The 123383-nt window shown below is 40.4% G+C and overlaps 1 protein-coding gene across 4 annotated transcripts; it reads left to right on the top strand.

Moving 5' to 3' along the window:
- Positions 1–16256: 16256 nt before the first annotated feature.
- Positions 16257–105069, top strand: FBLN1 (fibulin 1). Of its 4 annotated transcripts, none has more exons than XM_030041000.2 (17): positions 16257–16355; positions 37609–37708; positions 45500–45635; positions 51685–51856; positions 54368–54427; positions 56648–56749; positions 58674–58811; positions 61055–61192; positions 63565–63708; positions 64539–64667; positions 65169–65294; positions 65873–65992; positions 66847–66978; positions 67528–67651; positions 81098–81240; positions 83238–83369; positions 103859–105069. In XM_030041000.2, the coding sequence occupies exons 2-17, from the start codon at positions 37617–37619 to the stop codon at positions 103996–103998; spliced, it is 2028 nt and encodes a 675-aa protein (XP_029896860.1). In that variant the 5' UTR covers positions 16257–16355; positions 37609–37616; the 3' UTR covers positions 103999–105069. The 4 variants fall into 4 exon arrangements, with proteins under 4 accessions (XP_029896860.1, XP_029896857.1, XP_029896856.1 ...); XM_030040996.2 differs by lacking the exon at positions 16257–16355 and adding an exon at positions 21916–22563; XM_030040999.2 differs by lacking the exon at positions 16257–16355 and adding an exon at positions 22937–23121.
- The last annotated feature ends 18314 nt before the right edge of the window (positions 105070–123383 follow it).

Here is a 123383-nt window from a genome sequence, read left to right as displayed (position 1 = left end):
GCCAATGTCACATTCCAGTTCACAGACTCCCTCCGAGTGATTAGGAATTAATAAACTTTCCTACAGCATGATACAAAATATCTTTTATCATCTGTAATGCAATCTTCCTCATATAAAACTGAAATAAAGCAATCTGTGGATTATATCTTGTTTCTGAGAATCTCTGAGGCAGCTGCATATGATCATTTTGCAGTTTGCTATGCCAGTTCCTAATTTATCACTAATATTTTTTGTAAAATTATGTGCAAAATAACAACTAATGATGCTTGCTTTGTATATATTCATGTCTCATATTCAAAGAAGTTCTAGCTGCAAATTTAGCTTTGCCCATGGTTGAGAAGTTTCTTTCTCTCACCTGCTACCTCTCATGTAATAATTCTCTGGCATCTAATTAAGTAGTGACCTGAGATCAGATAAGGTCATTCTTTATCGAAGTACCCATTGTCACAAGCCTTAATGGAAGTTAATAGTCTTTCGCACATTTATGTGTCTATTAATTTGGTGCTGGCTATGAAAATACTGCCTAAGAGACAGAAGTGTGAATGCACTAGGAAAACAAAAGAGCAATTTAATTTAGTTTTTTAAAAGTATTTTAGACAATCTAACCTCTTTTTTGACTCCATTTCTTTTTTTTTTTTAGCCTTTAATGTTTCCCCTAGAAGACTTTTTATCTACAAAGATTATACCAGCTCAACTAGAAATTACGCAGGAGAGTTAAATGTAAAAGAAAATTGCAGTAATGCAATTGGAGTAACACACAGCAAGAATCAGCTGCAGGCAGGAAATTTTAATGTGCTGAGGTAAAAATCGTTTTGCAAATTTGCCAGTGTGCTGAATAGACCAGTCTAATACATTGTCCCCTTACGTTAGCTCCCTAAGATGTAACACAGCCTAAGTGTACCCAGGGAAGCAGCAGTTCACAGTGGGAAGTATTTGGCATTCATTAGTAAGGCAAATCATGATCATTTACCTATGGGTTATCTATTGTGTAGAGATTAGTCTTTATTTGATGCTGAGGTGCAGTATTTGTACTTCAAGTTGCGGTGTTTGGATAGAGAAAGGAGGGATTTCTAATGAGATTCTTTATTTTTAAGAAGTTTCTTCTTAAGAAGATTATTCTCTTTTGGAAAATTATTGAATCTCATGTTATATGGTGCACTGAAGAGGGAGGTAAACTGAATTTCAAACTTGCATTGCAGATAAGCTTCCCTTCTCAGGGACAGCTAAGTATTCCTAACAGATCAGTTTAGGTAGAAACATAACTATAGGTGCAGAATTGTAGCTTAGGCGTTGTGCTCACAGGGGTGTTAAAAGCAAAGGATTTTGTTTTTACCACCCAGTTCTTAAGGTATAAAAAGGTTATGGGGTACTGAATGTCTGTTTGCTCTACAGCAGATTGAGTGGGGAACAGACAGTGGCCTGGCTATTTGAATGCAGTTGAATGGATGTTGGGTTTTGCTACTATTTTAGACAAAAAAATGTGTTTATGCTGAAGATCCTTTTTGTTTGAGATGCCCTGCAAACAAATCAAACCTACAACTTATTACAGTCTCAAATGATTACAGTACATTGGGGTTTTTTTGTAAAGCTTACAACACACTTTTTTTATATGCAATAGTGTTTAATTGTAACTATTATTATTATAACCGCAAAAGGCCAAAACATTCTTCACTCAAGCACAGCTGCTATTGCTGAAGACCCAGCAATTGCCCCTAAAATACTCTGATTTTCATCTTGTTGCTATAGCTGCCTCTTTCATCCATGCTGACGAAGCTTATGGTAAGAATGCTGTAATTGTAACATGCTCCTTGCTGTCTTAAGTAGTTTTCCCAGCAGTATTTTCAGAGTGTTTGTGAAGCTTACCATATGGTTTCTACGCTTCAGTGCTGACCAGACTCTGGCTATTACCAACAGACATGAACAACACATCTTCAGAAACTCACGTTCTTTACTCCTTGCATCTTCCATCAGTTCATTTTTGCAAAAGATCTGTCATAAACTAGACTTCATTAAAACAGGAGAAACTGAAGTCAGTGGTTCTATATATGTAAAGCTGCTGCCCACACCCAGGACACTAATCTGTGGCTGCTCTACTAACACTGTTTGTCCTTGTACACCTCTTGAATTTACTTTATAGTTACTTTGATGAATGACTTATTATTGAGAAAAGAAAAAAAAGCTGAAAATACTCACTAGGACAGTGCTAAGCAGCTCAACTATTATGACAAACAAGACAACTAATTTATGTGAACACTGCCATCCTTCTATTAGCCTGTCCTCCATTTGTGTGTTCACCTCTTAGTCTTCTGTCCTAAATTTTAATAACGAATATTTTAGCACATGTGTGCTTTTGTTTGGCCTCTAAAGAGAATTCTGTTTCCCATTTTGTCCTACATGGTGGAGTTCTAAATGTATTTAGGTGCTAAGCCATGCTGAATTCAAAGAGAATTAAATGCCTTAACAAGTATCTTTACAAATGTAGCCACCCTTAATACAAATACTAATTAGAAACGTATCCACTACATTGGGAATGCCATGATCCAGACAATATTTTTTCACTCATCTTTGATTTTGCACCATAGGGAGTTTTTGTGGATGGGCCTAGGAGACTAGTCATCCTCCAGACAGTAGAAAAAGAAAATATTTCTGTCTAGATTGAGCTTTCTAGGGATTATGAGCCAATGTGGTGGATAGAGGATAGAGGGTAGTGCAGCTGGCTGTGGAACACTGGCTGTAGGTATCACTTAAAAAAAGTAACTTTAGTTAATGCAGTTATTTTTAAATCAAATTCTATAATAGGGAATGAAAATATTCACAGTTAAATGCTGTATTTTTCTTTGAAGATTTTCCTAGGTACTTTAAATAACCTTTCATTTGGGTAGAAAGGGTTCAAATAATAACTGTGTGAGTTTGCTTCCCATATAACTTTAGCTTTCTAGGTTTCTAGGTTTTCACAATTAATTGTTTAGTTCTTTTCCCTCTCATGAATTAAAGAAAAAGAATGAATCATCTGAGTTTACGTTTTTGGTAAAACCTGTGATTTTGGCTTACAGAATGGCACATTCCAGTGAAAGTAAAAGCCAAGCAATCCAGTTTACCATTGATGTAAATCAATACAGCTTCAGCAGCAGCTGCTTTTGCACACTAACAAATCTAATATTTTAGCAGCTTGAAGACTAGAAATAGCATGGCTGTGTCCTCCGCTAAGGCTACAGTAGTATAGACTGAATATAGCAGAGCCATTTCTCCACCCTGAAAGATGCTAGTGTCTTCTGTTTGAGCTGACTCTGCAGGTTTCAGAAGCACAGAATGGCAGATTCTGCTTTGTGAGTAACAAGGTCTCTTTCATGTGTTCTCAAACCCGAATGGAAGTTTAGAAGATAACAATTCAGCTGCACATCTGTGCAAAGAAGTTAAGAGCAGCAAGACCATTCTACGTCGTTCCCAACTTTGAGATCTGACATGCAAAAGTAAAAGGTGCAAAGTACTCATTTGCCCCCCTTCCAGACCAGGCACCCTGAACATAAGTGAGAAGGATTAAATGTAGCTTTGGTGAGCTACTTGCTGAGCTCGGCTACTATTAGCGCATGACAGTGCAAATTTACAGCTAGCACAGCCCCTAAGTCAGTTTGTATTCCTCAGAAGTGCCAAGATAACAAGAAGGAATTTCTGATTTTCTGAACCATAATTATTTTCCCAGCAGTCTAGCAGAACAATAAGGTATTACCCCATCCTTTATAGCTTGGGCCACTGGAACTATGGCACAGATGGATCATCTGACTCTCCTTAAATCACTGCATTTCTTTCTTTGCCTTATTGCCCCCATATTTGTAAAAGCATTACCTGTTTGGGTTTGGAAATACTAATTTGTTAGTGTTTAAAATGTGCAGTCATCTGTTCCATGCAGAATTCTATTATAAGTTCATAATACCGATTAAAATGCATGGAAACCTAACTAAATATGATCTACATAAGAGACTCAATATGGCTTCTGTAAAGGAAAGTTCTGCCTTACAGACCTCTGGGTGATCTTTCAGAGGATCAACACATTTGTGGACGACGTTGTTCCAGGCAATATAGTCTGTGTAGATATGTAGTGCATTTAATGAAGTCTCTCACTGAAAGCTTTTAACAAAAGTAATCAGCCATAGAACAAAAAGGAAGGTCCTTGCATAGCTAAACAGTTGACTAAAATATAGACTAAGGAGGATAAGTGTAAAAAGTCAGTTTTACAAGGGACTGGTCACTTGCAAAGTTCAGCAGCGGTCTGTGCTAGGATCTACTCTATTCAACGTACTCATAAATAACCTGGAAGCAGAGGTGAACATTGAGGTTAAAAGGTTGTGGAAGATAGTAGGTTATTGAGGGTAGAAAGGAGAAGAGAAGACTGTGAAGAAGAACTTACAGAACTGAGTGACTGGGCAATAAAACGGCAGCTGAAATTCAGTGTAGGTAGATGTGAAGTAATACACATGGTGAAAACAACTCCAGAGTCATAAGGAAAATTGAACCAGCTGATACCACTCAAAAGCAAGATTCTGAGGGTATGATCTTTAGTTTCATAAAACATTGATTCATTGCTCAATGACAGTCAAAAATACAAATCAACTGTTAGGCATTTTCAGGACTGAAAAGAAAACAGAACATCACTATACCACACCATTATGCCACCATGTACATTTATAGTTCAACCATGTTTTGAATACTGTGCAAGTTCTGATGCCTTGATCTCAGAAAGGAGTATATTAAAACTGGAAAATGTTCAGATAAGGCAAAAAACATGATGAAGGTATGGAGTTTCTATCGAAGGGATGGATTAGCAGGCTAGGCATTTTTAACTCCGAAAAGGGTGATTTAGAGGGCTGATGACAGATCCACAGAATCCTGGCTTTCATGGGGACAGTTGATGCAGATCAGCTGTTCACTGTTTCTTCTCATACAAAAACTAAGGGCCATCAAATGAAGCTGGCTAAGCCAACTTCAAAACAAATATAATGTGGTAGTTCTTTATGCAAAGGGTAATAGATCCATGGAACTGCTCTCCAAAAGGCATTGTAGATGCTCATGTGTACTTTAGGGGAGAGTGGACAAGCACTTATAATAGAAATCCACTGAAGATTACAAAACAGAAAAACTCTATTAAGCTCAGGAAATTGCGTGACCTGAATATAATTGTAGACTGAGGGGCTACTGAAGGGAAAGTCAAGTCTGTTTTTTCCTCTGTTGCTCTTTGCTGAGCATCCACTTACAGCTAGTGTTAGAAGAAAAGATACCAGGCTAAATAGACCCCTGATTCAAATCCATAGATGCATTTCTGATCTTGTATGAGCCTTACTTCTTTTGCTCAGTTGCAGATGCTGAGCACTCATGCTGAGAATATAAGAAGTGCAAATAATGTGTTTCTTTTTAAAAAAAATAAAGACCAAAGTCACCCAGTTAGAGGTTGTTGGGCATGTGGTGTTCTGTGTTATTAGGCTATTGAGATACCTAAATAAGAACTTAGAGCTGATATTTTCATAAAACGTTAAGGGAGCCTGGCTTCCAAATCTGACTGAATTGCAGTCAGGTTTAGATATTTCATTGTATTTGTTGTCCTTGAAAACTGGGGCATAAAATAACATACAGGCAATATTAAAGAGTAATGATTCTAGTTAAAATTATGTTGACTTTTGCACTTTAATTAGGGATTCATCTCTTCTCTTATTCTTTAAGATTATTGAGCTGCCATACACACTTTCAATAGAGGGTGAGTAGAAACTCATGTTCCTGTTTTAAATTTTCATCCCCAAAGCCTAAAAGAGAAAAAACCGAAGAGTTCAAACCCAAGCTGATTTTAATAATGATTTTCCAGGAAACATGACTGTTCCATAAATGTATTCTGTTGTTCATTCAAGCAGAATAGTGTTCTGCATTTGCTGATTCACTGAGGCTCCTATAACACTCCAGAATGTGTAACACTTTAGAATGTCTTTTTCTGAATAATCAACTGGGGCTTTTTTTCAGCTAAGACTCAACAAAAAATTATGTGGTTCCTTAATGCATATATTTCTTAAAACCTCAAACTAAACAGTTTAAGATCTAGAAGAATATTGCTGTCCAAGATTATATTAATGCTTTCAAATATTTCATCTGAGAATTTATGTATGAATGGACATTCCCAAAGCGTATGCATTAGATTAACATTCAGTCCACCACAGCTACAATGCATAACATTTCTTTAATGGATTCCAGGGATTTAAGAAGAGTATATTTTACATTATTAACTTCAGCTTAATGCTGTTAACAGCAATTAATCCTCTTTTTTGTTCAACTTCATGAGATTTATGCAAGTTTAGGATTTTGAAAATAATATTGTTATACTAGCAAAAAAATACTAATGAAGGGATAAATAGTGAAATCACTATTTATTCACTGTCTGTCCAGATGCTACCACGCTGTCCATCATTAACATGTCTACTCAGTTCACAGTTAAGTAAGTCTTCTAGTTAGCACACTAGGACTCTGAATTCCACATAGACTCCTGCTGAGTGATTAGAAAATTTATGTATTTTTTTATATATATATACACACACACATATATAGTATATCTAGCAATCTAGTACAAGATTTCTGATCAAATTAGGAATTTTCTTACTACATTAAGGCTTTTGCTTATATTATTTGTTGCTTGCAGTGTATATTAACCCTCAGTAATCATAATCTTCTGTAAGGTTAGCACATCCCTTTAGTTCTTAATGTCAGATAATGTGCAATAAAACAATATCAGGTAGTAGACAGCAGCCCGTTTCTTGGTCTGCACATCTAGTAAATAACAACGTGCAAAAATTCAAAATTTTTCAGTTGGAATAAGAGTATTTTTGAAGTTTTGAATGAAGGAGGGAAAACACACTAAGAATTTTGCTACCAACATCAGAGCATCCAAGACTCAAGTCTAAAAATACAAGCAGTGTAGATCATAATTTTGTTATTTTAACTTTTTTCTCCTCCTCTAGCTCTAATAAATAATGCTATTAGCCAGTTTGCTTGATGGCATTTAGAATTTTTTATACTTTAGCATATTACTTAAATCATAAGACAGAGTGCATCAGTTCCTGTGTATTGGGCCTTCATTCGGGAAGATGCTTAACATAGTTTATCACTTTAAACAGGAGTCATCTTGTTCGATTAAGAGCATTGGTCAGGTACTTAAAAGTTAAGGTCTTGTTTAAATTCCTTGCTGAATAGATCTGTTTCTTAAAGTAATGTATTCCACTTTTGACATAACCAAACAATTTCTATCTTGCCAACAGATGATACGTGTTTGGATTCAGGCAAATTGCTGAAAAGACTCCACTGTATTATCTTCCTTGTATTTTTAAAAAATTGCCTTAGTACATCAGAGGGCCTAGTATAGGCAAATCTGTTTGAAATTCAGATTCTAAAGCAGTTGCAAATGGCTAGTTTAGAAGCAATGAAAATTTTAGTCTACAGCAGAAGTTGCATTGCCTTGGTTTTTTTTAACCCTGTAGGACAGATTTGAGACCTGTGCCTGTATGGATATCTTTTAATAGGAACTGAATGTAGTCTGAAAATTATACTTCTGATGAGCATAATAGATTTATTTTTCCTGTTCCTCACTGGGAAGCCAAACTGGCTATTTGAAAGGAGACACAGAAGGTACAAACAAAAAGACGTGCTTTTAAATTACTTTGGGACGTTACAGTCTCTTTCTTCTTCTCTTAGTACTTCTAGAAGATTGAGAGAATTGTAAAAATGCTATAATGTTGATTTTCGTTCTCATAGTAATCTCAGGGCTTGTATTTAGTTTCCATAATGAATTTAATGTCCAACTCATAACTAACAGTAACTACCAGTAACGCTGTGAGCACACTATGGACATCATAAAACCAGAAATAGCATTTGTACATTTTGCCTCCAACTAACATTTTTCATTCTGACCCCTCCAAGGTCCCCTCCAAGGTTCTGCTAGTGCCTCAACTGGGGACCTGTTAGACCCTTACAGACTTGACACAGTCACAGAGCTGGAAGGGAAGGCCCCAAATTCCAGTGCAGCAGAGCAAATGCTTCCATGAGTTGCTCCTATCCCTCTGTATACCTGCATTACTAGTTATAAGATTATGCTGGATATGTCTGGCTATCACTTCAAACAGCTGTACTTCATGTATTTCCAGTGTTTGGTCACATTGCATGCATACATTTACAATTTGATGGGAGCTGAGTAGTGTATGTCAGTGTTTGCCTGCTCCAGTTCACGGGCAAAAAAGTACTACTGCATTCTGTAGTGATGTTGCCACCTCAGTGTTTTGTGTCATGAGGATCTGCTTTAAGTCTTCATGCAAGCTTGTTGCATGTACTGAAAATGTCTGTGGCTGTGCCTGCTTCTGTCCCAGTCTGGTGTGGAGGTGTATGGCTACATAACATAATATAAGGCAGGTATGGCAATTCCCGTCATCTTCCCAAGCCAAAGTTGCCACTCCTGCTATTGTTCAGGGTGGATACCATTTTGTTTCCTCACTAAATGTTGAAGATAAGACATTCTGAGCTTGAAAGGGTACTTTGGACACTGCCTTCGAGATCTTGAAATATCCTGTTAAGACAAATTGGTGAAAAATTAACTTGTGGCCTTACTTGCTTGTTTCACACAATTGTTATAAGAGGATGGCAGTTTGCTTTTCTCCATTTCATCGACATTGTTAAGCCTTCTGAGCTGATCTGTTTGGAGGCTTTATGTGAACCCATTAAAGAAACCAGGGATTAAATGAACAGAAAAACTACAGAATCTTTTTACACGAACAGGAAGACGACTCCATGTTAGGATTCAGGTGCAGCTGCCAGTTGCACTAAGTAAAAAATTTACCTCGATTTTCTTCAAATTGAAAAACTTGATTTTTGTTGAAATTCAGTTTTAAGTTCCATCTCCCTTCTGAGCCGAGGCTTCCAAAGGGGATACACCTTCCTCAATGTCCAGTAGTTGTCTGGCTCCCACAATAGATCACAGTATGCAAAGACTAATATAACAGGAAAGGGAGTCAGACTCTGTAGTATTGCATATCAGAATAATTATAATGAGCTATGGATCCAGCAATAAAAAGTGATCTTGAAAAAGAAAATGGGATCTCACTATTTAAAACCTTTCTTTTTAGAACCAGTGTATCTCAACTGCAGTATTCAAATGCAGATCTTAATATTCACAAGACCATGAAATTAAGAGTAAAAAGAATTTACACATTAATAAATGACATCCTAGAATAATAAATACATGATTAATTAGTATATGTGTACATACCAACTGCCTGCTAGTTTTCATTTTATTTGAAGGACAGAGTATGTCTATAGTCATTGCCACAATATAAAATGTTTCACATAACTTGGATTGGATCCTATTTCCCATGAAGTACAGAGAATTTTGCCATAGACTTCAATGGACCTAACTCTTGCTCAGATGCTTATATAGTCATTTGAGACAAAGCAAAGAAAATGAAAAAAGACCCCCACTGTTATTCTGTCTTACACACAATTAGCACTAGTGTTAATGACTACCATGAGACACAGGACAATGGATAATAAGGCCCACAAAATACTGTAATTTGGAGCATGCCAGAATTTATATGTTCAATTACATTTTTACGTTGTATTGTAGGAAAAGAGGCTTATAAATACTAATTCAACATTTTTAATTGAGCACAAGTGCTAGTATCTTAGTCAATTAAATAATTAGCAGGTAGTAAGCCATATCAGGCAATGTCACCTAGTTGAAATGTGTTAAGAATTGTTAGTTGACTTCAGTGGTCTTTGGACCAAGCTTGCATGTAAAGGTACAAAACTGCCTTGATTATTTGTATTTAGATGTTTTTATTTTTTTAAAGACTAGATTTCAAATTAAGTATGGCCTATTTTAACCCTGTGGGCAGTAAGTATTTCCGTTGATTTGTTTAGTGCAACTGTAATGGAGTTAGCTTGATCTTTCTACCCTTCAAATTAATGGCAAAATTCCTGCTGATTCCAGCAGCAAAACCAAGTCTACATTATAACTAACCACAATTCCCTCTACTCCTTCCCTCTCCAAATATCTTGTTTATTACAGAAAATTAATTTTTAAATGTTCTTTAACTATGATCTGGTGAAAGACATTTAACTCTTTCAATTTAAATTTACTTTTTAAATGTCAGAAGTTAAGAAACAGGTTGCTTGTTATAAGAAACAAAATACTTTGATTAATGGACTTCTTTTTCAATCTGTGCTTATGCCAAACCTATGGATAGAAAGGAGATGTTTACGTGGTATATAGTATATTGCAAACACTAATAGCATTTAGAAAGACCTGTATTAATGCAATTTTCCTGCTTAAATGTATCCTCTGTGTTTTGCGTGGTACTAGTTAAAGCTTATTATCATACAAACTAAATGAAAGAGCCTAGTGAAATAGGCTGTTGTCAGATCCCACATGATAAATTGTAACTTCAGGCATCTCTGTTTAAATCCCTCTGCTAACCTGTTCCCAATTAGTGACATCTGGGACCAGATTTTCTTTCATTTGAAGCAGAGGCTTTAAGAAGTTTTTACTCTGGAAAAAAAAAAAAAGACATAAAAAAAGGAGAAGGGAAATGTAATAACAGAAAGAACTTTAAATCCAAGTCCTATATATGATTTTACAAGCAGTGTCAGAATATTTTTAAGTATTACAGCTAAGTGTAGTGCTTTATACCATGATGTGTTAAAGGTCTGATTTTACAGTGATTGGTATTTTTCCAAGTCTAAGTTTCAAAACTTTGGCTAGGATGTCTTAAAAGGCTTTTCTTTTTCTTTTTTTTTAATAAAGATATGAACTATAGTATCTTTGAAGAAACACTAGTAAACTTCCTATCCTACATATAGAAATACAGAAATATGTAGGATACTACACCTCCTTTTTTTCCAAGAGTTGGAAATCCTCTTCTGTTGTAAATTGGCACAGTTTTGTTAAAATGAGTGGAGCCATGAGGATTTGCACAGTTGAGAATCTTGACTATATATATATATGTTTATACTTCTTTGCATTTTTGGTTATGATATGACTTCTGTTTTTCTTCATGCCATGGATGACTTTTTAGACTATGTATCTGTTCAGTCTTTTTCTGAAATTATGGCTGGAGTGCAGGAGTCCTGAGGCAAAAACATCTAACCTGCTGAAATGTACAAATGGTCTTTTAAACAAGAAGTCTTCATTTTGAGAGACACTGAACATTAACCTCCCATGCATTTCAGCTGGAACTGGGGATGTGTTGATCCAAAAACCAGGCCAGCATAAAAATGCAAGCATATATACATAAATACACAAACAAGCAAAGAAATACATGCTCAAAATTAGCATTTTGGTGCTGTTTCACAAATAATTATGGGTACTTTTCATAGGGTCAAAAGAGAAGGTGGTAATTTAAGTAAATTAAGTAATTTTCTCTGTGTGTGTGTTTGTGTCCCAGAAAATACATATCCTGTTCTTGCGATAGCTAAGAGTGCTTAACCAATTCATTGTATAAATGTAATTACACATGTGCTATAGTGACAGCTCCAATCCCACATTGCAAAGGAAATGTCAGCCCACTGTCCTATGTACAATGGAAAACAGCTATTACTTTCACTTTTATTTGAGTCCTCTGAAATAGAGAGGAGCACCATGAAAATGCCTCCAAATAAAATACAACCTGGGTGGTAAATGGGAAAGCCAAAGCTGAAAGTAGTACAAACTGAGTAAAATGTGAGCCAGACAAACTCACATTGGCTGAGCATTTTCTCATATTCTAAAAAAAAAAAAGTATAAATTTTAAACTGTCACATGGGACAGACAGAGATAGACAAAAATCATTATGTGTGCATTCTGGTTCTCAAGTGGTATACAGCCTTTGCAGTCATAGTGTATAACTTAAAATTGCTGCAGGCTGCTGTATATATTGCTCAACTGTGTCTGTTAATAAGAGAGAGATTGTAAACAAAACCCTTTTACATTACTCTAAACAGAACAAAGGAACTTAAAAGTGACTTTATTAATCAGTGCATCACAAAAGCAGAGAATAACCGTGGAACACAACGGTTCCATGACAGCCAAAGCAATCATCAAAATGACTGTAAAGAAAAAGAAAAAAAGAAAAAACCCAAAGAATACCAGGGGTGAAATAATTAAAACTACAGCCTGAGATGGAAGAAAAGTACAAATAACTTCTTGCTCTTTGGCTATTTTCTTAAATGAAAGCTTTATAGATGGTTGTTCATAGATATGACAGGAGCTTTCTCTAGGACCTGTATTAGTTAAAAAAAATAAATTTTAGGAAGAGGTATTTTGAGGTTCCCCTGTCATCATATGTCTGGATGTAAGGGCCACATAGGACATAAGACTGTAGGAAAACATTTAGAAAATACTGTGAATACTCATAATAAGCTTGAAAGAGCCCATGCTGAAAGCAGTATAAAGCCTGATAAAATCTGATAAGCACTTTTTGACCTTGCTATCCTGCTAGCACACTGCCAGATACTTCATTACACAGCTAATGTCTGTGTAATGAAATAAAGGAGTGATTCTACCATGTATAACCATGCCTGAAGCAGCTTACATTTAGCTAACAATGAATAATAGTCACGGTGATGTGACAGTGTGTTTGCCTGTAGTCTACTGAAAGTCCCTACTACTGTGTCTTTACTCCTGATTCAAGTGAATATTGGATACACTTTCCTGAGATACAAACACACTCTTGTGTCTGTTCACCAAGAAAGTAATTTCTGAAGAAAAGTTCAGTGACAAGCTAGCTAGAAAGGAGAACAGTCATTGGTTCCTTCACAGAAGAAATAAACTCAGAATATCACAGAAACAGACTATTCCACCTTTTTGAAATCTAAGGTCAGTTTTAGACATATAAAAGCAATGCTGACATTATTATTCATGTCCTCTTCCCCAATATTGAGTTGAATAGAAATCTAGCAGTGAAAACTTAAGGAGCTCCAGCATGGATTTTGTTACCAGAAAGAGAACAGCAAAACAGGAGAGAATTTACAGACATTTCTAGTAAGGCTGGCTTTTCTAATAAAGGAAATAGATCACTGTAACAACAAATGAAGTCAAAAGGATGTCAAATTGTGTGAGCTGTCAGAAAATACAGAAGGAGGCATGAGTAGCGTGTATGCAAAAAAGATTCTTTTGACCCATGATGGAGTCTGGCAAATGCTAGCTTTTAAATAGCACTTGAGAAATAGTAGTGAAAGACTACAGTTCCCAACATATACTTTGGAAAATGAAAAGCATGAGTGAGCTTTTCTGTTTAGGACACTTTATATAACCCAGTTCAGTAAAGAATTTAAGGGCATATATAAATTAAGGTGTGTGAGTAATCCCACTGAAGTTAATAAGACTATTAAAAAATGATGAAGTGTTTTGCTATATTGAAATCAGACTACATACCATCTCATGAGAACAAGTCTTACAGCACTGCAATAGAAATATTACCATTTACTTCAGTGGCAGTTACTCGCAAAGTTAAAGCTATTCTTAGCTTTGCTGGTTCAGAGCAGTCAAATTTCTTTCACCGAGGAACAGGACAACAGTACTTTAACATCCATTGCAAAACTTCCCAGAATTCAAAAGAAAAATGCATCTAAGCACTTAGAAAGAGTTCTCAAGGGGACACAGAGGTTTATTCAATGACCACTAACATGTATCTGCATTCAGTATGTTTAGCAAAGCACTTTAAATATAGAAGATCCTCAGTATATCATTACAGAGAACTCTCCACTGCTGGATTTTTAGGGGTTTTGTTGCACTGTGACAATGTTGCTCAATTTCCTGTTACATGTTGAATGCAGAGTTTCTTCTTATCTGGTGACAGTTCAGGACCTGGCTTTCAGTCCTTCTGTAGTGGTCAGGGAATGGGTAGAATTAAGTTACACACAATGCATCACATAAAACATGATGCAACCAAACCAGTCATGATTGTAATGTATAGCTAAGTAGTAGAATATGCAGTATAAGGTCAAATTATGATTGATACTAATGCCCTAGCTTCAATAAATGAAGCAAACAAAACAGTGTTGGCTTTTGGTATTGCTGCTGTTAGATGGAACAGATCTGAGGAACAAGGTACATTATAAAAAAACGAATGGAGAAACTTCAGTAGATTACTGAAGTAGATTGCTAAGTGTTTAATGGAAGGTGTGGAGGTGTTATCTGTGTGTCTCTGTACTTTGTGCGTATATGTCCTTTAAGTGCTTTTTTTTCTTTACACAAAGTCATCTTTATATTTTGATGGTAACAAGCAAGCTGAAACATACCAAGCACAGTAATGAATGGTCTGGTGTAAACATACTTTTAAGTGATCCTTAATTCTGATAGCTTCAGGAGATACAAAATAATATACTAATATTTCACTAAATTTTGTATATTTTAGTGTATTTATAGTGAAACGTTGGACCTCAGGGCAAAACATTTCATCAGTATTTATTTAAGAAACACAGTTTCTTTCTGAAACTGAGAATGAATTTTTTAAATTTCTATAAAAGTAAAACTGTCAGTGAAACTATTGGAAGATATAAGTATGCATAGGTGCTTTCATTTATAAAGTGAGAAGGTTTGTTTTACCCCAGGGTAAAAGTTTGGGGATAATTTATGATGCTAGTTTTGTCTTAAGGATTTGGCAAACTCTCAAGAATAACAGCATTAGTAATTGTACAAGGTCAGTTCAACTTGCAAGCAGTCTGGATTGTGGTCTTAACAGAGGCAGGTCAGTTTCTTAGGCAATCTGGATTTTCCTTGTAGGGAAGAGTTAACAGCAGTATTGGCCCCACTGAAGTCAGTGGGAATTTTGCCAATGATTTCTGTAGAGCCAAGATTTCACTCGTCTTTAGCAGAGCTATTAAATACAGTATATTGCATAAACTGAGAGAAAAAGTGAAAGCTACAAATAAAGAAACTTCTTTTTCTGGATTCATGTTAATGATTCTGCAAATACTTTTCTTACTAGCTATCTGCTTTATAGTAAGCAGAGTTAACACACAATTTATATTACTCCTGAATACACAGAGAATATACCTATTTAATGGGAAATCTAAAATCTTTAAAGAATCCTGTTTTCTGACTTGCAATGAAGCTATTACATGCACAAGTTAGATCCTCATAATGACTGGCCTGTATGTTTCTGGAACATTTTGGAAGTAAAGTACAAATTATGGAATAACAATCAAAGCAAATATATATATATCTGCTATTCAGCTGGAAATTTGGCTGTCTGTACATTTCTAAGTTTAGAGAAAAGAATATGAGAGCTATTCTGAACGCTAACATTATTCTAATATAGATGATTATATAGGATGCTGCTTTTAAATGGGGGAAATAGAAGTTAAGCTAAAATTGGTCTAAATTACTTCGTAACACATTCACGGGAAGTTAATGGCTCGAGGTTGCTAGTTTATAACAGCTAACTCTTATGCAGCATGTTTAATTTTATGGAGCTCAAAACATTTTACAAATCAGGTTATTCTTATAGATAAAATGAGGCACAGAGTGGTAAATATCTTGCCAAAAGACATAAGCCAGCTAGAGAGCTGGAGAGAGAACCTCTGTTAAAGTCTGCTCAAACTTGCTGTTTAGCAGGCCACGTTTCTCCCAGATAATTAATTCCCAAACAGTTAGGACTTGGGAGGGTGGAGGGTCATTTCTGAGAGCAGACTGAGCATGGTTTTTTTACCTCCCTTTGGCATAACTTGCTGCTGTCTGTCTGTATGTCACACCCTCTTTTTAGACATTGCACTGGGGACTGTTCTTCCCTCTCATAGGACTATCTCATTGATCCAGTCCCAAACTCTATGACTAGAACTAAGAACAGTTGTGAGATCACAGTTGAAAGAAATAAGAGTGAGAACAAAGGGTTTTCTTGAATAGAATGGGTAGTACAGGGCTGGTTGGTTTGAGTTTTTTTAGATTGAACCTAAATTCTGTTGCTAGGTCTGCTTCCAGAGCTCAGCCAGGAGCTAAGAAAGGAGTGTCATAGTAGTCCCTGACAGACAGAAAACTCAATTTTTATGCAAAACTTAAATTATACTACAGCTCTTCTCCAAAGACTCTGAGCCAGTCTCCTCATTTACATGGCCTGTGGCTAATGATGTAGTATATGCAAATGAAAATGTCTGCCCTGAGAACTGGGAGCCACAGGGTACATGCGGCATGGAACAGCTTAACCCATTAGGTTCATTTAATAGGGCTCATCTGTTTATTTTTCCTTTTGCAGCTGTCCAAAGACATTCTGATCCATCCACCCTTCCAATTAAGAGACAGTGTCCACCAACTTCACATATCCCAGATGTCAGCCAGCTTCTGTAGAATCGTGCCAGAAAATATGGTAATTGTATAATATTTTTCTTCCAAACAGTTTGCTACACTACAATAACTTTTAAATTAATTTGTATTAAGGTGTCCTCCCATAGACACCGCTCACAACTGTGTAAGCATTTTATAAATGCAAGCCCCACTCCCTGTGTATATTATTAACATCTGTTTGTAGGATCAGGCCACCAAGGATGATCTGGGGTTCCTGGGACAAAGATATTACAGCCCAAGGCTGTAAAGTCTAAAAGATGTGGTACATGAATAAATAAAGTTTGGGAACCTCTGTTAAAGAAACTGAGACTGAGGAAAAGAAACAGAGGCTGTCTATGAGGCTGAGGGAAAAGGAGGAAACCCAGTATACATGAATTTGTTGTAGAGTTTTATCAATGTTCATACTCTTTCCGCTGACTGTCTGCTTACATTATACTGAGTTTAAATCACAGTTTCTACTGGTAAGATAAAAGTTCTGGCAGGCTGGGACTGTTTGCAGATGGATAGGATGGCTTCTTTCTTTCTTAGAGTTATGCAAAAACATTTGTAAATAATACAGCAAATTCATAAAACAACAATGAAATAGCACTGAATGAAGCAGATTTTAAGTGATCATGAGGAAGCGTAGAAAACTGCGTGCTCCTGCTTTAAAGCTGTTAGATACAACAGACTCAGGAGTTTTATTTATGCAAACCTGAAATGTCTTATATTCACTTGTATATTTTCTGTTTCCCAAAGATCATTTGGTCACATACTTGGATATTATTTTTGTTTGACAGGGATGGAGCTCAGATTTATCTGAGATGTCAGGAAAGGAAATGGCCTTTTGCCAGAATAGCCATTTACTTTATTGATGGCTCTTCCCCACCCTTTATAATGAGATTTTATTTTTGTTGGAACAGTGAAAATAACCATTGGTACAGATGCTGATTGACAAATTTAAGAGTCACCCTCTGAGAGATTGCAGCTAAAATAATGACTGATCCCTACTGTTGTTAGATTTGTGGAGGCCCCAAGCAGAGTCTAAGGCAGATGCCATTGTCTCCTCCAACCCATGTGTGCGTGACTCACGCTGCTCTCCAGCTTAACCAAACAGAGCCCGGCCTTCCTAGGCGTCAGGTCCTGGAAAATGCCTTGCTTATTCACACATAAGACTAGCGCTGCCTGCAGTGACATGAGAGAGTCTAGAAGGGGAAAGGAAATTTATGGGAAGGGGGAGATCTGAGAGACTGGGAGGATGCATCTCTAGGAGAGGCCGGAAATGCCCCATGAATGTCAGATTGAGTTATTCCTGAATTCTACAAGTAATGCCACAAGGGAAATGACATGGATCATCAAAGCATTCCTTTATGCCCCAATAAACTCCTCCTTGTCTTAGAAGCAGACCCCATACATATTAATAGAAAACCAGTGTGTGTTTTGAGTGTCCAACATAGCTATATATGTTTTTCTTAATCAGACAGGCAAGAAAAGAAAATGTAGGCAACGCTTACAAAATGGATACAAACTCCAAAATGGGTAAAAACTCAAAATGCTTAGAAGCAATGTTGTTGAAAAGGACTCCGGGTAACGAGTCCCAGTCTGGAATATTTAACTGATCCGTGCAAAGAGGAAAAAATGTTCAGAGATTAATCAAGCAGTGAAAGGGTTTGTCTGTACAAGGAAAGCTCTATGAAGTAAGGCAAGCCTCTTCTAACAGTCTTTAGGTATTCGAAACACAGAGCCCAGGTAGATAGCCTGGTGTGGATACAAGCATCTGTATTGTTACCCATATGGTATAAGCAGCTTGGGCTATTGGCATCCACGTAATTATATATATGCATATATGTAATATTACTTATACATATATATGTAATATTATTTATATAAAGAGCAGTCCAAATTTAGGATGGTTATAAATTTCATCTGACATTGTAATTATTCTGGAAGGAGTCCTCAGCCAGCTTCTCTGCCTGACTTTAGCTACAAGATGCCATCATAAGCCAGATGGCGTAAAGGTGGTGGCTAGGTCAGCATTCTTGACTAGACTTGGAGGCACAGTTTCATACACACTAGGGAACAGAGGAGGCTCTCAGTCCTCCCACCTTCCTTTGCTTATCTAAGGCCTGGCATGACTCAGGCTGGTAGCCATTTGGTGTGGATAGTTAGTAGTTTAGGATTTGAGAATGAAGATGAGCCAGTGGCATGGGGGACAGACTTATCTAAGGGGAGGTTTTATTCCAAGCTAATCCCTAACAAGGTTATGGTAGGTGCGTATGAAATGTCCACCCTTCACCACCATACACACACCCTTCAGTACCACACCACCCGTACACTACCCTAAGGTGCTTTGATGGTCACTGGTGATGCACAAAGCACTGAGTACATTGTGACAGTAACTTCAACATGAATACAAGCCTAGAGATCTATTAAAAACTAAACTGGATTGATTTAGACTCAAAATAAGCAGCAAATTGTTATCTGTAGTGCCATTAATTGTTTCAAAAAATAACCAAGGATTATGGTGCATCCATCTCTGAAAACTCTGACAAGTTTTTTTTGTAAAAGGTGTGTTCTAGTTCAATTGGAAAACCTGCCAATACTGTTCGGAAGGACAGGCAAAAGAGTCAGAATGGTGCCCATAAACCTTAAAAATCCATTTCCAATATTAAGATGTTAAAACTGAAAAATTTCCAAAACTTCCAGTATTAAAATGATTTTGTGACACAGTTGCCACATGTCTTTGGGACAGAGGCCTTCCTTACTATTCTATTTCAGAAAAGATTGTCAAGGAAAGAAGCCGAATGCTAATTGTACTTTGCACATACTAGTGTCTGGAGCTAAGCCGAGTGGGTCATTTGTACTCCAATAGCCATGGATTTGCCTACTATAGAGTTTGGGGTCTTATTTTTACAGTGGGAGATGGCAAGATCCACATGGGCTTTTCTAAATCCTTGTGCATCTGTAGCAGTCAGTGATGTATTCGTCCTGTTAAGAAGGAAGAGGGGACTTTTAATGCATCTTTAGTGTGGCATGTTTCCATAACAAGAGCCAATATGTAGCTTCATTTTTTGCCATAGGGCCCAAGGAGTTTCCCTTTAGTAACAAGTTAGATTTCATTTCTAGGTGAATCTATTTTCTTCCTTGCAACATTCTTCCAGAAAACAGGGAAGATATAGCAATTTCCTTTCCCTCTCTTTTGCTCTATTTCTGGGACAGATGAGTGGAGGAAAAAAAAAAATCAGGATTTGGGAGCTGCAGTAAAACTGAGGAGCTGGGAGGTACAACAGCTGGGACTATGGGGCAGCTTTGTTTGTTAGGCAGAGGTTGATGTCCTTACATAGGCTTAGTCAGGCCATCTCAAGAATTCCTGTTCCCATGAAACTAAGTAGCTGAATGACAACTGTGAACCTGCTGCCATAGATGGTAATGGATTTGTTAGAGTAATTCTAAATTCTTTGTCAGTCTACTTGCGTGTATCTACTCTCAACACGATCCCTGGAAATGACTTGCGCAATGATTTGTTACGCTGTCATTACTCATTAATCTGAGCTTCTGCAAATGATTTTTATTCTTCTGAAGTAAAAATAAAATCCTCATTAAAGAATTTGTTTGTTTTAAAAGCTACACAAAGGATTACAGGGCCTTTGCAAACAGATGTAAGAAAAAATGTGGTTATGCAAAATGTTCCCTCTTCTAAGCCCTTACTTTCCATTGACTTCCAGGACCTTTGAATTGAGCCCGAAGTGCATGGCTTAGCTCACTACAAAGCTTGGGGTCAGTAATTAGAATCACATGTACTCGAGGCCACTGAATCCGATTGTAGGTGAGAGTGCCAATTTATACTGGAAATGTGTATTAATATTATGCAAAAAACTCCACCCCAAACCAAGGGAAAACCTATTATCAGATCTGCAGATGACTGTAGCCATGATGGTTTCTAGAAATATTTCTTAAACTGTTACTTGAATTTGCCTCATTTCTGGTAAACAGCTTGGGGTGGCAAACTAAACAGGAACAAGGAATTCTTACTCTGGAGTAAGAATGTCCACACATGGTGTTAATCAGGGTAACTCCATGTGTGGACAGGCTGTTATGTGTGACTTTACACTGTATTAGTCGAACTGGTGAACTTCTTTCTACCCACCTTTAATCAATTAGGAGAGGTTTTAAAGTAAGGTGAAATAAGCCAATACTGAACTGAATCCAGAGTTTCTATAGAGGGGATTCCACCGGTTCAATTAAGCTGGTCCAGACTTTAGACAAGGTGTGATCTTTGTTAGTTACGTCCTGCAGCTGTCTGATACGTGAAAAACAGTAGCTTGGAGGTTGTGATGAAACACTGCCAAGGTCCCACTATAACTGATGTAAGATCCTTGTAAACTGGGTTAGGGCATTTAAAGGAGAGACAGAAGTAGACATGCATGTGTAGAAGAAGGAAGCAAAAAATACTCCCAAATAAAGTCAGCTGTCCATCCTTCATCCCCTTTTCCAGCTTTTCCCAATAAAATGGGGGGGGGGGGGGGGGAGGAACAACCCAAAAACCCAAACAAAAAAGAAACAGCAGTTGAAAAAAAGATGACCTGGGTGTTCAGAGTGTGGGTAGGGGTCAGTTCTTTGATGTCTCTTCCTGCAGTAGAGTTAGGAGGCACCATGAGAAGGTTGGTGGAGCCAGGTTCAAAAAGGAAATGGCCCTTTGCACAGTCACTAGTAGACCCATGAAATGTGTTGCCAAAGGATATTTTGGATGATAAAGGTTTACAAGAACTCATGGGGAGACAGGATAAATACCTGGAATAGAAATTCACTGGGAGCTACTGAGCACACAGAAACCACGTTCCACTGAGGAAATGCTCCAAACTCAAAAGCAACTGGAGGCTGGGAGAGTAGTTGGGAGAATTATGTGTGTTTTCCTTGTTCATACTCTTCCTTTGGTGACCATTTATGATCATTGCTAAAGACAGGCTATTGGGCTAGTTGGACCCTTGGCCGTATGGCCATTTTTATGTTCTCATGTAAGAAAAGAAAAGAGCAAATAACCTGGTGCAGAACAAAACATGCACAATTTCAACTCTTACTGCCTTAAATACTTTTTCCAGTTGGACATTTTGAGGAGAGATATTCAAAAGTTGCGTTGAGTAGCTGTAAGAGGAATAGTCCAATCACAGCCCATGTGCACAACTAGCAAGTAAACATAAACTGACTTCCAACTGTTTGAGTAAAACCGAGGGCAAAGTATAGAGGGGTGATGAACTCTCCATTTGTTTCTGTGCACATTTGCCTGCAAATATTATCCCCCACATTATCTTAAAAGATCTTGGCAACAGAATAGCCAACTGGGTGCTTTCAACTCCAGCTCTTCTTTGACCATTATCAGTGTTTGTGTTCCTGTTTAAATAAGATAAGGAGGTTTAAAAAAAAAGAAAAAGAAAAAAGAAGGGAGGAGAGAGATAGAGCAGAACTGCCTGCCTCATTTGGGTTGAAATTCTCATCCTGACTTTTTAAGAGGAGGGGGAGGAAAGAAGGGTATTTTTTTCCCCAGTGAATTTCATTCTATAATCTCTCTCCTTTTAAAAATCCTTTTTATTGACAAAAGTTGCATTGGAGTAAAATCCACGGCAAGACCAAGAACGGGGTTTGAAAAATCTCCCCTCCAGAGGTTAAACCTTTCTTTCTCTGCTAGGTGGTTTCTTTTTCTTTGCTTGGCCTTTGTTTGTGGCTTTCTCCTACTTGGCACCGAGAGAAGTCGCTGCATTTCTCCTTCACAGAATCAGTCACGCCGGCCCTAGGTTCACGCTGAGTATCTGTAAAGTTTTCCGAGCTGAAGGGAGTCACTTTGAGAGCGTGTGTGGGGGTGGCGGGGAGAGAGGTAGGGGTATCAGAAGCAACAGGGTCTCTGCCTCCGAGCTGCGGTGGCGGCTCTGTTCTGCTAAGCACTTGCAGGCTGTATAATTAACCGGGTAGGCAGTGAATTAAATCTTTGTAAAGCCCACTGAGTGGGGGGTTCCTGCAAGCTCTTTTCCAACCGGTCTCAGGCGGCTGGGATAACATCAGCAACAGCAGCAACAGCAGCAGCAGCAGCAAGCAAAAAGGGGGGAGCCCACCGGACGCTGCAGGAGAGCCAAGCCCCCGCTCGGTGCGAGCGCTCCCGCCGGCGGGGAGCTGCGGCCGGCCGATGGACAACCTCCGCGGGGCCCGGCCGCTGCGGCTGCTCTTGCTCCTGGCGCTGGTGCCTTCGCTCCGGGGCCAAGGTAAGTGCGGGGAGCGGCGCCGAGCCGAGCCGACCAGCGGGCGTCCGCCGGGCTGCGCCGCGTTCGCTCTCCCCCCGCCGCCGCCGCCGCCGTCCCGGCGCCCGCGGGCCCGGCTCTGCCCCCGGGGCGGGCGGCGCGGGGTCCCGGGCGCCCCGGCGGGCTGCGGGGCGTCAGCGCAGCCCCGGCTGGCCGGGAGGCTGCGGGGGCGCGTCGCCGGTCCCCCGGGCTGGCCGCCCCGGCCGTACCCGCTCCCTCTCCCGGGGCCGGAGGGCGCCGGCGGCCGGGCTGCGGGCCCGCGGGGGATGGGGCGGCTGGGCTTCCTTTCCCCCGGTGTCCCCCCCGCTCTCTTCCCCGTACCCCTGCTCGTCCCGGGCAGGCTTTAAAGCGCCGCTGCCACGTTCAAGTGAGCAGAAAGGCGTGGCGTGGCGTGCACCGGCTCCGCCGCAGCCGCCCGCTGCCACCGCCGGCTGCCGGGGCCGCTGCTACCCGAGCGCGTTCGCTCCGCTCCGGAGGGTCGATACGAGGCTCCGCCGGGACGCACTTTGCTGCGGGGAGGTGGTGAGTCGCTCGGTCGCGGGGCCGGGCTGCGCTGTGCTGTCCGCCCGGCGCTTTCCCCCCCCCTTCCTCCCCCCAAGCCCGGGGCCGGCCGGGCCTCCGGGGCCGGCTCCGGGGCTTTTGCAGTGTCCCGGGAATCGCGACACGTCGGGGCGGTCGGCGCTGCCGCCCGCCGCAGCGCGGTTACCCTGTGCGCGGAAAGGCAGCCGGCGGTGGGCGTCGGGTTAAGTAGCACACCGCGAAGGTGATGTGTCCCGAAACCGGCGGTCGGGAGAGGTGTCAGGTCTGATCAAATTACACCCCCCAAAAATGGGAGACAGGATCAACAGTTACTTCAGGTCTCGGTGGAGTAGGAGGAAGAGTGAAGCAAAGGATGCAGGCGTTTGGACGACAAAATGTGAAACATTTATGAATGATACTGTGTGATGCGGTTGCTTTTGAAAGCAGGGATCTGGATCCAGGCCATAACTCCCTTTCTGTACTGTGCACTTTTTTCCTGTTCTCTTAATACTGTATAAAAAGAGGATATTCACTTGATTTAATTCAGTGCAGCAATCCAACGCAAATATAACTGGAAAGATATGACAAAGAAACTACTTTTCATACGGTGGTAATGATTTTATCATAGCTAACAGGTAAGTGACTTTTTCTATTAGAGTAACCCCAAGGCGCCATTCAAAGTTGAGGCTTGATTATGCTGTACTCCAGGCAAACATTTGGAAACATATGGTCTCTGGCCTAGGCCTAACAATGGCAGGCAAAAGCCAGTGAAGTAATTCATTTGTTACTGTCGCAGTGTTTTGGCTCTTAGATTTTCATAGAGCAGAGCACTTGTCACAGATATCCTTCAGAATACTTGCTTTTGATAGAGAGATGTTAGCCACTCCTTTTAAAGAAGGAGGGACAGAATAAAGAAGGTTAGAAAAGCATCATTTATTGCCAGAATCCCAAGATAGCTCCTACTTTCTCTCAGACGACAGAGTACATCAGCAAAACTGTGGCTTTGATGTATCACAGTGAACGGACATAGTAATTTGAAGCATTCAACTTTATTGTAAAACACCAAAGAATTTCATTTTGTAATCTCTGTACATTTAACTTTAGTTACTGGACTATTGGTCAGTAATTAATGTACAAGTTCAGGTTTTCAAAGTTTGGGGCTTTTTAAACAGAAAGTGTAGCCAAATTGGGCAGTGAAGGGTATATCAGGTTTTTATTCTCAAATAAAAATCCATACTCTAATTCCACTGAGAATTCTGCATCCTTAGAACTTTGAAAACAGTGCACTGGATAAAATTAGATTTAAATGTCTAAAAGCAGATGAGGATCCTTGCTTAGGACACTACCTTTTGAAGAGTAGACTTTGCTCAGGTGAAATAATTACTAGTAATTGTAATTATTAATTTAATAATTACTAGTAATTGCTGTAAGAGGGTTTGGGTTTTTTTCTGCATTATTTCGCATGGCCATCTGTGTTTTGCAGGCAAATGAAGTAATTACCTTGTGAGATCATGTTGTTTAAGTGCAGGCTCTTTGGCGCAGACCCTGTGTTCCTCTGTATGACTAGGATAAGGGGGCTTGGGGCAAAGACAAGCTCCTCAATGCTTTAGTGATACAATTGCCAAGTTACTAGGACAACATATTTCTGAAATACAGCCTCCTCCTAAGCTTGTGACCATCAGTTTTCTTGATTGCTTTTCCTTACTAATGAATCATGAAATCATCAGTATCTATTAATTAGAAGTCCTCATTCTGAAAAAACAGAAGGGACTGCCTTCAGTGGAACTGCCCAGTGCATGTGAATATAGGTATGCACGTCATTCTTTGCAAGAGTAAGGGTCTTAAAAACCTTCTAAATTTTATAATGCAACTTCATTTTATTGTAAACATTGCATTTTTTTAAAACTTTTTTTTTCCTTGTGATATAAACTACCATCTACTAAAGAAGATTAATTACTCACATCATTGTGTCCAGTCAGTGTATGAATAGTTCATCCTCTAGCTGCGTCTTTGGCATGTCTTGGTACTACAGACACAGACAGTTTAACTCACTAAACATCTGGAAACATGTCTATTCAGGGTGAGCTTATAGTTTGTAATAAAAAAAATGTTCCACTGACTTTGTGGAATGAGTTTTATTTTAAGATTATGATTTTTACATGTGCTTTTATAGCACTAAATTTATAAGAATTATATGGGTGGAGGTAGGACTTATAAAAGGCTAAATCTATGCTTTCTTGCCTGCTATCATAGACAAAATCTCCCCCCAAAATCACATACTACCAAAAAATACAGTACTAAAATATGAGTGCTATCTCTAAATTAATTTTCAGTTGAGTTTTGTTTTAATAGTCCAATTTCAGACATGACATTTTATTGCAATCAGGGGAAGAGCAAGATGTTAAACTTTCGTTTTTCATCTGTGTAATTGAAAGCAGACATGTTAGTGAAATCCAAGATGAAAATCCATAAACTAGCTTATCAAGTTACTGCAGTGTATTTATACTATTCTGTCAGATTTCAGACATTATCTGATAGCAGGTCAATGCATTTTCAAAAGTTATTTTATTTATTGTTGCACTTTAGCCCATTCTGCGAGTTTCATATCAACTTCACATGTGTTTTTAATAAATAGTTGTGTTAAGACCAACTTGTTCTACAATACTTTTATTAACATTTTCTGAAATGAAAGATGGGTCTTAGCCCTCTGGGACTTGACAGAAATAGAGTTACCTGGGACTATGAAAGAATTTAAGTTTGGTTTTGTGAGTTATGGATAGATTTAAAGAAGTAGGTGGCAAAATCAATTTAGTAAACAGAGAATATGGGTTTACTAGATGTAGTAAAATATCTGTAGAGACTAAAAGGGGACAAGACAGAGAAGGTCAAGAAGGAGAGAGCTGAAATCCAAGTAAAAAAACATCAGGGCATGAGCAAGAATTTTAATGGTAGCATAGGGTGGTTTAGTATGAAAGAGATAAATGAACAAAAGCTTTTGTGAAAAACGTAGCAAAAAGTGATGGTAGACAGTGACAGGGAGTGAGGAAAATGAGTAAAGTTAAGAAAGAACAAAATAAGCAGGTCATTTTAGCCAGAATAGGCAAAAGGTTTTGTAAAGCACTCAGGAAATGTCAGGCACATGTATTTACATGTAGATTCGATGGAAGGAAGTAGGCCAGGTGTTGAGATTTTAATAGTTAAGTCATCACAGATAATTAAACGGGAGAGTGGATAACATTGCTCCATGATAAGATGTAGAAGTGGAGGCAGAAGACTGAGAAGACTGTAGGGTGAGGAAAAAATAGAAAAATTGTCCACAAAGAAGTCCATGAAGGAGTCATTGGGAGCACAAGGGAAAATAGAACAAGAGGCCACAAGAAGCAAAAAGACAGAATATAAAGGAGAGAAAGGATCAGTACAGATCAGTGAAGAGCCCTAGAAGAATATAAAGAATTATTGGCCATAATATTTTGTGAGTAAAAATTAGTTTAGAAATGCTCAGAATAAAGTCAAGTAAGTGGAGAAGGAATAGTAAAAGTAGTACCTACAAAGATGATGTACTGGGTAATTTACAGTGACAGGGAGAGTGCGTACAGTTTGGGAAAAATTGTGACAGTAACCTGCCTGATTATCAGACTTGGTGAGGATTCTTGTCCTGCTGAAATCACCTCTGGCAAGACACTGGCGCAGTCCAGTAAAAGTTGTGTTGAAAGTTGTCTCTGATCAACAGGATGCAGCAGTTCTAGAGAAGGATCTCCAGTGCTAATGCTTTCCTGAATACACTGGCACACCTCTGGCTAATGCAGTTAATGAAGCTTCTTGCCTTTACTTTTTCAAACAAGTAATGCTTTTTTTTTTTTTTCCCCAGCACTCATGAGTACTTTGTCTCTGCTTTGTACTTGGTATAACCTACTTTAGACTTAAAACTTTTGAGAAATTGCCCTTTGGATTTCAAGCATGTGCTGTTGGATCTTAAGAAGAAACTGAATTTCTAGGTTCTCAGGAATTCTCATTCAAATTCTTTTCAGTTAATCAATTTAATTGAAAATTTTCATTCAAAAAAAGCTGAATGGCATCTCTAATAAAGTTTTGGGCACTTATACACAAGTATAGGAAGTACATTATTTTCTGTATTATGGTAGCACCCACAAACGACGCGTGCTGCACAAGGATGTAAGATGTTCCCTGCTAAAGGGTTCACTTTTGAGTCTAGTCAAAATCTGAATTGAGACCTTAAGCTTAGTAATAAAGAAAGCAATACCTAAAAAAATCTTTTGTATCAATGCAGAAGTAAGTGTATGGATATAGGAATATTTTGTCTGCTATATTCCAGCTTTTCAGGGTGTTTCCTAGGATTTACTAAGCACTGGTAGAATAAACTGTACAAATGTTACCAGCGGTACATCCATTTGAAATATTACAGTCTTCCAGCTTTGAAGCTCTTATCACTGACTAAATTTCAATTACTCAATACTTCTAATATCAGTACTTTGGCAGAAAGTCTGGAAGAGCTAGATACCAATTTGCAGCTCAGTATACATAATTTAAAAAATGAGGAAAATCTCATGTAAGAGAGAGTTTTAGTAATGTTTTCTCCAAAAGGGAACTTTCCCTAAATCATTGCTATATAATTATATGCAAAAAATTATATTATTATAAAATTATATTACTTTCTCCCTGCTCTGTAAAGTCTGTGGTTCCTTACATACTTAAATTTTGTCCCATTGTGCCATAAATTTTATCCCGTCTACTTAGTGTTTCCAGAGTATTCTTTAAATATGGTGGTAGTAGAACATCAGAATCTTTCATCATTGTCCATCCCTTTTTGATATTTGGCAATAAACATGCCTACAGCGTCGACATGTTTCTCTTAAGCAGTATATAAAAGCATAGTTACTCTTGCTAATTTTCTGGTCAGATGAAAATAGAGAAATGCCAGTGTGAAAATGTTTTTCCTGTAACCATTTTACATGAGAAAATACAGGAATTCTTGAGCATATATATGTTTGATACTCTAAGACGTGCTGCTCTGTCATATTCTCGTATCCTTCCTATTTCAGTTGGTTTGATTTGAACATATACATATACTTGGACTCGATCCAAAGATCTTTAAGATCTAGCTACAGACTTATTTACTGCAGTACATTTTGGATTATGGCCTTTATACAAATGAGCAGGACTAACAATAGATCGATTGTAACACCTTACATAAAATTTTCTAATAGCACATTTTTTTAAGATTTGAAATGAGAAGTCGAGAAGATAAAAATTGGTTCTTAAATGAGAAAGAAAAAGTGCCACTTCAGGCTATCAACACCCTGTGAAGTAATTTCATTGTTTACATTATTTTTTCATACAAGGAGAAGTGAAGGACAAAATTTAGCATGTGCTTGTCAGAAAGAGCAGTTGCTGTTCTTCCAAATATGAGTCTTTTTTGTAGGTCCACCTGTGTCATCTTGGTGAGACTGGGTCCTTTAAAAGGCCACCTGTGTCCATCAGAGCTGTGAATGCACTCTCTTTTTTTCATGTTCTTTTGAGTATGTAAAGTCTAGGACAGCCATTACTTATACTAAGCTGCTTACATGATGCTGACTCAGTGGACTCCAGTATTAAGTTTCTCTCAAAATCTTCACGTCTTCTAGAAATCTTCAGAACAGCCTTCTGTCTTCTAGTCTTAGTATCTTTCGAACTCCAGCCCCCTCACAGAAGTCAAAAAAATAACCTATCCAGAAAGATGAAAAAATTCAAGTTAATTTGTTCACAGGAAAGACATCTGCATGAAGTAGCAGTCTTCAGATACATAGAAGGTTGCTGAAGTGTGTAAAAGCCTGTGTATAAGAGGTAGTAACAAAAGAACAGATTTAAATGGTCTTTTGGAGTGGACAGTGTAGTAATATATTATTAAAAATTTTCTGTCATTAGGGACATTGAAGCACAAGAGCACATTGCCTAGAGAGGTTGTGGAATCAGCCTCACTTGATATCGTTTTGAACAACTAAATAGAAATCTGCCTAGAACTGACCAAATTTTATCAGCTCTTCCTGAGAGTAGTGGGTAGGACAAAGTAACCTCTTGAGGGCTCCTACATCCCTATCTTTTGTGGTATTTTGATATGTATATAGGATGCCTTACAGTCTTTCTCCAATAGATGGGAGTTGTCTTTTCTAATTTTTTTAGTAGCCAGTTGCCTGCTTTTTTGAAAGATTTTTTTATTAGGCCTGAGGCAACATAAAAAACCCACAGTAAAGCACTTGCTTTCCCCACCAGAGAAAACAAGGCATGTTGCAACATAGCATTGCCTCCCTTAGGCCTGACCTTATCACCAAACATAGCAGCTACCTCATCACCATCTATTGCCATGAATGATTTTAAGAGCTGCCTTTATTAACTGCAAACAGATACCTCGTAAAATGAGGTTTGGCCATATCTGAAAAATCCCCCTAGTTGTGTGATGGCCACTGCTGGTGCTACCAGAGCCACATTCCCCATAAATGAGTGTTCTCCAGACCTAAGAAAATTTCCAGTAAAATGTTGGCTGTTTTTAAACGAACCACAAAACACACTAACATACCAAGCATTTCCTTTAGGGTGCTGCTGCTTTAGTTAGTGTGCTAACTGGGTTTCTTCAGTGATTTCAGCTATCCTAAAATAATCACATTCAGCTGAGAATTAATCTGAAGGTAAAGGTTCAAACCCTTTAAGCCAGTATAGAGAGAGTGTCGTATTTCTTAGCAGCACACAAACTGTGAGTGATTGTCTGTCAGTCCATAAAGATCCAGTACGACCTCCACACTTGGAAGAGAGAAGCACTATTGTCAGAGGCCCTTTTTGAGGGCAAACAGTAGTCTAGAGCAGTACAGGAGAGGGACAGCATTGCAGGCTGCAACGGAAGCATTGGAGACTGCCTCCTGGCTTGTGCTGTTGTGGGTATTACAGGAGAGGGCATCCTGGCTCCAAGTTTCATGCATTTGTTACGAAGTTCAAGCTGGTATTGTAAGAACAACCTAGTGGAAGAACTAAGAATAGCTTACTGTCCAAAGGTGACTAAAGCCACAGCTCGGCTGTGTCTATTCATCTTACACCATCAGTGTATTGGTGTATTTGATGTACAGTCTTGAGGTAAACAAGAACGTCTGCAGGAAAAGAAAAGGTCCTATTCACTTTACTTCTTTCTCTGCATATAAAATGGAGGAGGGTATCTTCATTCCAACTCCAATCTGAAGAGATCCAGCAAATACTCACATCATCTCAGATGGAGAATGGTAATGCTTTACTGCATCGCTCCATTACTCCCAATTCAAAGCGTTTGTTTCTGGGAATCATGAGATTTTCTGTTTTATGTCTTTCCCTTTCATAGTTTCAGGTCTCCTTCATCCTTTCCTCTACTCTGTGTGCCTAATCCCTAGGTTTACACGCAAAATCAAGATGCAACAAGGCTGTACTTACCATGTTATTTTATTACCAGTTGGACCTTTGAAGTCAGCTGGCTTCCCTCTTGTCTAAACATGTCTCTGGGTCTATTTGATGCCTTAAGTGGCCAGCCAGAGTGTATTTGCATTGCCAGAAACAGCATTTCCACAGTTTGTTGTAAGGACAGCCAAAAAATCAAGACTACAAATCCCAGCTGCCAGCACTTGACTGCCGTCCCTGCTACAGAGGCAGCTGACTTGTCCACCTAATATGAGCCAGGTATCACCTAATATGAGCCAGGTATCATTGTTTCAAGAACAATTGGTCTGGCATAGCAGATGAGGCCAAGCACACTTTGTCTGCCCTGAACCTATAGCACAGTGGAGCCTTGGCCAAAGGGATATGCAGTTGCTGTGGTTTTGTGTCAGGAGAGTACAGATGTAAAGGGAAGTTGGAAGACAAAGAATGTGACGCTGAATAATACAGCCAGCCAATACTGGATGGCCAGTCTGTCATTCTGAGGATGCAATTGTGTATGTAGTCTTGGGGTTTTTTTCAGCTGACAGTTAGATGGATGAGCATCACTAGTAAGACAGTTTTCTTGACAGGACACGAAAGGTTTCATCAGAAAGGTACGCTGTGAAAGTTGAAAGTATTTTTCTTACTGGAAACCTAAACCAATGCATGTCTGTTGTAATCATGAGTTCCAAAAATTCTGGATGACATCCTGTTACTGAAACGTGTTGGACTAGTGCTGAGCTTTCACAGAGCCCATCTGCTGCCTGTATATGCATATGCTGAGAAGTGATAATCATGTTCTGTTTTCTCACATTCCATAGTGCTGAGTCTCTTACAGAGTAAATTGAGTGAAGGACAAGACCTGCACCACATTTTACAAACTGAATTAATGTGCTTAAAAGATTGAAAACATCTCAATAAGGAGGTGTGACTTTGACCCCTTGACCTGGACTCACTTCCAAATCCATACCCAACTATAACTAGTTATGTGGGCTGGGAAGTCGATGAATTTGACAGTCGCACCACTTAGTGCATTGAAGAGCTGGAAAGCTTTACTAGCACGAGCTTGATAAGCCCACCTAGGCTCACGTGTAGATTTGGTTTGATATTATCATCAGCTTTATAACTGCTCCATAGATCAGCACTGAGTAATGAACAGCTATCTAATGCCAGATTGTACATAGGCTTTTCCATCATCATCAGCGGTACAGAATAGCTGCTATTGTAGATTGTTACTTAAAAAAATCTGTCCCTTTTAGATCTAGCTGGAATGCTGCTGCCATGAAAATTAGCCAGTCCTTTTTACTTCTGCTTATTTTTTGCACAATTCCGAGAAACAATTCAGGGTTTCTTATTCCAGGAATCATGCTTTTGGGTAACATTCTTAAGCTTATCTTTCTTTTGCAGAAAATATTCACTGTAGCAGCTGAATAAGCAGTTATTACATCATAGAAGTCTAAGGTTATACAGATTTTAACCACATTTTTTGCTTTGAACTCCCACACAGTATGGCAATCCTGTTAAGATTAGCAAGCTACCTTTTTTTAAAACAACCATATGCTCATACACATTTTGTCTATGTAAGCATAGTTCATAGCTAGCACATGAATGCATCATGCACAAAATGTTGGAATTTGTGTGACCTTTAATCGCTTCTTATCTGATAGCTCTTCTTCATGACAGCTTTAGTAAAATTAGAGATCTGAGTTCCAGCTGTGTTTCTACTGTCCTTTTCCTGAGATTCTTGAAATCTCTCTCAGAATACTACATATACCACCTTGACATCAGGACAGGCATCTTTGCTGTTATCATACTAACATGACTCAAGTTCTTTTGGATGCTTTGCTGCACATACTTCTTTACAGGGACAATGTAGTGATAAAGCTGCGTTTGATTTTATCCAAAATAGACTTGGATTTTTCTCAATTAGTCAATTGGCGTGCAAAATTAATGTATCTGAGAGGAAAGGAAGTAAACATGCTACCGTCTTAACAGATCTCTGGTTTATCTTCATATTTTTCTGTCTTGTGATACCAAAAAGCTGAACAATTGCTCCACAAACTTACAAAACTGACCAGGCAGTGTATTCCTGCATGTTACAACTTTCCTGTAGGGTTTCTCCCTCCAAATAAAAGGGCACATTTCAGCTGAACACACACAATATCATCAGCCTTTCCCAGAAGTGTTTTGTCTCTCAGATGCCTGAGATTTCTATGTCTGATTTGCATGAAACATTATGCACTTGGCAATACAGTTGAAGGGGCACCAGATTCAGAAGAGCAGTACTGTAATTTCTAGTCAATCATCTTTGGCACTCCAGCTCTGAGGGGTGCCACAAGCCCAAAAACTGCAGTAGAAGACACATGGTCACATTCAGAGAAAAAAGAACCATCACTTTCTGCACAGTAAGTGAGATTCTCCAAGATGTCGTAATAGGAGTAGTTTCTACCATCTGCTTTCCACTACCCCTTCCTTTCAGACACCCTGCATTACAAACTTCTAGTTATGAGAAACTGAAGAGAGGCCATGGCCCCCCCATGCTGTTGCTCCCCTGAAGAGGTTGTAAGGAGGCACAAATGGCCTCAGTATGAACTGCCTGCCCAAAGATTTCCAACTGGGAGCCACATGAATATGCACATGTACAGTTGAACCCACAACACTGGAAAAATACAGTTATGAGATGATAAGTCTGTCCTGTTTCTACTCGTTAACAACTCCTAATGCCAAAATAGTCAGAACCGATTCCAGTGCAATCAGGAGTTGACACTCGAAGTGTGAGACGCGCACTTTATGAGACTTTGAAAGAGTAGAGGTTTGTCTGCGAATGACCATTTTTAAAAGCAGACTGCAAAGCCAAGCTAGAGAAATGTTTTTCACTGGTTTATTGTTATGTTTTAGAAGAATGGCCTTGAGGGTGGAGTCTTTTTTTTACTGCTTGTTTTTCACTTCCCTCTATTCTCAAGAGATTTTTGGCAGGATCTTTGGAGGATATGAATTGTGATGTCACCAAAGCAATGAGCCTGGACCACAGTTTTCCCTCAACAAACTATCCGAAATCCTTCTTTGTCTGGATGCACTCCTACAGACGAGCTTGCTTAGCTTGGCCTGCTTTGAATTCTTGAGTTATTTGGTTGGAGTAGGGGTGTGTTGCCAGAGCTGGGAGGGAAGAACTGGTGTCCAGAGCCAGGGATTGTCCTTCTGGGGAGGAACTTGGCTGAAGACCCTTTTGTACAAAGCCTTGCAAAAACCTGCAGCCAGCTCTGCACTTCACTTAAATGTGCATCATTTTTCAACACAGTTAAGATTGATTGCAGACAACAGCACTAAAAATACGGTTATTTGTAACACGTTGTATGAAATCCGATGCATATAATGTTTGTTAGCAATACACTGGCAGACAGAGAGCACCAGACAGGGCCTGTATTCCCAAAGAAGAGATCAGACACAAATTCATGTCTTTCACCAGAGACGGATATTTATTTACAAGACTGATTTTGTCTGTAGCATTATAAACTACAATTAGCTTTCAGACACTGGCATGAATTCTGGACACACTGAGGAATTAAAGAGAAATATTGGCTTGACTTTATAATGACAGAATTTTGACCATTATTCTGGGTATGTGAGTAAGACTAGAAGGGTGACCTGGGTCATAGAGTACAGAATGCTGTTATAAACTAACATTTAATGTAATTCTGTTTATAAGTATAATGATTTTCTTATTAAAAAATGTTTGGTTTACTTGATCCCATAATTCTGATTATTGTTTACTGCAGTAATATTTGTTGACAGGAACCACCACATCCTTTCACAAGCTTTACTTATCTACGCTTAAAACTTCTTCCAGTTTCTCCTCATAAAATAGGGCTTTGATTCCCCTGACCATCCTCCTAGCCTTTCTTTACAGATTTTCCATTTTGATGTAATCTTTCCTAAAGAGGGATAGCCAGAATTATGCTCAGTACTGCAGAGCTTTGCAGGGTAGAATTGATAACTATCTTAAGAGTACCTACCCTAAGATGACTGATGCATCGTAAAATCTCATTTAACTCTTTCCTTTTTGCTTTGAATTGTTGGATTATAATCACTTGTCAGGAATATACGTTGTTCCCTGCAAACATCTGAGTTACTGGAGGGGGTTATCTTCTCTACTTACTTTCAGCTGCTTTTTACTTTCCCATATATGAAGATCTGCCAGTTGAGGTACTCATGTAAACTCTGTCCGATGTGTGTCAAAGTAAGTGTGATCATGAACATGTTAAATAATATTTCTGCTTATTTTGATAACTGCAGCAGGTTAGGAGGTGGATACGTGGACAGATGGAAGAGGCTATAGCACCCATACATCAGGAACACCTGGGCTTTGTAACTAGTATAGGGAGAACCAGAGGAGACAGATGCTTGTCCTTATCGGACTCTGCAGGAAGTCATTTGTGAAGATGGATAGTCTTGAATATAATGCTGCTGCTTACTGAATTTTGCACCCTTTAGATGTCCTTGGAGCAAAACTAAGAATGAGAAATGTGAGGCATTTTATGATCCAGTGGAGAAGGATGATCCGGGAATTACCCGGTGTGCGCTCCCTGTTCTGCCACCAGCTTGCTGTGTAATTTGGACAAGTCATTTAATCCTTCTGTGCTTTGGCTTCTCCATCAAAAAGAAATAAATGAGATTTGCCTTCCCCTGTGCAGCACAGCAACCTGCAGATGAAAGGGACTTACTTATATTTCATTAAGTAATCAGTCACAGAATCATTTAGGTTGGAAGGGACCTCTTGGGATCATCCAGTGTTTGAACACTCTCACAGTAAAGTGTTTTCTTCTGTTCAGATGGAACTTCATATGGTGTAATTTGTGCCAATTTCTTCTTGTTCTGTCAGTGGACACTATTGAGAGGCTCCCTCTTCTTCATCCCCTCCCATTAGGTAAACATCAATCAGATCCCCCCTGAGCCTTCTTTTCTCCAGGCTAAATAGTCCCAGTTCTCTCAGTCTCTCCTCATATGAAACATACTCCAGTGCATAAATCATCTTGTTGGCCCTGCACTGGACTTACTCCAGTAAGTCCCTATCTTTCTTGAACTGGGGAGCTCAGGACTGGACACAGTACTCCAGGTGTGATTCCTGGAGGAATCCAGAGGGGAAGGATCGCCTCCCTCAGCCTGCTGCCAGTGCTCTGTGTAATGCAGCCCAAGATGGTGTTGGCCGCCTGTGCTGCAAAGGTACATTGCTGGCTCATGATCAACTTGGCGTCCACCAGGACACTCAGGTCCTTCTCCGCAGAGCTGTTTTCCAGCTGGTAAGCCCCCAGTGTGTACTGGTGCACAGGGCTTATTCCTCCCCACACGCAGAACTTTGCATTTCCCTTTGCTGAACTTCATGAGGTTCCTCACTGCCCCTTTCTCCAGCCTGCTGAGATCCCTCTGGGTGGCAGCACAACCATCTGGTGCATCAGCCACTCCTCCCAGTTTTGTATCATCTGTGAACTTGTGGAGGATGCACTCTTTCCCAGTGTCCAGGTCGTTAATGAAGATGCCGAACGGTGTTGGAACCCCTGTTGAGCCCTGAGGTACACCACTAGTGACTTGCCTCCAGCTGGACTTTGTGCCCCTGATCCCACCCCTCTGGGCCTGGCGATTCAGCCAGTTGTCGGTCCCCCTCACTGCCCACTTACCTAATCCGTACGCTGTCAGCTTGTCTGTGAGGGTCTTATGGGAGACTGTCAAAAGCCTTACTGATGTCAAGGTAAACAACATCCGCTGCTCTCCCCTCATCCACCAAGCTAGCCACCTCATTGTAGAAGGCTGTGAGGTTGGTTAAGCACGATATCCCCTTCACAAATCCAGTCTGACTTCTCCTGATCACCCTCCTGTCCTTCATGTGTTTGGACATTGTTTCCAGGAGGATTTTCTCCATCGCCTTCCCAGACAGTGAGAAGAGGTTGACCAGTCTGTATTTTCCCAGACCTTCTCTCTTGTCCTTCTTGAAGACAGGGTGGACATTTGTTCTCTTTCATTCTTCAGGAACTTCTCTCATTTGCCATGACCTCTCAAAGATAATAACGAGTAGCCTGGCAATGACATCAGCCAATTCCCTCAGCCCTCCTGAGTGCAGCCTGTCAGGGCCATCAGTCAAAAAACTTAGGAATCAAAGAGAAAACATTAGAAAGCTGTCCCTCTTGATAATCAATTTTTTTTTTTACACAGATTGCATATTTGTTATACAAGGAGCTGTTCAGCATCCGGACTACAAGATAATTAATAGGAAAATGTGACTCATGTTTTATTCCAAGTTCTGATGCACCTGCTGTGCAGTGAACTTTTGCACTTGGAATATGAAGCAAACCTGTAGTGCTTGTCAGTTCATTAACAGTATTTAGTTTTATTAAATTAGGTACCTTTGCAAAAATCATATTCTGCACAAATAATTACCTTCAGTATGCTTTCCCCCTTAGTTTCAGGGTTGGTATCTGTATTAATTTTTCTTTCATATGTTAAGTGATCAAAATACCATATACCTTTCTGTCTCTCTGTACAATACTTTTGCAATTACAGGCTTACTCTTCAGTAAAACAGATTAATTGGATAATAACCTCAGGAAAAAATAGTTCTGCAAATTAACTTGTAATGAGATTCATCTTTCTTTCATATCAGATAGTGATTTATCCTGTATTCTTCAGGATTTTAAAAGGTTGTTTATTGCTACTGTGGCTTTTGATAGTAAAGGAGTGCAATCCAACAGATCCTTTTATTGTGCAGGACTCTATCTATCTGAACTGTTTTCTGCTGGAGTATCAGTCCCTGTGGAAGGCTAAGGGAAACTGCAGTTTGCTTCACTGAGGAAAGAATACTTCCAGCACTTGGGCTGATTGCAAGGCGCTAACAGATGCTTCATTTGGCCATGGCTGCCTTTTGGATGGGTGCACTATTCTGTGTGTACATTAGGGAGGGAAAAATGAACTGACCCTCTTTTGTTGTTTTTTTTTAACTGGCAGATGCAATACCATTTACTAAGGTTGTATTAAATATATTGTTGTGTTTTTCTTTTTTTCCTCATTTCTGCAGATCTTTCAATGGAAGAATGCTGTGACAAGGGTATTGAATGGGCAAATAAAAACAGAATATGTACTTCTCTACCGTTAATATCCGAGTCCAGAGAATGCAGGTATATAGTTATGTATTATATATTAAATTATAGTTTATGTTTTCATGTAGAACCATGGGAATGGCAAGTATGAAAACTGATTATAAGATGAAGCACCCAGCTCTTAAATCCGAGTTTTCCAAATCCATGTCTAGCCTTGGGAAAACCTGAGTACCTACTTTTATTCCATTAAGTCCTTCTAATTTTTGCTGTTAGTCTAGTGTAGAGTCACCCAGCTCTAACCTGTTTGACGTGTGCTTTCTCTTAGTCAGTTTTTCTGCTGTACTCTACTCACAGGCTTTGGACTCTGCCTACAGTCAATGTATCTCAGTATGTCTCCACTAATGTCAGCAAAGCTTCTTCAGTTTATGCTGATTGTGAATCTAGCCCAGCGGCAGTCCAAATTCTTGGCCAAAAGTTTTTCAAGAAACACAGCAGATCATATACAGGAATAATCTATAGATTGCGTAGATACAGACGTATGTATGTAAGACAGTCTTTTAAAACTGTTTCTCCTGTGTGGTGCCACACAGATAATTGTCTTGCAATTATTAGTTGTATTGCTGGATGGGGGAACTTCAAGCTTAACTCAAGATTCCTAGTTACGTAGAGTCTCTGACTTCTGTCAAACGTATTTCACTGTAGAAAATAGTAACCTTTACTTAATAAATAGATTTCTTAATTCTGCAGACATTTAATAGGATACTAATTTCTATTACTTAAACTAGCAAATGAAATAATGAAGTTAAATATTAAAATTATTTGCACAGTAATATTTTGGTTAAACTGATTCTTTTATATGATTGGGACATTCATATTTTTTCTATTGATAGTTTGTGTTATTTTTGCTGTTAAATACACTTGTTACATTTAATTTGTGGAGCTAAATTTGTTGCTGATAGTTTGGGGGCAGTTTCACAGAGAACTTTATATTTAAAACAGAGTACATTGCTTCCCTCTATCTTTTCAAATGGATTGCAAAGTGATTTAAAATTTAACATTGGTAACAGTAGAAGTGTTGGATTGATCTTTGTTGCGGAAAGAATGTGTCTTGCAGGCAAGCTTGTCCATGTTTTCTGACTTTTGCATTTATATTGGCATTGAAAGCAGTCTCTTACGCAGAAGAATTGACAGATAGGGCTTAAATCCCAATTTAGGAAATACTTGAAGAGTCAGAAGAGTTACAGACAAAACAGAGGCAGGAAAAACAGGAAATCAAGTTTACTGAACAATCTGGGAGCGAGAATCTTGATGATTTAATGATCATTTGATTAATGTGAGTTGCGATTCTGCTGTAAGTGTAATTTATTCTTTTAAAGATTGCCATTTTAGAGAGTCTTTAGGACTTCTTAGGAACTGAAAAAAGCTTACTAATAGTTCATCTAGTTTTTGTGCATAACTGATGTGTAATTAAGAAAATTATAGTGGTGTAATGATAAATTGGAAATCTCACATATTCTGTGAGAGGTGTGAGCACTGATTGACAAAAAAAGAAGTGGATAAATTCATGCATCTATTCATGACTGTATGATAAATAAACATAGCTCCCCCTGAATCTTGGCTCCACTCTAAAAATGACTAAGTAAAATTGGCACCTTTGACTACTTTCTTCAATGGCAACACTATTTTGCTCCAGTTATGATTGCAAACTGGCATGTCTGTGAGAGGTACAGCAAAGTCACTTTATGATGCCATTTCAGACACAAAAGAAGGGCCAATTCTTCTCCCAATTGCTGGAGTAACTGGAGCCAGGATGAACAGTGAGGGAGCATGATTGCCTTTGCAAGCACATGAGGGTAATGACACTGATTTGGCACATTTATTCCTACTGCACAGAGATGCGAGCAAAACCAGGTTCATTGCACTTGCTGAGGTATAAGCAGGTGAGAACATGGCACAGGATGCCTTATTGGTTAGAGTTTCAAAAGAACTTGCTTCCCATTTAGATACCTACACGCAGTGGGAGCTGCTGGGGGACAGATACCTATCATTTATGTGGTTGTTTAAACCCCAGCTGGGATCTTTTGACTGTCTAGTGCAGCACAGCATTGGACAGTGTACATCACGTGAGTGAGTGCTCTAAAAAAAAAGCCTCTTGGGTGTACAAACCCATATTACTTCATGCCAGATGGAGCTGTTTGCCCTGCCTATTTCAGCTTGAGTTTGCAAGGTTAGCAGTTGAATGCAAGGGAAGAATACATTGTGAAGTGAGCAGATTTGATGAAGTTACTGAAGTAAAAATGATTTTGTGCAATTACTTTGCAAAGGCCGTGCAACACAGAACAGATTGGATGTGAGTACTTTGCCCAGCACGCTTTACAAGAATTTACGTGCTGTTCTTGAATCCTCTTCTTAGAATAGTAATAACATAATGGCATCTCAGATTCAGTCCTTCACTCAAAGCAAGCCCACCACTGCTAGGATTTCTTTTGCTTTTATTTTGTTTGTGCGAGGAACAAGCTGCCTTATTGAATTAGAATTGCACCCCCTTGACCTTTTCCCAGGCATTTAAAGCACATTCATAGTAATCAAGAAGGGTTTCCACACAAGCACTGACATTCTCTTACTTGCCGTGCATCCTAGAAACAAGCTGACAGTTCTGGGTTTCAACGTCTTTTTAGCATTCTTCCCCCAAAGTTTCTTGTGGTCCTTGAGGGAGTTGCCATCTGTGTGAGTGTTACTTGCTGAATATGGTACAGTTCAAACTGCAGATGTACTCACTTGTCCTACACCACAGATGAGCCAGCCCCCTGTCTGAAGTTCACCTGAATTAGTAAGATCCATCTCGCTACTGTTAGTCAGTTGCATTTAAGTTGAAACAGGGCTCTGGGCTCAATGTCCAGTGATGTCTGCAATCTCTTATTGTGGTTGCTTGTCCCACAAATGAGTATACCTCATTATATTATCACTCTGGACAATGACAGTATTTTTCTCTGTGTCTTCATGAATCAGTAAATACGAGTGTAGAGTTTTGATGAATAATATCTTTGGCTGTCATAACAGCAGCTTTTCCCCCTTTCATCCATTTTCTTGTGATGTGCTTAAACTTGCAGCAGCTGGAAACAGCTGCCATTTATTTTTGGAACTCAACCTGCCCAATAAATCTTCTTCCTTTCAAAATGAAGAGTTTCCCCTGCCCAGAGCTCTTAGCAAGTGAACTTAATTCCTGGGCCAGAAACAGCATATCTCCATATGAGAATTGCATGCCTTTAGCACTGTGTGAAGTCTTTTTGGAGTTACATTGGGAATAACATTATTTATTATTAGTGTTGCAAGAATGCATGAAAGAAGAAGCTACGGAACACTTTGCTAGGTACTGTGCAAAAACAGAACAAAAAGGTGATCTGTGTTCCTAAGCAGAGACAAGTGGCAGCACTTGGATACAGACTCAGACAGGAACACAAGGAAATAATAAGACAAGAGTGTTTGGAGTGATAGGCACCAGATGCTTAACTGCTGATAGATGTTTATTCATTTATGCCATTGTAAGTCTGGAAGAGCCTGAGATTTTGGACATCAAAGTTGTGACAGTTTTATGTCTGAAAAAGCTGTTAAAGTTATTTTTGGAGAAGTTGTCTTTATTAATTATTCTCTCTTCTCTGTAGCCTACTAAGTGTGCCTCACAGTCACTGAGATTTTTGGCTTCACAGTCAGAGGGATAGAAGAACAGTATTCTATATTGTCAGAGTTTTATTCCCACTCATTTAGGATAACTTGCTTACTTCACTTTGTGAATAATGTCAAACTCAGTCCTTCTCTGCCACAATGTTATCAGTATTATTTCTCTACATAATATATGATATCAATATAATTTTGCCCTTCACCTTCAAGAAAACTTTTATTATGTAATCTACAAAGTTGTTTATGGATTGCAGCTGAAAAATTTTGAGGTTTGTTGAATCAATTATTTTTACTTGAGTCCTTTGCTAATTTATAGCACATGATTGAATATATGTATTTTCATTGTTGAGGCACTCTTTGTTATTTTCATTTGTCATATTGTGGCACTCATAATACCAGATCTTGCTCTTGCTCTTAATTTTCCTAAGTTCATTTCTGTTGTATGTTCAACTGCAAACTGAAAGGACTAAGGGTGGAAGACCCAGCTTCTCTTTGCAAAATAATTCTGGAGTGGAATCATTCCCTTTTTAAGTTTAATATTTTTTGTCCAAGACCTTCCACTGTGCACATGAATAGCACTGACATAGTTTGAACACAGGCTAATAAGTAGAATGAGAGAGGCAGAGGGTAATGAAATTAGACTGACAACAAAGACATTGTTTTCAGAGCAAAGTTAAATTTTAATGCTTGTATGGAAAGAAATGAAAGGGAAAGTAGGTGATTACAAAATCCGTGCTGGTTTAGGAGTGCATCCTCTTGGAAGGAGAATAATAAATGTGAAAGGATTGTGGAGGTTAATGGGCTTGTAGATTTTCAGCTGGAAATTTATTCCATGAAAAATCAGTTACATTGGTTACATTTTAACGGAAAGTAAAAGTGAGAATATAAAACATGATTCCTTAACTTGATTTATAATCAAATTACCTAGTAATGAAATAAATTTAATTTTAGATCAGCATCTGCAACAAAGAATAAGGATTTTTTAAATGTCTGAGTGATTTCCATTCACTAGTGAGCCATGAATAAAACTTGTCTTTCAGAGATGCATGATTTTACTTGAAGTATCCTGAGTGAATGTCAGTTGTGAGGCCTCATGTTCCTAGAGATTCCATATTTAGTGTTTTAAGATTTCAGCCATGTTGTTAATTCCTATTTATTTCAATAAAGTTCTGTTGCACTGTTTTAACTGAAATTCAAAATAGGGCAGATAAGGAGGAAGTAGCCTTTGGCCTTTTTAATTATTATGAGTAATTAAAAAAAACCCCAAAACCACAGGAAGGTACTCCTCTGCTTTCTTTTTTTAGAGACCAATATTGTAAGCTGTCTGTAGAGACAAAGTTAATAGGAATGCTACACAGGAAGAGTTGAAAGGTTTTACACGAAGAGACAAATCTAGATGTCCTATTAGCAAGTAGAGATGGCTCCTTTACTCTGCTGTGAAGTAGAAAGTGGGTATGTATTATATTAGGGTCTAAGCCAGGAAGACAAACGTAACTTACCAAAGACAGGGAGAAACACTCTTCGTCTCAAAAGTATTGGAGTCTGAAGAGCTTGCGGTGGTATACTCTAGTGACCATCCGCACGTGGGCTGGTGTGCAAAGGGAAAAGGATGGCCAGCTGGGCAGGCTAAGTTGCAGCTGGAAGACCAGTGCTGTGCAGATTTTTCTAGCATTTTTCTCTGCCATCTTTCAAGGATTTCTACCTCTGTTACAGCCACACAAGTGTTTACAGTCTCCAGCAATATTTGCTACCAGTGCAACTTCACTGTAGGATTTGGGCAATGAAGTGTGATTTTATTGTTGTTGTTCTGAGAATGAACAAATGGTATTTTAATCTAGTATTCAATTGATGTTTAATTCCTTGTTACAGTTGGGGTGGGCCACATGACTTATGAATACAGCTGTGGGAAACATTTTAAGAAACTTTTTTGTTTTGGTTGAAATTGCCAATTTGTCAGAGATTTCAAAGAGATTACTTTTATTTGAAAAAAAAAAAAAAGCCACACTGGAAATCAAACAGATCTACTGAAAGACTGCTATTGTTTGTTTGTTTGTTTGTCTGTGGCTAACATATCTAGCTCCTCAACAGGACTTGGAGGGCTGAAGGAGCTGGAAAGTCTCAGCTCCCACACTCTTGGGCTTGAAGTTCAGGTTTTACAGGCTTCCAAAGTCCTGACAGTCAGACCACCCCAGAGCTGGGCAGGGAATGGAAATTCTGCTTCAGAGGGAATTTCAGCAACAAAAAAGCTACATATTCTTCCAAACTGGAACTAAATCAAATATCAAAACCTTCAAATATTCTGCCAAATAAAGTTACTGTCCTGGGCTTAACTTCTTGCTATGACTTTAGAGTCTATTTTTGAATAATTTGTTCATGAATTTATCCTGGTTTTGTTCCTATGCATTGAAATCTCATAGCTGTTTTTGTCCAAGTGAGAACTGCACAGTCAGACCATTACAAAACCCAATAAATAAGAATGGGGAATCTTCAGGAATGTAGTTTGACAACCTCGCCTCACCAATATGCACAGAGATGCAGAATCTGAGCCCACTACCCACATGTCCCCTGCTTTTAGTGGGCTGGACTGGATGGCCTGATCTTAGAGCTGAGGGAGTCTCATGCCGCCTGGGAGCTGAAAGCCCATCCTATGGCCATCAAGAGCAGGGAAGCTCCTCCAGAGGTGATGCACGGGAATCCACTTATCTCAGATGATAGTAGGAGAAGCCTGTAGTTCAGTGGTGCAGCTAACCTGTCCCTCTTCCTTATACTTCCAAAATTTGCAACAGTGTAAATAAAGGATTTTTAAGAGTAAAAGGTATTGGTGTGCTGAATATCTTTACATAATTTTATGTATTTCTAGGTAATCCTTGAAAAGATGTTACTCATCAGTTCAAATAACTAGAGTTGAAGAAAAAAATAGGTGAATACTCTTAACAGCAAAGAGAATGCATTCAATGTTGTTGGTCTGTAAGATGTATAAGATTTCTCATGCTGATGGGTATAAAAGTGTGTTTATAGGGGTTTTCTGTACATTTCTTACAGAGCTCTAACACATCAGGGCATGCCTTTTAGGTGCCCCTTTTGTACTATAAATAGAAAATATCAGCTTGGATTGCCTTTGGGATAATTTCCTTTCCCCCTAGGAACTCGGGTAACATTATGCTTAGTGAAATTGGGTTATCACAAAACACATGGATATGTTTATGTCCTTGTATGTGTAATCTGATTTGTAACTCTTCTTCAACTCTTCTTCTGTGTTTCCTGGTGTCTATTATAGGACGTAGTGGTGGAAGAGCTTTAAACTGCAAGCTCCAACCACAATGCTACCCAACAAAGCAGAGTTACACATAAAAACAGAGTGGAGAGAGGGGAGATAACTCCTTCAGTGAGCTTTGCATTCAAGTGGCAGTAGCAACAGGAGTGGAGGAGTTTAAAGCCTCCTCATGTAGATTTTTTTCCCACAGGAAGGAGTTTTCCATTTATTCACTGAAACCGAGATAAAGTAGAATGATTTTATGAGCAGTGGAACTAACAGAGCTGAGTTTCCTGCAGATTTTTATCCTGTCTCCTTTCCACATCTTCCTGCCCTGTATTACTCTTCTCTCCTTTGTCTTTCTTCGCCTCTTGCTTGCAATACACTGTGTTTCTCACTATGACTTCGCTTGGTATCTTCACTTCTCCCCATATTTCCATTTGTCCCGCAGAGCAACACTGAGCTTCCTTCAACATGCCGTACCTGTCCGTTTGAGCAAGGGGCAGCAGGTGCGAGGGTAGACTGCCCATGGGACTGCAGACTCTCACAATGTCCAGGGCCTGATTTCTCCCTTCCATCAGTCGGAGCACCAATTTGGTTCTCACCATCCTCTCTTCAGCCACCAGCTCTCACAAAACATGCAAGAATGCAAGTCCTGGAGACCTTGACCCCTGTGGCAAATGTGGTTGAAGTTATCCATTTGCTTAAAAAAATTTTTAGGACAGACTGCAAGGTAGACCAGTAGTTAAACTGTATTAAACATATCACCTAGACATTCTGCCTACTCCTAGGGAATATTTTTACTTTGTAACTAAAATGTGTGCCCACAGTAACCTCTTTCCGTGAGACTAGCACAAATGTTAATTATCAAAACTTGCATTATCTGTTCTTGACCTATATATGACGTTCTTCTCCCATTGCTTCCATCCTTTTGTCAGCATGACTCAGGTACAGTGCTGCCGCAGCCAGTTGGAGAAACAGTACTGTTCAGATGGGATTGAATTTGCCAACGTGCGTGAGGAGTGTGACTCACATATCGGTGAAAATTCTACCTGTGAAGCTGAATACTTCAAGGTGAGACATTAGAGCTACTCCTGTTTAGCTTCAAGAAATGGTATTGACTGTCTAGATTGGTATTAAGGGTTGACCCTGAACATCACTGTACTCAGTTTGATGCACATGAACGAGTTTTTCCCATCTACACCTCATGTCTCTGTTAAGGCTGTCCACTTTGTGCTTCTTTGAGAGAAACAGTTCCTTGTTGAGTGAAGCAGACAGTCTCATTGCATTTTAGCAGAGGCAGAGGGTAGAATGCAAAAAGGGTTGAAAGTCTTGAACGGGTAGTTGGCTAGGAAACTAGTTTTGCATGAAGAGAAGTCATCAATGCTGTAGGAAGGGATGGGTGAGAAACGCAGATGCGTTTCAGACTTTAGCTTTCATTAGAGCCTCATGGCCTAACAGCAAACTCAGTGGTTTTAAGTATTGGTGGTCCAAAGGGGTAGGGCTGAAGTTAATCCTCTCAGCGTACTTACAATTCCAGCTTGTGTATGTGTCCTTAGTTAACATGACTTTGATTTACAATTGAATGCCGACATCTGAAAGCTTGTGATAATAGCATTTGATATTAGAATAAAAATGCCTATCATTGGCATCGTTAGTTAATCTGTGCCCTGCCCTCTGCCTTTATTACTGTCTTTGTCTCTCATTTCTTGAAAGGGAGCATATTCATACCACATACCACTCTGCAGAGTGTTTTGGGAAGAAAGTTCCACCAGTAAGATCATGATCTTGACCATGACCCAGTCATGAACAGCTCTGGTCCTGTTACGGATTTCTTTCAGTGGTGATGAAAATAGAGTGATTTTAATTCTTCCCATTGCTCAAAGATGCTGAATGTTTTGGTTCATTCGGTTAAAAAATCTACTTTATAGAAGATGGCAGACAATGTCTGACTCACAAGTTTCATATTTCTTCAAAATGCTTGCTTGATCGTGTTCCTGGCAGTAGGATGCTGCTGATGCCAGGGCTGTGAAGTAATCCAGTTCTCGCTGTGAGTAGAAGAAAGGTAACACATGCTGATGAGGCTGGCATTGTTGGGTTGTCACAAACTTGTCTGCATGTGTAGCGTGATTTTGTCCCATGGTGGAGCATGTCCCCCAGAGAGGACATATGTTACCTGTTGACCACGTCCAGGGTGTGCCCTGTTCCTAGCACAGAGATTCCTCTGTGCAGCCTTTACCATTGGGAAGCCTGTCCACCCCAATCTGAATGTAGCATGAAAAAATACTTAGCCCTCTGTGTCAGTACTTTTGAAGGGCTATGAACAGATGAACAAGGACTGCGATGGCGAGTACTCTGCAGATTCAAGCGCTTGCTACCAGAGACAGGTTTATAATAGCAGCACTGTTTGAAACACATGCCATGAGACAACTCTAAAACAGAACACAACTGTTCAAGGAAACCCACTTCCCATCAGTTGACTGATGTTTCCCTATGTGGGCTTGTCAGCATGAGGAAGAAGAGTTAATGATTTTGCTTTTTAAAATGGCCAGACTTCTTTAAAGATGGCAGGTTTTCATGGTGACAGCTGTATTATTAAACAAAATGGACTGGGCTCATGTCACATAACTGACATCTTTCCCTTGCAAAACACAGTGCATGAGGGCTGTTGGGAACACTCGCTGGCCTGTCCTAACCTCCAGATATGCTTCAGCATTGTCTGAGAGGATGTTAGTTGCCAGTAGAGGTTGCTAATATTTAAACATTACGGACGATTGTGGGACAATGCCTGAGCCCATATTCTGTCCCTGTTTAATTTACTAGTATAAACGTAGTCAGTGTTATTTAATCTTTGTGCGCCATGTTCTGCCCCACCCCCCCAATAGGAATATCCTACACTTAATAACTGTACTGAGTTAGCTGTAGGAGTATCTTTGTAGATAATCTCTTTGATCCATGATGGACATAGATGATTTATGATCTAGTATTAGTGAACAATTCATCATTTTGTTTGTTGAATACATTTTGAATCTGATGACCTTGAGACATACATGTATCTGGCAATTGTTCCCTGCTGTGGTAAACAAACTTCTTAATTCACACCAAGCCCAACTCACATGGGCTTGAATCTCATTTTGCCTGAGTTGGTCTGTTCTTGTTTAGTTTAGGTAGCATAGGAAATCTCTTGGATCTTCTCTGTCTCCTTCAAGGAAGCAGAAAGAGTGATTTAGTAATTCAATTAGTAGGATTAATCGCAGCACTTTGCAGTAAATGAGGCAGCTAATCTTTCTTTTGAATCCAAAACTTGCGATTGGAAAGAAGATAAAAAGACCATATTTTGAAAACACTTGCCTCAGCTTTTACACTTAAAGGCAATAGGCATAGGTAATGATGGGCATAATTTTACTCCTCCATTTTTTTGGAAGCATAGCTTTTCTTGCCTTGAAAAAAAGGATGCAAAATTAGTATTTAAAATCTTCATCAAAAGACAGTAATCAATTTCCAGATTTGTTGCCGATACAGGGAATGTAGAAATGGTTTTATGAAAGTTTCCACCACAACAGCCCTGGAGAAAGGAGTGAACCTTCTAGAAATTTGACCTTCTTTAAGGTGCTCGGACATTTTCCCCAAAATCTGTCATAGGTACTTTCTTTTTCCAAAGATCGAGATGTGGCCTTATCTCCCCACTTTTGTCAAGAATACTTTGGTTGTGTATATCAGGTGAGCGCAAAAGTTTTATTGCTTTGGACTGTTGAACATATTTTCTATTTTTGTTCAGATCTTCGAAAGTTATGAAAAATTCCGCTGAGTTATTTGTATTTTTTTGTCTGTTTTTCATAGCATCTACTAGTTAGTCTGGATTTCAGCAAGTGAGAGACCTCTTGTGGACAGATACACAAAAGCAATGTTAATACATGGTTCACCCTTCCAGATCTGCTAATTTATATGGTGACATAAAGAATAAAGAACTATTAGAAAATTTAACTAATTAAGAGAGCTTATTGATGAAAGCAATTTCAGATTCTTCCTAATCACACCAAAAATAAATCTTGAAACTTCTCACATGTAACTATTTATTCCTTTTTTCCTTCCATTTTTATTCCTTTCTGTGAGAAGGCCAGGTATAAGAGCAGTCGAGGGATCATAGGACTTCAGGTAGGACACAGCTTTGTATCCAGACACGAAGATCAAGGCATGGCTTTGAAGCTGCATGGGCTTTTGCTAATAACAGGGGAAAGGCAAAGGAAAAAATGTTTGAGATTATTATTGGGATCACTTAAGAAGCAAAGGCTTACAGGCAGTGAAAGTGTGTAATAACAACTCGATTGTTAGACTGTACCATCCCTGAAGGCAGCGATGGTTCTAGCAAATGGGTGAATGGTCATTGCAATGTTCCTCTGGGCAGCTGGCAATCTTTCAAAAATGGCTGCAAACACATCAAGAACTGAACTAATATGGAGTCTAGACTGCACTCTGGACTAAAGGATTAAAGTCTTTCAGAATAGACTAACAACCCTGAAAAAATTAGTGTGAAAAAGGAAGTGTTGAGATTAATCTTACCAGGATAGTGCTAGTTATAATGACATACTGCTTTGTGTCTCAAAATACCAGAGTGCTCCATGAACATGAGTTAAACTAGCCTTATCACTGCTATATTACTACCATTCCACAGTGAGACAACTGAAAGAAAAAGTGACTTTCCCAGTTCACAGGTGAGAGATGTGGAGATGTATGCGAGTCTACAGAGTCCTGGCTGTGCTCTGAGCACAAGGCCATTCATCAGCTTCTCCATCTTTTTTCTTTAGTTGAACAGGAAATGTTAGCCTTTAGGACTGCCAGTGCAGAATCTTCTAGGGTCAATATTAAAAGCCAGTTACCATAAACATCAGTTAAGAAAACATTTGACTCTTTCCATCTCCGGATCATTTTGGCTGTGGTATAGCAACATAAATTATTATCATTATCAAGATGTTAAATCAAGATGCATCATGCACAGTTAGAATAAATACAGGTTGGAACAAATGGTTCCAACAATTATGTTAAATGAGGATACAGTTTCTTACAGACATTGCAAGATTTGGCAAGTTCTGTACTTGAAGATTTACATTAGCTGGAGACAGAGGTCTTTCAAGTGGTGGCTCAACCTGGAAGAAATAAAGAACATAAGGTTATTCAACACTTCAAGAATGGCGATTAATGATCACTCTTTACAAAAAAAATCCAGAGAAACTATAACTCCCAAACTGAGCGTTGTGTGACAAGACAAAGAAATAGATTGAGTCAATTCATATAACTAACAGTAGAAGCCAGTGAGGATATCCAGAAGTATATAATGTCAAAATTTGGCAAGGCATCAGCTGTATTCAGTAACTTAAATAAGATCTGGTTATCAAAAATATGCAAGCTTAAGTCAAACAAAGAATCTTCAGCTCAGTTTTCATTTCTGTCTTCTAATTTATGGTTGTGAAAATTGGAAATCCAACAAAATTATAGACAGATGTTAAAAGCTTTGAGAAGGATGCCTCAGGAAAATGTTAGACGTGTTAGAATAAATATTCAGAAATGTTGCAATTCTTGGAAGAGATCATCAAGTATTTATTTCTAAAGTTATCCAGAAAAGCAAGAAAAGATGGAAATACCCCAGACATATTAGTGATGAAACCAGAGCATCCGCCACTGGATGAAAGTAGTTGGAGAACCGAGTAAAAAAAGTCGGTAGTGAGGAACCATCCTACCAAACAGTAGTTAAGGGAAAACATGTACCTTAATGTTATGGTGGGCATGAAAACAGCACCCCAGCACTGGCCAGGAGGGAATAGTTCTTGCCATACAGCATTCTGCAGCAGGGAAAGGATTCAGCTGTGTATTTAAAGACAAAGTACAGAATAGCATGCTTACATACTTCAAAATGCTGTAAAGTAAAAAATACTGAAGAAACAAGGAAAAAAGATTTTATTCTTTTACTTTCACGCTGCTGTAGGTTTTAAAAGAGCCTTTCACTGCCTTGCAGAGAGAGAAACATATATAATACCATATAAGGGAAAACTTAGAATATAGGCAGGGTATACATCTCAGAGTAATGAAAGAAATGTAATAGTTGCCGCCTTTTCAATAGGTGTGGTGCTTAAAGCACCGAATTACAGAATTACAGAAATTTAGTTCCATGTTTAGTTATTTTACATTCCATCTGCTCTGTTTAATGGCGCAGGCTATTTTCTTCAAGCAAAAAAGAGTCTGGAAGAATAGTGAAATTAACAATAAAAGCTTAAATCTGCTTTTACATGACAGTAGCAATTGGCAGACACCAGTTCCAGAGAACCAAACATCTTTGCTGCTTTCTAACAGCAAGGAAGAAAACTGAATAATCAGCAGTGTCCCCTTAATTTAAAAGAAAAGGAAACCTCCATGGGATTGACTTGTCCTGTGTTCACTTCTGTGGTGTATTCTGGGGCGTAGTTCAGCAGGTCTGGAAGAGGTAGATCATGTTTCGTTGCTGGAAGCCATGTCAGGACTGTGATGCTTTTAAATAATGTTTGACTCTGTAGTCTGTTTTTCAGAGCAGAAGAGCTTCTCTTTATGACCTGTTAACACTAACCTTGGATGAATCATGCTTGTTTGCTTGTTTGTCTGTTAGTTCAGGGAGGTGTATTTTTTGCTGGGAGGTTGAGTAAGCAGTTTATAATTAAACTGAGTTATGCACTTCATTGATCGTGTCCCATTTTAATTGGACTGGACGCAAAAGGGAAGCAGAGATGTTAAGAGTTCCCACTGTTCACTGGTATTTGAAATTGGGCTATGCAGGCAGGGAGCAATGAAATTCCATATACATATGTGGACCATTCTGGTCCTTCACATCACCTTGCACACACATTCACACATACACAATATTTGTGAGAACTGGATCCAGGCTCTGTGCTTGGCTCTGTGTAGGCCAGACACAGAGCTCATGGAACTCAACTACAATTAAAATGTCTGAGCCTAAGTATACCAGGAGTTCTTAAAGAGTTTGCAGAAAATTTTCCATCAGTTTGCCAAGGTGAGATAACACTATTGACACTACTGACAAAATTTGCATTGATTTGTTTAGAGCTAGGATTTGACTTTTTTTTTTTTTTTTTAACAGATATGTTGTTACTGTTGTTTGCTGGGAAAGGCTGCCCAAATTCAAGGACAGAGTTGTGAACCCAACCCGAAGATAGGATACCAGTGTGGAATTGTCTTCAGAGCTTGCTGTTTGAAGGGTCAAGAAGGCATTGATGTGTCCATCAGCGATGATGCTCCTAAAAAGGAGCAAGGTATTTTACGTTGCAATATAAAAGAGTGAGAGACAAAATGATATGGGGTACAAGGAGTGCTTGTACTTTAAATTATTTCTGTTGGAATTCCTCTAACTTGAGATCTCCTCTGAGTAATTTAATGATGCATGTTTTGGAACTCATTTTTTTGAATAGTAATAGCTGAGACATTGTGTACAGGAGGCTGAAAGAGCTGGAAAGTGGTCACTCAATTCCTGGTGTCAGAACTTAACTGTAAGACAGGTTATTCTGGCCACTAATGATCTTATCTTGGTAACTGAGTATAAGCTATTAATTTTTAATAGTATTTTGCCCACTGATAAATTCTTAATTAAAAAGAAATTCGACAACCAATGCTTTTAATTGGATTTAAAATGGCCTTTGCCAGCTTGGCAGAATCCAGATGTTGCCTTTTGTGTGAAAGGCAAATGCCCACAAACTGGGGGCATTTGAAATGCCTGGACTGTCTGGGAGAACTGAACATTTCTGGGAAACGTGGTATCGGCATTTCTTTCGACATTTTCAAAAGAGAGGGGCATCTAGATGGCAGCAGCTCCTGACACCCTTCTCCACACCTAGTCCACAGAGCTGAAGAGAGTGAGTGAGTGTGGACATACTGACCCTCACAGACCTGGGTTTGGGTTTTTTTTTCCTTTTTCACTTAGCAGGCAGACCTGAAAGTGCAGAAAAGTCATGCTGTATAGTGTTGCCTCCCTTGTGGGCAGCTGAGCACTGAAAACATGCAGTATGGCTTGCAGATCACCAGTGACAGATTTTGGGAGACCTCATCTTAATCAATGAGTTCTTAAACCCAAACCCCACCACAAAAGCTTGCATTGGTCTGCTTGAGCCAGTGTGTTATCAGACTTGTTTCAGGTTTTTCAAACCTATCTTATGTCAGTGTACACACTTACCCAGTAACATTTAGAAATACCCTGCCAGTTTCTTTGTGTACTGCTGTCTCAGCAGGGGAATTCCCCTTGTCCATTAGCACTGGCTGAAGTGACTGGACTGGTAGATACCTTGTACTTGGACCACTCTGCTAATAACAAAACATCACAGACTCAAGAGTACCTGCATGACATGAGAAATATACCAACACCTGAAAATCCAGAATTGTGAGCACAGCGTACAGTATTTCCCTGCTTACCCTTGTGGGCAAGTGGCACGCGTAACAACCATTATGCATATGGTTAGTATTGTTATTATGGCACACATAATAACCGTTATGCGTTGCAAAGATAGGTCTATGTCAACAAGCAGGGCAGGACAATGTTCTTATCATTAAACTAAGAAACAAGCAGGTGGTTGAACGTATGTCAAATATCCCTATTGACAATAAAAATTGCTTGTAGAAAGGCAGAGCAGGCAACATGAACAGACACCTTTGTTAGTCATGAAGGGGAGATCAGTCTCCATTTTTTAAGGCAGCTTCTTGGACTAGCACCTTGTGTTTGTGTTGTGCAATAGCAAGGCATGCAAGGCATTCTGCTGCACAGGGTGGGGCAAGCTAACTCCCTGTATGACACTTTCTTAGTCATGTAAAGAGTAATGTCTGGTACTGTGTCCCCAGAGACCTCTACAAAATCAGACCAGACTTGGGCAAACTGATTTCATTAGCTTCTGTGTGACCAAAATGTACCCCTATGGCTTGAGGACTCAATGTACCAACCCAGCCTTGTGCCACTGCACAAAAACTTGCTTTCACTTCCATGATATATTATTTGCTTGTAAGTGCTGGTTGAATAGGCTTATGGACAATCACTGAAATGAGACTAAGCTTCCTATTCAATAACCAGAGTATTTTGAGATTGTGTTTTTACGCAGCTCACTACCAACCTACCATTTCCCCTGTGTTCAAAGTGGCAGATTTGGAGGAATTCCATTAGCTAGTCCTTTGGGCAAGCAATGGGTTCAGGCAGTGGATTTACTCAGCTCTTCTATGTCCTCTGTGTGGAGAGAAAGAACTCTCAGGACACATGGACATAGAAGTACCGCTCATCAGAGCTCTCAGAATTAAGGTATATGAAGTACATTTGAAAGAATGCCGTAAATAGGTGCCCAAAAGTTGGGTGTGGAGTTGTTTTTGGAATGAAGTCTAAATAAATAACTGAGGTTAATCTGATTTTCATTAAAACTGTGAGTACCCCAAGCTACTATAAAGTCAGTGGAAGCCAAGCATGCCTCAACAGCGTGTCTTATGAAAATGAGGTTAAGCTCTGGTTAAAAGCCTAATGTTAAGAACCTGCATTTGAAAATCTCAACCCATATGTAATCTATGATCACAGCGTGATTTTCATATTGAATCAGTCAGATGGAAAATGCCCCATGGCTGTGTGCATTTGAATGTTGAATTTAAGTGTGAAATAGCTGTAAAATATGTAAATAATGCTCTTTAATTTTGTCCTGGTTTATCCAGAACCCTGGTCTGAGTCCTGTCCCAAGCAGGCAGCTTTTTACTGTGAGAAGAAAAGTGCTTTCTCCTCTAACGCCTATCTCTCCTCTTTTTAGTTGAAATTTCAAAGGAGGAACTAGACCAAGAAGATCCTTATCTGCATGATGGCTGCAGAGGTAAGTCAGGTAACTAGTCCTGTTAGCCAGCTCTTTTGTGATTGCCTCCAATAAAAGTGAAGCAAACTTAGATTCCAGAAATTAGCCAAAACCTTTAGCCTAGGCTAGTTATGGGTAAAAATAACAGAATGAAGATCTGTTCTAAGAAATAGCAGGCCATTATGTGATGCCTCAAAAGTTCTTAAATACAAGGCATTGTCTCCCATAGTGGAGTTTGTCTTATCCAACTGAAGCTTAGACTATACATTTAAATTTATTTAACTTCTAGTGGGTAATACCTCAGAGGTGTTACTCATTGAACCCGTGGAGTACTGCGGATTCTTCAGAACATGGGGATCCTATATTAAATATGTGCATTCTTTTATTCTCCTCTTGGGATGATCAGGGTGATTGAATATGAAATGAAACTTGTTTCCTTTTGAGATGCATCACCTGAAAAAAAGGCAGAAAAGCGGCTATTGTCCTCATTAGTCAGGCTGTTCTGCCTCCTGGGAAGAATGTGTTATTGGGATATTGTTCTGCTAAGTATTCTGATTTATTGCTTGTCGCATGCAATTTACATGTCTATAAACGTAAAACATCAGTGATTTATTATCTTCTACAAGCATTTCAGAACTAAGTAATGTATTTAGGATAAAATCAATTTAATAGACTTATATTCCAGTTGAGAGATGATTTACTGTGCTGCATGTTGTATAGCTATTACACTCAAGAGAGGATGGAAATGTCTGCTAGGTCATTAGCTAGTCAAAGCCAACCCTGACTCTCCTCTTTGTCTCCAGCTGCTAATTACAAGAGATGACATAGAAAAATGTGTTATATATTTTCCTAGCATTATTTCTTTATGTAATCAGTTGTTGCATTTGTCAGTTAATCAGCTGCCTGCAAGAGATGAATTGGTATGACTAATTACAAATTAGAGTTTCTGTCTACAGTATATTTTCTGATAAACTTGGCATGCCAGAATTACTTGTGATTTTCCAAACTTCACCAGGGGAAACAAATTTCCTAGGCAGAGGAACTTCTAGCAGTTTGTTTTGGAGCACCTTCATGGTATATAAGGAAATTAATTCTGTTCTTCCAACACCTCCATGATAGGTTTTACTGTGGCTGACAGGAGCTCTCAGTATTAGCAGAGGTTCAGAAAGTGGTAGCTGTCCATCTCAACCACAAGACTGTGGTTACTTCTAATGTCATTGCCTTTGCCAGTCCTGTGTACAGACCTAATTTTCTGTGGTGTATTAATGGTCCTGTACTCATTAGAAATTGTTGCAAATTAAAAAATTATTTTAATTCACTCAAAAGTTTAAAGTATTATAGCTGCATTTGCCCACATTTATTGTGCTTATCCCAAACCTTTTGTTTAATGCCTATTCAGCTATTCTGAAAAATGGAAGAAGACAGGTTCTATTTGTACTAAGAATATCAGTACTCTTACAACAAGTAGTTGGAAGTATATAACCTTTTCTCTATTGTGAGAATATTAAATGTTTTTAATATTAATTTATTTCTTAACAAGATCAGAAGAAGTAAGTTTTCTTAATGATGAGCCAAATTTTGTGTAAATTTCCTATAGTATTCTCTCTTTCTGTCTGCCAGAATAACCCCAGCTCTCTTTTACATCCTTTGTGACTCCTGCACACATCTCACTAGGTCCTTAGTACCCCAGTAGTAAGTCTTGGTTCCTTTAGGTTCTCTGAAGCCTTTGTCACCCACAATAATCTCTTCTCCCTTTCATGTTTCCTGCCTGCTGAGTAGGAAAAGAGCATGTGCTATAGCTAATGCAGGAGTATTGTCCTAATCATGATGGGCTAAAAATAAAGCCTAATGCAGCTAATAGTGAAAATGTTTCATTAGCTTATGGTGATGCATCTTGTCTTCCTTATTTTACAGTAATCACCATATAAAGTTTTAACTTGCCAGCCAAAACCTTAGGAGGTGTCTGAGCTAGCTCATCAGCATTTTCCCTTCAACTTCTAACAATGATGGGCCATGAGCAATGCCTTAATTTAGTTTCTTCTTGTATTCATTTTTAGAACTAAAAGAATCCAGTGATTACAAACGCTTCTTTCAGTGTTTAGCCCTTTCCTTCTTTGTATATGTGTGTGTTCAGTTATCTGCTTTTCTAAATAAATCAGCAAGCATCCTGTAAATTAATGGTTTGTTTCAGTTCCTGTGAAGAGCCTCTTACATATCAGACTTCTTAAAATATCCAATTAGGTGGTGGGCCCTGCTCTCAGCAGTGCAGAGACACAGGATCCAGTTACGTCTGCTCCTGCTTTGTTGGGTATCAGCTTCAACCAGATGGTGTCAACTGTGAAGGTAAAAGAAATAAAACCATCGCCTCGATTATCAACATCATTGTTTTAAAACAGCAAGAATAGATAAAAAAAGATCCAGTCAGAAGAGATCAGAATATGCTTATGCCAGCTGGGAAAAGAGGTTAAATCATTAAAAGTTGATTTAAATGGAGTGTTGGAATGAGAGTTGTGGGAAGATGGAGTTAAGAAAGAATCAGTAGAAGAGATGGAGGATTTAGAGTAGAGAAGAGTCAGAAGATCTTGAATTTATTGTTGTGCGTAAAACCAAAATAAAATACATGTTCTCTTTTACAATAGTAGATAGTAATTGATAAGGCAGATGAAATAGAGTAGGATTCTTCAGCTTGTAAGGACAGGACTGTCATGGTTTAACCCCAGCCAGCAACTAAGCACTGTGCAGCCACTCACTCATCTCCCTCACAGTGGGATGGGGGAGAGAATCAGAAGGGTAAAAGTAAGAAAACTTATGGGTTGAGATAAAGGCAGTTTAATAGGTAAAGCAAAAGCCGCGCACACAAGCAAAGCAAAACAAGGAATCCATTCCCCACTTCCCATGGGCAGGCAGGTGTTCAGCCACCTCCAGGAGAGCAGGGCTCCGTCATGCATAATGGTGACTTGGGAAGACAAACGCCGTCACTCCGAACGTCCCCCCTTCCTCCTTCTTCCCCCAGCTTTACATGCTGAGCACGACGTCCTATGGTCTGGAATATCCCTTGGGTCAGTTGGGTCAGCTGTCCCGGCTGTCTCGTCTCCCAACTTGTGCACCCCGAGCCTCCTCGCTGGTGGGGTGGTGAGAGAAGCAGAAAAGCCCTTGACTCTGTGTAAGCACTGCTCAGCAGGAACGAAAACATCTTGGCATTATCAGCACTGTTTTCAGCACAAATCCAAAACATAGCCCCATACTAGCTACTATGAAGAAAATTAACTCTATACCAGCCAAAACCAGCACAACAACTGACAGAAAGAATGAAAGTTTTGGCTGGTGCAAGTGGTATGGGAATAGTCAAGGGGGAAGAATTGTTAAGTTTCTCTCAGAAGAAGAACTAAAGGGACATAAAATGAAACGGGCTGGATAAGAGCTCATCGCACTTGACTTCAGACATGTGCAATGTAGACATTTGCTTCTGAGCTAGTCAGTCTAGACTCCTTTTGTTGCTAACTGAGAGAAACAAGCACTTCCAGGGCACAGTTCATCTTGCCTGTTCTGTAGCTATTCTAGGATAAAAAGCGTTATTCATCAGGAGTGCCTTTTTTTGTCATTGACTGAAGAGGGAGTCTAGGTAAGTAGCTCAGATACAAACTTCAGAATATAAAAAAGATATTGATGATTGGTCAGATTAACACTAACCTAGTGTGAAATATAAAAAGGAAGAACTTTTACATTTGATACACGTGGATGCCAAATTTTCTCATGCGTTCAAAGAGAAGGTGAAAAAATTCACAAAAGAAATGTCTATCAGTAGGTATTAAGTAGAAATTTGCAATCTGTGGCTCGGGGAGTCCCTAAGCCATATGTTGGTGGGAGGCAGCGCAAGGGAAGGATTTCTGAAAGTTTGCCTCATTCACATAGTCACTATAATCATCTGCTACTGGGCTGAATGAGATGAAGTTGGCCCTTTGCTCTCAGTCAGTACAACTTCCTCCTCCTCTTTCTTAAGTACAAGTGAATCAGCAGTCATAAGTGCTGTTATCAATGGGGTCAAAATGTCTTTACTGGCTCACGCTCTGACAACAGAGATGAGTAGCCGTGTTGTGGGTGTGTGAGTGTGAGGCCAAATCCACACCATTCTTTGTATCCTGATGCTCAAAGTAATGACTGGCTGGAGGTGTGCCCGCAGCTAGCCTTTGACCTCATCTCTTCCCAGTGATTTCATGTTTCCTATTTACTTTCTTTTTTTTTTTTTTAATCATTTTGCATATTCTAGATATTAATGAGTGTATCACTGGGGGACACAGCTGTGGGATTGGACAGACCTGTGTCAATACATTAGGATCCTTTCGCTGTCAGCGGGACACGAGCTGCGGAACTGGTTACGAACTAACGGATGACAGTCGTTGCAAAGGTACGTCTTGTGCAGAGAAACTGAAATCTTCCAGACTTAAGTAAAAAAATAAGTACATCATCATGTCATGCTCTTTTACTTTTGGTAAATACACATGTAAGCTGTAGTTACACAGGGACACACAGACAGTGCTAGTTCTTCTGGGACAAAGATTTTCCACCTGTCACCTTACAGATACCAGATCAGGCTGTCTGTGGACTACAACAAAGACTTCCAGGAGAGATAACTACATTTATTTTACACTGACAATTTGTGTTGCATGACAGGAGCTGGCCTGGGAACTGAAACAGTTGATTTTGAAGGCCCAGCATTCAGACCACATGCATTTTTCTGGTGTTTACTTCTGGCTAGCTCTAGTCTGGTCCTGTGAATTGGTCGCTCATTAGTGAACAGAGTGCCTAAATCCTGCTCCTGGAGCATACCTAATGGTTTAGTTTCACCTGAAAGAATCAAGTTTGCACACTTTGGAGTGTGAAACGAAGTGTGGCAAGTGGAGTGACTAGGTGATTCAATTTGAAAATGCTAAGGTAGATGCATCTTTTTAAAAAAGTAAGCCTTTATCCTCAGGAGGTTTAAATTTGTTACAAAGGGATTAATTTCTTAATCACAACATTCTTAAGGTTTAAAAATGAAAAAGAGTTAAAAGCACTGTTCTTGACTAGCTATGTTTGAACACAAGGGTAACAGTCTTTTTTTTACTAAAGAAATGACTGATTTCAAGTTGCATCTAGCTCAATGTATGCTGTTATGTGCATCCATAACTTCACCTGACATGCTAACTTCACGGAGATACACATTAGCAGCGAACTCCATTTGATGTGGAATTGGTTTCCACTATGAGAAAGTCTGTTCCCCCTGTGCTTAGAATTGTTTATAAACAGACTAATTTCATTCCACTGAGTAAATTAACTCAACCAAGATTCTGGGTAGGGTTTTATTGTAGAAACTGATCAGTGCGGAATAATAGATTGAATAAAACAGCTGACAAACAAACTCCAACGCAAAACCTGCAGAACATACAGACAATGTTTTTCAAAGTATCATGGTCTAACTTTGATCCCTTTGAAGTAAAATTTCTGCTGATTTGAATGACATCAGATTTAGGCCAACAAATAGCTTACCAGCAAGTATTAACAATCTTTCTCTGGTGGAAAAAAAGGAGTACAGACAGTAAATTATGCATGCCATTAATGTTAGAAATTTCTTATCTGGATAAGATGTGTTAATAATATTATTAATGTTATGTTAATAGCAATGAAAATAGAAAATGAATAATCTTCATGTATGATTTTTAAATGCCAAGTAAAACAACTGAGTTGTGCAACATGTAGAACCCTGCTGAACCCAATTTGGCATTAACCCATCCTAAACGTAAAAGGGGCTCCACAATCATTACTTAAGTCTCACAAAGCTCTAGGGATAAGCAATTGCATCTATTGTTGTGTCAGCTGCATAAATGCAAAGGCTGAAGCATCCTATTGCTATAAAGTTTCTGTATTTTAATAGCTTTAGGAGATTTCGTCCCATTGCAGGGTGGCAAACATTAAGTTTTTAGTTGCTTTTATGTGGATGGGGTTACATTTGTGAATGAAGCCTCATTAGCCCTTGTTTGCTTTATCTGAACCATAACTTATTCACAAATATTTATTGTCTATTCTGAACTGGAATGGAATATTAAAGTAAGCAGAAATCATATTTATGTGCATTTTAAAGCACAATAATGCAAGGATATTGCAAGCCTTAATATGGATGAGAATCAAGGCCAATTAATTCACTTATGAAAGAAATGAACAATGTTTGCATTGGATCTAAGGTTAAAATTAAAATTGTACTTGGACATATGATTAAATCTTACTGATTTCAAAGCTGAGCCCATGTATAAGCACACTGCTGAATCAAGGCTGAACACTGCTGAACACGATGCTTCGGGTGCTCTGTAATAATTTTGAATCATTTAGTTGTGAGAACTAAACTTGTAAAGCATAATAAACACCCTCACACCCCCCCCCATATATAAAGTTAATAACGAAATAATAAAAAAATCTTTAACTTACTCTACCTCTTTTTACTGAGATTCTGTTTGAGGTAGTAGGTCAGATTGATCCTGGGTCACTGCACTGAATTGCATGAAGGTACGCTGAGGATTAATCTGTCTGACATTTTTAACTATGTCTTATGTTTTAAATGTGATGAAAAAGCTTCTGTCAAACTCCTACTAACAATTTTTTTTTGTGATGTACTAGATATTGACGAATGTGAGACTGGTACTCATAACTGCCCCCCCGATTTTATCTGTCAGAATACTCCAGGATCTTTCCGTTGCCGACCCAAGCTACAGTGCATGAATGGGTTTATACAAGATGCGCTAGGCAACTGTATTGGTAAGACGTATTCTTAACTCAGTGAATAATTAAGTGTTGCCTATGAGAAAAGTTGTAGTTTCACTGTGTGAGTTCTGAGCTTCTCAAGTCATTCTTCATGCATGTATGCGTTGCTCTACTATGTGTTTTTTCTGCTCCTTTAAAGACAGGCTTGGTCCCACAGGTAAGACTTACAGACGAAAACCATTTAAATAAAAGGCTTAAATACTAGATCTCTATTTTTAATGAGATTTGGTTACCTAAGGCACTTAGCTGCATTTGAACATTTTCCTTAAGTCTTTGGGTATTCTATCTGAAAGAAAATTTGTAAAAAAAATTGTGATATGTTTTATCTACCTCTATCCAAAAGGTTTTAGCTAAAGCTTAGTATAAGAAGCTGTAATTTGTGACATCCTCTGTAACACACTTTGTTGATATTAGTATGCATGGTTTTACAGGTATGTAGGTCTTTCCAGACCTGTCCCCCGTTAGTTATAGCCTATCAAGAATCTTACTATGTATGAGAATGGTGGGCCAGTTATAACACACTGCGGAGAGGAGTTTTATTTTAAAGACTGATTACAATCTGTCAGGCTAATGCCTTGTTTCCAAGACTCCTACAAAACAGAATTATAACCTATATAAATATGTTAGAATTACTGGTTTCCAGCAGACTCTAAGTGGAATTGTCTAATGTGACCTACAAATCTATCAGTTATTCCCTTGAGTAGTATTTTCAAGTCTCAACTTAACTTTGAATTTGCCCATCGGCGTAGTGTGTCTTGGACTTGTGGAACTGGCTGAGCGGCAGTAGCTGCCAAGTCTAGCTCATTGTCAGCCCCTCGTTCTCCTGACCATATCATACCCTGTAGTGCCGAAATCTGACACTGGAAACACTGAGTCTGAAAACAAAATTGCAGCCTTTAAAATGAAGGGGCCAGTGCTTGTGCACAACAAACCCTTTGAAGACGTGTATCTGCCATAGCTAGCACCAGGTCCACGGCAGTTAGTAGTTAGCTTGCCTTCACTGACATTAGTAAACCCACATCAATTTGCAACAGCAATAGTTATGTCCCCTAAAATGCATTTGCACAAAATATGTACCAGAACAATTTCACAGGCTGATTTTACACACTGTGAATCAAATGCTGCCCTATGTGGTGTTGAGGGGAAGAAGTATGAAAACTTCCCTGTCTATCCACTGTCTTCGTAAGTTGAAAATTTTACACTGTAGTGAGCTGGGATAGGCCTGGCTGAAATGTTTCACATTACACTACGTCCCCTTCCCCATCTTCAGGAAGCCAACATTTTGCAAGCTGGATGCTGTACTTAATACCATACCATACCATACCAACTGGAACACAGTAGCTCTTCAACAGTTAACAGTCCCCCTGTGTAAAATGATGCTAATATCCTAGTGAACCAGTTGGGAAAATTTTGGGCAGAGAAGTACTCACATGAAGCTGGACTTTGCTGAAGGTTATGGGATGCAAGCCCATACACTCACAAGCAGTGCTGCTCCTACAAACTGTCAGGTATTAGTTACATTAACATTTCCAGGCAGCAAAGGCTGCCTCAGTACCTCCTGTAGCCACTGATTCCCGACTCTGAAACTCCTTTCCGCCATACTAATAGCACATGCTAACCTTGCATAACAGTGAGTTCCCTACCTTCTTGGCTAGATATAGCCCACCAGATCATACTTTAATACAGCTTAGTCTCATGTCATTACATTTTCTGAGATTCTACTTTATAGTGGGTTCCTACCAGGCAAAGGTTATGTTTGTCACAAAGTGATAGGATGTCCAGTTTGTAAAAAAACAGACATAACATTTGATGGATGGTAGAGGGCTGCATAGTCTTATGAATACATAAATAAGCTATTCACATTCTTATGTGTTTACATGGACAACTTACCGTAAGACAAGGTAGAGTATTCATGGTGAATACCTGTGAGCAGTGGTTTATCTCTCTGTAAAAATAGAGTGAGCTACTACCTATATTAGCACACACTACCAAATAGCTCATTCACCGTGAGCCACAACCCACAGACTGCAGCAGAACTGGTTGAGCTGGTGAACTGAATTGTTGATCATCTTTTCGTACGTTTAGGGGAGACTTCCAAAGGCTTTTAAACAAATACAAGTTCTATACCCAATTTCCACTGCTTTTCAGTGGGATCTGAGCCTCTCATACCTCCGCAGATCTTTACCCTGGAAGCGTTAGATCGGTGAAACTAAGTGGCAGAAATAGTTGTATTCTCCCATAGGCAGAACTTTTGTAACTCTCAAGGATACATCAGGATGTAAACCTCTGAAGGATTACATTAGGAAAACGTCTTACCTTCAACATCTTCAGACAGCAGATAGTTACACTGACTTGTGCTCTTGTAGATATCAACGAATGCCTAAGCACCAACATGCCATGCCCAGCTGGACAGATATGTATTAACACTGATGGCTCGTATACCTGCCAGCGAATCTCACCCAGCTGTGGCCGAGGTTATCATCTCAATGAAGATGGAACAAGATGCGTAGGTAAGTCACAGTTCGGAAGAAAAACAGTTTGAAGACAATAAATCACATCTATTGTTTATGTTGACCAGTTTCTTGCACTCTGCCCAAGTTTTTCTCATTCCCACAGTTGACTCTTGATCCTGTTCTTTCCCTCATGGCAGTCCCGACAAGTGTAGAATGACAAGGATCCACCCTCTGTCCTTCATATAACTCATGAAACCCTATATTCTGAGAATAAGAGAAATTATAATCACCTCCCAAAAATGGCATTTTCTATGACTATATTAGTGTTTTGGAACAATGCTGTGTGGTCTCAAATCTCCTCAATACAGAGGTATAACACAAGCGCCACTTAATGTCCCACAGAAGCCATTCAAGTAATGTTGGAAGGCTTATATGCCTTTGGCTGGCTTTTAACTAAGGTGGCTTTTGCTAAGAGAGGTATTTTTGCATGTGTTTTTCATTTTTGTAAAAGGCTTATCAAACACTACTGACTGTGGGTCTCTGGCATCTTACACTAGGTGAAGATCTGATCCATGAATATCGAGTGTGCATAATAAACCAATTTTGCAACTGATTTCCTCTGAAGATTGTCTGATTTCCTGATTTCTTTTCCCACCCAAGTCCATGAACATTAACGGGACACCCGAGAGATAACCTGCTTCACTAAGAATAGTTTGGATTTGTGACTCTGATCTTCTTGTAGAAGCTGAGAGCTAGAACAAAATCTTGCTTTCTGTTTCAAAACACTTTGTAACTACTAGGGGACATGGAAATATGTTAACATATTGCTCTTCTCTCAACTTGCATGCTCAGAAGTGTACTTTCAATCACTTCTCTCCTTTTTTTAGATGTGGATGAATGCTCATCCTCTAATCAGCCGTGTGGAGAAGGACATGTTTGTATAAATGCCCCAGGCAATTACCGTTGTGAGTGCAAATCTGGCTATTCTTTTGATGTCATCAGTAGAACTTGTATTGGTAAGTTGCACCTGTCGACTTAAATACATGCAGCCATGGCGTTTTAAAAAATGATCCTGTGTAAAGAATGTTATTGCTCTCTGCATAACCTCTTTCATCTGAATGTAAAATTGACTACTATATTATTTGTATAAATCTAATACCATATTAAAGAGCTGCTGATACTTCAAAGGAAGCTGTATTAGTATTGTCAACATATTATCTGTTATCCTGTTAAAAGGTAAGATTATGACAGCATGTGTAATTGTTTTCTGTGATATTTTTATATGCACCTACAGCAAAACATTCCTTTGGAAGATCAAAGGAACTTTCTTCTTTATAGATCTAATTCAATTATGCACTGGGGTGCTTCTAAATGAGCATTTTGGGCAAGTCCTTCCCTCTCTAGTATGAAATTTAGATCTGGAAAATAAAAATCAAACTTTTATGACCACATTCTTGTCCAGACTACTACTGTAGTGAAGCCAATACATAGACCTCTCTATATGTTTATCATTGCAGATATCAATGAATGCAGACGCTATCCAGGCCGCCTTTGTGCTCACAAGTGTGAGAATACTCCTGGTTCCTATTACTGCACTTGTACCATGGGATTCAAACTTTCAACTGATGGCAGGTCATGTGAAGGTACAGCTGTCATATGCTTTGGCTATACAGTGTGAGATACAGGTCATTGCTGTTTACCTATTTTCATTTGATTTTCGCTTGTAAGATTGCACTGGAATGGCATGAGAAATCAACCCAGTGTGGTCTCTTTGATTACATGAATGCTGTTATGATTAATCAAGGCCAGTCTAGCCCACAGTTCAAATTTATTGCCCTCAGGCTAGATCGTGCAGAAGTGTGTGGGTCTGCATTTACTGCATTTTGAAGGGTGATTCAGCTAGATCAGATTCAAGACCTTCAAAACCAGCCTTGCTGATACCCAGATACAAAAATGCCACTGTGGTCCTAAAGACTCCCTCCAAGTCACACACCTTGAAGGACAGTGGGAAATAATAGCACAGTATAGATTAACCTATACTGCTAGACCCTGTTGAGCGTAATACACCCAACCCCTCCTATTTCCAGCTTATTCAGTGACATGCATACCATCCTTTTTTTAATTAAAAAAATTGTCTTCCAAACTTTTGTCTTAGTCCTGTAATAGGAGTGAGGAACATAGCAAGAAATTTGGGGTTCAGGTATATAATTTTGCATTTCAGATTTAAATGAGTGTGAGAGCAGCCCCTGTAGTCAAGAGTGTGCCAATGTGTATGGCTCCTATCAGTGTTACTGCCGCCGTGGCTTTCAACTTAGTGACATAGATGGGATTTCATGTGAAGGTAAGCATTATTGTTTTGCAGATGGAGGATGAGTGAGCATTTCTTATTCTCACCGTAACATACATGAACAATTCCATGTACCTGTAATTGTTTTATTTTAACATTTGATTCTCTTTGGTATTTTCCTGTGAAACTATGAAACTGTATTTAATGAGTCTGACACCCATGTCCTAGTCTAGAAATACCTCTGCTTTTGTGGTGTCAGTTTTGCTGTTTACACTGAATTCTAGCTTGGCATACTTTTGTAACTTGTCAGAAATGTTTGGGTTTTTTCTGAGGAACTAACAGAATTTCTAGTCTTCAGCAAGTGAAGATACAAACACATTTATATGTTACATATGTAATATATAATAATACTAGGTAGTATTTTATATATCCTCTTTTTGTGGCAGGTTCTAAACTAATGTGTAAGTAAGTTCTCCTCAAATACAAGGAGGGTGTGGGTGTGACCTTGTGGGTAAGATCCTGAATTTGAACTTAGGTCTCCAGGACTTACTAGACAGTAAGACCTTTGGCAGAACACATCATCTCGATTTCCTTTTTGTAAGAACAAGGATAAAACTATTCCTTTCCCTCCCTTTTGTAAAGTACTATGATACACATCACTGTAAAGTGCTTGCTCGTACCCATTTACTTTGTCTCGGGCCCTTACATTGCTTTTAATTTTCTTCACACCTCCATTTATTCCTGACAGATCTTATTGACTACAGCCACACCTGTCTGATGATGTTCTTCCTTGCCCAGCAATTAGAATCATGAAATTGTGTTTGAATCTTGCAGTGGCAACACCGTACATGTGCACTTGGTTGAATGTCATGAACACATAGTAAATTAGTGGTGTTTTCTTCTTGCAGATATTGATGAATGTGCTTTACCTACTGGAGGGCATATCTGTTCCTTTCGATGTATTAATATTCCTGGGAGTTTTCAGTGTACTTGTCCCTCCACTGGTTACAGGTTGGCACCCAATGCACGCAACTGCCAAGGTGAGTTCAATAACTGCAGGGAGACCTAACTGGATTGTGGACTTCTGAAAAGTTCTAGCAAGTTTTTACGTTTAAAAAAATGCCTTTCCTAGAACATTATAAGTAAAGCAGTAAACATCAGCTTGAAATCTGAAGAAACCAATATTTTATAATAAATATGCAGGAAATTTCTCTTATAAACTATACAATGCAGTAGAGAATACTTTTTACAACATTATTAAAGAATTATACAAAATTCTGAAGATGGAGATTCCCACTGTGAAATGGTATGAGTTAGTTTAGCCATTAAAAGGAAATACACTGTAAACATTTCAGCACATATTTAGGTCTTGTCCACTTAGTGGCACTGCTGCTCTTCCTTTTCCTGTTCTTGCCTGTTGTTTGGGTTATGTTTCTTCTTTTTTCTCCTGCCCCCCCCCTTCCAATCCTGTAATAATGTTTAATAGCACTCCATGTTCTGTAGTACCTAATATGATAATTTCATCATCTGGCCCCTGCAAGTAGAGGAAAGGCATGTCTTTAATCCACTCACCTTTTTCCATTTGGCAGATATTGATGAGTGTGTTGCAGAAAGCCACAACTGCTCTTTCAATGAGACCTGCTTTAACATCCAGGGGGGCTTTCGCTGTCTGTCTTTGGAATGTCCAGAAAATTACCGCAAGTCAGGAGATACGTAAGTACTTTCTTTTTGAAGGTTGAACAGTTTTTTGGTGACATGCCACTGCCGACTGAATACATAACGGATTCTGGCAAATACGTATTTTGTTGGTAGGCCTACCCTATGTTTTGCACACGCAGGTCTGGTCCCTTTCTCATGCTCCTGTTTCAGTCTAAGAAAAAGGTATTGCCTTAAAAAAATGCCATGTGTCAGTGGTTTACACCGTAATGATCTCCAGAGCCATGAGCAGATGTTGTCTCTCTGGCTACCTTGCAGGCAACCTGTTAGGAGGGTTACATTCAGCTTCAAAATTCTGACTTTTATTTCCTTTCACACGTAGTCTTTCCTTACTATTACACTCCAGTGAAAGAGTTCTTTTTAGCTCCCTCTGAATTTTTACCAGTGCTGCTGCAAAGCATTGCAAGAATGTCTAATTTTTAGTACCATTTCACCTCTGTTAAAAAAGCTGGGAATCCTAGCAAGTGTGGTACGTTAGCTGCTGCTCAAACTTATGTCTCTTAACCTAGCTCAGAGGAAGTGTATGCATTCTGGTGTTGAAAATATGAGACAGCTTTGGGAGGAGGGGCAGCTGGCAGCTCATTTATACCCATCAAATGGTGCTAGCAAAGTGGAGAAGTTGTTGCAAAATTTCAGTTGCGTAGCTAGAGTTTATGGCTGATGCAGATGACCACTTTTCCTCCTGCCCTGTGGCTTTATGGCCACCCTGTACTCCAGCGATTCTTCCAAAGGCTGCTCCATGGTCCCCCTCATCTGCCCCATACCCAGGTAAGTGTATGCTCCACCAGCTAGGGAGGAAAGCTGATAAACCACATTCGTCATCAGCCCGCTATTGCTTTTCACAGTTAGTGTTCATATGCCCAGCATCTTTTAGATAAAATTGAGTACTCTGTGCCTCCTAGGTAGAATGAAGCTAATGCTGATCTTTATCGGAGGGACTTTGTGGGGATTAGTTAGTTTCCATTTAAACCTTAGTCTGTGAAATGCCATGTAAGTGGCAGAGCAGATGTATTTGACCAGAATGCTGTAGAGGGAGTTCATGGTATAAAAACAGATATTTGTAAAATACACTTGTATTCTGAGAAGTGTCAGTAGTAATTACTTTTTAAATTACATTTATCATATCAATAAACAAGCAGTGCCTCGTGATGCAGATGTTCTCTTTATTCGTAATATTTTGGGTTCATTTGTACCCTAATTCAAAAAAAGTCATTTGCAATGGGCCACTAAGCAGAATTAGCAGATTTCTACTCGTGTGGACATCGCTGAGTTGCAAAGTTCAGTTTATAAAATACGCATCGCGCACACACATTCCATTTCATCTTCTTTCTTTCTTATCTATATTTTTATGCATGTGTTGAAATTAATGGCTATTTGAGATGTAAAGGATCTTTTGGGGAAGTAGTAGAATGTCTGAATTTTTTTTTCTGTGTCTGGGTTGTTGGGGCCCTGCAATGGCTTACTCTGCCTAACTCGAACAGACTCTGAGAGAGAGATTCTTCTGATGTGCTAGGGCTATAATTAGGCTATGAGTCAGACACAAATCCTGTAGCTGCTCAGTGAAGTTCTAATTATTTTAATTCCTTGAATTATTATCTTGTTGGATTTATTAGGTTTTTCCCTCTCAACAGCTACAGACACAGTTACTGAATTTATTGTCGAAAAAGTGTTTGCATAAACCAGAGAGAATATGAGTTCATTATCTTTACTGCAAAAAGTCCAAGTTAGTTCAATGGGGAGATAGGTACTCTCATACTTCACCAGTATACAAGTATTATACCAGCATGCCAGAATCAGGGTTTATGTATTGGGTTGCCTTGTGCCCATTGGGGAACAGTTTCATAAGCAGCTTTTTAGCACCTTTTTACATCCAAACTAATTTACATATTCTTGAATCATTTATTTTTGGCATATATAACCCAGGATAGCTGATAGATAGCATATCTTCATTAGCTTTTGCATGATAATGACATTAAATCACTTTTTCACCCAACCTTGTGCCAGGACTCTAAAATCAAAACAGTTGGCTTCTCATAACATCGTATCTATTACAGGTACCATTTTCCTCTCATTTTTATTCAGAACACACTCCGGTATCACCAACTTGGCACATCATAAGACAGACAACACATTTTCCATTCCGATCAAGTTGGCACCTCATGGCATTTTTTGCCCTACCTCCAGTATTTTCTTTGGAACAGCTATAATTTAATAGGCCTCAGTCCTCAAAATCCAAGTTTGTTCATTGTTATTTTTCCTCAAAATCCTTATGTACAGGCAACAGCCTGCAGTGATCCAGAAGCTTCCTTACCCAATACCTTTAAAACAGAGATTTTTGCGTGGTGGCTGTTGCGGTGGCAGTTGTCATCAAGTGAAGTAATTGCAGGATCATCCCATGCTACAGGCTGAAAGCTCAGGATGCTATATGGATACTCTGAGCTTCAGGAGGAAACAGCCTGTGTAACCTTCCCCAAAGACCAGCAAAGTGCCTGGTGTGGTCTGATCCTTAATAGTAACAATTTTATTGAAGGTCTTATCTCTTTTGCTTAAATTCTGCCTTTTTTTTTTTTACCTTGATCAGCCTATAGGCTTGGCATTTTTCCAAGGAAAATTAAGATCTACTGCTACTCACAATAGGACTTAACTTGCTGTACTGCCTTGCCAAACACTTTTTGTTTTCAAATTGCATAACAAATTCTCTTTACGCGACACTGAAGTCTAACATTTGTAATATTTAAGCCAAGAAAAATAGTAGAAAAGATAAAGAAGCAGTTATGACGGCATGTCAGAAATGTGTGTGCTCCATTGAGCCAGATTGGGAAATATTTTTATATTCTAGACATGTCTGTGTATTATTATTAAGGTTGCCTGTCGCTTCTCATTACTAGGACCTGTTTTTAACTGCTTAGAATTTTGCCAAAACGTAACCAACGGCTGAAATTTTACATGCCAGGTGTCTGACTCAGGCTCAAGTTTTGGCAAATTTCAGCCAAAGCAGTTCAGTCATTTCCAAGAACAAGGGTAGGGAGGAACACATTGTTTTTTGTGTTTAAGGCATTTTGGTGACTTTTTTTTTTTTTCTTTTAACAGTTTGCTGTCATGTTTTGGAGCAGAAATCTAAAATTTGTTAGGAGATTACTTTTACGCTTTTAGTCATCTTTACCAAAAACCTCTGAAACTTCTGACATTATGGACTTTGTGAAATTGCATTTAGCCTTTTTTCATAAACCTTAGGAAATGAGGAACTTGATGAGTAACCTTAATCCACCCCTGTATGCCAAAATAGAGTCAGGTCTACGTGGAGTATTTCTGAGAGTTGTTTGTTTAACTTTTGCTTCAAGTCCTTGAATGATAAGGATTTCACAGCCTCAGTGGCAACCTGTCTTTGCATTTGACTATCTTCCTCAGTACAATTTAATTCTTCCTCTCAGTAGAGAGGTCTTTCTTGTTTAGCAACCAACATTTCTCTTCTGATTCAGCAGACCTGAGCTTCTTGCAGCTCTTTAAAGCAGTCTAAAATGTGCAGGTACCAACTCCAGAGACTGTGTGAGCCTGCTCCCACATACAGCCACAGGAAAGAAGCCCAATCTTCCCCATAATGTCAGCTTCTACCTGTCCTGGGCCAGGTGCTGCCAGCCCTAACAACCCCAGAGCCTGTTTCTTCTGTGCTTTCAAAGACCACTCAGACTCCATGGATAAGAAAGCTGTTTCTAGCACGGGTAAGAGAAGAGATGACTTGGTAAGAAGGAAAGGCGTACGTAGGGATAAAGAGGCTGGATGGAGGGAGGGAGGGAGGGATCTGAAGGTATGACCAGGTGAGGAGAACGAATCTGGGAGACACTTGAGGGGTAGAAGGTAAAACTGGGTAAAACAATTTAGAGACAAGGGAGAAACCAAGCAGAGGAGTCAGGAGCTTATGGTTAAGGGTGGTTGATGCCAGATTCGGATGAAGACCATCTGAGCAAGGAATAATTTGGGACGGCTGTAGAAAGATACTGAGGGAAGGGGTGTATGCTTTGGGACTAGTGCTGTGAGGTGTAGGAACTGAGACAACCAAGTGTCAGTCAGGAGAGGACGGAGCAAGAGAGGAGGATTGGCACTGGCTGAGTAGACAGTCCTGATGCCAAATGTTTGAGTGAGCAGGAAGGGCAGTAGGCAAGGAAAGGGGATAGGAAGAAGGAGCCAGGTTGGGAAAGACAAATGAAGAAGACAAGGATAGGACATAAAAGCTCAGTGCTGAGGGCAAAATGAAGATGGGTCTGTCTCTTCTGTAGCTTGAAAACTACTTGAGACTTTTCCAGCTCCAGACAGGAGAAACATAGAAAGTATTTGTCCATCGTGTCTACTGTACTGCTGTATACTGTATTCCTGCCTGAGCCTGAAGTGGGACTCCATATTCTCCTCTGGTTAAGAAATATCTGTGAAAACCAACCATCGGTTGGTTTCGTTCCCTTTAAGTTCTGGTCTGTTTAAGACAAAAACCACCTTCACTACACAGCTGCTCTGTTAACATAAATGTAGAGATCCACAATGTGGTGATACAGCCCAGCTGATGGCTCAAGGTGTGGTGCAACCAGCTGAAAAGAAATACACCCTGATGATAGCATGAGTGAGTGCCTTTGTAGTGGAGTATATTCTAGGAGGTCTGGAAGATTGTTACAGCTCTGGAAATCTCCAGGGTCGAATTTCAGAGATGTGTAGTATGTAGTTTAGTAATAATACTTGGTTAGTCATTCAGCATGTTGAGATGGTTCCCCTGTATGAAGTAAATTGCGAAGTCATAAATCCTGCTAAAAAGTTCTTTTCCCTTCAGTGCATGAGGAATTGTTGTATACCACTCAACTCCTTTGGGCACAATGGAATAAATTGCCTCTGTACCACGTGAAAACCAGTTCAGAAATTAACAGGAGGGAAGGCAGAAAATATTTTCTCCTCATTTCTCTGTTAGGAAATGTTGTATTAATTATCTAAAATGGAATCTCTCTAGTTTTGGTAGTTTTCCTTTATGAGTAACCAGTGTTTGGGACATGAAATTCAAACTATGAGTAATTCTTTGAAACCAGTATTTCAGCCACATAAATAAACCTAAGAGAACAGAGTAGTAAGTGAGCTAAAATAATAAGGAGTGAATTCAGGAAGGAGCATTTAGCAGCATTATATGCTTATTTTTCTAGCCCATGCGCCTAGTTGCAGAGGTTTGCAAAGAGGTACGTAAAATTGCCTCACTGCAAAGCAGCGCATATTTTACTTGGGCTGAGTGTTGGGTTTCTCTGGTAGCATCTTGCTGCCTCCTCAGCACTCCCCTTCTCCCGCCGGGTCCCCCGTGCTGTCTCCCACAGCGACGTGGCGTGGTGGCACGGTAGCTGTACGGCCAGCTCATCCGTCCTGACGTGCCACGGAGCTGGAGCAGCACCTGGGGTCTTGGGCTGCTCACTCACTAGCAGTAGGTTGTTGGATTCCCCCGCCGTACGATTTTCTTCTGCCCACTGAAAGGAAGCATTTAAACAAGGTCTCGAGAGTACACTGAGATTTAAATGCTCATTGCTTATTGCCTTTGTGGTGCGTGACCCCAGAATGAACTGTGGTTCTTGAAAGCAATAATATTTGCTATCTCTCCTCTGTGGTTATTTGATGGAACAATTAGTGCACATTAACTAAACCTGTAGTGAAGTGTGCAGTGTGTAGTATGCACCACCAAAGAATAAGATAAAAGAAGATGAATTTTGAATAATTCTAGCTCCTAGCCGCAGGCACATCTGTCTCCACAAATAACTCTGAATCAGCAGAATGTCCTTTTTCAAATCTTAGGAAGCTGGAAGCCTTGGGTTTTTGTTCTCTTAAAAAATTCTGGCTATTATTATAAAATGTATTTTACTTTTATAAAAGAATAAATCAGGGCATCTTTATAAGCGTGTAAGTGCTCATGAGCATGTACACGCTTCCAAAAAGATTTACATGAAGAAAACATTTCCAGCTAAGAAATTGTCTTGACTTGCTTCATGATTTCAGCAAAACCAAGTAGCCTTGTGATTTCAACAAAACCAAGTAATTCTCTTTAGTGGAGTTATTGATGACATTTCAGAAAAGAATGCAGAACTCACTATACCTGAAAATATTCCAAGAGTATCCACACCTAATTAGCTGGCCATCCTGTGAAGACTTGTGCGTGCTCTTCATACACATGAATAAAATTAAGAATGCATCTAAGTCTTCAAAGAATTGCTTTGTACTTTCGTTTGCAAGTGGTATTAAAAGAAAACATAGAACACATTAACTGAAGAACTGAGGGTGCTTTTAACTACTCTTTTTGAAAATGCTTATTTTGCATGTAATGAGAATTTCCTGGAATTCAGGTCACCATGCACTAGCAACAAAGTGAGGCTTGCTTATGAGCCACAGTTCTGTTGATACCAGATACTCCTGACAGAAGCTCAGTTTTATTTGTCAAAATAAAATACATGAAATGGGCACTCAGATTTCCTTGAGGTTGTAAGAAACAAACCATGCTTTCATGCTGGAGCATTTCTTAGTAAAGAAACGATTAAATAGTTCAGGTTCCAAAACCTCAGCCTGTAGACTGAATATTGCTTTTGAGTGGAGAGACTCTTGTACATAATTTAATTGATTCATAGTTGTGCGTGAAGCAAGTTTGAAGCTAAATGCACAACTTGATCATCCCCAAATTTTGCAAAGTGAACATCCAGCTGAGATTGTCATGCCTACCTCTACTTCTATGCACCTGTGCGAGAGGATGTTCAGATACCAACTTGAATGTAGTGATTTGGGCATATCTTCAATCTGAAATTCATATAAACTTCCCTTGTATGCAATTCTTTAAACACTTCTGAAACCCACCGGGTATCATGACATGTCAGGTCTTCATTATTGTACTGGTAAACGACAACATTCTTTAGTAGCAGTGACTTTAATGCCTATACCTGTCTGTGCCATATTTTACTGGGCAAACTTTACTTGGTTCAGTAACAGAAAGAGAGGAGATTGCTCCCTCCATGCAGATCGTGATTTCTAGTGCTGATGGTCATTGTTCACTTTCAGCCTGTATGGGTGATCTCTTCCTAGTTTTCTGGCTTTTCACTGTAATATAGTGCCTAGTGATAAGGGAAGGAAACGGCAGAGGGCACCTTTCTCACTCACCGTCATTCCCGTGACTCCAGGCTGTGTAAGAGTGGACTGAATGGGCAGGGCACATGCTGGAGACATCAGGCCGTTGGATCTTGTTTTCAGTGCTTGCCTAGATGGGTGTTAGACTGACTCAAGTTGGTTCTCCTGGTAGCACAGAGAAATACTGTGCCACAGTGGGAGGAAGAAGGTTTGTCTTCAAAGCAAATAAACCTTGACATGCAGGCAGTGTTGGAAGTAAGTTTTACATTCCTCTGTATGCTGTCAGATGAGGAACATAAATAGTGCAGTATCTAGAGTGCCTCTTCTCTCTCAGAAAGACCAGCTCCTTGTGCATTTGTGGCTTTCAGAATACTTTGCCCAGTCTTAAAATCCAGCCAGACATCCCAAGTAGGACACAGTCAACTCACTAACCTCTTAAAATCTCTTCCCTTATTTAACATATGTCTGGTCAACAGAAGAATAAAACTTGGGGCGGAGGGGGGGAAGCCAGTGTTCTCCCTAGGAAGAGCTTAGCTGATCTAAATGGAAACAAACTCTCACCCACACCGAGGTGTCAGACTCAATCCATCTGTGCATGCAAAGAAAGGGCAATGCTTCTGAAAATGGCAACGCTTCTCCAAAAGTACCAACTACAGACAAGTTCATCCTTATTTAATAAGTGTCCATTTGCAATATGACTGAGGTGCCAGGCTGAAGAATGGATACAGTATGCAAGTCAACATATCTTTTCCCACCCCCACTGCCCTTGCTTTCCTATCACGCTTGCTAAATGTACGCTAATCTTCCTCTTGTCTTGTGTTCTCACTTTTCTTGCAGTCGCTGTGAGCGCTTGCCTTGTAATGAAAATAAGGAGTGCCAGAGCCTGCCTCTGAGAATAACCTACTATCACCTCTCTTTTCCTACCAACATTCAAGTACCCACCGACATTTTCCGCATGGGCCCTTCCAATGCTGTCCCTGGGGATAAAATTCTGCTGTCCATCATCAGCGGGAACCAGGAGGGTTTTTTCACCACAAAAAAAGTGAACAACCACAGTGGCATTGTGGTCATGCAGCGGCAAATCACAGAGCCCAGAGACCTTCTTCTGACAATTCAAATGCAACTTTCCCGCCATGGAACTGTCAACACGTTTATTGCCAAACTTTTTATCTTTGTCTCTGCACAGCTCTGATCCCTATCTTACAGGCTTCATTGGCTACTTTTTCTCTTCTAAGAGTAGCTTTTTTTCCCCAATTTTAATAAAGGTTTAGTTCATCTGTTGCATGCTGCACTTGCATTTTATTTGCCATCATCATTACAGTTCTCCACTTTCTCCTATCACTGAATGTCTCAATTTGGGGAGATTCTTATGTGTACTCTGCATCATTATAAAAAGCAGAAACTGGTGTGTAAGAGCTTATTACCTGAATATACCGAGCACTGAAAACTATTAATTTACTTCACACAGTAGTGGAGTTGGTCTCATTTGATGATACACAGCTGCATATGTTTAGGTCTAAATTTTCAAAACAAAATAGGTACATAATTTCAGCTGTCTCAGCTGAGACATCTTTAGAGAGTTTCCTTACTTATGGGGTAAATACTGTGCATTTTCTGAAAATCTATCAAAAGGGCATAAATTAGGCCCTTAGGACCTCAGAGGTGCCCAGCACACAAGTCACGTGGAAAGTGTGGAGCCAGATTCTCAAGCTGCGCTAGTTATCGTTGCTCTCTTGTGGCCAGTGAGCTTGTGCTGATTTCCACCAGGTACAGATCACAGTTCTAAATTTAAGGACAGTGCAAAAGAGAATCTCCTCTAAAGAACATTCATTTTACAGATTTTTCATCTTCCTTTCTGTGGAATTTCCATGCAATTGAAAAACTAATGATGGGAAAACAACAATGAACTTCCTAACAGCATTCACCTAGTAGCAGAGAGCTCCTTTCTATTTCACAGGCTGTATCCTGAGATGTGTCTACAGGAACATTTGAAAAAGATTTTTAATTGGTCTCATAACATTTTTGTCTCTCCAACTTCCATATCAAAGCTGATAAATTTTTAACTGTAAATACTTTACACAACAACAACAAAAAAACCCCAACCAGACCCTAGCAGCCCTGACAGGTCAGCCAGAATTCCAATATCCAAATCTTTCTTCCTTTACTTCTACAACTTTCTTCCTTTACTTCAATACAATCAAGAACAATGTAGACAATACAACTGGAATTTCTTTGGAATTCTTTTGTTTCATGGACTGGAAAAGGATTTATTTTACTCTTCAGTCCTTGTATTGATAAATATTAAAAACTCAGTCCCAGAGGTATGGTCTAAAAATTGATGTTTTACACCATCCTGGGCTCAGATATCTCTGCTGCCTGGTACATAGGCAGAATAGTCAGTCCATAGATGAATGAGGAATAATCCACGTGAATGCACATATAAAAAAAGTGCTTCACTGTGTAAATACAGACAGCACAGACAAGGTACAAGGTTAGAAACTGGGAACCTTCTAAACTAAGATCACAGGCCTTAACCACCTGAACACAAGGAATTACTCTATTAGCTGTAAGCTGTGGGCTCTCAGGCTCATCATCAGCCAAGGACTAGATTGGGGCACGATCACAGCACTCTGCCAGAGTATTACATGTTCCCTAAGGCAAAGTTTATCCCAGCTGGCTGACAGGAGTTCAAGTCTCACGAGGAATGCCAATGTTTAATAAGTCTGTTGACACATACTTATAAAGCTGCCAGAAGTTGCCAGTGGGGATAGAGTCCCAGCTTTAAATATTGAAAGCACAAGCCCGTGCTACTTGAGCTAATGGGGTTTCTTACTGCCACAGAAGATGCTTGTATATAAATGCCCTCTGGCTACCAGTTCATTATGAGGCCATAATTAAGTAGGATAAAGATTCAAAAATAAAATTCATTTTTGCAAGCATTAATATATATTTGTTTGGCAGGAAAAGAAGGGAGTGTGAGAATTTGGCCCTCAGTATTGTAAAATGCTACCATATTAATTGCGTTCAGCAAGTAATTCAAGAGCATGGAGCTCAGATTCTCCTGTATTAGATGCTTTAATGCTGCAGTGTAGCTGGAACTTTCAAGAACATGTATGTAATTACGCAGCACCATTTACGTGCATGGTTCTTTCCAAATGAAAATGAAATCATGGCTCCTGGTCCAAGGAACTTACTAATTGAATCCAACAGAGAATATGAAAAGGAATGACACCAGGACCCAAGAAGAAAGAAAAAAATATATTCGGGAAAGGATTATTTGCAAAATAATCAGAGCAACTGAGCTGTTTCTTAACTTTTTTGTCTTTTAAATGAAAAAGGCCTGGAGGAGATACCAGCTCCAAAGCTGCAATTTTTATTAGAGGGGGAAAACTTGAAGGAAAGATTTGAATAAAGAAAAAGTTCTCAGCACTTACGAAGAAACGTTTGTCAGTCACAGTCCCCACTATGGGAGGACGCGAGCAAAAAGGAAGACGTCAGCTAATCAGAAGATCAAATGCAAAGATGATGTGTAAGGATAAAATTAAAAAGTATTTTGAGATCAGAGCGCATCATTAATAGCAAATATTAGGATTTGAAATAAATGCTAGTTGTCAAAGAAGTTACTCCAGAAGATGTCTAAAGATGTGCCGTCAAAGCAATGAGAGAACAAAGTGTTATCAACTGCACTTTGCATATGCTGAAGCAATTAGCAGGGATATCAAAAGAAAAGAGATCAGAGAATGAATATTTAGGCAGGGCAGAATGAAAGCACAAACTCAAGTTTAGCAGTGTGGACAGAGCATGCAAAAAAAAAGGTTGTGGGATTTGTAAGAGAAGAAAGAAACAGTGCAAAGAAATAGAGCTGACACAAACGTTTATCTGTCACGTGTATGGTTACAAGCTGGATGGATCTAGAAACTAGTTTTATTTAGGAACTAACACAAATCACTTGTGATCATTGTAATCCTCCGTTTCTGTATGCAGGGTACCTAATTCATGTCAGAATGCTTTACTCCAGTGAATCAGAACTGAGAATCATGAATGTAAGTTTTACTTAGGACTTCATCTTAAACAAATTCATGGCTTTATTGGATGAGAATTTCAGAAATGTTTGTGTTTGCCAAATTTTGTTCCAGCTGAAGTCAAGAGTAAAGCTCCCTTTTCTTCCCAAGAAGGGGTAAAGGCAGACTAATACTGAACGCTTCAGACACTCAAACCACAATGTTTTTGCATACAAATTCTATTATCTAAATACAGCTATGAAAATTTAGGATGCTCTATGTATTGTACCAGTACTTCTTTGGTAATAATGTCCCAAAATGAGTTATGCAAGCTACTGATGATTGGTGTCCCTAAAACCTTTAGGTGGTGCTATATTTATTATTTATGTGTTATGTAATGCAAAGAGACTTTTAAAGAACTTCTTCAGAACTTGTAAACACGTTATTGGAAGTAACACCAGCCTGACTTAGGTGTTGGGACCCCAGCTCAGCAGGATCCTGAGGAAAGATGCAGTGTTTGTTTGTATGGCTGTATAGATGTAAATGTCTACTAAACGCCTCTACAAACAGTAAGGAAGGAAAAAAAGGGAGAGAGGAAAACAAACGCAACTGATGTATGTTTTGCCTCAATTCTATTTGTTACGTGTTTTGAAATAGACTATTTTACACAGGAACTAGACTGTGAATTTAGCTGATTCTTATTTCACAGACGTGAGGGTCAGCTAGCTGGAAGTCCTTTCTTAATTTGGCAGCTGACGTTTAAAATAAGGGGATGGAATCTGTTATCATAGGTCAGGCTCTTATGTCCATATATCCAGACTTAATTTGTTCTACAATGACCAGCATGAGGCATTTCAGCAGAAAGCCCTATTCTGTTCCCTGTGAGATGCCTAGGAAATGATGAAATTTTGTACCCAGGTAAAGGTGGGAAGTAAAAGGTCACTCCTGGCCTGTATCTCCTGGCCAGTCTCAAAACATCAACTACAGAGTGAGAATAACAAGCCAGACTCAGCTGGTGTAAATTAACCCAGCTTCATTGCCTTCCCGTGGACTATGCCCATTCACATCTGTTTGAGCATGGTTTCCTTAATGTTGATTCATGTTTTCTCTTTTATCTTTACTTTAGCTTCATACAATATCAGCGTGTTTGGCTTTGTCTTCTTTGATGAGCAAATGTGGGTAGCATATAATAAGAAGTTACTGATGTATTTATTATTAATAGAGCCATAAAGTCCCTTTGAACATCTGAAAAAAGATGGCTTGTAGGTGTGGACTTGGGTAACACATTTTGAAAAGAGCAAGAACCATTTGTTTCTAGAGGTATCTGACAAAGTAAAGCTTCCATTTTTGTTTCCCTTTTACTCAGTGAATTTTTCTTCCTTTTAATCTTTTAGTTCCCCCCCACTGACACTGCAGTCTTTTCTTTTTCCACTTAGAAATATGAAGAAATGGGCAGGTCAAAGTTGAGATCATTTGTGGGGCTTAGTCACATTGTGAGTCCCAGCATAGCCCTTTCATCTCTCATGAACACAGACCGGGTATTGTGTGAAGTTCTTGAACTGTAAGTGACTTTAAATTCACTCTAGTGGACAAGGGTGAGAAGAAGTCATTTAACTTTTAATAGACTTTCAAGGACGAATGAGCAGCTGGTTGAGATGGAATATGAAATGACCCTTACCATTTCCCCAAACTCAGAATTCAATCTTTGAGGTTTTAAATAATGTGGTTAACTTCTTTCCTCCCCCAGTTCTCATTCCTCTCTGTTGTCTCAGTTTAGATGGAAGGGGCTGTGTGTGAAAAAAAAAGACGTCAGAAAGGCTTTTCTGGCTCTTGCTGCACTGAAAATCGTGAAAGAGAGTTGGTCCTTCAGATATTTCCTGCCAGATTTCCAGAATGGAAACAATTGTTTCTGCTTTGTGTGACTGATTATCACATAGAGTACAAAAAGGCTTGTGCAAAAAAGTGTAGCTCCACTGAAATGGCTGAGACCACGCCAGTACACCGCAGCTGAGGATCTGGGCCTAGTTGTTTGTTCCTGTTTGCACTTGGAAAGCAACTTTACGTGGCATCTTACGCACTACAGTTCTCCCTATTTTTACATGCCTGGCTTGAAGAACTGGGTTTGAGGGGATTTTGACTGCAACTCTTAGCCAAGCCAAATTTTTCAGTGGTCCAGCAGTTCTGATGATCTGCATTAGTCTAAGTTCTTGAGGTGAAGAACAAACACTTATATCAATTATAATTTCTAGCTCCCCAGATTGCAAAACACAAAGTAATTCATTTGCAGGGTGTATATGCATCTCTCTCTCGTTTCTCTTAGTGTCAGACTTGAAAAGACAGATACTATCCGTTGCATTAAGTCTTGTCGACCAAATGATGTCACCTGTGTGTTGGATCCAGTCCACACAATTTCCCACACTGTCATTTCACTGCCCACGTTCAGAGAATTTACAAGACCTGAAGGTAAGTGGTTTGTTCCTTGTTCCATTTAATAGACTACAACATATAAAACCTCCACCGGAAATCCTTGCCTAAAGCCAGACTAGCTACCGGTGCAGTAAAATGTTTGCACAGTTCCAAATTACAGTGTACTATTCATTTAATTAAAACCTTCGATATCCAGGAGTTTTAATTTTATGGGGCAAAGAAAGTCATTCTGAGCTCTAACTCATACAGCTTCTCAGTCTAAGGAAATACTGAGTCTGAATTCCTATTTACCACATTTACTCATATAATAGCTCTGTGCCGCGTGACTTTTTTCTTCCCTTTTTTGCAGATTTTGCCATAGGAAGTCGGTGCTCATTATATTTCTCTCATCTGTTTATGGTCTGTTGTTCACTATTGACAGGTGGTTTGTTCCAAGAATATAGTCTTTATCTACATGCAAAGATTAATCACAAAATACATTATCTTGAATATACTCTCTAGGACTGTGATTCGCCTATTTTTGACCTATGAAAAAAATAAGTATTGTTTTTTAAAATGTAGACTAAAGGAAGGGAAATTCCAAGGACTGGACAGAAAGTTTTTAAGCTAAGATTTTCAAAAAGCATCCAAGTGAGTGGCTGTCCAGTCATCCAAAGTGAGTTTTCCAGCCCCAGATGCTGCACTCTCATGGGCATTCATGTGTTTCTTCAGTTTCATCAGCCTCTGCAGTACCTGCGAGTTTTTAAGCCCCGCAGTTTCTTAAGGATCACACTCACTTTGCTTAGTTCACATATAAACTTACAGATCAAGAGCCAATTTTTGCTCCTTGGCATTTGTATTCATTTTCTGGCAGCTTCACTGGGGATTGCCTACACATCCAGAGGTGGGATGACTGCCTTCAGCCCTGCTTCTCTGTAGGACGAGCCACTCACCAACTTACTGCGTGCCGCAGACACAGAGAGAGAAGAAGGGGATGGAGGAAAGGAAGATTATTTTGGAGGGGTTTTTAAAGGTCTTAAATCCCTATTTCTGATGCACCCAGAGTCTCAGCCTTGCTATCTCAGAAAGTTGTCCGAAATGAAAGCCAAAGCTGATTCTTCACTTCTGTACCAGGCAGAAGGAGTAGGGCAAGAGACATCCCAATCCTTGTTCGTATAGGAACAATTTAGCCACCAGTAACTTAGCTCCGTAGAGCTGCTGTAGATTGCGTCAGGCCTGTTTCAGACCTTGGCTGGCCCTACTTCACAGGGAGCGGAGGAATGCCCCATAGCCACTTCTACTCCCATACACACCCCTTCAGCTTCACCAGGTGCACTGGCAGCAGAGCTAAGGATTTGGCCCAGGATGCTTCCCAAACTGTTCCCTCATTAGTCCATCCTCATGATTTAATAAAAAGAGATGAGACCTAGTGATCTGAGAGTACTACCGAAGCCCAGAAGACGTTCCTAAACTGAATTCAATGCATGGCCTTGGGTGAATTCTTACAGCCCCATGGTTTACTTTCATCATCTGTAGAGCAAGGATAATCATGAGAATAATGATACTTAACCTCCCTCACAAGGGGCTTGAAAAATAGTCTCACTTTTTAAAAAACATAAACCCCTCCTCCAAAAGGACTCTGTAATATTTAATGGCAGTACATTGTGTAACTGCCTAAGGGAATCAGAGTTCAGGGGTTTATCTGTTTGGTCCCCCTCCACTGCCCACCCTGTGGATCCTCAGTGTTGTCCTCTTTGGGTACATGCTGGAAGTCTGACTGGTTTCTAAGAGTGGTCTTTCTAGACTCTAAAAGTAATAGTGTTTTGGCTTCAGGGCTTCTTGGATGGTGCAGGAGGAGAAAATAAATCTATCTGAATCCTCCCTTCCCCCAGATCTTCTTTCTTTCCATTTTAAAGGACAAACTGGGAGTGGTGGTGGTGGGGGTGTCATCCACCAGCTTTGAGGGCAAGTCATTTTGGATCAAATTCTGTCAGGTTCCTCAGTGGTGTTTTCAAATACTTCTCAGTACATTCTGTGATACTCTTTGTTTGCAGAGATTATTTTTCTTCGTGCCATCACACCTACATATCCGGCCAACCAGGCAGATATCATATTTGACATAACAGAAGGAAATTTAAGGGATTCCTTTGATATCATCAAGCGTTACATGGATGGTATGACAGTGGGTGAGTAGCATGTTTTCTGTTTACTTTCTTCTCTAAATAATATTGTAGAACAAAGTCAAAGAAATTAACTCAAGTAATTAATTCCCACCTTGATTTTCAAGCCTGTATTGATTTAATATTCTCCAGTCCAATATGTGTAATTTGAACTAATATCACAGATAACTTTTTATTCAAAATACTGGAGGCCTAACCTTTAATTTGAGAAGTATTTTAACTTTTTTTCAGAACTGGGTCTAATTACAAATGCAAATGGCTTAGCTTTAAAATGATGAGGTTTGCCCATTATAATCAAACCAAATATAAAATATGTAGTATGTCAGCAAAGAGACTGTAAATTTAATTAACTGTTCTTTCGTGTTTAAACAGCATCGCACCAATTTCTGGATAATAATCAAATTCTTAAAGCAGGACTGAATTTACCAAAACTGTTACCTGTTTTAATATTTAATGACAGGCTGGTTCATTTTTTAATAAATACCTCTGTTGAGGGTAAAAGGGATCTGTCAAATGCTGTGGTTTAGAAGAAACTTTAGAATGGAACATATACATTTGATTTACAGTCTCAACTTGGCAGGGAGGAGACATGGCAGGAGGTATACCTGTGTACATGGGTCATACACTAGACCTGCATCTCCTTGTTTAGCAGGGAAGGGCTGCAACACAACCTGGGGTCGTACTTTCTGGTAGGTTTCTTTCAGAGCAGGGCCCCTTTGGGGGATATAATGCATACTGTATCCAGTGTGTAATGTCTAAAGTGTATCTAGCATATATACATCCATGCATACAGATACGTATTTCCAGTGTATACTGTAGCTTGGCTCTCACTCTGGGACCCAACATACCCAGGAGTAGTTGGCAAATTATGTGAAGGTTGCAAAGCAGGAGCAGGTCCTAGCTGATGTGCTGCTCTGCCCAATGTGTGTTGCTAGTGCAGTGGCAGGGGAATATGCTGTGATTCTCATGCTTAGAGAATGAATATGCAGGGTATTAAAAAGTAGTATGTGATTTTTCTTTATTAATGTTTATTTATGAAAATAAAGGATGACTCTTCCCAGTGAACATTTGTGTTTCAGTTTGTGAATGTGCAGGTTCAGCTCAGGTTTATACATGTGCTTCTGGGCTTTCTAGCAGGACTCGTCTGGATGAAAAGAAAAATCGCTGTTGTGCTTCTTCCATACTGATGGTTTGTGAAAAAGTCATATTTAGCATGATCTGAAGGTGGCACTGTTGCATTTCAGAAGCATGATAGTGCAGCGTCAACTGTGCAAAGGTTTTATGAACTGTAGATAAAAATCATAAATCATTAGGTTTATATTTCTTTCTTTATCAAACAGAAGTATACATGTGAATGCTGAGAAAGAGGGAGAGTCTGTTAAAGCAAGATGATAAGATTACAGATTTCAGGTATTGGGTTGATTCTTTAGAAGAGTATAAATGTTATCAGATCCCGCAGTAGTTACAGTAGTTTGCTTTCCGTGCTGTGTACTTCTTTCTGTCTGAAATAAGAAAGAAGGATGTGTTTAGAAATTTGACTGGCCGAGGTATTCGCCTGAGGGAAGCGTTTCCATTTTGAATAATAGGACTGCGTGTCAATGGTATTTTACTTGGTAAACTGGATATCTGCCTCACAACGTTAGGAGAGAAAGGATACTCTTATACACCTGGTTGAGAGGATATGATATATGCCTAAGTACATTCACAGCTCTGCAAAAGAATTGGGTAACATTTTCTTTACCTCAGTTCCCCCATGTGCAACACGGAGATGATAAAACATGCCTACTACTGTCTTAATTAATTCTTGTATGTAAGAGTCTTAATTAATTCCTCTATGTAAAAGTACTTTGAGATTAATGGATGGAAGCTGCAAAGTAAACTGCCTGCAGCAGAATTGGAAAAGGAAAAACAGAACAAAACCCCAGCTGATATTACCTGGAGGGGCAGAGGTTCAGGACAGCATGTTGTATGTGTGAAATTAGGTTTGCAAATAATTCTGCCAGCAGCGGTTTTGCTGCTCTCATCATAATATCGTTTTTCTTGTTATTAATAATCAGAATGTTAGGTGTTCCCATAAAAGTGCTGGGAAGTTTTCAAGACAAATAAATAAGATGGGATCCTAGTCCACAGGAGTTCACAAAGTGGGTCGCTCTTGTAAAGAAAGGGGAAGGGTTTGTATAAGGGTGGAAAAAGGCAAAGGGCATAGACAATATCAGAAAGATTTACTGGTTATCAGAAAGCTTTATTGGTTATCCCATTAAGTTACAGGAACATCAGAACTGTGGGGATGTAATATAGGGACTCTAGCAGAGCAAATGCCCAACTAGCCCAGTAACCAGTGTCCGACATATGGGCCAGTAACAGACAGCTATACAGGAATCTTTCTCCAAATACAATGTTCCAGCTTGCTGCAATCATCAGTTTATATGCTTCTGGGAAAGCACACCTGGACTGTCATGCTTGATGACCACTGATGGACATATGCCTCTTGAATCTGTGTAGCCTATTTTTCAATCTTTTTTTGCTGCCTATATTGTAGGGGAAAGAATACACTTACTCTGATAATAAATCATAGATGCATGGGTAAAAGGAATAATAAGCATGTTTCATTCTGTTGTAATATTTCAGGAGAAATGACTAGAGTTTCAAAGCTATTTTAGCTGCTAATGGAAATTAGATCACCAAATATCTTTTCTCTACAAGACAAATTTTTCTACAAGAGAAAAGATAGAAAAACTCTACAGGAGCTTGTTTTGTTGTGGTTTTTTTTTTAAAGAAAAGACATGGGTTAGCTCAGAGAGAGATGAAATGCATAAGAGTATATGGAAAAAAGCAGGAAAACAGTTATTAGTGTTACTGATAGAGCTGAGTGTAATAAACCTTGACTTGATGTCAGAGCAGAGGAAACTAATGAAGGAATTCAAAGAAAGGAGGGAGCGCTGAGAAGAGGGGAAGAAAGGACAGACCAATGAAGATGCTCTTGCAGGAAGTCCTTCATTAGTTAAACAGTTTTTTGCTAGGTTGTCACAAACAAGAAGAGAGATGATGCCTTAAGAAGGACCTGCGTCTAAACTGTGTGTGAATGGAAAGGAACAAGATACCCTCAAAAGTGTAACACTAAAAAAAAGTGAAAAGGTACAGGTTTCTTTCGGTAAAGGTTTAGAGAGTGGGAGGAGCTGTTAGAGGTGGATTTACAGAAGAAAAGTGAGGACTTCAACGTTGACAGAGAATTGTGGACTGAAGAGAGTCATGTCATCAGTTTTAGCCATTATGCCTTTAAGTTGACACTGAGACATCAAGGAGAAGATGTTAGTGAAGCTGAGAAGTGTGTGGGATTGGATGGAGAGTGGCTGATCAGGCTGGTTTGTGATTTGTTGATGGAGAGATAGCAGCTGAGGTCATAGGAGGAGATGAGAGTGTGTAGGAGCAGGTTGTGAGGAAGGAAAAAGAAGAAACTAGAAACAGAGGAATGAGCTGCCCCAGGGAATGTTAGAAAAACAAGGAACATGGTCTCCCAAAGGAGCTGTAGGAGGAGCAGGCACAAAGGTAGGAGAAGAAAGAGGCACGGACAGTATTGCAAAGTCACGGAAAGAAAATACATCAAATGGGAATCAATGATCAGCAGTATCAGACATGGAGGGGCCAAAAGAAGTAAGAACAGACTGCAAAACTAGCTACGCTGACCTACAGGAAGTACCTTCCAGTGGAAGAGAAGGAACGAAAGCCAGCCTGCTGGAGTGGCAGTGCGTAGACTTCATGCAAGCTGAAGAAAAAGAATTGTGTAAAAAGTTGCCTCCAATATTTCTACTCTATTGTATTAAAAAGAGATGCAAAACCCCATTCTTCCCTGGTTCAAGAAGTGCTGTAGGCTCTCTGTTGCCTGGTGCGGTTATAGGCCAAGGTGGCACTGAATCCAAAAGATACTGTTAATAACTGACATCACTTATTAGCATGGGTGGGAGAAAAGCAGAAGTGCAGACCTATCCAGGTTTGGGTTTTTTTTAAAAGCTTTTATGGACTTTTCACTGCATTCCTCTTTTAACCAGCTGTCAGTGAAAAATGAAGAATGCATTTTCAACCTGTACAAAAATGTCCTATCAATGCCTAAGGTATTATCAGATACTATAAAACATTTCCCCCCTCAGCTATGCATTCATTTCCTTAGGTGACTGTAATACCACCTTGTAGTCTGGTAAACTTCAGGAAGATTTTAAAATTTCGTAATACAGCTAGAAGTGGTTTTGATAGGCTGAAATATTCCATATTGTATTTGATACTAACCTAAGCATATATTCTTGCCTATTAAGCAGAATGGTACTATTCTTATCAAAAACATCCAGAGCCAATACAATTATAAAATTTCACTCATACCTATAGAGCTTCTCAGGGGTGTTGTGCTGGTGCCTGAATACACTGATTATCAACAGTTGCTTATAATTTTACAGATAAGGTACTACTGCTCTCCGTTGCTATTTGCAAGGATTTCACTGCTATCTCTGTCCTGACTTTCCAGCCTCTTTTACACATGTGATAGTTCGTGATGTTACCTTTGAACCGTTACAGAAAGTGTCTCAACTACTGATAGCACAACACTGGATTTATTAGTAGTCTAATTTCTACTATGCTATCATGATTGTTTAATATGTTCCAGAGGCTGGGGAGAGACTTTTAAAAAATGATCAGAAGGTAAACAAAACCAGACACCGTAAGAAAGTGTGCTTGGGGGATCCCGTATTGGTTGGGGGCAGGAGAAGGAGACTGGAGGTTTATTTGACTTTTTGGGAAACCTGTCCTTAGCACAGGGATATCTTGTAAGTGCTTTGGACATTCCCAGCGTGGCAAGTCTTCTCACAGTCCACCACGCAAATGTTTGTATGGTCTGACATTAAATTCAGAGTCACGGGATTGCAAAGGATTCAGTTCTGAACTTTGTCCCTGGACCCACTCTGCAGTGCCGGGCAAGTACCTTCACATTCCTCTCTGCTTCTCCCTTTTCCTCTGTTGCTCTAGACTCTTTATCTTTGGGCCAGAGGCTGGCTGGCTCTTACCATGCATTTGTTACGGTGTTTAGCATAATGAGATCCCCGGACTGATTTGGGCTTCCTGGCACGGCTGTGATGCTGAAAGTAGCAGTTCACGTACAATTGCTTTTCTGTGGGGAAGTGGAGCCTAGGTGTAGGCAGAGCCAGGGCGCCCAGGAGAGCTCTGCTGTTCACAGGGGTGAGGATTTCAGCACATACGTTATCTCCCCTTGTGGATACTCTTACTAGAAAGTAAGCAACAATAGCCACCTTTTGTCATGACTATAATGTCATTAGCATGAACCGACAATGGTGTCTGGCAATACAAAACCGATGTTGTCCAGTCATTCACAGTGAGCGCACAGAGCAGGGACATAATTCAGCAGGTTTTTTGACAGGCTCTTCCAGCCTTACATTAAAAAAGACACAGTCCCTTTCAGTATCTTTGTTCTGGTTTCATCTAGGCTTGCCCCTTTCACAAGAGGAGCCCCTCAGCAAAGAATATTTTGTGAGTTTTTCCTCTATGCCAGGTTGCCCTGTCGAAATTACTAGCTACGCATTTGAGATGAGGGTGCCCAGAAGCCATTTGGTAAATGGGAGCCTAGATTTATTGCCTGAACCTGCCCTTTCGGGATGCTGATGACTGCGCTGTTCAGTAGTCAAATCTCTCAACACCCTCCCTCCCCTCCAGAAAAAATGTCAGGCTGGAGAGCTCTTCTGGAGGCAAACAAGCAACTTGAGCAGGAGGTGAATTTTCATTTTGTATCTGAGAAATGCTGAAGGTGCTTTTCTGGTGAGAATGAGTCTCATGCTCAAGTGGAACAACCTTCCTAATGCCAAATTTCACTCTAGCACATTGCAAATATCTGGTTAATCAAACGCTCCTCCTTGATCAATGTTCATCTCACCCCTCGGGTAGGAAGGTGTAACGTATTACAAAAACATTCATACAGACCACCTTTGGTTACAGTTTCCATAAAGCCAGCAGACAAATAAATCACACTGCAACTCTGACGAAGTTTTGTGAACTGTGGCGTGAAGTATAAAACCTGCCGACTTGGGAAAGAAATGGACTGAGTCAGGGAACAGCTAAGAGGACCACCGAAGGTCCTCGGTTCAGATTACATAGCATGCATTTTTTGGTATTAATTTTAAACGGTGGGCTGAGATACTACATAAATGAGCAAATAAAGCCAGATTTGGAATCCAGTACACCGAGAAACATACTATAGCAATTCCTCTGAGAGATGTCTGTGTGAATTCAGCCTTCTGAGGTGCTTTGCCCCAGTTTAGAGTAGTCAGAGACCTGCTTTTCTGATGGATTTCCAAGCATGAAATATTTGTGCGACTGATTCAGCTGCTTCTGCTGCTGCTCCTGAGTTTGTGTGTTGATTGCAAACATCTCATTCCTGCAGTAGCACCTACACACCCTATAAAAATGGAGACAGAAGATAAGAGACTCAAGGCATATCGTAAATCTTTCCTGGTATGATGCACAGATGCATGGCTCACTTAAAAAAAAAACCACCCTAACTTTTATTTTTAAAGGGGTCTAATGTGGTGAAGTGACCCCTTATTTCAGCCTTATTTTGAGAATTTGGTCAGGGATTAACACACGTTAAGATTCAGAAAGCTTGCCTTGTCAGAAGTTCTGCTAACAATACCAGCAGAGCTGTTGCCTCTAGGTGATGACTGAGCAGCTATATAAGGGCTTTCATGTCAAATCCTCAGGATTAGGTACTTTTTCTTCCATGGTAAATTGAATCACAGAGCCGTATCCTGCTGTGTGCCATAATGTGGCTTTTTGCCAAGAAATGCTTAGGGTTACAATAATTAATTGCTCAGGTGTCATGGATATGCTACTGTATCAAAACTTGGCTGAAACAGAACAATGTGGTTGTGGGACAGGTAGGGTAAACTAAGCCGCTCTCACTAAACATGTATGTGATGATGTGCCATGATGGATACTAAACGCCTGTAAATAAGATAGTGGGAATAAAGTATCAGGAGGCTGATATATGTGATTTTGCACGTTTTGGACATTCAGCCTTGAAGTTTTTCCACCTGTTTTTGTAATATGTAAGATTCTTATACTACATAAAGCATGTCACGTTCTCAAAGGTGGAACAGGAAGGATTAAAAAATATATGGTGGAAACTATTTTTTAATGAGGCTACTTCAAGTACAGTTATTGCATTTTCGGCATGAGTGATTTCGCAGCATTGTCAACATTAAAACCCATTGCAAGGTTTGGCTGGAAGGCAAACCAGAGATCTAAAAGCACTTCAAGTTTGCCAAACCAAGATAAGAGCACATCTCTCTGAAGTTATTTGGTATCCTTAATAAAGATCATAGTATTTGTAAACTAGCCAAACCTCAGTAAAATCAAAGGTTGTTTTTAATTCTTTCATAATACCAAGGCTCCATATGATCCAACATGACAGATAATAGCTTTGAAAATATTTACCATTTGTTTCTGGCCAAAAAATGTATTAATACCATGAGGCCTCTTTATTGCCTCTTTATTTGATGCATTTCAGCAATCAAAGCTTTCTAGAGAAGCCCAAGTGTTAATGAAATTAAACTTCATTGAGTGGTTGAAGGATAGCATTTATAATAAATTGAATCCCAAATTTCTGAACTGATGAATTAGGCAGAAAGATCCTTTTTCATGCTGAAATGTAATTCCTGTACTGTAATTTCCATTTTCTTTAGAGGTGAAACGAAAGGCAAAAAGAGAAGCAGATTCAGTTTTAGCTAAACTTAAATGAAGACTTGTACCCTAAGTGGAAACTTCAAAGGCTATGAGTACCTGGAGAGTTTTAGACACAATTGTTTGGACAGTCTTTAAAGGAGAGCTTTGTCTTTATGTGGCTTTTAAATGATTACTGTGGTCAATAGATACTCTGAGCATGGGAGAGATCAGAGCAATAGGTGTTGCTTATGGTCGCAGGCCCAGGCCCATCTAGTTACGCTGCTCTTTTTTTCCGAGGGGTGTCTTGCCCTACGCCTGATCCTCTTTTACACTTCTCGGAGAAGGATACAGTACAGCTTTGGGCTGCACTGTTGGGTACTGGTTATTGAATCGCTGTAGGGACAGAGGTATTTTTGCCTGTTCCTGAAGATAACATGCCACTGCATTCAGCGCTGCACCAACTGGCCCAAGTCATTAGAAGCGCTGTTCATGCCACTGGTGCAATACTCACTGTTACAGTACCTAAATCACCGTTGCCTTTCTGTTCCCTAGTAGGGGACACTGGGGTTATATTAAGTGATCTAGAGCTTTGCTGGTGCTCAAAGGGGAAATCCCCCCCTCCTGTCTACCTCTGAACAAACACTCCATCCCTTTCCTTCTTGTCAGCATTCGTGCTTGTGTGGCAAGCTCCATTTTTTTATTCTTTTCTTTCAGGTTTTAATCCAATAGAAGGGATGGAGGATATAGCAGGACCACTCTTTTTGATCAGCTTAAGCCAACAGTGAAATTCCCCTGAGTGTCATGTAGCTTATGAAAGTGCGATTTTATGTGTCCAAACTGACTTCTGAAGCATTTTATAAGCATTTGGTTGCTCAACAGTTGAAAATTAGGCCTTTTTTTAGGAATTTGAATAAAGATCTGGGAGGTCCATGTTTGAAAAGTACATGGTTTTTAATATCTTGTCCCCAGATACTCCAGCAAAGATACATATAGCCAGCCACATTCCTGTGAAGCAGTTCTCCATCAGCATGGAAACCTTGTTAACATCCAACTCTAACTTGATTCTCCAAATCTATTCTTTTGTGAAGTGTTCACCATCAACCTTGAATGAAGGTCTAATTCACAATGTTATGAGGGCAATATACTTCAAAGCAAAAGGAAATCTATTTCAGTACTTGTATTTTGATTAATGAGTTTTCTGAATCCTTTAACCATATTTATGTTTGTCAGGTGTGGCAGCTCAAGGATTAATGATATCTTCAGAGCTATTTTTCTGCATATGATTTGATGCCTGCAGTGATGATTACCAAGAAATATTTCATTTTCCAAAGAGCAGGCACTTATTAATAAAACAGATTATATCAGAAACTATAGAGCATCACATAGCAGGAGCCTACATTGTTATTGTCACAAATAATTGAGAGAAATATAAATAGCTTTCACAACAAAAAAAAAAGAGAAAATGAAAAGGACTATTTAGCTTTAGAGAGGTGGAGGAATCTAAGGTGTACATTAACTTTCTGAAGTCAGCAGACATCTGGTGGTCTGGGAAATGCCTGCAGTTTGACAGCTAGATTGTGCCTTTAGGCACAGTCATGAACTGGAGAGGACTGGAGGAACATAATGCCTGTGAGACTGCCTGTGGAGGCACAGCCCACTGCTGTGAAGGGCAACAAGCAGGGCTTCTTCAAGTACATCAACAGCAAAAGGAAGACTAGGAAAAATGTGGGCCTGCTTCTGAATGGGGCAGGAGACCTGGTAACAAAAGACATGGAGAAAGCTGAAGTATTCGATGCCTTCTTTGCCTCATTCTTTACTGATAAGACTAGCCTTCAGGGTTCCCGGAACCCTCAGAGCAATAGGAAGGTCTGGAGCAAGAAATACTTACCCTCAGTGGAGGAGGATCAGTTTAGGGAACATTTAAACAAACGGGACATACCCAAGTCCATGGGAGCTAATGGGATGCCCCCCCCAAGTGCTGAGGGAACTGGCTGATGTCATTGCAAGGCCGCTTTCAATTACCTTTGAAAGATTGTGGTGATCAGAAGTTCCCATGGACTGGAAGAAGGCAAATGTCACTGCAATCTTCAGGACGGCCAAGAAGGAGGATCTAGGGAACTACAGGCTGGTCAGCCTCACCTCAGTCCCTGTGAAGGTGATGGACCAAATCCAACTGGAAACCATTTCCAAACATATTAAGGACCAGAAGGTGACTGGGAGTAGTCAGCAAGGATTTACGATGGGCAAATCATTCCTGACTCACCTGACAGCCTTCTACGAAGAGATTTCTGGATTAGTGGATGTTGCTTATCTTTACTTTAGTAAGGCTTTCAACACCATCTCCCTTAATATCCTTCTAGGCAACCCAAGGAAATGTAGATTAGATAAGTGGACAGTGAGGCAGACTGAAAAATGGTTGAACTGCCAGGCTCAGAGGGTTGTGATCAGCAGCATAGCTAGCACCCAGTCATCAGTGGTGTATCCAAAGGATCAATACTGGGGCCAATTTCTTCATTAATGGCCTGGTTGATGGGACAGAGCGCACCTTAACAGGTTTGAAGAGGAAACAAAATCACGATGAGTGGCTGATACACCAGTGGGTTGTGCTGCCATTTAGAGGGACCTCGACAGTCTGGAGTAACAGGCTGACAGGAACCTTGTGAAGTTCAGCAAAGCGAAATGCAAAGTTCTGCCCCAGGGGAGCAATAACCCTATGTACCAGTACATACTGGGGGCTTACCAGCTGGAAAGCAGCTCTGCAGAGAAGGATCTGGGGGTCCTGGTGGACAGCAAGTTGGTCATGAAAGGAAAGACATTGAGTTGCTGGAGCGTGTTCAGAGGAGGGAAACCAAGTTGGTGAGGGGCCTGGAGCACAAGTCTTATGAGGAGCGGCTGAGGGAACTGGGGCTGTTCAGTCTAGAAAAGAGGAGGCTGAGGGGAGACCTTACCGCTCTCTACAACTACCTGAAAGGGGGTTGTAGTGAGGTGGGTGTTGGTCTCTGCTGTCAGGTGGCTGGAGATAGGACAAGAGGAAATGGCCTCAAGTTGAGGCAAGGGAGATTTAGGTTAGGTATTAGGAAAACTTTTTTTACTGAGAGGGTTGTCAAACATTGGAATGGGCTACCCAGGGAAGTGGTTGAGTCACCATCCCTGGAGATATTCAAAAAGTGAGTGGACAGGGTACTTGAGGACATGGTTTAGTGGGCTTGGTTAATGGTTGGACTCGATGATCTTGAAGGTCTTTTCCAACTTAAATGATTCTATGATTCTAGTCTATGATTCTATGAGCTGATGACATGCCCTTGTGCCAAAAGCAGCCAATGGGCTGCGTCAGGAAGAGCATTGCCAGCAAGCTGAAGGAGGTCATCCTTCCCTTCTACTTAGCACTGGTGAGGTCACCACTGGAGTGCTGTGTCCAGTTCTGGGCTTCCTGGTGCAAGAAAGACATGGACATAGTGGAGGGAGTCCAGAAGAGGGTGATGAAGATGATGAAGGCACTGGAGCATCTGTCCTATGAGGAGAGGCTGAGACAGGTGAGACTGTTCAGCCTGGAGAAGAGGAGGCTCAGGGGGAATCTGGTCAATGTAATGGGAGGGAGTAAAGAAGGCAGAGACAGACTCTTCTCAGTGGTGTGGAAAGAAGAGTCAATGGGCACAAACTGAAATACAGGACTTCCATTTAAACATAGGAAAAAACTTCCTTTCTTTACTGTAAAGGTGGTTGAACACTGGAACAGGTTGCCTAGAGGTATGGAGTCTTCATCCTTAGAGATACTCAAAACCAGACTGAACACAGCCCAAAGGAACACGTTCTAGGTGACTCTGCTTTGAGCAAGGGGTTGTGTAGATGGTCTTCAGAGGTGCTTCCTGCCTCAGCTTTTCTGTGATTCTGATTCTGGATTGCAGTGATGTTAAAAACATGACAGGACTGGATTGCTACGAAAGGAAAAACTTTGCAGCTTTCACTCTACCAAATGCAGTAAGACATTCCCTAATGTGCAATGTTTGAAGCATTATATTTTCAAAGCTAAGATACATTAAGCAATTACACAACAGTTGATTCACTTCCCTTCTCTGCTGGCATGGTATAGGTCAGTAAGTACTCTAGTAACTATGTTGGCAGAGCAATTTAAGCACTGAAAATCATTACTTTGGCATAACCTTTTGGAATAAAGAGCAGCCTTTAGGAAAGGAATTTAATTAAACTTCAATGTGTGCAGAGCCACAAAGATTTTTACAGAAAAAAAAATGGATAAAATAGCCTAAAATATGTATTTTCTGTTTGTGACCAGGATGTGAATAATTTTTCAACCTTATTGATGTACTTTGTATATTTGTAATGAATACTGAATAAGAAATAACTTTTTTTCTTACAAATCCTAACATGACTTCTTTGAGTTGAGGTCTACAGAGCCAAAACACAATTTGGCTATATAGTTTTGGCTTCACGCTATAGATATGTATTTACATGTTGTAGACTGAGATAGTCTGGTATTCAAGCCTAACCTGCAACTGGTTGTCTATGGTTTGATTCAAGGAAGCATTTATTCATGGCTGGATTTTTTTTCTCTTGCTCATTTCTGGAATGATCCTATCAACTTTGCCTTTTACAATAGCCACTGCAACAATCATTTCCCTAGTCCTAAACTTCCTAATTGCCTGAACACCTCTTTTGAAACTATGACTAGGCTCTTAAGTAACACTGATGCATCTGAGATGTTTACTCTTAATTTCGAAAATCTTGGCCAGCAGTATAAAGCAAGAGGCCTTGAGGAGAAAAGCAAACTTGAAATTATAGTCCAAGATCTTGCATTAACATGAGGAGATCAGTCTTCTTGTATTGCTTAAGGGAAACTCATAAACATGCTTTCCCCTTACAAAAAGTTGTTCACCACACATTACTGCTAGCGTGCCGGTGTTTTAGGCTACTTTTGTTTAGTAGCCATGCAATGGCTTTAGGTTCCAGGAGGCTGAGATGATAACCTCTCGGCTTCATTACTGCAACGTCCACATGGGATTCAAGAAGTTTGCTAACATTAGGGGAGAGCCTGTGTCTGTCCTTTGTACACAATCATAGATAGCCATGGCCTGGCACACACTAGCAGACTATTTAAAGGCTATTTTTGTGATTCCCAAAGATCCATTGTTTAAAAAAGGATAGTTACTTACTGTTGCATTGTGGCAGCTAGGACCATTTGTCTCTGAGAAGGCTGTAAAATGGCCCAGAGTGTCTTTTGCGGAGAAACAGAGATCCCGGAACAGCCAAATGTAGGACTTCAGAATATAGGCTGAGATTACTTGGAAGTTAATATAAAGCCCAATAAATTACCCGAGTTTCAGTTGAGTTTAGGCTCCAGCTCCACAGCTCTCACCACATTCTCTGGTACTTGAATTTTTCCAAATTAATCATTTCATGTTCCAAGTATCCATTTAAAGCACAAGGAAAATAGCTAGAGGAAAAATTATAAGGTGTTTTTTGTGTCATTGAAACGTAGGTGTCACTAGCAGCTCATCCCAAAAGTTCCATCTAAAACCAGACAGCGCTATGTCTCACCATGTAATAGCACGTTCTCTTGACAAGCCTTCCTGTCATTTTTTCCAAAGGGGACGCATTTTGTGATGGACTTTAGCTTTCGCTTACAATCAGACCTGTAGACTCATAGCCCAAGGATTAGGAAATTTAGGGGGAAAACTCATTTGCTTGGGCTCTTATGCATCTCACATGGGATTTCATTTATCTCATGAGGAATAGAAATGAGTGTATTGCTACCAAAATACCATACGTGCTGGACGAACAAGCAATGCATTTTTCAGCCCTAGTATGTATTCCTGCCTCTCACCTCTGAAGCCTCATATCCTGCTCAGCTTTTCGACCCTGCTGTCCCGCCTGCCTTGCTGGCGTGGACTTGATTAGAAATTGCCCGGGGACCTCAGAGCTAGGCAGCCAGTGAAACAGCCTGTGTATCGGGGCAAAGAAACATCATCGCACGTGAGAATTACCAAGAAGATCCTAGGAGATTCTTTAGCTTTCCTCAGCCCTTAGACTCTTTGCTGTCTATGACTTATTTTACAATGGAGCCAATATTAACATTCTTATGGAGCCATATTCCACACAGTAATTCATATCATATTTCATATACCAAGTTGCTGTTAATTCTAACTAATGCAAAATATTCTTTTTTTATATATGGTCAGTACTTCCACTTGCAGTAGAGTGAATGAAGACTAATTCTCGGTTGTCCTCTTAGTTTCTGGTTTGTGAAAGTTAATTTTAATAATGCATGGCCAGGATGCAAACATGAAAAAAAAATTCAATAGCAGCATGTGCTTATTTTGAAGGAAAAGCGAACAATGAGCTATGCTCAGACTTGTTTGTCTGCCTTTGGTATTTCAAATATATATCCCATTCTTACTATGTTAGATACTTTTTACGGAGTGTTTAATTTAACATACATCTCAGAATGAATAAAAAGATGTGTTTTGTTCTATTTAGGACTGGATTAATATGTTAACTATAGATTAATGAATCAGAAAAGTGGATTGTTCTTCTTTTCACCACCTCATGCTCTCTCAGTAACTCCTTACCATCCCTCCCAAGTTTAGTCAGTTTGTGGTCAGTTTTTAGCTGACCACAGATCTTACAATTAAACAATGCAAAAAAAAAACCAACAAAAAAAACCCAGCAAATTTTCCTAAATAAATTGTTTGTTCCCAGAAAAACTGGCTAAATTAGTACCTGCTTTCAATGTCAAGTATGAAGTCTTGTACTAATGAAAAAGGGGCAATGCTGTTGGATTCAACTGATAGTAAGAAGCCACATGTCTCTTCATTAACTTGCCACCTGAGAAGAATCACAGAAAGGAGACTGGGTGCTTGCTGTGAGCACAAAGGAAAAAAAACCACATAGTTTTGTTACTATCCTTTGGCATGTGATGACCGGAACAAAACAATACAGCTGTAACCCTGTGTATGGGGGAAAAGAGGGGAAGGTGGTAAGAGGAAAAGAGTTCTTGTGCTTGTTACTTAACACAAAGCTTGAAATGTGGTTGAGGGAGTTGATCCCATTTTTGATAACTGTGTTTATTGTATATTCCTAAGCATAGCCCACGGGTTATTTGGAAGATCAACTTTTGATTTGGCGGTAGTTTAGATTGTTTATATATACACAAATATATATGCCTGCATATGCATATGCGGGTAAGGCAAGAAGAGGTTTACTTCAGCACATCCCCTCTTCCAGCAGTCACCAAATACAGCTCCCCAGCAATCAGCAGTCCCTGTGGCCTCTCCTTCCAGCCTCTGATTCCCTGCCTGCTCCACTGACAATTCTCAGCTTGATTTCATGGGGGTCCTTAAAAGTTCAGGTTATCTGAGGCTCTCTTTTTGAGGAATGGGTGGAACTTACGTCTGTACTGTGTTCTTGCAATGATGCAGATTTAAATATTTGACTAGACTCAAGAGTCAGTCCCTGTGGAAAATCCCGTGACCTTGACCTCTGGAACAGAAAACATAACATAATACATCCTCTCTACCAATCCAAAACAGCCTTTTCGAGTGGCAGTGTGAAAATAAGCTGCTTTGGTTCTGGTTTGCTTTCTGGCAAACGGTGGAGATCCCTGTTAGAGGAACTTTCTCTAGAGAAAATGCAAATGCAGTGTTCAGCAAGAGGTGTAAGGAACACAATGACCCAGATTCATTGCAAGTGTAATTGCTACAGATTTTGTGGTTAGCAGTGGAAAAAAGTTTTTTTAAAAAAAGTATTCTAAAGAGTTTTGCAAGTGCTCCTTCGGCATACTGGGCAGTGAGCTTAGCACAGAAGTCAGAGTCAGGAGTCTGGATTTCTGGAGACAAAATGTTAATGCATGATAACATGGGGGCTTTTTATCCAGAATGGGTTAATGTGGTAACAAAACAGCAGTGTTTTTCCTAAGTTCAAAATGGAGCTTTTTAGCAAATCAGCTGCCTAATGCAAAAATACAAGCAGAAACCAGACACAGAAGTGAATTGCCTGAGGGTCTCACATATTTCAAAGCAGAGAAATGTAACGATATCTTAAGGAGGTATAGACAAGCCAAGGAATACCTGTGGCATCTGATTACAATAATAGAAATTCTGCTGAAAGGCTTAGGAAGATGAACAATATTAACCTTGCTGTCTTATTTATCCCATCTTCTTTGAGAAGCAAAGCCTCCATAATCCAATGACAGTGGCTCTAAGATTGCTGGTTGTTGTCATTTCTCACTTGAAAATAAGTATTATATATTATTTAGGTTAATGTCTTCACTACAGGTGGTGACACAGTTTTACCTTAGACAAAATCAAAATATGAAACATGAAAGAAGAAACAGGGCAAGAGAGCAGCTCAGTGTATTAATTACAGAGCTTTAAAAGTTCTGGGCCATGGTCAGACTAACACTGCAGAAATAACCGTGACATCCAAAAACTTACTGCCTCTCAAGCCAAGGCTGTTTGCTTACACAGATCAGCAGATGGAAAGGATTGGCATAGGTTCTGTTTACAATAAGGGCAAAGTGTGCAAGAAAAAGAAGTTTTATCATTGTTTTCTAAAAGGAGGTCAGCAAACCATGAAGATACCCAAGCAGATTTGGGAGGCGTAATAACACCTCTGCTCAGTTAACAAAAAAGCAAAACCAAACAAAGGTGAGCTGATGGAAAGTAGTCTGCCTGGCCTGTGACATAGGGTTTTCTGTAGGTTGAGTCTATGTTTGGGCCACAGATTATGAACTGAGGAGTATGAACAGCAACAGCAGCGCATCAGACTGGAGGGTAACAGTGCTTGCTTGCATAGATGTGCCTGTAGGCAAGACAACACAGATGCTGGAGATTGCTTGGCACATGGGATTCAGCAGCAGTGCGAATCTCCTTGTTCATTTATTATCAGTGATTCACCCTGTTTTAATATAGACAAATATTCTCCTGGCTTTTTTTGTGCAAAATGCTAACCTAGCTGAAATCTAATTTTGTTGGAAAAGGATTCGGGTGAACTTGCTTAAATAAACTCACCCCATTTACCAACTGTAGAGGCTGCAGCTTTGATCCCAGAGAGGACCAGCTGTGGTGGTATTTGAGAGCCCTCTGTTTTCAGGTCATTTAATGAGCAACACCATTGTTCTCATGGCATCCTATAGAGAGTGACTCACAGGACAGTGTGTACTGCTACAGTGATCCAGGACCAAGTCCCAGTCTGCAGTTATCCCCATGTCAAATCTGAGCAGCTCCATCCCGCTACTTTGGATTTAGACTGGTACAAAAGAGACCAAAACACAGCTGCTTTATTTCTACATTTCCTGACTCTTCAGTACATTTAAAAATTGTAACCTTCCTATTACTATAAAGTATGTTTTTATACTTAATATTCAGCCATAAATGCTGAAGGGTGCCAGACCACAAATCTGGACCCAGCATTAGTCTGCCAAAAGGCATAGTGGAACAACATGTTTATGCAAATGCTGCAGTAACTGGTAAATCCACGTCACTTAAAAACGTCTAGAATTATTACACATGGCATCTTCAGATGTGTCCTGTGTTAAATGCTCTTCAGATATTGACTGATTCATCGAGCCACGTATGTGAATTACATGTACGAGGCCTGAGTCTCAAGCTTTTACTTTAGACGTCCGTTCGTGAGAGTAGGCACAAGGCAGCGCAGGCCTAGTTTGGGTCTGGAATGGTTGTGCCTCCCTCCTACTTGACGTGAAAGGCACAAGACATTAGAGAATCAGACACAGGTAGCACCAAAAGGCAGTGACACATTATAGCAGGTAGCCTTTAATGGCATTTCTGAGACAAGTCCTAGGACCACTGCAACAGGGTCGCTGGGAACTGGATAAGCGTGTAGGCAGGTTTCAGGCTCTGAGCAGCTTTGCAGCTGCATGGTTTCCATCCGCATTTGTCCTTGAGTTAGGTGGAGAAAAATACTCAGGTTTTCCATTTTAGCACTTTTCACCCAAAAAAAATGGAAAGCTCTCAATGAGTAAATCTGCCAAGAGCTGAAAACCTGTCAAAAAACTGCTTTTGTGCAGTAGAACATTTCAAGGTTTTTTTTTCTTACTCTTTTTTTCTTCTGCCCATTTAGAATGACTGCATCCTTATACACATGCTGTATGGCAAACCCATCTCACTGCATCATCCTATTTATTTAATAGAAGAGGAAGGGAAATAGTTCTTTTGCCCTGGTGGTCATTTCAGGACCATCTAGGACATTGGCACAACAAACTGGATAAATAAATATTGTAAGAGTATTGTGTTTCTTTGTACATTCCTTCGATTTCTTGCTTCAGTATAGCTGTCTTAACATGTGCAGCATTTGCTTCTCAGACCATTATTAGGCTTGATTTTAAAACTGCAGCAAGAGAACTCTGTGGAGAAGTACTGCCACATGGATCAGTGTGTTTGCCCATTCCACCTCTAAAATAAATGTTCCAGTTTTTCTGCCTATTAGCAGAATGCATCCAAACAAGAATGAGAAAGTTACTAATTGCTTTGAATGCTACGTCAATAATGTATGGATAGATGGCATAAACCATCTTGAGTAGAATTGCATCACATCAGAAAAAAACCCACAATTTGCAATCCTACTTCTAGACTAGAGTAGACTCTACTAGAGCAGAGGAAGAAAGTGTAGAACACTATAAAAAGATTGCTAAATGGAAACAGCAACCTTTGCCATTTGAGGCTTGGTGATCACTGCATGAGCCGCTAACAGGGTGGGTTAAACAGCTTGCCAGTATTGAGTGATTCCAATGGTGTGTGTTTCCGTGGTTGTCAGTTAAAGCAGTGCCTGCAATAATGTGATGTGTTGTTAGCAAAATGCTTTAAAAGCTACCCTAAAGGGAGGGCAATTTTAGCAAGGCTTTTCTTTTTCAATATATCATCTGCCAAGCCCAGTCATTTTTATAAGGTGCAGGAGAGTAGCCAAGAAAACTAGAAAAAAACCCAAAACAAGTATATATATGTATGTATGTACATATAAATTGTAGGGGGAAGGATGCTTAAAAAGTGTATTCATCAAATATGGCAAGCAAAGTGAATGTGGTGAAAAGTTTGCAATTTTACTGCATGCTGAAGATATTAGTTAGTATTTAAACAGGACAAAACTGTAATGTCATCACTGCCTTAGAAAAAGGTGCTGACAGCCTGCATAAGCAAACGTTTATCTCCCCCATCAGATCTCAAGCCAATGTGTTCGTAGAGGACTGCTGCAGGAGTTCGGCTGGGGCTCCAGGGAGGTGCTGGTGTGGTGCCTGCTTGTGAAACATAACCCCCAGCATGCAGAAGGAATACATCTTAAATAATCCTTAAATAAAATAACTCCTTAAATAAAACTAGGTATTTCCTTCTGAATCAAGCGCCCTGTCAGATAAGTCAGTTGTCAGAAGGAGGTGTCTGAGGAGGGGGGGGTCTCCTCCAGACTCCCTGTGCCCGCTGGCTGACTTTGGGTGTGCGTGATTTTGACCTTTTGGATACGTCCTTTCAGATGGAAGCCATCTGGTAGCTCCCTACTCTGTAACACCGGACCTAGAAAATAACCATGGAGCGAGAACATGTTTACGATCTGATCTTCAGCCTTTGGAGTCAATGGCAGAGCTCCTGTTGACTTTCTTTTGCGTAGATCTGAAGCTGTAACGCTGTTCTGTTTAGCCACATCATGTCAAGGCACCGATAAGCCCAGAGGCCAGGAGCCCCGTTTCGGCTTCAGCCCCTGCCTGAGCACTCCTGGAAGAAGCCTGGTCTCCAGCTCCATCACAGCCGTAGGTCCTCTTGTTCTGGAGCCCGACGCACGCGTTGCCTCCACAGCTTGACTTTGGCCCAGCGCCGTCGCCATGAACTCGCCTGGTGATCCGGGCCCTCGGTTGAACCTGGCTGCCCCCAGCCCTGCCCTGCTGCCTGGCTGGGGTGGTGGGACACGCCGTGCCTGGAGAAGCCCTGCCCTGCCACCCCTGAGGACCCCACCGCGCTCGGCCCCCGGCAGTCCTCGTCCTGCTGCGCCCCAGCCCTGAGGCTCCTCCACGGAAAACAAACCAAAGGAGTAGAGCCCTAAAAGACACGGCTCCCTTCTCCCTTGCCGCTTCCTTCCTCGTTACCAAGCCCTGGTGTTGGTGAGGGCATGGCCGCCATCCGTGTGAGGAATGACGTAGGACCCCATGCTGTGATAGTCCCCCTTTCCTCATTAAACTCCCCTATTTTTCTTCCCGTTGCTTCCAGTGGGGTTGTCTATCCACGTTGTGGCACGCGAACAATTCAGAGATCAGTGTCATCTGATGTTTATAGGGAAAGTGTTGATTTTACTGCTGCGTTACAAATAATTTCTGCTGTTCCAAATGAAATGCGGTTTTCAACATGGTACCAGCAATTGCATGGCATTCCCAGGTGTGTGTGCTCACGTACTCCTCAGGGCAGTGTGTGTGCTGGCTTACCTAGGGAAAGTCTCCTTATGTCCTACTTACTTAAGAAGCAGTGTCACAGACTACTTACGGAATTTATCTCTCTGAATAAAAGGTAAAAGAATATATTACTAATTTCAGAATATGTCATTTTTCTGCCATTAGCAGCATTTTAGTGCTCTTTCTAGATCTTCAAGGTATTTTGATTCAAAAGTGCTATTTTATTCTTCTTTTGCAAGCTTTCTTGCAAGCTATTTACAGACCCAATAGGTAAAATAACTTTCCGTCAGCTGTACTGAAAACGAAGGGGAGTGTAGCTCATCCAAACCCATCTGATTCTCCTGTTAATCTCAGCAACCTGTTTCTATCCCAACAGGTGTAGTTCGCCAGGTGAGGCCCATTGTTGGACCTTTCCATGCCATCCTGAAACTGGAGATGAACTACGTCATGGGTGGAGTGGTATCTCATCGTAACATCGTCAATGTTCACATCTTTGTCTCCGAGTACTGGTTCTGAGAGAGCGTTTAAAATCCCAGACAAGCAAGCCGCTCCAACCTAAATCATTACCACAAACTATTATGTCATATACTTGTTTGTAAAACCCAATAGTGTTTTTTTGTTCTATTTTTAAATATTTGGTTTATAGTTTAAGACAAATAACAAGCTATTATGTTGATTAGACATAGGGTGGAGCAAATTAAGTGAGCCTGATGTAGTTGTCTGTATAAAGTAAGTAGTGTGTAAAAGTGCTCAGCTGCCTAGTGAAATTTAAAACTTTCCTAAAATTTTAGGCAGATCTTAACTATTGTTCCTTGGCCAGATAACCAGAGTGGCTGAGGATGAGGAACAAAATAGATGACAGAGTTCATTGGGATGAATATATGGTATCTTTGAATGGAGGAAGTTTGGTAAGGATTAGTAATTTCACCTCAATATTAACTACCTTGAAGGAGTCAGATTGTCAGAAAGTGCTAAATATTTGCTTTTGGGCCCCAGTAGGATAACTGAATAGGCACCCAGAATTGCTAATAACTTCTGAAAAGTTTAGCCTAGATATTTAAAAAGCAACATTCAGCTACGGCTGCAAGAGGAAGTGCAAAAGGAATTAGAAATAGTAAGACTAAGAAGCTATTGCACATATTAAAAAAATACTCCCTTTTTTTGTACTTATTATTTGATTGTAAGATTATGTTTGATTCTAATTAAACAAATACCTGTCATTGTAATTAACCTGTCACAAGGATAAGGCATATTGCTTAAATTCCAATCATCTCGTCTGTACTCAGCAATACATGGGAAACTCAGACCTGTATCCCCTGTCTATTATAGAATAAAGCTCCATACCTTTTTAAAATTGGTAATAAAATTAGCATGTTAAACTGTACACTTCCTATGCACCAAACCAAGGCATATGTAATAATATAATGAAACTCTCACAAATAAATGAATGTTTAATGTATTTTCTGGGCATCAAAGTAATGTATCTTTTTTATTACAGAACAGAAAATAATTAGCTCCATGTTTCAGTTTGTTATGTTTGTTAAGATATGAGGAAATAAAGAAACTCAGATGGGAAATACTCACAAATATGCTATGGTTTCTGCTTACCAGAAAAATTGTATGATATATTTCCCATAAACAAATTAATTATATGTATATATTCACATTTCCCACTCAAAACAGTCTGCTATTTCATTGGTCATTATTAGCGCTAGGCATTTGTCTCTTCCTTTTATGCAAAAGCCCCTGAAGCTTAAAGGGATCTTTCCATTGACCTGAATGATCTTTGAATAATAAAGATCGTCCTCTCTGATCCATTGCAAATAAAAGACCATAGCAACGTTACTGTGTACATGCAGAAGTCTTCATTCCGTTCTCTGTGGCAGGGAAGCTTCTCTGCCTGCAGCATTCTCACTCCTTAAATTAAGATTTTATGATAACACATTCTCATAAAGAGAATTTGACTAAAGGATACCCTTTTGACAGTATTTGTTCTGCCCACACTTACAGAGCATCCCAACCCCACACGTAGCCTAGTTTTTAGGGTGCCATCAGCCTAAAATGTGTTCAGTGTTGTCAGTGGCTACCTCTACAGTCCTTACGATTTCAATAAATAGTTACCATATTTCTGTAGAAAAATTATGTGAAGCAGATATATTTGTAGAAGGTGACCTTCATCATTCAACTAACTGATGGAGATTTTGGAAAACTCCAGATTACAAGAGATACTGTTGACTTCAGGGATTACTAGGCTATGTAATTCCAATTTAGATTGGAAAGTAAAACATTTTATTACACTAACAGTCGAAGAAAAGGAGGGTGAAAGACTCTCCTGGTATAGTCAAGTTCTTTTTCTTGCCAGTGTAGGAAAAGTAAGTAGCCTTAGTACCAAAAATACAGAAACTGTTTCCATCTGATTTTCTAGACTGTAATTTTTGATCCTTTATTTCCTCTGTAAGTGGTATTTAGTTGCAGTGGAAAGAACTTTGGGACAGCAGAAATCTAATTTTAGGATCAAACTGATGAACAAACTAATTTACAAACTTCTCCTTTCTGTAAAGGAGAAACCACACACCACCACAGACACACACCTCTCCCCTTCTTCTGTCTGCATTTTTCAGTAAAAATAGGATAGAAGATGGATTACCACTACTTCCTGGAAAACTGTTTTCCTACATTGTCCCAAATAATCTTTGAAAATTTCAAGTAGCTTTTTAAATAGTCCTGATGTCATATGAGAAGATTGGTCCAGTAGATGATTTTATGTTTTGTGTATAATAAAATTAAAGAGTGCTTAGTGCCATGGTCACTGTGACGTGTCTTCGAAGATGAGCATAGAAAAACTAGGTAATTCAGTTATGGTAGGAAAGATTAAATATTTGTGTCATCCAAACCTGTGACAACAAAGTTTCATTTGTTGCAAATGGGACAAAGTAAAACTACTTGTAATTTTTATTGGCAAATCATTAAAGCTGTTCAAGTGTGAGAAGGTGCTTATGAAATTGTCACCGAGATCCACTCACTTTGAGGGCTTTCCTTTTGCTGTGCTCTCCTTGGATTGATTAGATCTAAATTCAAATTATTTGCATTGTGGGGAAACAGAATCACAAGCAAATGAGCATTTAGAAGAAAACAATGAGAACAAGTATAGACTGCTGAGTGTTCATTAGTCTGCTTTTTAAGAGTCATCTGCTCAGTCATACACAGAATGGTATCGTGTGCCTTGGAAAAACAATTGCGCACCATTGAAAGAATGAGTAATAATAACACACAATTACAGATACTACGTAGGATCAAATTACCTGATAAACTAATTTATTTGGCACTGGATGAGTATGGAGAGACAAAAATCACTCGGATGAGCAAAAGCTCACAGGTGTTAGCCAGATTCCCAATGGGAGGAGCAGCAGGTCTCAGGTCGTTCTGCTAAAAGTCAGGAATTCTGCACAGATGGGAAGACTTCTTGTGTTCTGCAGGGACTGCTTCTAGGACAAGTCTTATGACAGAGAAAATTGCCTCAGAGTTTTTTCTAGTGGGATTACGACAGTTTGCCTGAGTAAGCATTCTGTGTACATAGACGGTTCTGAGTAATCGGGGCCATAACCTTGGTCAAATAATTACAAACCTGGAATATTTCAGATCAGTTTACTGATAGACTGATGTACTTTCTACTTCTTCCGTTTAAAAATCACTTCCTGATGGATCCATAATTTATTAGCAGGTAGAGAAGGCAAAATAGCATAGGGTATGTGATCCTAGCGTAGTTACTCCTTTTACAGAGGGAGGGCACGACAGCCAAGGACAATAGCAATGGAAAACAAACAAGTTTCAGAACAGTGTTCAAATCAGTACATTCCACATATGGTAGCCGGATAAGCTTGTGCAGTGATGACAAAAGTTATTTCGTGATTTGGAGAGAAATACCGTGTGCCTTTCCAGGGTAGCTGTCCTAACTACAGTGTATGGTCACTCTTGGAAGGCGCCGGTGACTGACTCTAACACTCCAACATGGCAAATTGCTTGTCAGCGCTGAATATGTCCATTATTTGGAGCTCGTGCAGCATTAATGTGTTCCTGTCTCAACCGCAAAATCACACTACGCCTGAGTTAGGCCCATGAAAAATACCATCGCATCCACTCTGCCCAGCGAGTTCGTGACTGCTGCTGTGCCTCAACACGTGCGATCAATCAGTGCTGCGAACAGCCCTGGTGAAATCTGCCTTGTGCAGTGCGGGGTGGAGTGAAAAGCACGGTCCAAGGTTCTGGAGCAGAGTGAGTTACACCAGTGTCACCAACACGTGGCAGACTGCACTTTTTATGGAAGCAGGCTCAGTGCAGTTGTGTTCTTACATCAATGCCGGTAAAAAGGAATTAAAACAGAGACGGTTTCCAGATTAGATACAGTAAGTCTTTGTAATGGTCTGTAGTTGAATCAGCAAGTGTGTGTGGATGACAGCCCGTATTTCAAGCCAGTCAAAAACATGCATGCTGGTAACTGAAGGCAATTATTATTTAATATCTAATTCTGAAGAGTGGCACAAAGCCACCAATTTAACACCTGCTGCCTTGTATCAGCTGTATGTAGGTACCGCTGTGAAGACAACTCCTTCCAGGAGCAAATGTCAGAAGATGTTTAAATACGCTGTTTGTTCCACTGAACACAGAGAATATGCTCTGCTCATCAGTCAATGTGATCTTGCTACCTTTATTTTTTAAATAACTATTTGTATTTTTGGTCTGTTTGCGAAAATGTAATTGATGCAGAAAATAGTAGGTGCCTGCTGTGACAGAAAAAAAGAGCACGGGCTCTTAGAAACATTTTCTGTGAGTAACAGCCTCTAGTGATCCTCTTGCAATGTTTCAGCGGCTTGGATTTAGTATTCCGCAAAAGGCTTTTAGAGGGATGCATGACTTTTCTGTATTCTGTGATGGTGTTAATCCATATTGCGTAAGAAAATTGTGTATATGTATGTATGAGGTGTAGCTTGCTAGGTAGGCTCTTCAGAACAAGAAATCCTGGTGCCTGAGGAGCAATTCACACCTGCTGGAGCGGAGAGGATGTTCGTGCCATGACCACATTGCCTCCGTCTTGCCCTTCTGAGCTCGACGGCTCGTCTCCCAAGTCTCTTGCTCTTGACGCTGGCGAGATGATCACTAACGCAACTGGACAGGAAACCCAGCCCGGGGATGCTGTCGGTGGGACGGGCTTTCCCAGGTAGGTGGTCCTTCACAGAAGTGAAACGAAGGGTCAGTTCCCTTCGCAGTCAGGTATGTTACAGATGGAGCCATTTTAATGTCACGTGTATTCCAAACTTCCCGTGAAGCTGCAGCAAAGTCTAGCCTGTGTCCAGTCGGGGGAAACTGCTATTGACAGATGAGCCAGGGGAAGCTCACCCTGAGATTTTTTCCTGTTAAAGTCCAGGTTTAGAGGCAGTTGGGTAAAAATGTATTTCATCCGAAGTAAGGGTGACGCACTTAGTGCTGTCCCTCTTAAATACGCTGCCAGACGATGCCCTTTTTGAACACGACAATCGTCTTTTAGTTGACAGCTTGACACATCTGCTGGCCAGCTGAACCTAAGACATTACAGCCCGGCCTGGAAGACCCCCCTCGCTGCTGCTGGAAGCGCCAAGGCCGAGCCCAGGCGGCGTGGCGGACGGTGCCGGTAGGCCATGCTTGACGCGGTCGGGCACAGCAAACGTGCCGGCGCCGCTCGGGCAAGGGCCAAGGCCGAGGGCCCCGGCGCGGGTCCCGAATCGATGCGTGCGGGACCCAGCCGCGGCTTCTGGCAGCCCTTCCTCACGCCGTTTTCTCCACGGGGGCCAGCTCGGCGTCACTGAGCCGGCCCCGAGCGCCGGTGGCCGAGGTCCCGGGTGGGGGGGAGCGGGGGGACGCAGCCGGAGGGGAGGGTTACGGAGAGAGGCCATTACAGGTGGGTCGTGCTAATTAGAGCTGCTCGGTGCATTCAGGGCTGCGACAGGACTTGGTACCTTCACAGCCGCCGTTACGGGCAAATAAATCTGATGGTAATGGACAAGTTGAAGAGCAAGGAAAAATATGTGGAGGAAGTTACGAGAGACCAGGCAAGTCGGAGCAACTGCATTTACGGGTTGCTGAGACAGGAGCGACTTGCACGGTGGCAATAAAGAGTTTACAAACACCCCGTGAGCGACCAGTCAGTAGCACTACAGGGATTTTGAGGAAGGAACGTCAACTACTTCAGCTTACTTCCATCTGAAGTCAAAACCCAGGTGTCCCGTGGGGACGTCCCTTGCTTTTGCTACGCCGGGTGTCACAGGGCGGGAGATGCTGTACCGTTTGAGAGCCCACACACGAGTGGGCGATGCGCACCGGTTTCGGTGCACCCTGTCTAGCTCCCCGTGGGTCCTGCATCCCTCGGCAGCCGGGCTCTCCGGAGGCTGCCTCTGTGGGAAGTGCCATGGCTCACCGCCCGCCGCCCGCAGCAGCCTCGGTACCTACCGGGGCTCCGGGTCCGGCCTTGCCGTACGTGTCAGATGAGCACAGACTCCTCCACATCCCCTCTTGGTAGTAATTCCCCTTAGGTCATGTCACCGTGACTTATTTCAGGGAGCTTTTGTGAACGTAAAATATTGCTCGCTCTTCCTTTACAGAAATGGCCGAACGACCGAGGGATGTTGGCTCGCTTGCAGTTAAGTGCCTTGTCAGCATTTTCTCTTCTTCTAAATGAGATTGTAAAGTGTATGGAGAATAATCTTGTCTTTTGGACATGATCTGTGTGCTGTACTAGATCAGTACAAAAGTAAGAGTTAATGTAGAAAAGTGTTTGGTTGTTCCCCCCCCCCCCATATCTGTTTCATTTAACTTTTATTGCTAGTAAATTGTGAGGATACTATTTGTAAGAATAGCAGGAAAAATATTCATGCAGTGGTAAACTCCACTTTTCTCTATTTTTTGCTTGATGATCTAGTGCATCTTAAAATAAGCAAACGATGTTACGGACAACAGAGTAACTTAAGTTTTGGGGGTTCAAAATGAATCCGAGGTAATTCCAAGCAGAATTCAAGACGAGGCTGTCAGAATTCAGTAGAATCGAAATAAACAAATGTGCTCCTTAATATTATTTTCTTTTTTCTTTTTGAGAAGATAAAAATCTGCTTATGAGAGCATTCTACAATTTTTTTCTACTGTGGGCATACCTACTGTCTTGATGTTACATCTTCTCATTTGAAAGGTATTTGTTTTCTATAGCAAGATTTGAGTTTGGGTCCACTGGCTGCCGCTTCGCTTTTGCTTTTTAGTACGTTTAACACACAGTCGGAACTAATTAAACATATTCCTTTCAATTTGTGGAAAAGGCATTCTCTCTGAAAGGAAAATAAAATCCTTCTCTTCCCTAAGCTGGGATTTTTGCTGGCTCTTTAAAAGATGTCAGCTGAGGTCTCCCAGGGATGCTCATTCCAAGGGCGTGCAGTCAGTCGCCCTCGAAAATAGCGCTTGATTGTTCTCTCTTGGCCGAGTCTGAAGCAAGCGCACTTTTGATAAAAATGCCAGAGCCACTTCTGGTTGGCCAGCGTGTGCTTAGCCGTTAGTTAAGAAATACCGTTTCTCCTAAGGAAAGCAGGAGGGACAAGAATCCGATTTAAATCTCGGGGTCGCGAGTTTGGCTGAGGTTTCAAACCTGCCTGCAGGCAGTCCCGCACCTCGCCTGCCCTCTGCGCACCTCAGCTTCTGCCATCACGGCCGGGGCTCCCGGGCGGCCCCACGGGCCTGTGGAAGACGCCCTTCCCTCAAATTACCCGTCTGGTCTGACGCTGAACCGTCCTCCCCGCTCTGCAACGGCAAGGAATGCCAAAGCCCTTCCCAACATCACTTCTGCTTTCTGAGCGTCTTTGTTCCCTGCTGCCTGTGGTGAGCGCAGGAGGTGTGAGGCTGCGTGGAAATTGCTGCTACTAGACAAGAGAGACATAAAGTACACCCACCAAGTCTCCAGAATCACTGATCTGATGAAAGATTTTTCATTCCTGCTGTGGCTAAGAATGCACTATCTGTTCTGTAATGAGCCCTTTTTTTTGCTTTCACCTTATCCTATTTCATCTTTTTTTCCCCTCTCCCTTTCTTTTTATTGGATTCTCTTCTCCCTCTCCTTATTTTCACTCCCCACATCCATCTTTTTCTTTTCTTCTATCACTGAGTGTTTACTTGTAACTGAGCAATTGAAGTTAAACATGTCCACCAGACCCAGAAGAGAGGTCTTGAAGAGCTGCGGAAAGAAAACCTATCGCTGCAGACAGACAGAGGCACGCTTTCATACCCCAGACATTTTACCATGGCACTCTGAATCACACCTAGATCATGCCAGGATGGACACCTGCGTGGGACAATTTATGGCCACCCTCTTTTCAACTTATTTTGTACAATCCACGTACCTCATCACTTCGAAGTGCAATAGCTGATGTAGAGCATGGGGCAATAGAGAAGACTCAAAAGCCCTCTTCTGTAAGATATTCCCATTTGGGATGGTACTTTGTCACTCCCTATGGGAAGAGAGGCCGCACAGGGGGTCAGTGAGCTTCCCACATCTGTGGCAAAGAGAATATGGGAATCAATCACGCTTCACCTACACTGGGTCGGAGGATCCGGGTTAAATCCCTGCTGACCGTGGCTAATGCAGAGAAGCAACGCAAGCACAAGGTACCAACATACTTTCTCCCTTCATGCTTCCAGATCTGTTTTACTGGGTTTTTCTCTGTGTGTGTGTGCTGCAGATGAGAGAACTGGCTGACGCCTGTCCTTCAGGCCTGCGTGGCCGTTTGGGGGAATCCGCCGCGCTCTTTGCCAGCTTCAGTCCCAAGTGACACTTTCGCCAGTGCTGCCGAGGCAAAGGGTCAGTCCCTCATCGTGGGGCCACACTAACGGATTGCAGCAAGTGGCACCGGGTCAGGGCTGTGGGGAACCACCTCAAGGAGTCTGAACCACTTGCAGACACAGGTTCCCCACGCTAGTTCCCATGTCCTACCGATAGCGTGTTCTCACCTGCCATGAAATGTCATGGCCCCGCCACCAACTCATGCTACAATCAGGTTCGTGGTGCGTTAGAAGACATTTGGGGTCTGCCTGTCTTAAAAGGCAACTGGCAGAGCTGGCTTGTCCTGTCAGAAGACCTGAGACTTTCAAAACAGCAAGCTGGGACTTTCCCTCCCCTCCTGCAACCAGTGCTGGTCGCTCGCTGGGGAAACTGGGGTCTAGAAGCACGAGAAAGGCTCTTCCCTGGAACCGTGCTTAATAGCTGAACTAGATTAACTAAATGTCATGTGGGTAACTATGAATAACTTGGAAGTTTTATGATTGTAGCACTGAGATATGCCCCAGCTCATGCTGAAATAATGTTTGGTAATGACAAAAAGTGAGGATTAAGGATCTGGGCTGTTTGATACTATTCTGGTAACTGGGTGTATCATCCGGCCCCTCCATGCCTTCATCGACACATCTGCTAGCGGCTCTAGTAACTTCATAACTTCCACTGAGCCGCCGACCACGAGGAGCAAGGAGGCAGCACTCACGACTCGCCCCCCTCTGCTTCATCAACGGCAACTGGGCCACGGGAGTTCCTCTGCCCTGTGGAGGGAGGAGCAGGTCACCAACCAGTGCGTGATGATTCACGCGGTGTGGAGGTGCAATGCAGGATTTAACAGTATGCACAGCGTTTGAGATCCCATGAGGGCAAAGCATGTTTTTTTTATGATCACACCTAGCTTAAGTCTGGCATTGGTATTGCTCTGATGGAAATTGGTCCCCTCACCCCATTTAAATTAAAAAAAAAAAAAATATCAAATGAAAGGAACACAGTTGTATCATGCCTGACACCACAGGTGATAAATATCTTGGCCTGGCAATTCTTGCAGAGTGACTTTTGCAAGTTGATTCCCGAGATGGTGATTAGCTCTTTTGTTTTGCCGCTAGCTGATGGTTCTCACATGAGTGAGATCTGGTGCAGGTCACGCAGTGATGGTGGGGGAGAGCTGATAAAAGAGAAGAGCTCTCAGGTTTCTCTAGTCAGGCTGACCCTGGCAAAGGCAAGAGCAACTTTCTCTGAACCTGCCCCATCAGTGACCTCGGACCTGATCAGAGGGACCACCCTCAACTCTGGATGCGAGGTAAGTTAAATTACATGCTGCTGAATTGTCCTAATACTGCCAACATTTTGGGCAGAAGTTGTAATAATGATAAAAAAGCACCAGTGTAATGGATACCATCATAACTCTGTAACTACAGTTTAGGTTTTGAAAATTACAAATATGTGTTTAACTAAGGCTAACCAGAAAGTACTAGATGGTGCTTTAACTGTGGCCAGCTGTCTAGTATTTAGAAATTAGAAAAGAATGTTTTTTCCCTTCCAAAGTGGAAAAATTGCTGTACATTTGTACATATTGAGCTGGTGACCATTTGTCCAGCTCTACCAGGAAGCATCAGGTTATCTGTGGTATCAGGAGATGACAAAGTAATTTGTAAACCAACTGCACAACAAGGAAAAATGGACTCTGTAGCCTTCAACTTATGATGTGCTTCACCTCTTATAGATTAGAGACCTCATCTGCAGCCACTAAATTTCATACTTTTTTTTATCAGACCCCCTCAGTTCACAAGTCACGGTAAACTTCATTTTCTTTAGTTACAGTGAGTTTCATTGTATCTTGAATTATATGTGTGAAACTTATTTCAGTGACGTTTCTTCTACTTGTACAGGCAACTCTGTTCTTTCCAACTTATGTACCTTTGGCTGCTGATCTCTTTCAAAGTGTTTATAATTCCTTTTTTCCCCTACCCTGAGTAAGCTTCACACCTGACCCCTTACTCCACCTTCCCCTCCTTAAGTTTCTCAGACGTGGAACAGCTGGGAACATGCAAAGAGTATTTCAGCTGCCAATGTCTGTGTCAGTCAAACTGAAATGAGATGTTCTGCTCCCATAAGACAACATTTTTGTAAAGTTTCTGGCTCCGTGTCTGAGACCCAGTGAAGAAGGTTATGCGGATGACACGGGCAGATAGATGCAGCAAAGCATCTATCTTGGCAAGCCAAGAAGCGGGCATTAATGCAGTCTGAAAACATGTGGGCTTCCCCGAGTTCCTCCTAGGCGAAGGTTAGACTGAAATCATTGGTGGTTCAGGCTTGACTTTGTTTTTGATGTCTGGCCAAACACAGTTAGCTGATAGGCGTGGGTGGCTGGAAGATTGCTCTCATTGAAGGGTATTGACAAAATGAGACTTTTTTTTTTTTTTCTAAACCCACAAGATTTCCCAGATCTGCAGATGAGCAGTTTACTGAGACGGGGTTAGAAAGGAGCTAAAACAGAGTTACGTGTCTAAGGCAGAGATGGGCTTACCTAGGCAGTGGCAGAAGGACTCTGAACAGGCACAAGGGGTCAGTTGAGGTCGGATCTGGAGATCTGCTCTTCAGTGGTGGTTTTGTACTCAATACTTCGTCTAGAGGCTGTCTCTGCAGGAGCCTTTCTGGAAGGAGACGGGGAGGAGAATAAGCAGTTCAAAGAGCAGTTTGGTCCACAGGGCCTCTCTGATATCTCTGCAGCAGAACTCAACACCCCCTTCTCCGGACATCTGTCTCCTCTGAAACATGGAGGCAATGGGTTCGCAAGATGGACTGGGAAGCACCTGGTTCGGTCTCTTTTCCGTGGCAGTCCATTATGTTTTAGCAAAACAGAGAAAACACTCCTACTGAAGCAAGGAGGAGGAAAAATAAGAGCCAACAGGATTGATCTCCCAGCTGGGAAGTGTTGGGCAGAGCTGGATGGACAGTCGCGCGCTGTTCAGAGCTGGGGAAGTTCCAGCAGCAGCTGGGGGGAGTTGGGTGAGCCCATGGAGGGAGGGAATGAGATTGTAATAGGAGGAAGGGCTCGTCGTGTCTTTGCTCTCTATGCAACACCAGGCGTACAGGGAAAACATGCTGGCTCCGCTCGTTTCCAACTGACTGCGCTTATTGTGCCAGACCTGGCTTCCTATCTGCTCGGCTGCTGGGGCACGGGTCTGGATGGCTTCTCCAGTGCACGCCAAGGAGGCCCAGTGCGGGGTTCCTGAGCTACATAAAGCAGTATTATCCAATTGCTCTCCATGACTGCACTGGGGTCGGGACATTTTGACTTTTATTTCATCTCCTGGCACTAATACTAAAAGCCTGAATTGGTGTCCATTGAACTTAATGAAAAGTTCGTGCTTTGTCAGGCACCCAACATTATGAAGAGGCCTTGGGCAAGTATTTCACCTCTTCACACCATGTTTTACCCATTTCTTCTGTCTATGGAGACTATGTAGATGGATACCTGAAAAATCCATATTTTGATGTTTTGTTAATAAATGCAAGTTGTACTAAACCCTTGGGTGGCAGAGACTCTGTAGGAGAACAAGAAAACTATTAATTGGTTTATCTTAATAGGTAGCTTTAGCTGTATCAAAATGTTATAACCGTTTGTGGAAATATTTTAAGCTCATAACCCAGAAGCTTCACAAAAACAGTGGAAAGGCTGGCTGGGCCCACTGCAAGGTGGCGATAGTAACTGGGGAGGCCAAAAAGAAAGGTATCTTCTGCAGTCCTGAGCTCTGTGCAGAGATCTAGCTTTGCACCCACGTTGCTGTGGGGTGCTCACCGCCATGTGCTAACGGGGTGGCTTTCGCCGGCTCCTGCGGTCTGCGGTGGCATATCCTGAGCTGGGAGGGTCCCAAAGGGGTGGTTTGATCCCGCAGAGCCGGTCTAAGGGCTCGGTGCCCTGTAGCGTGGTACTCTCACCTGCAGCTCTTGGTCCCTGGGTCCCTCTTTTATTGAACTGACTGAAGTCTTTAAAATGACATAAATACCTGCTTTTGGGGTGGGAGAGGTAGTATTTTTCCTGGTGAGCAGGTGGGAAGCAAAGGTCTCGCGAGCAGCAGAGCCAGGAGGGAGGAGAGGCAGTGGCAGCGTGGGAGCCCATAGACCATGTTGTCAAGCTGCCTCCCAAGGAAACAGTGGCTCCCTGGAATAACCACCTCTCGTCGGTCTGAAAACACCTACTGACGGAAATGCAACTGTCTGAAGTAAAAGTAAGACAGGCTGTTAATATGTAAGGAGTAGTCTGGGGTCTCCAGGGAATTTGGTGAGTTGGTAGCTCATGGTGCCCAGCTGCAGAGGCTCTTCTCCAACATACATTAGCCCCCCGTGGCCTTCAGCTAGCCCACCCAGTCCTGCCATGATGACCCCAGGCAGACTGGTAAGCAAGAGTCGTGTGTGAATTTGTCCTGCTCTCCTCCATGTGGCTCCAAGACCACATGTTGTGGAGGTGGAGGTTCAGTCAGAAATACCACTGTCAACAAGGACCTGGCGGGTGGGTTTCACTTGCTTAACCATGGGCTTCTAGTGCCATCTTGGATGTCTCAGGGTGGCCAAGAGATCTGTGTGTGGCTTGGGATATGACAGAGGATTTCCAGGAGACCCACACCCTTCTGGAAAAGGATGGAGACCAGGGGGCATCTAGGCTGTCATTAATTGCCTGGATTTCAGCATCTGAACCCCATCCCCAGTGCCAGGTCCAGGGCACCCTAAAGCACTAAGGCCTCCTGGTGGGGAGACACGGGGTGGGTACCGCTGGTGTGGCCACATCTAAACTGGTGGTGTCTTCTCTGTCTCCATTAGGCAAGAGCTGGCTTTATTTATGCAGGGTTGGATCCAGGTGTTTGTGTCAACAGGAACTTCACCACTGAATTCAGCAGCATAAAAACCGGCACAGCTTCACGCTGATGGGCTTTCGTAACCATTTGTTGACAATACACTGTAAAAGGGAAAATGAGGTTTAATCTAACAGACATAACAGGATAATACAGAATTGTGTAGACAAAGAAAAAAAAGTTTTCTGTCATCTCGCCATGCTCCTCAGAGAGGATAAGCAAAAGCAGATGCTATCAGTAGAGGAAGGTGTCTATAAGCAAAGAAGCAAATCTGGAGGAGATTTTTCAGTATTATCTTACTTAGCTGGAAGATGGAAAATACAGACCGAGAAGTGACTGGGCAAAGAAGCTGGAAATGTTCAACTGAGAACTGACCAAAATGGAAGCACAATGTAGGCAGAAAGAAAGATTGAACAAGGAGTTGGGGAGACTTGGCAGTTTATGGGTTTGCTTTTCTCTTTTTCATCTGATTAAAGTAATTTCAGCCCAGTGGGTTTACATCTAAGTGGTTGAGTGGCTGCCAGATAATATCAGTGCAACTGCTCAAATGAGAAGAGGGTTTGATAGCTACCTGTATGTAAATCAGATAATGAGTTATCTATAGACAGCAAACTCCAATATATGAATAAGAGGTGCTATCACTTGGCTGGTTCTTGTCAGAAAAAACCCCAACAATTAGACCTCCCAGCCTGCCAAAAGCTATACCCAGGGAGACCTCTCTGTGAAGTACCTCTGAGGGTCTTGTGGGATCCATCTTTGTGGATCTATTGGTGGGAACTACTAACAGCAGGCTAGGAAGTTTAAATCCTACTATTCTTCTGTCATGTATGAAAAAGCAGAGTTAAATGAATTTTTTTTTTAACCCATTCACAGAAAGCACATCAAGATTATGGTTCAGGATGACTTATTGATGAAGTCTGAATGAAACAAATCTTATCTTCTTTTAAGTCATTCTGTTAGTCTCAATTAACTTGCATCTTTTTGTTAAAATAATATTTTTAAAAATATATATAAAATACATAGACACATTTTACAAAAATAAAATCTAATAAATAGAACAATACAGGAAACCACATCAACTGCATGCCATAAATAAATATAGACCATCAATGTCTTGTCCGATGAAACTGTAATTGAAGGAACTCAATTCTATCTGTAATCTCTGTTGCCCAGTGAATCTTAGCAGAGGGCCAGCAAGGGTCTGTAACGGAATCCTCCTGAAAAGGCTGTTGAACTGAATTCACTCCGATATCAGGGTCTTTTTATGGAAACTGGTCTGAACTTTAAATGCAAAACTCTAAATCACCCTGTTCTGCTCCATTTAACTGGAATTTGAGGACTTCAGTCAAAAAGAGTCTGAAAAAATAATCTTATTCTATTGACAGATCCCCAGACTGGGAGGGAGGCTGCAGTCTTGATTTGACAAGAAAAGAGGGAGTTATAAATGCTTGTTTTCCTTCACTTCTGCTCCTGATCACGAACATTTGGAAAAGTAAACACAGATGAAGTAAATGCAGTGAGGATAGTGCTCATTTGGAGAGAGAGGATGTCATAACAACAGCAAAAAAGATAAATATAGCTATAACCAAATTGGCCATGACTAATTTACAATGCTGTGTTGGGGACTATCACATACAGATAAGTTCAACAAATCCACTTCAAACCACAGGTGCCTCGCTCAAGGTTTTAAGCCCCATACATGTGAAATTAAAGGAAATCCAAGAATGTAATTATTTGCAGCATGTTAAAGAGTTTACATCAGATTTTTTGAAGGAGGGGTTTGTGAAAGCAGGTATGTTATAGCCTGTTCACAGGCTAAATACCAATCTGGCAATTACGTTCTGCTTATTTAATTTCCTTTGCAATTCTAATAGCATGCACAAGTCATCTTCCTCCCTGCCCTCTACAGCACCTGCCATGCTTTTTGGCATTTCTTTGGAATATCACGTCAGCCACTGTGTTGATGCAAACAAGCGCTGCTCTGTTCTGCAGCTAGTAAATGTTGTATGAAACTTAATTCACGCTCAAATAAGGAGCACTCAGGTAATTGCAGCCCTGGGTCTGGCTCATAAATGCAACATGCTAAAATAACTGAGTAGCATCCATCTCTGAACTTACACTGCACATATGTCTTGTCCAGACAATATGCTTTTTATTCTCTTCCAGTTGTGGTTCATGGCCTGAATTTGCTTTCCTGCAGTCAATGGAGCATTGCCATTAGTTTTGACCAGAGAATTTTATTAATGACAGAACCTCTTCCTCTGTTGCTCCTCACCCCATTTTCTTTTTGTTTGATTCTTCTACAACGCTAAATGCATTAGACCCTCTATAACACATCAACTTTATTTTGTATTTACCAAAAAGGAAACTCTTGGGGGGGGAAAAATGCCCCAAAAAATATTTGATAGGTCTCTGTGGATTTGAAACCATTTTCCACATGGCCACGTTTCTGAAGATCTGCAGATGCCTAGTGAGATTGTCATAAGAGTCAAGACAGATTAGTTCTCTGTGATATTTAGGTATGTCAATGCTTTTTTTAATCAAGTCCTTAATCTCCTCAAAATTTGGCTGTATAACAAATCAGAAAGTATGTGCTAAGGTATTTACAGAAAGGCATTTTTTTAAATACCATTCTTTCCTGACTAGAACATGAAAATAAAATATATTGGACTTGCTAGAAAGTAATGTACTTTCCCACTGCCCACCCTTAAATTTAAACCAGAGATTATGTAAGTAAAACTTGAAGCAAAATGACAATGGTATTGGCCCTTCAACTGGGACTGAGGAATAGAAATGCTGATACTCTATAAGACACCAAGGCAATATGATCAACTAACTGTAAACCACCTGCACAGCAGAGCAAATAATCACTTGTTAAACCGTGGAAGAAGGTCTCTACTGATGGAATGACTTGCAGCCTCTTCACCTTCAGCTTACGGTCAATAAATCTCATTTGAAAATTAATACTGCCCACTTATCCTTTCAGCACGAAGAGGCTGTCATCACCATGCTATATTATTTCTGGCTTCACAGTATTTGCACTGCTGACCTATTATTAGTCAGGTTATATCATCATCCACGACTAAGTTGGCTTGTCAGAAGCCAGTGGGTGGAATTGTCCCAGGTCACTGTGGAGCTCGTTGATGGAAGTAAAAGCACTTTTCTGTGGGAAAGAAAGAAAGATGAGAGGGACAGGCCCATGTGATGGGGGGAGCATCTTGTCTGACTGCAGCTGGTGAGAGATCAGATGTGCATCCTGAGATGAGGGTATATGTAGCGCAAGATGTTTGGATGCAGTAGGTTATAACTGCACACTTAATTGTCACATGTCTTGAAGAGGTAAGAAGCAGCTCAGGAGGGCTGAGCTTTATCTTCACGCTGTCCTTGATGTTCTCTATGGCCTTGAGCAAGTTGTGTAGGCTTTGTCTACACTAGCAAGCAGTGAAGCATAAAAGGATCAGAGCTGGAGACTGAAACAGTTGAAGGTAAGGAGTTGATGTTCACCCTCCATAAACACACAAACTCTACAGGTTGTTGGGGTTTTTTTTCCAAAAGAAGTCTAGTCTTGTCCATAGTACCAAACATCCATGAGGCTGGAGCACATTAGGAGCCCTCTGGGTATGCATCTTGATTTACTGTCATCCAGGGTCAATCCACCATTTACTCTATGACCTTTCCACAGTATAAACCAAAGCAGAGTAGGGGGGGACAACCAGGAGATTAACTTCAGAAGTGCACTAATGGTGCAAACTGAAATGCCAATGGAGATAACCCTTTTACTCCTGCCGTCTCATAGGGATATTGCTACACTAGGTTCATTTATGTGTGACCCGTTTAGCTACTATGATAATGATAGTCGATGTAATAGCATATTTTATTTCAGCATTCACTTGACAATACGTAAGCAAAAATTAAATTATGCTGCTTAGGTGCATAATTAGCAATGAACAACGAGGTAGTTCTTCACACAATGGGTAATTAAGGTGTGGGGTTCCTTGCTACAGGATATTGTAGATACTAAAACTTCACAAGGTTACAGAAGTGGGTGCACAGATTCCCAGAAGTAAAGTTCATGGAAGGGTATCTTTTCAAAGACTTTTCCTGTGTGTTAGGAATTCTGAGCTGTGAATTGCTGGAGGATCAGAGAGTGTCCTTGGGAAGAATTACTATGTGCTTGCCCCAAGTACCCAATATTGGTTGCTGCCAGAGACGGGATAATGGAGCAAGATATACCTCTGATCTAACATGTTATGCAATTCTTGAATTGGTCACTTCTTTAAAAGGCTTTAAATTTTTCAAATTTAGTCATTCAAATAATTAATTTCAATGATTCAGGTTTTGAATTATTTTTATTTGAAATATATCTCTTTGGAAATGATATTGGGGTTCCCCAGGGAGAGGGAAACTGGATATTCCTTCTTCTAGAACAGCTGAGGTCCTTCTACAGACTCAGTCTCACAGTAATGCCACAAGTCTTCCCCCAAAGTTGGGAAGTGGCCCCTGATGGGAAAGGACACAAACTTTGCTGTCTCAATGATGTTGTGGTGGAGTACTGAAAACCGAATGTTGCTACTTCAGGCTCAATGTTTTGGGGACTGGGCATTCACATTTTTACACAGAACTATGATTTCCCTGGAACCCAGATGCTTTTTATGAAAACAAATCTGTTCAGTCCAAATCTCAGCATCCCACCAAACAACAGGCCAAAAAAAAAAAAATCCCGTACTGGCTCACATTGAAGCTTTTAATCTGCCACTGGTGGAAAGCCTCAGTGCGCACGTAAGATGCAGTATAAATCTACAGCTTATATGGACACAAGCAGCTAGTGTCACTGTTGGCCAAGCTTGGACTTTTCCATATTCATCAGGGGATCAGATGTTCTGGTGGCTCAAACCAGGTCTGAGAGCAGCTCCATAATACTCAGAGGGGTTATATACCATGTGACGGGTTTTCTTCTCAAAGCCAGATTGAGAATCTGCTGCTCAGCAGCCTTTTCGAACCCTCCCCGGCGCTTTGCAGTCCCATCGTTAGGGCTGATGCAACTCTTTAAGAACTTGTGTTGTAAACCAAGTATTTTACATGGTCTGTATTAAAAAAAAAAAAAAAAAAAATCACTGTTTTGCTGTGGAAGGTGTTTTAACCCAGGTGCTTTTAGCAGTCCAGTATATAGATCATAACCTTAAAAGATCACATAAGCACAACAAAGCAGCTATAAATAGCAGCACAAAGGTGTGGAAAAAAGAAAAAAAAAATTACCTCCACTTTATCATAGAATTAAGGTACACACAGTTTGCTGTGCATATACTGGTAGTGACTGTAATTCCTTTGTCCAAATTTTGGCCTCAAAGCAAGCAGCTTTCTTCCACAGTCCCACGCACAGTTCTTTGTGCAATCAAAATGTGGACTTTTTACCCACCAGTGGCTAGAACCTGCTTGACATTGCAGGAAATACTGTTTAACCCCTTCTCCATAGACTGGGTGGGGTCTGGCACTTTTTTCCTTTTGGATCTGTCTGTTTCAAGCCACAAAATTTTGCTAGGGGGTGGCGATTAGGAAATCCCATCTATGGAGGTGAAGCAGCTGATACTGATCTATTGCATCCTAGGGATTAATAAGTTCTAACAAAAAAACCCAAACCAACCAAACAAAAAAGTGTCAAGATATGAGCCTCCTGGTTTGTAAAGCCTGAGTAAATTTTTTTCAAAACCTGACCCCATCCTTTCAGAGTAGTTAATTTCTCAGAAAATTCAGAGGTAAGTTAAACCACTTTCTAAAGGTACCTGAAAGCACATTGGTTCTCATTATCAGAGGTATGTTTATAAGTATGGAGAACGCTGCACAGATCAAAAGCACTCTGTGCTGCAAAAAAGGAAGTATATGGTAACTGATAGTAAGAGGCAAACTCCCAGCTCCTCTTTTCTGCTTTACAGGAGGAGCTGGCAGTGCAGCCTACCATTACTTCTGCTCAACACTCCCTGTTACGTGATACTCTTTTCAGTGCTAGGATTTTGGCAAAATCTTAGTGTTTGGGCAGAATTTTTCTATGCCTCAGGTTAGTTTTTGTTTCTTAGCTAAAACAGGCCTGATGCTTTCAAGCATGAAGCTGTGGCAAATCAGAATGACCACAGACCTGGTCTGATAGGTGCCAGAAGAGGGGGTGAACATGCGTCCTGCCATGGAGGAGCAGATGATGCTCTGCCTGTTGCTAATGA

Source organism: Aquila chrysaetos, chromosome 17 (genome assembly GCF_900496995.4).
Source record: "Aquila chrysaetos chrysaetos chromosome 17, bAquChr1.4, whole genome shotgun sequence".
Lineage (NCBI taxonomy): Eukaryota > Metazoa > Chordata > Aves > Accipitriformes > Accipitridae > Aquila > Aquila chrysaetos.
Note: the sequence above shows the minus strand (reverse complement) of the source record. Positions and strands in the feature narration are given on the sequence as shown.

What these genes read in the sequence shown, in the direction of transcription:
- FBLN1 (XM_030040996.2), top strand. Translation starts at nt 22,488, where the DNA reads ATGGACAACCTCCGCGGGGCCCGGCCGCTGCGGCTGCTCTTGCTCCTG. An exon ending in AGATGGAACAAGATGCGTAG is followed by an intron (nt 63,709 to 64,538) that starts GTAAGTCACAGT and finishes TCCTTTTTTTAG; the next exon opens with ATGTGGATGAATGCTCATCC. An exon ending in TACCGCAAGTCAGGAGATAC is followed by an intron (nt 67,652 to 81,097) that starts GTAAGTACTTTC and finishes CGTTTCTCTTAG; the next exon opens with TGTCAGACTTGAAAAGACAG.